Below are 144,179 nucleotides of genomic sequence, written 5' to 3' on the forward strand. Positions count from 1 at the left end.
CCGCCCCGTCCCCGTCATCCACCTCAAGGCATACGTGCACTTGCCACTGGCAACAAGCTAGGATGGGGCTTCACAGATCTAAGTGCAGCTCCTTGCATCCTCCTCACTGCCTGCTGCAAGTGGCCTGGGCTCCATGGGGGACAGCAGGGGCCTGCCCAGGGGCTGGGTCAGCTGTAGCAGGCAGCCAGGAGACTGCAAGCAGCTTGGGTGCAGTCACTGTCGGTCCCTTGAAGTTGAGGATGACATCCATCAGGCTTGATGTGTCCTCAGGTGACTGATGAGCCTAATTCTGGATGCACGCGTTCTTCAGCAATAGGGGCACGTTGTTGTGCGGGGGAGTGGGATTCACAGCCCTGGGTTGGTCTACTTCTCCTTTCTCTGCCGCCACCATTCTGCTTTGGTATCCAGTTGTTGGGCCTCTAAGTGGTGTGTGCCTTGGTGGACCAGGTGGTGCCATGCTGAACGGTCAGCATTTTGTTCCTCCCAGCTGTTGGTGTTGATGCCTCTGTGCTTGAGGGTGACCTTGAGCGTGTCTTTGTACTGTCTTCTTGGGCCGCCATTTAAGCATTGGCTAACGGACAGCTGGGACAAAAAATCTGGCAAGGGAGGCAATTCTTGGCATTCCGGATGCAGTGGCCCATCCATCGAAGTCAATTTCTCAAGAGCAAAGCTTCAATACTAGTGGACGCAGCTTCACGGAGGATGCTTGTGCTGGTCCAGCAGTCCTCCCATTTGATCCCCAGGATTCAATGCAAGCACCACTGGTGAAAGCTCTCAAGGGTCTTAATGTGGTGTTGGTAGATGGTCCAGGCTTCACTGCAGTAGAGTGGTCAGCACGACAGCCTTATATATCAGGACCCTCATCAGCTTCCAAAGATCTCTATTTTCAAAGACACGTTGTCACAGTTTGAAGGCAGCGGCACTGGAGTAGCTGGTGCTGGACTTCATCAATGGTAGCCTGTTGAGAGAGGTGGCTGCTGAGATACGGAAAGTGCTCCACGTACTCCGGAGCATCCTCATCTATGTAGATAGAGTGAGGGATGTTCAGCTGGCTGGGGGAGGGTTGGTGGAGAACCTTTGCCTTTGTTCAAGGACAGGCCAAGTCTTTTATACTAAGCATTGAAGAGATCTAGGGTCGCTTGCATATCTTGTGCAGAATGAGCCATCACACAGCCATCGTCTGCAAACTGAAGGTCGTGGATGTCCTTGGTGGTGAGCTGTTTTTGCCCGGAAGCACCCAAGATTGAAAAGCTTCCCATCCAGTCTATACTGGATACTAATGCTGGATGGTAGATCATCTCATATGAGGTCAGGTGAACAGGTGGGGGTGATCACACGATCTTGTTTGACCCCGGTCCAGATGCGAAAGGCATTGGTTTCAGATCTTCCACTCAGGATGGTGGCAGTCATATTGTCATACAGGAGTCTCAGCATGGTGACAAACTTCAGCGGGCAGCCAAGGCATTGGAGGATGGTCCACAGAGCTTCACAATTTAAGGAATCAAAAGTCTTGCTGAGGTCAATAAAGGCGAAGAACAGTTCTTGATTTTGTTCCCAACGTTTTTCTTGGATCTGCCGGGTAACGAAAACCATGTCCACAGTGCCCCGGGATGGTCAGAATGGTTTTTGGAAGGATCTTCTCGGCGACAGGACAAAGGCAGTTCAGGAAGATGCGGGCCAGGATCTTACCTGCAATGGACAGGAGAGAAAATCTCTTGTAGTTCCCACAGTCAGATTTGTCCCCCTTTCTTGTAGATGGTCATGATGGTCACGTACTTGAGATCCCCGGGGACGTCCTCTTCATCCCAAGGGTGGAGGATAAGCCGGTGGAGTCGTGATGTGAGCCGGAAGCCACCAGCATGGTAGATCGCTGCAGGTATATCATCTGGCCCACAGGCTTTGTTGGTTTTCATCTGTTTGATGGCCCGCTTCAACTCTCCCATGGTTGGTGGATCACCGAGGGAATCCACCACAGGGCGCTGTGGGATGGCTTGGAGGATCTCCTCTAATACGGTGGACTCCCAGTTAAGGAGGAGTTCGAAATGCTCCTTCCAATGCAGATGGATGGCGTCATCATCCTGGAGGAGCCGGGAGCCGTCCTGTGATCGGAGGGTGTTTTATCCAATGGAGTGGGGTCCGTAGGTTGTCTTGGTGGCCTGGAAGAAGTTATACATGTCATGCTGGTTGGCGTAGCCCTGGATCACATGTGCCTTCTTCACCCACCAGCTGTTCTTCATGTCACAGATGCATTACTGGACTACAGCCTTCAGCTAGTGGTATACTGCCGTCTTTTGCTGAGTTTGTGGATGGCTTTGCCAGGTGATGAAGGTTGCATGCTTCCACTCAAGGAGAGTGTAAATATGAGCATCATTGGCATCAAACCAGACCTGGTTCCATTGTGATACAAACCCAATGGTCTGGGCACAGGTGTCTTGGACAGCAGACTTAAGTTGCTTCCAGTGTGCCTGGATGGAGATGTCATCAACAGTAGAGACTTGCTTCAGTTTACCATACAACTGGGCCTGGAGCTCCTCCCACTGTCCAGGGTCCTTCAGCACTGCAATGTTCAGCTATCTTTGGGCGGCCTTCTGGGTCTTCCAGTGTCTTGGTGCCAGGCAAATGTTCATCACAGAGTGCACAAGTCCGTCCAGCAGTCTTCAGATCCCTTCGTGGCCCTCGTGGCAAGCACGTCCCTCAGGTCTCTACCTCGGGTGATGTAGTCCAAGAGGTGCCAGTGCTACAACCTCAGTTGCCTCCACATGGTCTTAAGCCAATCTTTCTGGCTGGTATATAGTAAATCTATGCTCCCCAAAACATCTTTACCTGAAAGCTTGCAAAGAAGAATTTTTCCAACTACTTGAGTTGGTCTAATAAAAAAATTAGGTTCTTTGGGTAAATCCCATGTCTGCCTATGCCCTTAAACCAATGCAGCTCAACAGTGTTAATATGGAAGCAGGTAAACAGAGCAGCACATTGTTGAGGGTGCTGCCACTGGCAATGGTAAACAGTCATAATCCTATGGCCTAAATTTCAAAATCAATAAAGTTAAGAATCAGGACTTCAATGCTATTGACAATTTTACATGGCAGATTTCTCTCACTTGGGTGGCACGAGAAATTCTTGCACTTTTTTTGTTGGTAGTACCCGTCTTTCAAAACTGGATAGAAAAAAAGGAAAAGAGGGTCTTATCATAGAATCATGGAAAATTAGGTTGGAAAGGGACCTCAGAAGGTCATCTAGTCCAATCCTGGAGTCCTTTCTTGAAAGGAACATCATAGGGCAAAACTACAAAAGCTGTGCAGACTTATACTCTGCACTGAGGGCAAAATTAGCTCAGAATGCTCTGCTTCATGTTATGACAGCCAAAATGTTAAGGATAAAAAGAGGTAACATCACACATTTTAATAGACTAACGAACAAAATCTTTAGACTACATACCAATTTGAAAATTGCTTTAAACTTGCATATTGTGGTAATGTTAGAGTGATGTAGTAGGCATGACGGTTCAGAATTCTGCGAGAAAAGGATTTTTTCAGGCGATATCTTCTATTAGACCAACTGCATAGTTCAGATCACTTCTTCTGCCATGGAACTCCTACCCCTATTCTCAGGAATGACATGAAACCAGGTAACCTGGTTTGGCAATGGCAGTGCACTACACCCCAGCCCACTTTGCCATTACCCCCAATCTCTTTGCAGAACCCCTGATGACCTATCGCAGAACACCAGGGATCCACAGAACACAGTTTAAAAGACACTAGGATAGAGTAAGACAAGATGTTGAATGCAAGACATTCTCTTTCAGGTCTGGGGAGAAAAGCCAGCACAGCCATATTAAAAACTTGTTGGAAGATGGGGGAGAGAAATTCCCAGGGATATCAGGCAAACTTCTTCTTGGGCAATCCCTCACAGTTGAAGATGAGTGTCTTTCATGATTTTTTATCTGTGGGTCAAAAGCTGGCTGATGAGGCCCATCTTCAGACTCTGCAGCAACTCAGGCATGTGTTTCCAGGCAGGGTGGGTGGATCCAGATTCGATTCAGTCCATGACATGCTCTTTCTGCCGCTCCCACTTTTCCATCTTCTGTTGTCATCATAAGATTTCAAAATACTGAGATCTTTGCAGCAGACCCTTCTTCCAATTGGGGCACTCTCTCGCAACTTGTCAAGGTGGCATTTTTTCAAGTTGGCTTTAAGGACATTCTTGATGCGCTTTCTCTGCGCTCCTCTTGAGCGTATACCTTGACTGAGTTGGGAGAATAAAACTTGCAGAAGAAAAGCAGCTGATAACTGGGATATCAAGGCCTATCAAAAAGGAATAAGGTTACCATCTGTGTCATTATCATTGCCTGTGTGGGAAGAATTCAGGAATCAGGTACATTACAAGGTGCCACAAACCCAATATTAGTGTTAAGTCCTTGGTTCCTAGTGTCCAGCCACCTGATGAATTTTTATTTCCCAAGTTTGTCTTTTAAATGTATTGGGTACCTCTACCTTGAGCATGAGTGAGGTCAGAGATGGAGTAGTGGTCCTGTGAGAAATGTGCACCAAATAGTGTACATGTGTCTGTCCTTTATATTTTATTTCTGTAAGAGCTCATTCTGATACATAGCTGCTGTTGACTTTCACCCACATAGCTGCCATGAGGGCACTTGATGCATTATATTAGATATATCACATTAATGGGAAATGGGAAATGTAGGATCCATGCATTCTAATGGTTTTAACTGTAGTAGCAGTGTTGACACATTAAGCATTTCTTGCTAAGAAAAGGCTATGTTCCACTTTACATCAGTTGGACAGTGGGAGTTTGCTTCTGATGATGGCAAGGTTAGGGGGTTATTATTTGAAAGCCAAGAGTAGAGGGGTTGGGAATATTTCTCTCAAGGTATGATTTTTAAATCAAGTCTGAAGTTGTTTGAGGATTCTTTTGATAGGTTCATGTAGGGTGGTACCAAAGTACCAAGGTTGTTTGATTACAGGGGGGCTTCTTTTTGGATTGTACCAGGTTACCAGTAGGGTACTTGGGTAGCTCTTTCAAGTATTCAGCCTATTTTTTTTTTTTACTAGAGGGTCCTTGTTGTATAAAGGAAGATTTTACATCACAAGTGTTCTCCTCAGAGCAGATGTGCTGGTATCCAAGGGCCTGACTTTAAACTTATAGAAATTTTCCCTTAAATAGCAGCTTTCTCTTTTGTGCTTCTGAGATGTCATAAGAGCACTGCATTTCTCACAAAGAAACATCCACAGAATGTACTGTCTGACATTGCAATTTGAATAGGAAAGCTTGACAGGTGAGGGACATGTGACCCACTTATATTATAGCTCTGAAAATGAAATGCATATTTTTTTGTTTTGTTTTTTAAACACACCACCAAATAGACTATAAATCCCTAGGACAGCAGTCTGCTCTTTGCCTTGGCTTTGCTTTTGGCACAATAATGATGCCTTCAGCTTAAGAGCACAGTGAAATATCTAAAAAAGAAGGATAAAATGTGATTGATACAGTTATAGAAAATGATTAAATACCATCTACTTTATAGCAGAAGAAACTTAAATTCGCTGACAAGGCTACACAAGATGTACAAAATACTAGGACTTTATTGTAGCTGTGTGTGTGTGTGTGCGCGCGCGCGCATGCACATGAGACAGCTAAAGGACAGACAAGACATGAAAACTAAACTTAATGTCTTGATATATTTTCAACTTACATTTAGCTACTTTTTGTAGCCACTGGTGATAAAATGTCTCTTTCTTCCTCACTAGTATTGCTGGTACTGGATGCATTGTTGAAAGCCTACCTACAGAGCTAATGACATTGCATTTCAATAGAAGACCAGGAAAACAGCACCATAATTGCTGGCACAGAAGAGAACTGAAACAGACTATTTAGAGAAGAATATTGCTATGTCCAATGCTGACAGTAAAAGAGCACAGAAGGTGAAAATGACAGTACTAGAAAGTTTACAATGAACAATGATCTGCTGTGTGAACCGACTGTTTTAACTAAGGATAATACTGCTGATGTTATACACACACTTTTTTGAATCACCCCTCAGGATGACTACAGAAACACTTACAAGTCAGCCAATTGTGAACAAAACAGTGTATTGATAAAGTCAAAGTGAATATAGCAACACTATTTTGCAGCAACTGAGGGTCTAAGCCAGTGGTTCTCAATCTTTTTAGGTGTGAAGCATCCCTCATTTAACTCAAAGCACCCCTCCATAACTTGTAACTTAAGTGGCACTCATTTCAAAAACTGATTTATTACAGTGCTTACCTCCTTGCAGAAGAACTGGACGGTGGGGGTGGGGAAGCAGCCAGGCTGGGACATATCTGAGCCTGCACTTACTTCCTCATACCTGCTTATCTCCTCACACCTCAAGGTACCCTTCAAAAGATCTTGTGGCAGCCTCACTGAGAATCACTGGTCTAAAGCTATGGTTGGTAGGTAGAACAGGCATTAGGAATAACAGATTTATATTTAGAACCATCACGTGGTTTGGAGCAATCAAGCTGTCTTCATGAAACCCAAACCTGTACTACTGGGATGAATAGGAATGATCTCACTCATTTTTGTGGAATGTATCAAGCCCCTGTGCAAGCTTACGCAACCACATTAAGCTGTAAGCTTATTATCCCAGTTTGAATAAATAGCAAGAGGGGAAAGAGAAAGTGAGCTTGTGCAGGATGCCCACTGTGCACAGCCACTCTATTTCTGTATCACCCCCCCACCCTCCAGCTGTTGTCATGTGGGCAGTACCAGCCCTCACCCCCTCCTTTCCAGAGCAGTACAACATCCCTGACCCCATACAATGCGAGTCATTCTCCCCCCACCACTGTGTGATCAACACAAGCCCACTCCCCTCACCACTGCCACAATTTCAAGTTCAGAATAGCAGCTTTGTTAGCTACCTGCTCTCAGATCAGATAAGTCTACAGCTTGATGTTTCTACTATCAACATTTTTTGTTCTGTATCAGCACTGAATCAGTGTAATACTAGCAAACCGTGCAATAAAAGATACGCTGGTTTTCAGGTAAGTAGAATAAATGAGGACCTGTGGCCTTTAAAAATCTCTTCTCAAGCATAGGGAGTCTTTGAAGTAGTCTTCAGGTTATTATAAAATGAGATCCCTACCTGATACAAAGAGGACTTTCAATAACCCCAAGTCCTTTTTGTAAATGGAACGAGTTTCCTCCAGCGTCTTTGAGGAAAGTTTTCCCTTCCACCACTGTTATACAGTACATTGTGTGCAATTAATGCTTCTTGGCTACTGCCCTCCCATTGCAGAGGTCAGTGGACTACTTTGCATACAGCTACTTGTACAAAGCTTTGAGGACCTCAGCAAGCTTCATACAAATATAAAATGCGACTGTAAGACGAAATATCTCAAAAATCATCCTTATTTACAGAGTAATATTATGACCTTGTAAATTATTTCATTACAAGTAGCTCTAAAATAATCATCATATAACAGGAGGGAAACCATTTATTCTTGATTCCATTTCAGTTGTTATACAATGACTTTGAAACTATATAAGCTGCTTCCCTGGGTCAGTAACTAATTTTAAGGAAGAAGTACCCAAATTACATTTGTGTTCTGATACAGTGGTCATCAAGCATGGCCTTCAGAACTCTCAAATGATAAAATATGCCTATATGATATACTTACCTATTCAGAAGAAAAGCCTGAAGTAAAACACAGAATATCAGTCCTGCTCTATAATATATATATGGGACCCTTAGTTTCTTCTAACAGCTGTTATCAAACAAAAGGTTAATCCATCTCAAGGATAGGATAATTTTGTTGCACAGATACAGAAAAGGAAACTGATGGGTCTGGATCCTATTCTCTAGACTAGGCCTTATTTTGTACCCAAGTTCTTCCCTCTGACTGACATTCAGTCATCCATAAAGAAATGAGCCCCACTTTCTAACAGGGGAAACAAAAGTAACAGATCTAGTCACACCATCCAAGAACTTGAGGTGGAATCAAAAAATGGTTTCAGGGAGAACATCTAATTTGATATTCCACAGCTACCAATGGAGATCACAGATCGAGTATCACCTGTACATTCAGAGGAGAAATTAGCCTTCAAAATCTTGTATTCCAACTGTTGCCAGAAGTAGATTGGGAGAAATTCTTTGAACAATCAGAACAATTTTAAAATTACACCTTGTTTAGAAAGCAAGGATTTTTATCGTGTTTTGATAATTTCGGCATAAAGAGCAACTAGAAAAGCTTTGCTACTTGAATGAAAATAATCTTGTCTAAAAGTTCACACACTCAACCCCATCATTATACTCTACTAAAGATCTTAAAACCTTCCCTCGCCCAAATGTTGATCTAGAAATGCCATCTTCTCCAGGCATGGACTCTAAATGAGAAGTCTGCATTTTCTTTTTAGAGCCGTTCTCTTAAGTTTTTGGCCTCCTGGGAGGTTTTGCATACATCTTAAAACATAGCAATGTGTCAGGAAACTAGAGGTTCAAATTCAGAGTTCTGTTTTTCTCCCTAAAAATCTTAATGTTGTAAGCTTTTCACATTTTTACCAATATTTCCCAGAAAAAAGACCTGGAAAACAGATTGTGATATTTCAAGGGTGTATTTGTGCGTACAGTGGTGGGGACAAGCTTGTATCCTAAAATCCAATGTAAGATAATTGAAGAACAATCTCATTTGCACACAAGTCATTTAATGTAATATGTAGATTCTACATCTCATAGAAAAGGGATAAAATTAGAAAAATGTAAAAACCAAAGCAACAGAACTATACAATCTTACTGAAATGATATCAACTTCAAATTTCAGCATAAAATAATTATGCATTTTGGCCAACTTTAGCTTGTTTAAAAAATATTAATCAACAATCATTGTCGGCTGCCTTTTCCATTTTCTGTTGTTTCCATGCTGAAATACAAGAAGGTTGAAAAGACTGGTTAGTTTGGATGTATAATCTGCTTGCAAGTCACTCAGATAATTAAAATTAAAAGGCAGATCACTAATTTCATATAAGTAGTCCTTTTAAATTTTTCAGTATCTCACCACTTATTTAAGTAAAAATTTCTAAGTAATTGCTATGTCAAAAGAAAGCAAACTTTCTGCTTACAATTGTACTACATGTGCAGTAAGGTTCACATATAAAAATCCCAGTTAAGCCTGAGTCTATTATCAATACCAGCAGTTGTTAAAAGATAAGAGCAGACTTGTGACTGAGGATAAGCTTCTCCGAATCTTTTGCACTTTGTTGGTTTGTGTCAAATTCCTCATGAAACTAAATCTTTTTCCCTTTATTTTTATCCTCGTTTTCAAATCACTGACTGCCTACACTCCAATGATTGCTTCACAGCAATCCAGCTTGTGGACAGATACAGGATATGGATTAAGTTATCATTGTTTCATTAAGGTATGGCACAAGATGCAAAAGTTTATTGTCTACAAGGTTCAAATTGGTGGCTTTTGATGTTGGATACTGTTTTGGAGGATGGATTGAGTGACAGCCTGGCACACAAGGGATCTGAGCTTGTCCATAATTCTGCTTCTGCCAAATTTAAGGAGTGGTACTACATGGCAGTCTCTGGAAAAGGAGGAAAGGAATCTTAAAACAGATTACAGTCAGGTCATATTCAGTCTTGCTCAGCAACTAAAAGCAAAAACTATAAAAATAAAAAACCAGACCAAATTTTACTTAGTGCACGAGGTAAAGACTGATCTTAGTAGACAACTAACTTAGTGCTCCATATAGCATTCAGCTGTTAGTAAAATATATTTAGTATTGTGTATTTAGCAATACAAACCCATTTTCCTCTTTGAGATGTTGATACAGCTCAGCTTTGTTGTTGACAGAATTCAAACGACCAATAAATTCTTGATGTTTCCTAGAATTAGCTGTATTAATCCTATTGCTCCACAGAGACAGCAAGGACATAGGCCCTAGAATTCCATATGGAAAAAAAAAAAATCAAAAAGAAATCTGATTAATGGAGTCCCAAATACAACCCCTGTATATGAACAAATTATACTATCTATACCGTGCCACAGGACAGCACATATAACATGAAGGGGAAGCCTGGTCTTTACCCCCATGAGTTTAGAACATAGGTAGGATGAACATGATGGCTGCAAAGAGGAGAAATTTAGGTAGTGTAAGATCAGGGGGTCACTAATCTTGGCCATACCCTACCCAGGCTATGTGCCTAGATAGAGTGGTAAATGGAATAGACAGACCTCATGTGCCATAAGCAGACAGGAGCTGTTCTACACCAGTCCGACTTTACCCTAAATGCATAAAACTAGACTTCAATTTTTTCATTGCTCTATGTGGAAGTGGTCTGTCAGGAAACAGGAATGAAAGAAGGCATTATCTCTTCCAGATGTCCCAACACAGGAACTGGGCACCCTCACTGTCATTCAGCTGCAAAGAAAAGGGGTCACTTATTCGTCTTTCAGCTCCAGAACCTGCTGCAATCTATGAAATACAGTTGCTTAGCTGATATGAATAGGGTTCACTGGTCCAAAAGAGTCCTCAGTCAGAACAACCAAAAACAATGGACAGCAGCAAAGACTGCCAGGAACATTCTCTCTATTTTTTTTAATATTGGGAATCTCTCCATCCCTCTCTAAGACGGTTCTGTACCTTCACGTTTCCAAACTGCAGCTATCCAAAACACCTGTCACTAGAACCTTGACATAAAACTGAGTCACCATGTTCCATTTGTTAATAGTTAGGTACCGTATAGTAGAAAAGTAGATTACAGATATGCATGAAGAGAATCAGAAGACATCTTTCAAAACTCTAACTAAACTCTTCAAACATCCCCAAGCCTCAATTCTTCTGCAGCTGATGACAACAGAAGAGTTAGGTGCTTTCTCCTAAGCCTCATTCATAACTGGATTCTTGTGTCCTTCTCATTATAAATGTATGATACACTCTGTTCTACTTCACTCAGCACTTTAATTGAAAAGTTCTTTTTTTATATACAAAAATCTCTCTCAACCTAAATTCTTCCAGAGTAATTGCCATTTATGGTCTCCAATAGGTTGTTTCCTCTTCTCTATTTTACCCTGGTGTTTTTTTCTGCTTTAGTGACACCTCTATGCAAAAAATGATCTTTGAATACAATTCACTTTTTAGATCATGAACAACAACAGCCTTCAGCCCAGAGAAGAAGTGCCTTACTGCATAAATAAATCCACTGAAATCAATGGGATTATACATGGTAAAAGGTACTTTTCCATTTGAGAACCTGTCAACCTGGCCTCAATGAACAGCAATCAAGGAAACAGGTTCTTTATCATAATATAAGAATCCATTCCTAGAATTCTCACTCCCACACTGTCCAAAACTGCTCAGCTCACAGTAAGATCTTGCTTGTTTCTCTGTACAGGATTTGTCATACTCTTCAATTAATCAACTGTTTTTTTTTATTTTACTGTTCATCTTTGGAAAATCCTACTGGGTATATTTTCGCTTTTGCATACAACTTAGTAACAACTCACCTTAGCACTGAGCAAATAAATCTATGTGCAGTATAACCTCATTAACCTAGCATGCTTGGGACCAAGCACCTGCTGGATATTTGAAAATGCCAGATTTCTGAAACATAAATAAGGTGTATGGAGCAGGGGGGTAGTGGCAGCTGGTCACTGCCCAGCTGTCCAGATGCAGAGAGGGAAGCTTGCACGCGGTGGCTGCCACCACATCCACCACTCTGTGCCGCCGCTCCGCACGCAGCTGTTACTCTGGGACGAGCTGCCAAAGTGCCAGATTTCTGAGAATTCTGGATTTTTAAAACCCAGGTTTAAGAGGTTATATTGTATTGAAGAGACACACCTCTAGGTCACTTAAGAAAAGATTAGTTACTGTGATAACGATGTAGGAGATTTTGTGATTCAGATCAATTTTTACCAGAGCTGCCATCTCTTAAAATTGGTTTTGATTACTGACTTACCTTTTGCCTTTTCTACTGGTGGCATTTCATCCATTGTAACAAGAGGCTTTTTGTTAGGTGGCTCAGGAGAATCAGGAGAGTCTTTTATGATTTCCGCTTCAGCCAGTTCCTCTTTTTCCCGATCTAATACACTTTTTAACCTTTAGTTTGGGTGGGGGAAGAAATGAAAATGAGGGGAAAGGCAGGAGAACAGAGCATACCATAATATATTTTTGATTTACAGTGCAGTTCAAGGTCACACATCACACCTCTCCTTGTACACACATTTTGTTTCAAGTGATGAGATAGGATAGAGATAACAGGGAAGCTACAGGTTAAGCATTACTTTTGAATGTAGGCCAAAAGGAAGTAGGAATCACCTAAAGCAATTTAATATGAATAGCTATTTATACAATGCTCATTATTCAGATACTGGACTGTTCTACAGATTTGTTATTGTCAACAATCAAGACAACCCAAACCCACTCCTAGCACAGACCCATCCGCCTCTACAATAACAAGGATGAGCCTAAAATAGATTACCAACATGCAGGTCCCTACTTTTATGTCATTCTACAAAAGATGGGAAACTGCAATGCTGGACTTGATCACATGAAGACTTGAACATTATCTGCATAGACAGCACCTGAGACCAAAACATCTCTCAGACATCTTGCAGGTACTTAGACCAACATATATGCAAACTGAACTTAGGGCTGAGTAACAGGTTTTTGGAACATCCACTTTGTGACCTCTTTAGAACAGTACATAAAGGGGGGAAAAATAGATATTGTATTTTCTCTCGTACCACACACCCCCAAATAGGAAATGCACCTTGTTTGGGGAAAGCAGAGTAAAGAGAAGGAGACTTTTCTAGTCATGGCCAAAAGTTGACCTCCTGGAGCAGGAGCAGAGGCTATTCTTTAGCTCACTCCCCCCCTCCTTCCCTCCAATTTCAGGCAAGAGCTAGTTTTAACCCTCTCACAGTCACTGCAAAATTGGCAGTAGCTTTTAGCTGAGGATCCACTTTGGTAGCAGCTATGAGAAGGTTAAAATTCTAGCTCTGATGTTGGGGAGTGGACTACAACCTTGTAACATGCTATCTGTGAGAGAAGAACAGCCTCTGGCAGCCATTCCAGCATATCCATGCTTCATTCAGGTGCAGAAAGCAATTTCCCTGATTAAGACCCCCCAACAATTTTGGAAGGCTAATTTATGGGGGGAAAGGTGCATGGGGTAATGTGTTTAAGTAAATATAGTAATAAAGAAATCAATAAGAGATTTGCGAAAGACAGATTAATTGACAGTTACTGATCATACAAGTCATATTATTAGTGAACATCAATGTCTTCAGTTCCTTAACACATGGACAATAAGTGTGAGTGAACATCAAGATTTCTTGACCATGAACAGTATTTCATACAGATAAGCCTGGATTACCTAAAACGTGCAGGGCATCTAAACTGCCAAAGAATTATTATGTAAAAAACCCCCAAAAAGCTGACCTCTCCGATTCCTGCCAGGGCTTATCTGGTTCATAATCTTTTCCCGATTTCTCTGACTTGTCCTCTTTTTCCTCTCTCTTTCTCCCCCGTTTCTTGCGCTCCTCTTCTTCAGGTGGCTTGCTCCTACAAGCCAACAGGCATTCCAACACACGTTGGTGTTTATCAGAGTTGTTTATGTGCGCTCTAACAAGGGTCTCCAATTCATTCCACATAATCCGGTACTGTTCATCTCTACAAGAGGACATAAAAGTATATCTTTACTTATTTATACACACAAGTGTGCATGTATGAACACACATGGCTTTAAAGTCATTTGTACATTAAAAAGAAACAAAGATTAAAAGAACGTAACTACTTGATTGCCTTGCCGTCCCTCCCCCCCCCCACCTTTTTTTTTAAACAGTCTCTATCAAGTAGGCAGTTTCTCCATTTTTCTTGGATTGAAGTCCTATTTGCTCCAAATTACTTCATTCTTGGCATGAAATTACTGGCAGCAACGTTAACTCCCTGGGTTCTGGAGCCATGCCAAAATGGCAGCTTCAACAACTGCAGAGGTTAATGCTGCTACCACTTGCCCCACTGCTGGAGGCAGAACATCCAGCCTGAGAGGGCCAGTAAGTAAGGTAGACACCCCTGCTACAGACAATTGTCATAACATTTATCTACAGACTGTGGATAAATAAGACTGGAGTCTTTCAGTGGTGACTTTTTGCTTTGGTTTCTGTCCTGCAAATAATGAAATTGAAGAACAGGAAATGCAGGTCACTATGAGAATAGATAACATATATCAAAAGTCTTCCAACTTTGATTTACAGGCAAATTCCATGTTTTACAGGCAAATATAATATTTGCAATTTTTCTTTATTAGCTATGATCTAATCTCTTTCCAATTACACTGAAGTTTTTCTTTAACATAAAGGGAATATGATTATTACAGTTCTAAAAGATGCAACCAAACTATATACAACATTGATTGTCTGTGCATGTGTGTATATTAGTTCACTGGATTCTAAACCACCTTTGATAACCTGATTTAAAATACAAGTTTCATATGCAGTTGTGATACTATTTTAGTAAAAGTAGACCGTAAATAATTCTTAAACCTTTTTGGACCCTTTCCCCGGGTACCAACTGTTGATATTGGCAATGGATCATTTTTCCTCTCCATATCTACCAAGTTGTATATGGTTTTCTGACAATTCAGTATATCCTCATCCGTCAGGGCTTCTTTTACAATCACGCTGGCTAATGGCACCACCTGCAATGCAAAACAAAAATGACCAAAAAAAAATTTCATAAGTGTTAAGAAAACAAAACTAGAGCCTACAGTAGAACCTGCTATAGAAATCAGATTATTTGCCCCCAAACTGGAAACAACTCCTGACATACATTCATCGTAAACTTTTCTTTCTTAATCCAAAGGCTTTGCATCCAAGTCAATTCTATGTCTCCCTCTGCCTTTACTTATAGCAGTGGTTCTCAACCTTTTGATCCCATGGGACAGATGAGTGGGTAGGGATGGTCCACGAGCTGGATTAAGTCCAGCGTGCCAGGATTGAGGCCTGAGTCCCAACACAGCCCCCTTCCTGCCCTGTGCGCCGGGAGTGGACCCCAGAACCTGGCACTGCCCCTGTGCACTGGGATTGAGCCCCAAGGGCTAGGATTGGGCCTTACCTCCTCCAGTGCCAAGATTGGGTCCCAGAGGCCCAGTGCCACCCCCTTTCACCAGAATTGGTCCCTGGGGGGCAGGCACTGCCCCTCCAGCCCCAGTGTGCTGCGTTTGGGTCCTAGGGGATTGGTGGTACCTCCTCCCAGCCCCCATATGCTGGAATTGTGCCCTGGGCCTGGCCCAGGCCTGTGCCACCCTTACCTGCACACTGGGATTAGCCATCTGATCCAGCATGAAGGTCCTGGGACTCCCCATGGGTCTGTAAATTTGGCAGTGGGGTTGCAGTGCCACCATTCACCTGCTGTCATATTTCCTGACCCATGGGGAGCCCCACAGGCCAACTGACTTGGGGACACAGGCCAGATTTGGCTTATAAGCCAAGGGTTGAGCACACCTGAGTTAGAGTTCTAATCATAAATTATCCACAGCATATTTAATAAAAAGTGAAAGCTAAACCTTAAGCTACTTTTATAGTATTTGTTTTTTTCTGTAGCATACTCCCCATGCATTAGTTTCCCATCTGCCCCCCTTTTCCCATCTGCACTTCCCAAATACACTTTGGAAATTTGCTCCAGAACAGAATAGAAAAAATAATAAATTCAAGGTCACTTACAGCTTGCATGTTGAAAATGGTAGTCTGAGAAATAATCATAGGCCAGTAACGTGTATGTTTCTCTAACTGATCTTTTGCTCGTTCCAAAGGAATCTCAAGACTTCTTCTGGGTTCTAGAAAAGGAGTTAATCTGTTTTCCCTCATAAATTCACCAAAATCCTGATAACCAAATAAAATAAAATTAGGATTTTTTCTAATAAAATAACTTTCATTGAATGGGTCAAATATCATAGAGGGTTTCGCAGGTTCCTCCTTCCAGGTCTTGCTCCTTGCATAGTCCTTACCCTCACACCCCAGTCTCCCCTGTTGGCTGGAAGTAGGAGTTGGAAGAAGGAACCTACATAACACTGAAGCAGACATAGAGGGAACCTCAAAGCTCCTCCCCACCATACCACAGTGGACTCCCTGCACAACCACTCCCCACAGTTCTCAGCTGCAGCCAGCCAATTCCCAGCTGACACAGGCATGGGGGGGAGCCCCAGAGCTGTTTCTGACCTGCTCCTGCCCCATGCTGCAAGGAACAGCTGTGGCAGTACACAGATTTTTCTTTCCAGCCTGCTCCTGTCCAGCAGGGAAGACAGGGGGAGGGAGCCAGCCAGGGAAGGAGGAAACTGCCACCACCACTGCCCCAGGCCAAGGCAGGTTCCCTGCACAGCTGCTCCCTGCAGCTCACAGCTGGAGTGGTGTGATACTTGAGTCTAAGACGAGCCTTGGTTTTCCCCATGTTCAATGAGGAAAAGAACTCATCTTGGACTTGAGTAAATAGGGTCTCTCTCCAATTCAGTTAACCTATACAGTACAAATCTACCCTGCCTTCTCATAGCTTTCCTTATGAATAAAGTGCAACAGAAAAAACCCCCAATGCACTTAGGTCTAAAGACTAGAAGTTCAGCATTCATATGTCATTCTACTTTGGATGTATACAGAAAACATTTAAGGAAAAGTCTGACAATCCATAATCTATAAATGAATACCCATAGTGTTCAAAATCCATACTGTTCAAGGTTCAGTAAATTTTAGAATGTGCAATACGCTCTCAATGAGACAATAAAGGAAATACTTAAGTTCCAAATACAAGGGTACTAATGAATTTCAGAGCTCCAGTTTTCTTTTAAAAATGTTCTGTCTGCCAATTCTCAAGTTCCTCATTGTGACAACCATCCTGACAGAGACCTGTATAGGCCTAGTTCATTTCACAACACTGTTAAGATAAACAGTGTTTTATAAGAAAAAGTCACTAATGAGAAGATCTTGAAATTTTTTTTTTTTACCTAAAACAAACAAGTACAGATGCAAGGGGGGCAATAAAGTGTATGCATACTTGATCAAGTCTGACTACCAATGGTAATGTACTGAAAATGGTTGACCCAGATAAGTTAGGCAACCTGGGCAAGTGACCCATTTCCTTATTGTACTGGATGTCGGATTCAACCCAATTCCTTCACCCTTAAAATCTGATGAATTGCAAGTAAAACCATAAACAATCAGTAGAATCTTACTGTAATCCTGTAGTCTGTAACTCTACCACCGCATCCTTCACTAATTGATGGGGGATCTTCTAAAATTGATCGAGAGCTGCTTAATACATGCAAAAATATTTCTCCTCCATGGCTACTAAGCATATGGCTAATTACTTTAGAGCCTGATTTCCGTGGCTGTTCCAACAAAACAGAACGACCTATTAAAATTGAGATCATTTTAGTTAATTATGAATTGCAACTTATATAATTATTCTACTGATTTTTATCTTACCCAGTGAACCCTAACTGTTAAACTAACCTACAACTATCTTACTAAACTGGAATTAGGAGTTCTACAACTCTTTCCTATTTGATTTTAATTCCGGCCTTTAAATGAGCTATTATGAAACTTAATGCTGTTTTTGTATTTTGATATAGACAGGATTCCAACCAAATACTTTTATTTCTTTTTGTGTATTTAAACATTTAGGTTTTAGGAAGATACATTTGTAAAAAGGAATGAGAATGCTGTCTTGTATATAATCAACTTACAATTTTTAACAGCTTACGTTTTATCTTTGTAAACCAAATTGCGACCCAAACACGACACACTGTCTCACTGAAGACTAAGCCCATGGCAATTTTAAGTAGCTACCCTGTGTTAATTATTTAAACATAAAAGTATCCTTTTTTCTTTTAAAGGGGCACAATTTTCAAATGTAGAGGTGTTAAAAATAGCTTCATTTAAGTTCCCTAAAATTGAGTTAGGAATGAGAAATTCTGTCCTCTAAAGAGTATTGTTTGTTACAAGAAAACAAAAAACAGGGAGTCAGAGCTTATTTTCTTAAACTATATTTTGGTTGTTTTCAATTCCAAATACTGAAAACAAATCAGTAGGCTCAGTTGTTAGAAAAACCAGACAACATTACATTAAAAATAGGTATTAATTATATTTTTAAACATCTATTTGCTTTTCCTCTCCACAACCCCCACTGTTTGAAAAACTGTAGGGGAAAAAAAAACCCTTTGATTTTTTAAAAATTTACTTCTAAGTACATTTTCAAGAGTACATAGCCTTACACTTGTCATTAAAATAACTGTGCAGGCTATTTGCAAGAGAAGTGGCAAAACAATTAACTTTTTGCACATGTATTCATATTTTGCAGAGGTCTACAGTTTGGATCTACTTTCAACATTTAAAATGCCCACCACTTCAGACAACATGATTTATGGCAGGAGTCTGAAGCTGTTTAACTGATAAACTGCCTGTTTAAACTAATCTTGGTCATACCAAATTACACTGGGGTCATCCAATTTCATTCAGGCAAAAAGCCATCCCAGCATACAAAAACAGAAGTCAGAAACCCATGACCATGACCCGCTACTTGGATCAACTATAAAGTCCAGGATTAACCGATTCTTACTGAAGGTGGTCAATCTTGTATATTATTTACTCCTACTCTTAGCTGGATGCAATTTAGAATTGAAAAATAAGTTACAGCATTAATAAGGAGAAAGAATTTTTAGTCTCTTGAAGGAGAGTTGGCAGAGGAAGTATAAATAGATAGCAAACTCTCCATCCTATACAAACTCATTAGAAATGTATTCATATTTTGCACTAACACAATTACTACATGTAAGCTGTTTATGAGGACAAGAAAACCTATTATCTTATTTTCTGATGAGAAAACAGTTTTTCTAAATCTAGATAGTAATGCATACTCACTTTTTCTGGTTTATTGATGTTAAAATGTGATAACTTATCAAGGTACAACTCTTTCCCTTTCTTCTACTTCCTATTTCTTCCATTTTTCAAGGGAATACACATTTGGGTTACGTGAAGTTTCAGGTGCTGATTTGATTCGGAGAAGATTCAGCCCGATTCAACAGTCAAAACTCCAAAACCAAATCAAATCAGGAGACCAATAAAAAGGCCTGAATTGAGTCGGAAAAGATTTGGTGAGTTTCAGAGACTTGGGCAGTCCCTGCTCGCTGCCACAGGGAGCTCTGTGCTGTTAAGTAGGGGGCGGGGGAGCTGCAGAATGGGAAAGGGGACCATGGGGGACCCCTGCCACACCTCATCCCCCGCCTGCTCTCCTAGCCGCCCCCCTCCCCCCCCCACCCCCATGGCTGTCGCACCTGGCCCCAGCCTCCTGGTTCTTTAAAAAAAGCCCCGCACTCACCAGCTGTTGCAGTGGCTGTCGGGGCTTCTGGGGGCTCATGGTATAGCCCCCCACACAGCATGGGCAGTGGGATGCAGCAGGGATCACCCCCACCTCCCCCAACCTGGCAGCAGCCAGTGAGCGCCAGGCTTTTTATTTATTTATTTTTGCTTTTTGTAAAGAGCCAGGACTCTGGGGCTGGGAGAGCAGGCAGGGAATGAGGGCTCATGACAGAGCCCCCCATTCAGTGCGGGGCAGTGGGGATCGTGTGCTGGGGCTTTTTTTTTTTTAATTAAAGAGCCAGGAGGCTAGGGCTGGGTGGGGCAGCCATTGACAGGACTGGAAGAGTGGGTGGGGGGTGGAGCCGGTCTGATTTGGAGATTCGGCCAATTTGGTGGCAGCCAAATCTGAATCCAAAGCGAATACTCGCCGCTTCACATAGACCTAATATGCATGTCATATTCTATTTGTATTTAGGCACACTTATCAGTAAAATTACCACGGTGCTCGTCTTTTACTGCAATTATTATTGCTTTTACACAGATCAGGTGGTATGTGATCCTACAATAACCACTGCATATCTAAATGTTTAACACTGCAAGTATACAGTGCAGTTGCTGTACAAATTTTTAATAACTGTTCTATCAGTAACATCAATAGCTAAACTTTAAAATGTTTAGCCAAGAAAACAATTTACCATTAAGAAGAAAGTTAGTAAGGCAGGACGATGGTCGGCTATTTACATCTACAGGGGAAATTCTGTATGCTCCAGTGCAATAATGTAATTCTGAAAAATAAACAGGCAAGAATATTTTTAGTGTGGATCCAAAAGATTGAAAAGAATAGACTAAACATGGAGGAGAGGGGAGGATGCAGACATAAGCTACTGTCTTGCTCGCCATACTCTAAGGTCTTAAATGACTGTAGACCTGCAGAATCATCTGCATTGGCTGCAGAAATTTGTTTGAAGGGGGTTTTTTGTTGTTGCTTGGGCGGGGAGGGGGGGGGGGGGGGGAGAAAAAAAAAAAAAAAGATACACAGGCGTCTCAAAGTTACGGAGCCAGGTAGAATATTATAATATTCTAGAATTGATGAAGTAAACCATAGAAGAATAATGGAGAAGGCAATCTATTACCTGGCTAGAAAATTACTGAACATCTAGCCTTTCTGCTGTACTAAAAATACAACCCATTGGAGAAGGGAGGGAAAAAAAATCCTGGTTTTCCCCCTTCTGTGTAAATAAATTACAAACTAGCCAGGTCAGGGACATTCAATGCGACAAAATATTGACTGTTGGCCAAATCACAATGAAATGCAGGCTGCAGTTTCCTTGGAGGTCTCTTGGCTAGCAGTAAATTGTAGTCAGTGGGTGCAGGAAGCAGAAAGGAAAGGGAAGAGCAGTACAATAATCTGGCATTTCTTATGTCCGGGTAACCCTGGAAAACCCCTAGTACATGAAAGTTTCTCTCAAATGCTTACAGAAAGTACATTACCTACCAACACTGTTTGTTCGCGGTGTACACCACTTTAATGTTACTGTTTCTTTAAATGTGCCCTCTCTGCTATTACCACCTATGTGATTATCACCTGTAACATCAAGTTAGAGAAAATAAATCAATCACCAGTGTTCATTTTTTTTTATTACTTTAGAAGGCAATAAATAAATAAATACAATCTAACTGAAACCTTTAAAGTAAGCATATGTTGGTACTGTAAAGTCCCCCTTCTAAACTGAATGAGAATTAAAAAAAATAGGCTCTTTTCAGAAATTTGAACATAATAAAAACTCTTATTCAACACAGAGTTTTAACAAAACTCAAAAACCCTCCATGCAAGGAGAAAGCAGACATATTCAAGTTGTACAGCTTAACAGCTATATGGAAGCTCATGAAAACTTGTGCCTTATGAAGGCATTATATTATTTAATATGGTAGCCAAAAATCCCATTTGCAATGATTATTTATTTATGAAGAGAAGCAGCTTGCTTTAAAAATCTCACTCAGACACTCAGAGGAAAGGAAAGATCTTCCATGCAAAGATCCTGAACTACCATTATTATTTTAAATTTATTTTAAACAACACATCTGAAAATTATAATTAAAAACATTTCTAATAGAGCACATTTGACATTTTGATTTCCTCTTTTTCCTTTTGGACAAAAATGGTCTCACAATTCAATCTTTTATCTTATTAAGTCCAATATGAATCTCTTCACGTGTTTTACTGGCCACGTGTGTTAAGATATGTTGCTAAAATACTTCCTTATAAAAATTTCATTTGCAACTGGTCTGACAGGAAGCAGCAAACCACAGGAAAGCTATAAAATAGAGAGGCATATCAATCCTTCATAAGCACCGAATCACAGCAACTTCTCACTAATTAGTGCTTTTGGTTAGTCTGCACTTCCTAAAAGCCATACTTCCTCTGTGAATTTTGCATGAAGATTTAATAATGGTCAGCAGAGTCAGTGAAATTTAAATGGGACGTATTGCCTAGCTAAGTCTCCCCTGTATTATATACAGTAAAATCTCTGTTATTCAGCATCCCTGGGGTAAGGGGATTGCCAGTTATGTGAAAACTAGCCAACTGCCCGTCAAGAATGACGGGGGGAGGAGAGCGGGCGTGGACAGAGCCCTGTGCCCCACCGTATCCAGGCACACTCCCCCCTTCCCTCCTGCTGCTTAGGGTCCAGGCCCGCTCCCCTCCTCCCCACTGCAGCAGGGGGGAGGGCATTATCAGGCTCAAGGGTGGGGAGAAGCTGGGCCACCACAGCAGGGAGGGGGGAAGGAGGGAACCGGGCCGACCCAGTGACAGGAGGGAAATGGGAGAAGCGGGGCCAGGCTGGAGGGTGGGGAGGAGGCTCATTCCTCCCCTTGCCCCCACTGCTGCCATCTCAGGCCGGGCCTGCTGCTCTTTCCCCCCCACCAACCACCGGCAGCGTGGTGGGCCAGCTTCTCCCCTGACTTGGGCTTGCTCTTCCTCCCTCCTCACCTGTCAGGCCTGGGCCCACTCCTTCCCTCCCCCAACCACCACCACAGCGCACCCGCTCCTCCCCGACCTTGCATCAGGCTCACTCCTCCCGCCACCGCATGGGCCCAGGTTGGCCCTGCAGGCGGCGACAACAGAAAGGGGCAGGAATGGGCCGAGGCCAGCGTCAGTGGCTTAACCCCCCCCCCCCAAATGCTGTCCTGGTCCCACTCCCCACCCATGCCACCACTGTCACCTCCAGGAAGCAAGGCAGGAGCTCCATCCCGTGTCCCCACCATCATGGCAGCGCTCCGCCACGCAACCACCTCCTGTCCAAACACTTCTTTGCATTCCAACTGGCTGTTTGTCAGCCAATCAGAGCATGAATAAAGCATTATGGACAGACGGGTAGATTAAGGCTTTTATAATATTACAACTCTGGTTCTCTGACCCCCACCCCAGGAGGGGTGTGGCAGCAGACGCATGCGGAGCAACGGCAGTGCAGGGTGATGGGTGGCGGCAGCTGCCACTGGGTGCTAGCCTTCCCCTGGCCCTTCCCCCACCCCCAATGTCTGGCCAGCTGGCTGGAAACTCCAGTTAGTTAAATGCCAAATAGCAAAGATTTTACTGTATTACCATAGACAGAGTTTGAATAAGTCACTTGCTCATGTAAACTTGTCTAATAATATTTTTCCAGTAAAGGGAAATTAACTTCTGCAGTATCCAAGCTTTTATGGTTGCAGAGAAAATATTCCAAATGCAACCTAAAGGAAATACTATTGTCTTTCTCTGCAAAGTCTATACTGCTACTGAGAGTTATATCTTCATTTTGATCAATAAACTATTTACAACTTTTACTAAAGATATTCAGAACCCCAGTGAGTTTCATTTTGCAGATGGCTGGGAAGGGGACAATAAAGTCCAGGTAGACAGACAGACAGACATGAAAGGAGGTTAAATGAGAAGCTAGAGTACTAATCTATCCTTGCCTACCCTTGTAGGAGAAAAAATTCTTTGGGGTGGTATGGGAAGAGAATGATCCCTCCAGGAATCAGAGGGTTTTTAGGGGCTTCACATTTATCATATACTTGACATCTTCTAGCCAAAGGGTAGAAATCTACTGGGTTGAGGGACACCAGTTTGTTGGCACCTCAACTCTCTCAGCAGCTAGGAAAGAAGGAAGCAGAAGACAAACTTGGCTTACTTGGACTGGTTAATACTGACTATGGAACTGTTCTTCCTTCATAATCAGTTTTGGGTTCATAAATTATATTCTCTGGCTATTAAATGAGTAGCATGCCTTGGAAATTTTAGATGCAAATGAAGGCATGTGAAAAACATGCAAAAAAGAAGAGGGAAAAGATAAGAAATACACTGAAATACAAGAAAAAAAAAAGAACAGTGATTTTCAGGGAGTTACACTTTTAAGCACAAGCAGTTAAAGGATGTAAAAATACACATCTGATTTGTGTCTTCAAACTGCAGAAAGAACCTGCAGGGGAGGGCACTCAGACAGGAAAGTATTTACCAAGTGTCATCAGAAAATATTTCTTCCAAAAATCCTGCCAATAAGTATGCACACACCCCACTTAAATTTTACACAGAAAAATCCATAGCTTCATGTGGAAAGACAAAGAGCAAACAAGCAAGCAAAGAAACAAAACACCCCTGCATGTTACTGAGCAAGTAACAGTTGGAAAGAAAAGGGGGTGGAGGGGAAAAGAAGAGGAAAAGGAATTCTGTTACTTTATTATTATTTAAGTTGGGAAGGCAAAGATACTACCTGGGTTATACAAGTGCAGGCCAGTCCAAAAGCATTATGGTACATCCTAGCATCTCTCTCCTCCCTCAGCTTTTAATTGCTCATTCCCTAAAATCTGGAGCGCAGTAATTTTAGAAGGCAATTGGGGGGAGTAACCCTTAAATTAGCCAATGGCAATGTACAATTTCCAACTTAAAAAATAAACAAACAAAAAATCACCCATCCTTCACCCACAAAATTCCAAATTTAGGGATGGGAGTATTTGATTTGTATTTTTCACTATTTTTTAAAATGGTTGATTATTCTTCTTCACTACTTTAGATAGATATTTTAGGTAAAACTCATATTTGGCCATGCAACATCTGTACATTCAATATTTTACAGATCATTTAAAGTTAGAGCTTGGACAGCCTCATGCCCTGTTTCTAAACCATTCTATCTGGCAAAACTATCCAAACTAAACAGCCTTCAGAACTGTGCAGAACTGTATGAAGCAAAAACAAACTAGGAAATCAAACAAAAAAAATCTATAGCAGAACATTCTTTATGACATTTTATCTACCATATCCACTGATACATCAAAGAGGTGATTCTTTTGTATGTTTATTAGACTCATCTGGTTCTAAAAATTTTAGATGTATCTGCAAGTAAAGCAATAGGCTCCCAGTGTCATATTAATCCAAACACTAAAATCCTGGTATATATGATCGATAACACCTCCTATTAAATTAAATCGGATTATGACTTGTCAAATTATCTATATGGTAAACTATACCAAGGGTGACCAACCTGTGGCACTGGCCTAGGCAGCCTGTGTGTGGGGGGCACAGCAAATCAGGAAGGGGGCAAGCTGCACAGTAGCAGATAAGGCAGGGAGCAGAAAACAGAGCAACAGGTTGGGCAGAGAGTGCAGGTCATGGAACAGAAAGCAGAGCAGCAGATTAAGCGGGGAAGGGGATCAGAATGGCACTTAGGGAGGGTGTGGGCTTAATTTGTGGCATCCCTGCCAAAAAGGTTGGCCCCCACTGAACTACACAATTGAATTATGTCCAAGTAGCAAAAGGCTTCTTGAAGGATGCCAAGATAAAGGAATAAATCCTGAATTCCTGAAATCCTGATTCTTAGAAAGGAGCCTGGAAAATGTGAGCAACTTTACTAACCAAGAAACAGCCAGTTTCTTGTTGCACTGACAAATGTTCTGAAGAACAGGACAGGATGCAGAGCTGTCTGTCCTAAGACTTCCAACAACAAACTTTACAACAGCTCTTGGATAATTTTTCAAAAACACTAAATGCCAAATCCAAATAGGAACAGTGGCATGCATAGTGATGCTCAGAACTGCCACACAACATTTAGGCACCCAAGTCCTGAACTGAAATTCATGACACCAAATTCAGCATCTAAGCTCCTTATATACAACACAGAATACTAAGCATCTAAGAAGGAGATTCACAATAGGCAGCATACTGAGCTGAAGTAGCCAAAAGATTCACTCAAAAAAGGAGTGTGGGGGAAATATCATCTTTCTTTTAGATCTGGGCACCTCCCTATTATCTAGAATTTGGTGAATATGTGAGATTGGAATTCACAGTCCAACACCCCCTCCTGGACTTTAACTCTCTCTCTAGACCAGGGTGGGAAAAATGGTGGATGTGGCAAGTGACTAGACTTCATTTCCCAGTAGCGCCTGCCTGTGCTGCTCTGGCTAGTCTCCATGGAGACTCCAGGAGCAGCAGGGCTGTGACAGCATGGGGCTGTGAAGGCTCTGCTCTCCCAGGGTCTCCATGGAGACAGCCCAAGCGATGCTGGCAGGGCAAGCTGATGGGCGAGGAGCTGTTCTGGGGCCAGGATCTTACAGTAGTGACAGCACAAGGCTGGAGCCAAGGCAGAGCCACGATCCACTGCCTGCATGCCCCTGCCTGCGAAACCTGCACTCATTGCAGCGGTGTGGGTAGTGGATCACAGCTCTTACCCCAGTGCTGTCACTGCCACAAAATCCCAGCCCTGGCCCCAAAGCAACTCCCTGCTCAGCCATTCACCCTGCCAGTGTCGCCATGAAGACCCTGGGAGCACAGGCCATTGCAACCCCGCCTCTCCTGGAGTCTCTATGAAGCCTGGCTGGAGCAATGCAGGGAGGGGCTGCTGGGAAAATGGAGTCCACTGCAGGCCAGATCCAGCCTGTGGTCTGGACTTTGCCCACCCCTACTCTACACAAAGATATTTGGCGCTCACTTTTCTCCTAACCACAGTCACAGGTGTGGGCAAAAGTGGAAATTAGCAGCACCCACCTTTTATATAACCCTCAAGGTTTCAACACTCACTCAGAAAGAAGGAACCATAGGTCCTTGGCCCCCTCATAATCCACACCTTATTTTCCCAGGATAGTGCCTGGACTACCAGGCAAAAATGTAACAGTGGGGTGTCAGTGTGCAGAAAGTAATGAATGGAGCATAAATTAAGAGCCTAGGAATTAAGACGCTCTCTGGGGATGAGCGAATCAGGATGCTAGTCAGGATTTCTCCCAACACTGGGACACTGGATAAATGCATTAAGCGGTCCTGGAAATAGGGACTCCACCAGCACCACCACTACTATGCTACAGATTCAAGATCAGTCCTTCTCCCTTGATTTATCTGGCCTCATAGATTTTGCTTCAGCAGGAGACATGAAGACAGCTCCCAGCTAGCCTTGCCACTTCTCAAGGATGTGAGAAATGAAGACTTAAAACCCTTAAGGCTGAGAAGTATCTACAGATAGCAGATGTTCTGTGTAAGTGATCTAACTTGTAGGCTACTGCATACAGGTGGACATTACTACTACCATATACTCCTCCTCCAGGCATGATTTTTAACAAAAATGACTAATTGCCATGTTCTGTATTGAACTCAGAGGTTTAAGCATGTTAGGAGACTCAGGCAGAGAGGTGTCTAGTTTGTAAATCCCACTAAGACATAAGGACAAAAGAGTTATCAAGATTCAGGCATCCAGGGAAACTTTTTGGTAAAAACTAAGGCCTCTATTAAAGTACAGTAAGCCACTTCCTACAAAGGCAGGTAAATGGCAGAACCTACTCAATACATTACTTGCATATAATGCACACTGCGACCTCCAGCAACAGGTTTTGAGTTGTTTGGGGGGGGGGGGGGGAAAGAGGGGGTGTTGTATGCAAGACAATATGGTACTTCAAGCAAGCACACTAATTTTTATTAATAATTTTTTTAAAATACTGTTGAACAAAGCAGTCTTGTATAAAACTAATTTCTATATCTTTTAAACCTAAAATAACTGGTTCTCTGTAAACAGTACATTACAATTCAACCCATACAATCCTATCAAGAAACAGACTGATAGATTTCCTATTGTACTTGAAGAATGTAAGATGGCAAAATACTTATTAAACAAATTTCTCTTAACAAAAAACTATGTATAGAAAGGGTCTGTTGATTTTAAGATTTACATATACTTACTGCCATCTAAAAAAGATGAAACATTTGATTACGCCTATAAGCCCATGAGTGTACCAGGATAGAAGCAAACAGTATAGAAATTGACAGTCATTGTTTCCTCTGTTACAAGTTCTTTATTTTAAACAGTTTCCCTTTCACATGCAGTATACTTACTGGTATATATAGAAAAATCACCATTGAGGTTTTAACATACATAATTGGTTGTCTATTTCTTAAAAAGCCACTTTTGTCAATTCTTAAAAAGTTTTAGACTATGAAACTGTTCAGACACTTTACAGTAAACCACCCACCCAACTAGACAAAAGGAAGAACTCTTTGTTCTCACCTGTCTTATTAGATCCTCTTTCTTTTTGACACCGCTTACTTTCTGCCAGACATGCTTTGGACAAACGACAAGCACTTATCTATGAATGACCTCAGAAATTCTCCCACCTTCACAAACACCTTGCTTTTCGTTTAAACATCTGTTCCCATTCAACCCAGCAGCTGCATTCTTACACCCAAGTAACAAATTCAAAAAGCCTCTGGTATGGCCACAGGCACATGGTATCATCATAGGTACTATGTCTACTTTAGTTTGATGTTTCTATTATTTTTTGTTCATTATTTCATGATTCCTTCCCTAAAACATTCTTATTTATGCTGATGTTCAAATGTCAATATTTTTCCATTGCATCTCAAATGGCTTTAAAAAACAACTAATACTTTAATAAAGCACCTTGCTTTTTTCTATTTTTTAGCCCAAGTCAATGTAAAGTTTAATGTCTATATCAATTTAAAGCCATGATCTGAAGCTTTCAAATGAGCCTAACTTAGTTTTAACATCTTTCATTAGAGACCCCCTCCAATATGATTTTTCCTACTTACCACTTTTTATAAAGTCTACATGTGCTTCTTTGTGATGGAGAAGCTCTACATCATAATTGGCAGATGTGTTAGCATGTTGTTCTTCCTTTAAATGGAAAAGAAATGCAAAAACAATCCTGTTTATTGCTTTAAGTAGAGATTTTTTGAATAACGATACTCTTCATTTTTTTCTTTCACTCCCATAGAAAATAAAGCTGCAAAGTGCACTGGATAAAGGATTACAATGCTGACAAAATTATTTGTTCTCTGATCTATCTATTTAAAGATGTAGTGGCCTGTTTTTATATATATTTTTAAACTACAATAACCCTATTTATAAATAAGCCATAAATATCCACATTGCAAAACAAACAGATAGATAAAGGACAGGGACATGCATTCTAGTTTTTTCCTTCCTCTTTCTTGCAAAATGTAACAGCAAAGTGTGTGAGTATGAGCGTGATTCTAGTATCTTGTATCCAGAGGTAAAAGAAACTGAAACACCTGTTTCAGCTTCCTAAGCAGCTGCCAGTAATTCAATCCATCTATTACAAAACCAGTTGGCAGTGTCATTTGTCATATCTGAGAATTTCTTCTTAACCTGAACTAATAAAAGCATTCACTTACAATAGTAAGTATCATCTTCTTGCAATTAAGGAATAAAAGCTATCTTAGTTTGAACTGCAGGTATAAAGTTAAAAAATGAATGTTCTGTCAAAGGACAGTGCAACTTTAAACAGCTGCAGCAGATTACCAAAAAATTGAAGAGTAATCATTGCAATTTGACTTAACTCCCCCCCCAACATATTCTAGTACTAAAAAAAGCACAAAGGTAGGATGAAGAGGCTTAACCAGCAGTACACAGGTCAGTAAATTACAAACAATGTATTTGCAAACCTAAATAAATAAAATCACATTTATGCTATGATCCATGTTAAAGTTTCCCTAGGGTCATCCAAGCAAATCACTTTTTTAAAAGTATACCACCTCTTTAACCTATGAAATCCATGGACTGGTACTTTTTTTTCTTTCTTTCTTACTTTTGAGTATAAGCACTAGCTAGTAATATTAGGACTTCATTTTTGGTGCATTCTTTCAATCTGTTTATAAACAGGCTTACTGTGCTTCAGGTCTGGCAGCAAAATACAATTTAAACTGGGACTCCTATTTATTAAAAGCCATTTAGGATTTTTAGTTGCATTTATCTTCATGGCCACTGGGATGGCTATCAGTTAATTTCAAAGAAAATTGAACAACTAGCAACATCTGTAGCTTCTAAAGAAAAAGCTGCATTTAAAACCTTTCATTATTAGCTGCACTTGTAAACCCACCCCTCAAGCCTTCCATCAATTTATAAACCTTAATTAAAAACTATTATCTTCTGGTCAAAATTTAGTTACATACACCTTCATGTTGGGTAGGCATGAAAATTAAACAAAGGAAAAAGACTCATTAGGCCACTAAAGTGCACAAGGTTCAAGAATATCTAATGAACACAACAATAAAAAGACAAAAGAATCACAGACAAAAATAACTAGAGGAAAACAAAATCAGTTATATAAAATAACAAACGGAACAGAAATAACACTTGTATTGCTGAATCTGAATTGTCAATATAGCAATACAACATTTTGTTCTGTGATCTTCCTTTTAAAAATTTACTAACCTGGTCACAGACATTGAATGTGGGCTAATAAAAAAAAAACACAAAGAACAGAGAATATGATATGGAGAGAAAAACAATATAAAAATTCTATTAAAATAAATACTAAATTTTCCGAAAAAAGTAAAAGTTGATGATGTAGCTACTTAATGTGAAGCTATACCTACAATCTTACCTTCATAGGAATATTGGTTATTGTAGTTGAAGCCAGATCAAAGTGCTGCTGTACTAAAACATTTAGTTTGGTAGCAAGATGCCGTCCAGCACGGACACTATGCACTTCACTGGTTAAGACAGATGAAAGCTTTTAAAAAAAAATTAAAAAAAAGATGCAGAAAGCATGGTGTAAGTGGATCAGTTTTTCAGAACTTTAATCTACAAAAGAGTTGCACCAAACATAATATAAGACTGGGTATGTATGATATTTCTTCAGAAAGAAAAAGATTAAAAATGTGTGTAAAGTCATTGGAGGTACTGCAATGCTATACAGTTCAGTCCGTCTTAATTTAGTCAGTCAGAAGTGCACTCAATACACCGAGTTGTTGGCTAGATGGTTCACAGTTAACAGGAGTCAGTATCACACATAAAACTGGACTCCAGGATGTCCCTAGTCCTAGTCTCAGTTTGGAGACTGCTTTGTCATAGGGCCTGAAGTCCTCTCTAGCTTTGTTTTCCAAGTAGCATTTAATGCACCTACCTGACTAGTGTTATTTCATATATGCTTTTTATCATGATCAGGGATAATATTTTTTTTTATATATTCTGAGGTAGATAGATATATTTCTGAACTGATATAATGAACTATGAGGTTGTCATGTCTAATTTTCCTTGGTTGGTGACACTGATGTGGGCCTCTGAAGTAACGATATCCTAAGAACTATTTTAGAGACAAAATTTAGGATACAATAAGAGTCTGATCTATTTATCTCAGAATCTTTTACTATATCCTAAAGTGTCACTAGCTTCCTAACTAGAGGTGCACCGATACATCAGTCCAATATCAGATTGACACTGATACAAAGAAAATGTACTATATCGGAAATCAGCCATATCAGGCCGATAATTTGGCTGATGAATGGCCTGTGCATGCGCCAGTTGGCAGCTTGGAGAACTGTGTCCAGCTGGTAATTCTAGTGTTGTGAAAGCAAGGGGGGGGGGGGGGGGGAGGAAGAGGAAGGGAAGCAAAGGGATGTGGAGGAGGCAGATCAAGGCCCCCTGTGGCGAGGGGGCTAGAGCCATAGCTGCACTGAGGTCTTCAGGGTGGCCTGGGGTACGGCTGCACCCACAAATTCAATGTAACCCCTTCCCAGTGCAGCCCTGCCCTGACAGGAAGAGCTTGGCACAGCCCCAGCCTGCCCTGCCCCGCACAGACCAGAAGGCACACACCCCACACTGACCTCCTTGCACAAGTGGCGGGAGCCACCAGTCGAGTGCTGGATGAGCCACTGGACCAGTTGCTCTAGGACAAGCGGTGCACAGCAGCGGGAGCCGCTCCCCGCCCTCTCCGCACAAGCCGTGGCACCAGGGCTGTCCCTAGGGAGGGGACAAATCGGGGGCAACCACCCCGGCCCTCACCGAGCTAGGAAGAGCAGTTGCAGAGACTTTGCACCGCTGCCTTCACATCCAGTCGCTCCCCTCCTCCACTTCCACAAGGTGGCAGCAGCTTCTTCAGGTCCAAGGCTTGTGGGATCAGAGTGAGGGAGGGGCCCCGCATGGGCTGATTTGCCCTGGGCCCCGCTCAGGTCGGCTCTGCATGGCACCATCCCGCACCTGCCCTGGCAGTGCTTACCCCAGCCCCTGCCCCAACCCTACACCACCCTCACAGTGGGGGCCTTGATCTGCCCCTCCAGACCCCCTTCCCCCCCACACCAGACTTACCAGCTGGAAGCAGCTCTCCACGCTGCCAGGCTGGGTATTGGAAATCGGATCAGTATTGGCTGATATGCCTCCTTAAAAATCGGCTACCAGTATTGGCTGCAAAAAGCTCTATTGGTGCACCCCTATCCATATATATATAAAAATAAAAATGCATGTCTATGCAAGATGTTTAATGCACAGTAGCATAATAACACTGCACAGTAGTGTGCTAGGCAAAAAAACATGTTAATACGCTACTGTGCAATAAGCATTAGTCTACTGCACAGTGTCACTAAAAAGCCATGCGCTCGCACTATTGCATAGTAACTGTACTGAACTGAGCAAGTACTAAACTAAATGTGCAATAACTATTGCACATTAATGAACACGTAGACATGCCCAGTGTATTATTCTATAGGAGGAAAAGTACTATATTTATTTCTGCTCTCAGAATGACAGTGTTGGCTGTATTTTATGGAATGATACAGACGTATCCCATATTGATCTTTTGACATTTTCAATTACTAAATATTTTTTTTAGGACACTGCCAAATTATATTTTTAAATATACCTTTACTTCTATTATAGGTAAACATGTTAAGATTATTAAAACAGAGAAACCTGGGGAAAAGTGGCACAAACCATTTTGTATATATTTTATTTTTGACTTACAGTAACTATTCAGATTATTTATAAATGCATGTTACTGAGCAATGAAAATATTAGCCTAAAATAATTAACTGAATATACTACCAATATTTATAATATAGTCTTACTCCTATGATGTTTACTTACTGGTATGTGAATAAAATTCTAAAAAAGGATTTGCCTACCAAAGAGTAAGTATTGTATTAATACAAATTTAAGACAAGGTTTTTCTCCCAATTCAACTTAGAGGGGCAAAGAAAAACCTGGTCTCAGATTCAAGTACCAACTGCAAGGGATGCTGGCAGCTGCAGTTACAGCCCTGACCCCACCCCAGGCCTAGGGCTGCTACCTGCCCTGTACCAGGGGGGCAGAGCTGTTGCTGTTGCCTGGCTGGGGTGACTTAAGGTGGACTGTATAGGAGAGAAGGGAGTGCATGGCAGCAGGAGCACAGGGGAAATTGTACAGTGCGGGGAAAGCAAAAGAGCTCCTTTAGCCCTAGCCCAGGGATGGGCAATTATTTTGGGCAGAGGACCACTTACCGAGTTTTAGCAAGCTGTCAAGGGCTGCATGGGTAGCCCCGCCCCTTGACAGGTGCCCCACCCCCTGGTCACCATCTTGAGACCAGAAGTCCCTCCCCATGCCCCTGGAAGTATTCCTTTGCAGAAAAGGGTTTGCCATCTTAAAATGGGGCGGGGGGGACCCAATTATATACTAAAAATCAAACACCCAAAATAATATAATTTTAATTTAATTTTTAAAAATAGGTTTTTTCCTGATTTGTGTGCGTTTGCACTGCATATGTAGAAGTGATTGCATAATAGCTCAAATGCAATCTTACTCTTGTATAGTGTGTGGGGTGTGCAGGGATGTCAGGGGATATGGGTGGGTGGGTGTGGGGTTTGTGGGGAGCCGTGTGTGTGTACAGTATCTGTGGGGTGTGTGTGTGGCTGTGGTATTTGCGAGAAGGGTTTGAGGGTATGTGGACTGTGCATGGAAGACCCCCACGTGCCCTCCTGAGCTAGTCAACACCTGCCCCCACACCACAACAGCCCAGAGCTCAAGCACCCTGCCGTGCCTCCCCACCACCACCAACAGTGCGCAACCCACTCTGCACCATCTGGCCACAGCAAAAACTGCCCGGCGGTGGAAAGGAAGAGGGGCCGCTTTCCCATGCGCCAAGCAGCAAGGAAACACTATCGACACTTCCTGGTACAACTGCTTGGAGCCCATGCAGGACTGCCCTGTGTCTGCTCTGCACTGCCACCGCAGGTGCACAGGGCAGCCCAGAGGTGGCAGTGATGCAGTGGAGATGCAGGAATACTCTGTGTGGACTCCAAGCAGCTGCACCAGGAAGATGGGGGAGATGGAGGGAGAAGGGCTGCTTTCCCACATGCTAAGTAGCAGTTTGTCCCACACTGCCACTGATCAGCCCAAGATGGATGAGCGCAAGGCACGTGGGATTGGTGCTACGTGCGCTAGGCCCCGCCTGTACTGTGGGGCTGGGGTTGGGGGAGTAGGAGCAAGGAGGCACATGGGAACACAGAGCCAGCAGGGCCCAAAGCGGGATGGCAAGAGCGCAGGGTCCTGGCCAGCAAGGGCTCTATGGAAGCAGGCCAGCTCCCTTCTCTCCCTGTTGGCACAGCCCAGCCCAGCTCCATAGACCCCTGCCAGCCCACGCCCTGCTGCTCCGCTGTGGGCCCCGCCAGTGCTGGCCCTGTGCTCCCGCGTACCCGCTCGCTTCCACTGCTTTTCTGCCTGCCCACTGGCGGTTCCTAATCACGTGGCTCCTGGCTGCATGGCCACAACAGCAGGACTCAGCAGGAGCACTGGGGCGATAGTCCGCAGTTCTCCCCTGCCCGCACCCCACCCTTCTTACCTGAATTTCCCGTTCCGGCACAGGGAGACAGGAACAACCCCAGTCCCAGGCTAGAAGCCTCTGCTAGGTAAGGGCTTCTGACAGGCGGGTGGGCGGGGGGGGGGAGACCTCACTGTTGCAGGATCCTGCTGTGGCTTCCTCTGGGTCCTATTGCCACTGGCTCTTATAATCTTTGACAGGCAGCCATGGGAAGACAAATATAAATTTTCTAAATTTTTTAGGGGCCCCGCAGGCCAGATAGAATGGCCTAGCAGGCCGGATGCGGCCTGTTGGCCACATTTTGCCCACCCCTGCCTTAGCCCCAGGCTGGGGTCAGAACCAGCCTTGCCTGCTCTGCAGCTGAGGGCAGGTGGTAGAAGGGTAAATGGCTGCCTAAGCAGCAGCAGGGGGGCAGGTGGTAGAGGGGCAAACAGCCAAGGGCACAGGCACCAGGGGCAAGCATGGAGGGGGGGCAGGCACAAAAGGGTTCTGAAGACCAAGTGACAAGAGGGGGCAAGGTGCAGGGGAAGCAAGGGGAAGTCAGGCTGCTTGCTCACATCTCTGCTTTCACTGCCATAGTGGTGATGGGGGACAAATTTAAGATGACTGTCCTTTCTACAAATGGAAAATTATAACAAATGTATAACGTTTCATGTCTGGAACCTAATTATGGGATGGCCACCTTAAATTAGAAGTTGTCTTGAATTTGGGTATAAATAACTTTCAGGAAAAGGATGCAAAGGAGTTTATTTGCCACGTTCAAAATAACGCTTCTTTAACAGAAATAGGAGCTATGCTCAAGTTTGGTGGTAAAAGATTCATATAGTTAAAATATTTTAAAAAGTGGTGACAATAATTCATCAAATTTAACAGCAAGACAGGCCAGCAAACTCAGCAGCAACTAATCTGGCATGGCTTCTAGTAGCCACCAATATATGCTTATGTTGCAAAAAAGGGGCCTAGAGAAATATAATATATTTCACATAGGCCTTGTTCTTCATTACAAGGTTAGATCCTCTCAAGAAAAAAAAAAAAAAAAAAATCACAACAACAGGATTACAATTTTTCTCAAGGTGCTCTTAAAGTACTTATTTTTCAGTTTGCAAAAGACCAGGTAACTACCATGCACTCAAGAATTAGCACAAAATCAAGTAGGAAGCAAACACAAAAGGGGGGTCCTAGTGTCATGCAGATTGCAAAAGCTGGGGAGGAGGATTATCATAAAACTATATGCTAACAACAACATGTTTAGGATACTGGGGGGGTGTTAGTATCACTGATTCCTTTATCTTAGCTTCAAAGATGGTCAAAACATTGTTAAATTATCCAGGTGTACCATCTGTCTAGATTCTTGTATGATAAGTAATATGTTGGAGACCTCCCTTTAAGCACTGAAAACATCTTACCTCTTTTTTAGGACGATCTGAAACAAGGCTATCTTCTCCAACTGGGTAAGTGTGGATTAAGACCAATTCACACTTCTGGATTTGCATGAGACTTCCCCAAAAAAGAAGTCACGTGTTAGTAAGCTGATAACATAGCTGAAGATTATACTACAGAATTTAGATCAACACTTGCGCAAGACTAATTCAAGCTCTTGATCAAGGTAGAACTAAAATCATGAGATGCACATAAAATGTTCTGCATATGTTGTTGCCTGGACTTGATGCATGTTAATGTCTTTAGAAAATACATCATTTATAGTGGGAAAAAAATCAGTATTTTTAACTGAGGCTTTTGGGGGTGCAAAACATCACTGTTCCATGATTAACAGCATAAATCAGTGGTTCTCAGCCTTTTTAGACACAAGTCTTGTTAGACTAAAGGCACCCCTCTGAAAATGCCAGGTTTTAGCTTTCACTCATTTTTTTACTATGGAAAAGCAATAGAGGAATTTTTCTATTACAAAGAACTTGGAAAGGTCAGAACAGATCAAAATCTGAAATGTCTGGGTTTATCTTATGAATTGTATAGATGTTTGCACACCTAACTGTGCTAATATTGTGTAGCAATAAAAGGTTCTCATAGTACCATAGTTGAGAACCACTGGCATAAACGGTCATAGCTCAATCCAAGTCGATAAAGCTATGGTAACTGACACCAACTAAGGATGTGCTCCTAAATGTTTTGCAAATATATAACAAATAGCCATGAAATAAAGAAGTACCCATCCTATGTCAGAGAACAGGAAATAAAAATTAATAGACTCAATGCTGACCACCCTTGCCTCACAATGGCTAGAGTACCACAGAGAACACAGGGTTGTATGCAACTTGTCTGAGGTCATCGAACATATATAGCAGCTGAAAAAGAACCCATGTCTTATGATTCAAACCTTTTACTGTATACATTGTGTTTTGCTTTAGTCACCTTAGGCATTTATAAGTGCTTGCGCCACAGCACTGGGCACTTTTAAAAGTACCCAGAGCTGGGGTACGTGCATTTGGATAAATGGCAAAATGTACGTCAGTGCTGAGAAAATGGCGGTGGTGTGCTTTAGAACTAACATATCAGAGGAGCATTAGTTCAAAAGCGCACTGCTGCCATTTATACAAATGCATGCAACGCAGCATCAGGTGTGTCAGCTCACATGTCAAGCAGACTTGATTAATCGCACTGGATCTCCGGCATGTTGGAGCAGACAAATGTATGTGTATAACTGCTTCTTACTTCCCTAACACAGAACTTAAACCAAAAGCCAATTTTCTGGAGTCTATTGTATTCTTTCTATACATGTGAAATTAAAAATAGATGAGAGCTAGAATCTCTTATTATTATGATTTATATGGATTATGTAAGTGCCTAGAGGAAAGAAAAAAAGTGGGAACCTAAACTACTTCTATTCTGCACTGTACAGTGTAATACACAGTCCCCAAGCCAAATAATACAAGCTGAATAGCCAAGGGAGAGATGTGTAAAAGTGATTTAACATTGTGACCCCTTACTTTTTCATCAGTAATTTCTCTCTAAAATGTCAACAGGAAAATTAGGTAAAACTAAAAACTATTTCTAAGCACCTAAGCTTTTACAGTCTAAATGTAACAGCCATGTAAAATGAATTTAGTGCTGCCATCAACATGCATCCCTGAAAACAATAACCACCATCAACATCAAGAACTCACCAAATACATTACTGATTTAGGGATGTTCCTTACAACAAGACTAAATTATCTTCTCTCTTACAGCTTGCCTATTTAAGAGATACCAATCTAAAGAAACATGTTTTATGTTGAATAATTATGCAAGTAAATATGTCAATACTCAAGTTCTTGGATTAGAGTCACATTTTACTATCTTTCTCATCTGGCTTTCTTTTCCAGTCAGCATTCAAAGTGTCCATCAAAATAAATTTTCAATAAGATCTATATGAAACAGGTACATCACTTCTTACAAAGGCAAATAAAAACAAGAGCCTGAAGGATAAAAACAGTGCTTGTGAACTGCATACTCACTGATCTGAATTAGCTGCAAGCTTGTTATGTTCATGAATCGTTTCCTGGACACATTCTTCAAGCATCCGAACATGGCTGTCACTGGAAAACAAAGTAGATGATCGGTCACTAGATTAATCATTGGTCAAGAGGATTTTGAAAAGCTTTTCTTGATGTGTTTGTTTCACTAATGCAGTAATTTTGCTTTTCATATAGCAGCAAATAAACTTTTCAATAGAATTTTGTTTTGCATTATTCAATAAAAATTCTACTTAATACACAAACATAGACACCTCTTCTTTTTCCTTGTACAATGTATACATTAAAAATCTTTCAGACTTCAAAGTTACGGGAGTGGGGCTTGAAGACAGCTAAAGAATTTAAAGCTCAGATTTTATTCTTCTGAAGATAACCAACTCTTCATCTGTTCATCCCTTCCTAACTCACCTGCATCTGCTTTAAATAACTCACTTCTCAAGAACACCCTTCCACTAATGCTTTCCTACTCCAGTTGAGAAGCAGTTGACTCGACTACTTCAGCTAAAGTTTAGCTGACCTCTGCAAGTGAAGTACTATGTGAGGAAAGAGAGGATTGGTGAATTAACCCAAAAATGATCTACTGAAGGCATTATGTATATCAAAGCAAGAACACCGAGCGGCATTCAGAAAAGGGAGAAAACTAGGATCAGGTGGGTTTAGTTTAACTCTAAAACAAGTACAAACCTAAACACATATGACTGTATTTTGCCCACCCCTAATATTGTCATATCTGGCCTGCCAATGATTCTATCCAGCCCACAGGCAAGTGGTGGCTTTGGCTCCAGCCTCTGTTGATATCACAGATGTTGGTGGGTGGAAGCAGCCCCGCCTGCCCACCTGGTTGGCACCACGCAGCAGGTCCCAGGTAAGCTGCATTCAGGCCCCGGTGGCTCCGGCCTAATCTGGCACTGAGTGGAAGCAGCCCTTCCCAGAGCCTGAGCTGAAAATGAGCTCATTAAAGAAGGTAGACACTGAATGCCAAATATTCAACAACGAAAAGATTTCTAATTTTTTTTTTTTTTTAACTATGTGGGTGGAAAAGCTACGTGCTTAATTTGTAAAGAAAGTACATCTGTGTTCAGAGAATACAATTTGAATTCACATTGTGAGAGAAAGTATGAATCCAAATATAAGAACTTGTCAGCTGAAGAAAAAGCAAAGAAAACTAAGGAGATGGTTGCTCGAATGCAGAAAAAGCAAAGCAACAGAGATGATGCCTGACTTCGATTTTCTGGTTAATGCACATCAGAGGCTTGTTTCTCTCCACCAAGTGAATTTCTTTGTTTTTCTTTAACCTAATTTTCAATATACATAGTAAGACTTTATTTTGAGTAGGGGTGCGCTGATAAAGATTTTTGTGGCCTATACCAACAGCTGATTATTCACCAGGCATATTGGCCAATACCAATCCAATTACAGATTTACAGGAATGAAGCTGGTCAGTGTGGAGAGCATTTCCCTGCAGGCAAGCTTATGGAGGGGAAGGGGCATGGGGCAGATCAAGGCCCTCACAGTGAGGGAGGGAGTGGGGCAGGAGTTGGGGGGGAGCAGGGGGGGAAGGGGGCGCTGCACAGCCAGGGCAGTGAATGGGTCTGGGGTAAAGGCAGCATGGCAGAGAGGCCATAGCAGGCAGCCCACATCTGCCCTAACCCTTAACACAAGTCTAGGGGGGCACATGCACCCCCCCCGGTGCCTTCCCTGGGGGTGCGCGCAGCACCAGGAAGCCACCCCCAGCTCCATCCTGTTCCCTACCCCCAGTCCCATTTACTGCCCTTTCTGGGCAGTGCCCCAACCCCTGCCCCACTCCCTCCCTCACCGTGGGGGCCTCGATCTGCAACCCTGCACCTCCTTTCCTCCACAGACTTACCTCCAATTTTGAGCTACTGTACAATTGCCTCAAAAAAACATAAATCAGGCCAACAAATATTCTTTTTTAAATAAAACTGAAATATTTTATAGATTTTTTATTTTTAGCAAATGATTTTTTAATCTATATATTTTTTAAATATCTTCACCATTAATTTAGTCTGTGCAGCCCTCAACAGCTCACCAAAACTTGTTAGAGTGGCTCTCCAGCTGAAATAATGGCCCACCCCTAGCCTATACCAACCTTTTGGCATTAGTAATGCAGATTATTCTTCCTCTGTTTCCAACACGCTCTGCATTCTCCATTAGCATAGTTCGGGCTTCATGTTGGTATTCTGTAATTTTGCAGAGTGCTTCTACTGCTGTAACCAGTCCATGAAGTATGCTGCAGCATTCTGGGTCTGCATGAGGATTAGGTGGTCCAACAGCTGCTAGAGCTGCCATTAACTGGTTTAAAAAACAAGACAGAGAGAGACAGGTTTTACAGACCCATAACCAACTTCCTAGAAATATTTAGCTCTGAGCTTTCTTTTGGAGTAGATATATTAGTTGGCAACACTCTCTGGACAGCATGATGACAAAAAATACATTATTAATTAAAACAGAAGCTACTACCTACTGCAAAACAGGTTCTATTACCATCTTCTACTACAGGTTCCTAGTTTTTTTTTTTAAATCTTTGCCTTTTGAACAGACAGTTCTGTTTCTGTCCAAAGGTAAGTTTTTGTAAAAGGAGTCTGTTTTGTTTCTGAACAAAATCAGAAGCAAACAGCATGCTAGCTCAGCAGACAAACCAGGTCAAGTCTAAAGTTATTATTTACCAGCTTTATCCAATTAAAAAAAAAATTACAAATAAACAATATTAGAGCAACAAATATAAAAGCAAAACTTAAAGATTCCAAAAGCATTGTTAAATATAGATCTACAGCATATATTTATAGAGTATTTCTTTTTACTGTTTTTTTCTTTTTCTTCTTTATAACTTAGCACTGCAAATTACAGTTTGTACTATTAAAACATATAGGTTATGTCATGTTGCAATATTTAAGGGCCTAATCCTGCAACGGGTTTAAGACCATCATTTCCAACTGAAACCATTAGTTCAGCACCTTGAATGATCAGACCCTCACGTTTCATTTTCAATTTTCACTGAAGCACTCTATTAACAGTTCCCCTCCCCATTATGTAACTGGGAATAACGTAATTAGCCTGCAATGTCCAAAAAGTCTTAAGACCACAGGAAAAGGGCAAGAGGATTTTGGTATTAACGTAAGAAAAAGGAAAGTACTCTCTCTTTATAGTCCTGGACAAAGTTTAAATCTTATAAGGTCCTGGACCTTTCAAAGTTTCAAGCAAAATGTAAAACCTCAGGGTCTAACACCAATAATTTTAAGTAGTTTTGCTGGTAGCAACTAAAAGAGTTTATCTGAACATTATAATACCTTCTTTCTCCATATTATCATTTTTATCAATACAGCCAGGCTGAAAGAGAGAGTTTTATCTGAATGCAGATTATGATCTAAGTGGATCTAAGCGTCGATATAGGTGCCTTTCTTACCCAGAATATGTACAAGTTGCTATTTTTTATGGTAACACTAGTCCTTGGGTCTTTTCCTTATCAAAATTCAAATTGAATACCTTTTAACAATTTTGTCAGATTTTGTTCTTTTAACCTCCATGTTTTTTTAGTGAACTTCCTTATGAGATTTTTGAGCTTGGTACAACATGAATCTTACAACTCATCTATTTCCATCTGTTGCAGTTATACGTGTGTGACTTTTAAAAGATAAACAGTATTAAGAAAAATAAAAGATCAGGTGAATAGATTTGCAACTTTCATGTGAAATGTATGCAAACTGGTGTCTTTATTGCCATTCTAGTAAGATGAAAAAATAACAGTCCTCAAAAAAAATCTTATTCTGTGAAAGATACAACACCTCTAAAATTCTTCCTAAAATGACTAACACTTTCTCGGACAAAACTAAAATGTATAATGCTGTAAAAAAAATTTGTATTTGATCATTAATTTAAGCTACAAAACAGAGTATCAAGTACTATTTGTACCTCCTGCAGGTTTTGGTCTTCTTGTGTCCAGGAATTTAAGACATGAGCTCCAGAATCACTTACAATGAAATTCACCTAAAAAAGTTACAAACACAAGCTAAGACAACAGTAACATAATGAATTCTCTTGCTTCATGCAATAATCAGGACTATCTGAAAAGGCAACTTTTCCACCACCTAGTCTTTCCAGTCGATCTTTATTAGCAAACATCATCATTTCATTTACTATGTCAAATGTATGGCACCCTAGAGATCTTGCATTCAGAAGCAGTGGAACGACAAGACAAAGTATAAAGAAAAAATCATGTAAATTTATTTTTTAAGAAAGTCAGTAGCAATGCTAACTTCATATGTTAAAGCACAAACAAGAAGTCAATTTCAATCCTGAGTTACCATTACAAAAATATTATGGAGGTAACTTCCTTACTAACTTTGTAACATTTTCATTAGTAAGAATCATCACTGAGAAATATATACCATCTGTTATTTAATTAAACACAACATTGAATCAGTCTGTGGAATCTGTCACAAGGAAGTCATTGAGGTAAGTATACTGGCGGGATCTGAAGGCAGATCAGACAACTTTACATACATTTGCTGGGAAGGCAAAAAGTTTCAAGAGAAGTCATTTATGATACTAGCTGATCATGTACGTCTCAATTAAGCAAACCATGCAGCTCCACCGTAGGAATTAAGCACGTTTAAATGCCTGGCTGAGGTCAGTGAAAATGGTAAAATGCCATTTCTCTGTTACATAACAACAGCACAACAACTTCGTTGACTAAGCAAGAGAGAGCCACAAAGAATTAAACACAGTCAGCACAGACGTGTCAGATGAGTTTATGACAATAGCTAAAAGTTTCAAAAGGGCTCGATGAAATAGTTTTGGGGTGTAGGTTGTAGCCGTGTTGGTCAAGGACATAGGCAGATGAAGTTCTTGGGATAAATCTGATACCTTTTATTAGCTCAACTGAAATAGTTGGGAAAAATTCTTCTTTGCAAGCTTTTGGGCACAAACACCCTTTGTCAGGCTGAGGAAGCATCTGCAGTTTGTCTGTGCTCTTTAGTTGGCATTCTAACTCTATCACCAATTTGGACAAATAATACTGACCTCCCTACCAGAATATGCTTTGATTTCATGTCTTTCCCATGGCAACTGACATTTTCAGGACATTACCTAAAGTTTTACTCAGATGGAGACAAAAGAGCTACTCATCGGGCACATCTACACATGCATTATGGAGCATTAATGCGCAATAATGCTCAGTGATTGGTGCTACTGCACAGCAGCGCTGGCACACTATGTGACGCTAATGGGCAGGAGACTTATTCTACTGCGCCTTAGCACTGCTTTTGGTGTGACACGCTAATGCACAGTAGAATGAGTCCACTGCACTTTTAGCATCTTGTGTAGACATACCCATTGAGTAGAAAAGAAATTAATTCCCCCATTTTATAATCAACAATTAGCTAGGTACAATATCAGGCATTTTCCCTCCAAAAAAATCAAATGGTATTGCTCACTGTTGCAGACTGTATACCAGACTGGATATATCAGTGCCTTGATTTTATGTAATAACTCTTATTTCTAGTATCTTTCAAGCTTTAACATAAAAGAACTGTATGTTTATTTTTAATTAACTATTTTCTTTGTGCTAATATTTATTTTAAGTCTGTTTAAATCTGACATCCTTTTTGACACAACTGGAAGATTATCAGAAATGAAGAGGTGTCATAAGAGATAAAAGTTGCTTACTATATAAAAACAAAAGTATAGGAATTGTGCATTTTGTCATTTATCTTTCACCTATGTTCTATTAGCTGTGCTTTGCTTTAGTACTGTAGCTACTGTAAGATAAACAAGCTAAGTCCACACTGTTTAAAAATTATATTTTTAACTGTAATGTATTGAAGTAATAATGCTACATTGCATTTTACAGCTCTTTCATATATGAAGGTGTTAAGCCCCTTTCATTAGCAGGAATGCCAAAGTGCATTAATCTAAAAATAAAAAAACACTCTAAAAGATAAGTATATGGATCTGTTATAGGATTTAATGTTATATGCACTGGAATATTAAATGAGAGGTCATGTTGGGTACAATGAATGTGCCAAGTATGAGTCCTGGGTAGAGAAGCAGCTGTGGAAATTCTGATTATTAAGTTAGATGAAAGAACCATAAAAATCACAGAAGTGAACTGTCTGATTTCAGCAGAATGAATGGGTGCCTGCCAGAAGTAAAGCAGACTAAGTGATGCACTATAAACTCTCTGCTTTTGTCCAAAATGTAATGGCTTAACCCCCAAAACAGTAAAATGAGTTAACAAGAATGAAAAGGCCTGTTTTAGTCCTGTGTTTTAGGCTATTTTTATTACTTAAAGAACTGAATGTAAATTAATTTTTTGGTTTGTACGCTAGTTATTATGCTACTGGAAGCCCTTTGGAAATGCTTTCTTGTTTAACGAACTTTAAATACTTTAAGACAATTTAACTTCTTACAGCAGCACACATTTATTGATTACAGATTGATTACAGGTTTCCCTCACCAACCACAGTTTTGCCAACCACCTTTTGAGTACCCACGCTTCAGAGAACTGCGCCGGGGGGGTACAGCCAGAAAGTAAATCTCATGGCTCCTCTAGCCCTGCTGGTGCCTCTCACTCACCCTCATAGCCCTGCTGGTGCCCCTCACCCACAGCCCTGCCGGTTTTGCCAACCACAGGAACTTTTAGGAACCTAACCCCTGTGGTTGGCGAGGGAAACCTGTATACTTCAGCTACCTACAGCAAAATTACATTTTTCTTTTCTTCAGCAATGAAAAAAAACAAACAGTCTTATAAACCTACAAGCTAGAAGGCATTGTCTTCCGTTCTATAACAACTACCAGCCTGGCACACAAAGTTGTACAGAAAAGTATATTTTACTGTCATTTTAATATCTGAGTCAGGTATCTTCCAACAGATATCAGCAGGCCTAACTAGTCCACCAGCTCTTGTGTAAATACCCTGTTGTCTACTACTAGCTCCTACGTTAATGCAGAGAAATCATATGTGCCTGCCCATCCTAAACTGCCACTTTCCAGGTAATATTTACTACTTTTTTTAATTAAATTTTTTAACCTTACAAAAAGTAAATCAAAATTTGCTAGCATGAAAAATCTGGATTTTGAAAAAAAAATAATGGTTTGGTGGGATCAAGATTTGCAGTTTGCATGGAAACTTCAACATATTGCTTATAACCAAAGTTCTGAGCTGTCAAGCAGAAAATCCAGAAAATAAAAATGCCCATAACTGTCAGTGAAACCCAATACTGTTATTCTCCTAGATAAAGTAAGAGGGTAAAATCTACATCTTAAATAGTGAAAAAGTTAGATTTTTTTAATTTCCAATTTTTATGACTGAACAATATTGTTTTTTATTGTGACAAAATCTTTAAAAATATTAAATGGCTTACATTAAAATAAGAAAACATCCCATCATAATATGGCTCTATAACTGGTATTTCTAAAAGCACTTACCAGTTTTTTGAAAGGAAATATATCATACATTATTCTACAGTATTCCATAGACGATTCTACTGAACAGGTCCATAGCGACTTTGAGATGGGAGCCAGAGGTATAATTCCTTGGGTCCGATTCTTCACTAACATGTCAAACTCAACATGTTGTCTGCAAGATTCTGCCATATAGGGGCAATGATCCACAACAAACACAGTTTTATGGGACTCAGCGAAAATTTTCATTTTCTTCCTGAAACAACAACAACAAAAAACATCCAGCAGTTAGACAAAAAAAAACTGCAGTAGTCTTCTCTCATCAGTTGCTATATCTATAACATTATTGTCAAGTTTATAAAGTATCCTAGGTATGCAAACATTGACCTTACTATGAAACTCCTCTTTGCAAGGCTATGCTTAATAACTTGCAATTATTTTCATCTTATGCAACTACATTCATTGAATTATGGTTGATATTTAAAAAAATCTGTCTAAACTAAAAACCTGATATACAAGATGTGTGTCTAGGAATATAGCATTTTTATGCAACAAAAGAAAAAAATGAGGTAGGTGGTGAAGAAAGCAAATACTGATATTACATTTTTTTCACTCCTACCTGAAAGAATTAAAGACAAAATTAACAGGAATTGATAATTACTTCTGTATTTAAAATCTATCTTTAAAATATAATTTCTTAAAATGAGTTAGAGCAGGGGTCCCAACATTTGTGTGCCCAAGGGCACATTCGAATTTAAAAGAAAAAGAAGCAAGCCAATATCAAGGTAATTCCTGGATATGCGCATGTGCTTGGTTTCAATTGGGAAGGGAATAGCAAGTGCCACTCCATCACTGCGTCAGTCAGCCTCACTTAGTCTCATTTTGGCAGCCGTTGCATACAGCCAGCAAAGAGAATTTTGAAGTGTTGCTGTTCTGAGTTCAAAATCAGCAGTGACAGCATTTTTTGTTGGAATAATGATTTTTACTGATTGTGAAAATGTGTGTAGGCACCTAAATAAACCTCAAAAGGGTACCACTGTGCCCACAGGCACCATACTGGGAATCCACTGTACTGAGTCTTTCTAGCATAGAAGCTTTCCCCCAGTCTGGCAAATTTTGCAGTTGATACTTGTGAATTATCAGTTCCTCTGTTTCAGCTCTATAGAGGCACTACTTTTTGCTGACTCAGTCTTTGCACAACATAGGCAAGAAAAACTTTTAAGATAGTATGAAAATGCAACTGTAATGTAAAAAATACTCCACGGGAACTTGGAAGCATTAAGTTATTGCGGGAACCCTATTTTTAAGTCATTGTTGGAAGTTGGCCATATTTCAAGTTGACCCTGTCCTTTAAGAGTCATACACAAGGCTGCTTCTCCTTCAACAAAATTGAGTGCAACTTGAAGAGTGCTACCAGAATGCTACACGATTCTCTCCCATTACAGATCTCGATTAGGCAGAGAGATCACAATTCCATTATAGATCACAATTCTCTCCAATTATAGATTAGCTTATGCTGCTTATTTCTTGAATCTAACATGGACACTGTTTATGATATTCTTCAGTGCAGTCAAACTAAAATTTGATTTTTGCCACAGCTGTAATTTCAACATTAAAGGCACACAAGTTGCCTAAAGCTGCAATGAGATACTTAAATATGCCACACTTGTGCATCTGACCTTGGATACTTATATTTTCCCCAAAGTTTGTATCCAGTCATTCCCAGGGAGCTAAAATTATTATCCTGGCCACACAGTCATACACAGGTTTTGCAAACCAATACAATTCTGAACTCAAACCTGGAGTCTCTTGTAATCTGACTTTTCAATTTATTCTGACAACAAGCTCTTCCATACACCCAGCCTGACAACGATTAGAAGGAAGAGCATTTTAAGAAAATCACCCACATCCCTTTCCATTCTGGGCGTAAGATCTTTCTATTTGGGATCACTCGTGCTAGGCGGGTAACAAAGGCGTTTCAAGTCTTCTGTAACCTTTTTCTTAATCAGTTAACCAATGGAAAATGAAGGGCTAGTCCACAATCACCAAGTCTATCAACCACTAAGAGCACCTACGCTGTAATTATAGCGCGTGGTAATTACCGCACTCCAGCAGACTCCAGCGTCACGGGTATCAGCATCCCTACATTGAAAAATGGCAGTGGAGCACTTTAAACTAAAGCTTGTTCAATGAGCTTTACACTGGACTATCGCGTAACACACACCACAGAGGGTCTGCAAAGCCACAGTCCCTGGTCCGTCCAGCAACCTTCCTTGCTGGCTACTTAACTCAATGCTGTCTAATATTAGATATTTTAAAAAAATCAAAAGAGAGAGACAGAGAGATACATTCCCCTGGCAGCCTGACCCAGGGGCAGAGATGTGTCAAGACTTTCCCATCACTTGATCCTTTTACAATCCTTTCTCCAATGCCAGAAGAAGGGTATTTGTGCCCAAAAGCTATCTTTTAATTAAAGAAATTTAGTTGGTCTAAAAAGAGATATCACCTCTACCACGAGCCACAATTCCCATCAGGTGAGGCATTAAACTCAATGCTTCCACAGACTCTCCTTCTGCCTGAAGAAGGGCATTTGTGCCTAAACGCTTGCAAAGAACAATTTCCCCAACTAATTAGGTGGTCTGATAAAAGCTATCACATCTACCCAAACAGCCTTGTCACCCCATGCTTCAGTCGAGGCATTACATTTAATCAGTTGAATTTGAAACCTAACCCCCACCTCCAACGCTCCCTTTAAATTTCCTTTAAAACGGTGAGGGCCGCCGTTAACGGGGAGGTGGGAGGTGTCTGGGAGGCGCTAGTGCGCATGCGCCGTCCCCCCGGGCTGTGTTGCAACAAAAAAAGAGTGGTGGGGGACTTTCACTCCCTCTTACTTTTTGACCGGATCCGCCTCTGGTGCATAAGTCCCGGGGCCGCTCGCAGGGGGGAATGTCGCTCACAAGCGGGGCGGGACGGGCAGGCGCCTGCCCTCCATAACCCGCCCCACAGGCGCTGCGCAGGGAGGGGGAAGAGGCCGGTGTGAAATACCAGTTAACGCTCCGACACCTTCAAGGCGGCACTGAGATCCCCGCGGCCAGAGCCCCTCTCTCCCTACCAGCGCCCCCTACCCCTCAGCTCCTCGCCGGTCTCGCGAGACTTAGACCCTTCGGCATGGGACTCTCGCGCTATTTCATAGCTAGTAGATTTGACCGCGCCTGGGGCTGGTATGGGATTTCGAAATCTCGCGGAATGCGGTTGAAGGGGATATTAAAAAAAACAAACCAAAAAAAATAAACCGAGGAGTGGGAAGTATCGCGATAAGTGGTGTTCCGGCAGCGATCGCGGTTTGAGTGGGAGCGGCGGGGTGCGCGGAGGCTCCTCCCCTCCCGCCTGTGGGGCAGCCTGGCGCCACGGTTCGCGCGGCTCCCGCGGCTGCTGACCCCGATCACGGCCCGGCCTGGCTCAGGTTTTGCTGGCGCCGCCAGGCATGAGTGAGTCGGCCGGGGCGGGGGTCGCAACCCGGATTTGGATTTAATGTCGCTGCAGGCCCGGTTGTCGCGGGGCCAGAACGGCCCAGCTGTGGGATGGAGCCGCGTGTGTCCGGGCTGGGAGACTGGGCTGAACCGGACCGTGGGGAGGAAGCGTGTGTGTGTGTGCGCATATATAAATTTTATAGACATTAGGGCTGGAAGGGACCTCTCAAGATCATCGAGTCCAGGCCCCTGCCCCAGGGGCCGGAATTCAGCTGGGGTCAAAGGATCCCAGCAAAATAAACGTTCAAATGTCTCTTAAAGGAGTCCAGAGTAGGTGCTTGCAACCACCTCTGGCGGCAGGTCTGTTGCAGGCCTTGGGGGCTCGGACAGTAAAGAAGTTCTTCCTTATGTCCAGCCTGAAATGGTCTTGGAGCAGTTTGTGATTGTTTGACCTTGTCATCCCTTGGGATGCGCTGGTGAACAGGTGTTCCCCCAGATCCTGATGTACACCCCTTATATACTTATAGGCTGCCACCAGGTCTGTCCGTCGTGTTCCCCCCTCCCCCCCCCAGCTTGTGCTTTTCCAGGCTGAAGAATTCCAGCGCTCCCAGCCTCTCATCGTAAGGCCTGTTTTCCTGCCCTTTGATGATGCAAGTGGCTCTCTGGACTCTCTCAAAGAGAGAGTATATATGTGTATGTGTATATATACAATTGTGTGTGTACACTAAGCTCTGTGTGTACATAAAATAGGCAGACAAAACTCTTGGGGTAGAGGTGATTATACACACACAACTATGTGTATAGAAGCTGTGTGCATGTGTATCTGGGTGTACACATACAAACTGTAAAAGGTAGCTTTGTGTGTGTGTGTATATATACACACACACACAAAGCGTGTGTATAGAAGCTGTGTATATGCAGTTTTGTAATACAGCTTTTATACATGTGTGTGTGCATACACACATATATAGAACTGTATGTATAAAACTATAAAGCTGTGTGTATGTATATATATTTGTGTGTGTATTTTATATACCTATATACGTGTATATATAAGTATAAAGAAATAAACTATATATATAAATAAAGCTGGGTGTGGGTGTCACTGTATAAATAAAACTAGGAGGGGATGTATTGATAGGTGAAACTGGGGAGGATATATATTTCGTTAATAAGTTCCTGTCTGTGGACTGAGTTATATGCCTATTTCATGGTAAGACCTTTGTTTACAGTGTGCAGCCCAGACTGGTAGCTAGACTTCTGTGCTCCTGCAGTAGAATGGTGCAGGCTTCCTGGTGGATGTGTTGGGCTCTGTCAAGGCAGGATGTGTGGCTTCATTGCACAGGCTTTGCTAACTTGGAACATCAGGAAACTTCTCTTTCTATTGATATGTAGGTAGGGCAGAATTGATTACCTTACTAAAAAATGGCAGATGAATTAGAAAATTTGACATAATTGACAGTGATTAACTATGGACAAAGACAGCTATATAAGCTCTGGAAAAAATTGAATTTGCTAGTGTAAGCATTTTTCCCAGTGTCTCAGGGAGATCTGTGAAATGAATTAAAGAGCTGTGTTTAAACTTAGCATGACTTTGGCTAACTTGGTTTTTCACAGCTCAGCCAACCATTGGGGGAAGTTGGCAAAGCTATGTGTGTATGTGCTTTTTTTTTAGAAAGAAAATGAATACAGAAGCTAAAAAATTTATATGATTAAGCTCTCTATATAGCTAATTAAAACTGAAGACACTGATTTCCTCCTCTTCCCCCTCCCCCGCTAAGGAAATTTAAGACGGATACTCAACTTAAAGTGATTTTTTTTCAGTGGCAGTTTGTTGGCTAACTGGCCTTTTGTGCATTTGAGAATTCCCCCTCTGGTGAATGTGTACTAAGCAGTTACAGAAGTAGTTTTCTGAATTGTTAGACTGTTCTACAAGGAAGGTTGATGCACTTTTCTCTAATGAGGTCTGTAACAATGCCAAAATACAAACATTGCTATTTTATTGTTGCACTGTTCAGAAAAAATTACGTATTTTATTTGAATGGAAAAAGTGTCAGTCATTCTGCCAGCCTCAGAACTCAAGTGTGTCTGAAAAGACTCTTTAAAAAAAAAAAAAAAAAAAAAAATAAAAAAAGAAACAAAACTTTAATCTGTGCCTAGACTAGCCATGTAACATAACCAGTCAGGAAATTAATATTGTGGCATTTGAGTAGATGGAAATGTTTTGCAGGCTTAGCTGTAACCCATGCTTGGTCACACCTGCTGCAATTAGATAATGTTTTAATTGAATGAACTACATTCATTTCCTGTCCTAAATTGCTGTGTTGCTCTCAACTGCTGAAAAAGTTTCTGTTTTTTTAGGTGTTTTCCATGCAATGATAGCTGAGGTCACTGTATTTAGACATAAATTAAAATCTCCTCTTGATCTTTTAAACATTTTGAGTTACTTTACTTATGTCATTTTAGCTGCCTCTTCCATACATGCAATTCTTAAAAAACAAACAAACCAAAACCTAAGACTTTCAGCATCTGCACAGCATTAGATTTCCCCTTCCAGATATGTAGCTGCCATCTCAAAACGGTTGTGTGGTATGACACAAACTCAGATTTTTCAATATTGTCATCTTTTCCATTAACCTTTGCAATGTTGCTGCTGCTTTTTCTTTTCCTCCACTTTTTCTGCTTCTCTCACACAGGCCATGCATAAATCACGTTTTCTCAACAACTTGGATCCTTGAAGTTTCCTTTTGGCTCTTGTCCATGGCTCATGGTCTTGAATTTTCTGAATTAAAGGTGCATGAAGGTTACTCATAGAGATGCACCAGTATGTTGGTTTGATATTGGATTGGTACCGATATAAAGAAAATTGGTTGTACTGGAAATCGGCCCAATGGGGCCGATAATTTGGCTGATAAACGCCCATGCGTGCACGCAGCACTCAGTTGGCAAGGAGCACAGCCTAGCAGCGTGGAGAGCTGCCTCCAGCTGGTAAGTCTGTTGTGGTGGAAGGGGCATGAGGCTCCAACGCACAGCTGCAGCCCACTTGCCCCATGCAGATCCAGGGGGCACAAACCCACCTGTACCCTCCCATGGTGTGCTCAGCCGCGGGAGCTGCTCCCTCCCCCCCCAAACAAGCTGGGGGTCTGTCCCATGCTGTGCCCTACCCTGGCTGGGCAGTGCATGCCCCTGTCCCCTCCCTCGGGGGGGGGGGGGGGGTGAACTGCCCCCCACGCCCCTTCCCTCACTACAATGGACTTACCAGCTGGAGGCAGCTCTCTGCGATGTATCAGAAATTGGATTGGTATCAGCCATACTGGCTGCTTAAAAAGGAGGCCATACTGGCCTTCTTAAAAATCGTATATCGGTATTGGCCCCAAAAATCTCTATCGGTGCAACACTAGTTACTCAGTTGTTGGGGTTTCATGAGAGTTGCAGATTGTTCTTGTTTCCAAGGAAGAAAACAAGATTTTGAATATTTCTCCCTTTTTTGCTCATGAGGGAAAGAATGTATCCAAGAGCTACAGAGTAAGTTTTAAAAAATTGATGTTGCAGGTATGACTAGGATTGTACTATTGTATGATAAGTAGTGATTGCTTTTAAAGTGATACATGTACAATTTTTTAGAAATGAGTTGCACGATTGAGAAAGCCCTAGCTGATGCCAAAGCACTAGTGGAGCGGCTAAGGGAGCATGATGATGCAGCAGAAACTCTTATTGAACAAACTACTGCTCTCAACAAGCGGGTAGAAACAATGAAACAGGTTTGTTTTTCATTTGCTTACTCATTTTAAAAAGTGAAGAAACTGAGATATCACCATTAAGACTGATGTAGGTAATCTTGAATGCTATTAACTTAGATCACTCTAATTTAGATACCTCTTCTATTGACATTCTAGATGGCTGCCACATGAGTATGAACTCTCTAATGAAACAGGTCTTTTCTCGCTTTGGTTACTGTGATCCTATGAACAAGTTGTTTGTTCTTAAGATTGGGACTAAAGTAACCAATGTATATGCTTAAAGTTAAATATGTGCTTAAGGGTTTGTAGAATTGTTTTTTATATAAAACATATAAAAATTATGATGTCTGTAAGCTTCTCTTCCCCAAGTATGTATTCTTTTGTTTTATTAGCTCAGACATCCAAAATTAACCACACTGAGACTTTTATAAGCATGCAGTCTTATTTTCTCTTGCTGCGTGTTATCTTTCTACTCTCTCATCATCTGAATCAAATAGCTAGTTCAACTGATTTTTTTAGTGGGTAACAATTTTCATTTTCTGTTTCGTAATCAAGGGGTATCACTAGCCTCAGCTTCTACTAAATGATGGGGCAAAACAAGGTTCTCTGGTATTAATTAGAAAGATCATCCTGTCACATTGATATGACCTAGTAAGGTAGTAAAACTATAGATTTTTCATGACTCTAGATGAAGGTAACATTGTTGGATTTGAAGTGAATTTAGCATGGTCAGGATACAGTAGGGTTTGGAATGCAAATCTTACTGTACTCTTAATTTGGAGACCAATTAGGAGGCATTATTTTTGCAGTCAATTTTGGTATATGCAGTATGTTCTGTACAAAAAGCTATCCTTAAAATTAGTTTCAATTAATTGTTACTTAATTAAATAACAAGTATCTCAAATGTTGTTAATAATGGCCCCAGATGCTAAATTTTAAATGATATTAGTCACTGTTGAAAATTGCTTACATTCACATACATATTATTCTTTTAACATGACTGTTGAACTCTAATTAGTATCAAGAAGAAATTCAAGAGCTTAATGAGGTAGCAAGACATCGGCCTCGTTCTTCATTAGTGATGGGTATCCAGCAGGAAAACAGACAAATAAGGGAATTGCAGCAGGAAAATAAAGGTGAGGTTTAATATTTTGTTTTTGGAGGGGGGGAAGTCTTGACCTGCACCCATGAAATTTGGACTGGCATGTCTCTAGTTTTATCAGCATAAGTTTTCCCCAAGAGATTCTTCCTTCTGATCTTAGATTTTTCTTAACATAAAATCAGTCATAATGTAGTCGCAAACTGTGACATATAGAAAGTTCGGCTCTGTCAAAATGGTGAATAAAAATTCAAATGTGTTTTGCCTTATGAAATGGCTTTGCTTGTACTTTTTCCAGAGATCTAATGCTCTTAGTTTTTAAACCAGGTAAAAAGATATATAACATCCATTCCTACTAAATTTAGTATATTTAGCTTGCTGCCAAGAAAAAATCTTTATTTTTTCCATTTATCACTGATATCATAAAACTGACTTCTCAGAAGCCTTAACAGCTGGTGCTGTGTATTAAAATGCTTTGCCATTCTTGATCTTAAATTTTTGGTAGTTTAACATTTTTATGTAGACACATTTTCCACAAAGTTACACGCCCAACAGTAGCCTAATTTGCTTCCAGATATAGCTGTACATAAAATATCTCATGCAGAGGTAAGGTCCCCACCCTGCTCCAGCCACTTTATTTCTCTTAAAAAGAGACTTTGAAAGCCTTAATTGTAGCTGATCAAGAATGTTATCAATGTAAATACCCTTGGAGAAGCTTGCCATATGTAAAGTCCAAATACATTTTATAGAGCAGCGGTCCTCAACCCCTGGTGTTGAGTCACCTGGCCCATGGGGTTTCGTACCGGTTGGAAAATTTAGTGGTGGCACTGCTGCCAAATTTCCAGGCCCATGGGAAGCCCCGAAGACTGGCTAGCATGGCCTCATACACTGGATTGGGTGCACAGGATGGTATGGAGTAGGGCTGTGCAAAGCTTCGGTAGTCGGTTCAATTCGGAGGAAATTCGGCCTAATTCGGGGACTGAATCTCTGAATTCATTCGGGAGACCAATTATAAGCTCTGAATCGATTTGAAGCATCCAAATCGAATTGGAAAAGGTTTGGCAATTTGCTCATAGATTAAACAGGCAACTGACACAGCTGCTTCCAGCGGGTAAATCTGTTGTGGTTGGGGGAGGGAGGGATTGGGATTGGGGCTGGGACAAGCTGCCCAGCTGGGGCAGGGGTGTGGGACTTGAGGGGGGCACAGGATGTGGGCACAGAAGTGCTCAGAGCAGGGGCTATGCCCTGCTGCCACTTGCCCAGCCGGGGAGTGGGGGTGGATGTTGGTGCAGCTTGCTCCAGGCAGAATGGGGCAAGTGGCAATAGGGCATAGCCCCCGCTCCCAGTGCTGTTATGCCTGCTTCCTTGTGCTGGCTGTCAAGCGCTGGCAGTGCTTGCTCGTTCGCGCTGGCTGGCAAGCAGAGGCAGCACTTGTGGGGCCCCTCCCCCCCGCCCCCATGCCAGCTGGCAAAGGGCAACGGCACAGAGCACCCGTTCCCAGCACTGATGCAGGCGCAGCAGTGCTGAGAGCAGGGGCTCTGCCCTGCTGCCTCTTGCCCAGTTGGTGCCAGGCAGGGGGGTGCGATGCAGGCGCAGCTCACTCCGGGCAGAAGGGGACTCTGTTCCCAACACTGCCATGCCCGCATCAGCACTGGGAGTGGGGACTCTGTGCTGCTGCTGCTGCTTGCCAGCTGGCACAGAGAGACACAGGATGCAGGGACAGCAGTGCTGGGAGCGGGGGCTATGCCCTGCTGCCACTTGCCCCATTCTGCTTGGACCGAGCCACACCCACATCAGGGTCCCGTCGTCCTGTCTGTTGTGTGTTGTCATGCCGTCCCGTCCCGTCCCGTGTTCCTCCCACCCTCCGGCTAGCCACATGGCAGCAGGGCAGGGCCCCTGCTCTGAATGCTGTCACACCTGCATCCCATGCCTGCCCTGGCTGGGCAGCTTGTCCCAGCCCCAATCCCTCCCTCCCCTGTGCCCCTTTCCTCCCCGCAACCCCAACAAATTTACCAGCTGGAGGCAGCTGTGTCAGCTGCCTGTTTAGTCTATGGGTGAATCTCCAAAGCGGTGCCAAATCTTTCGGATCTGATTCGTCCGAATTGAATCGGGACAGTGATTCAAATCTCCAAATTGAACTGCTGTCCTCCGAATCAGCTGAATCCAAAGTGAATACTTGCCGCTTTGCACAGGCCTAGTGTGGGCCCTATCCTGGGCACAGAGCTGGTGCCACACCACTTAGCTGGCCTGCAAGGCCAGAAGATTGAGCACTGCTGTTATAGAAGGAGGAGAGGTGGCACATTAACTAAGTGTTTGTTTCAGGTTACTTAAATTGAAGGATTCTTTGTATGTATATCTTTAGTCCACCCCTATTCAAATCTGAATCAAATTTTTAAATTATGTTGGCAGAACTACGTACATCTCTTGAAGAGCATCAGTCTGCTTTAGAACTTATAATGAGCAAGTATAGAGAGCAGATGTTTAGGTTGCTCATGGCCAGCAAAAAGGATGACCCAAGTGTAATCATGAAGTTAAAAGAACAACATTCCAAGGTAATGTGTCCTAATAAAAAATATAAAATTGTAACATTAATAAAATTGCCTGCATTTTCTATTTCCTTTTATTTTAGAATGTTTATTAACAGTTCTCAAGTTTTACATTGCACTCAACTAAAATGTAGTTCAAACAGATTTTTTGTCCACTAGATGCTGGGGGTATGTATTTAAGTAGTCATCAAAGAGCATGTTATTACCACAGTCTTTTAATTTGCTTTTTTGGCTGGACCAAAAATGAAAACTGCTGTACTATGTTGGAGGTTGAAAGCTGAAAGTCAAGTATTAATTTACAGCCAGCTCTATGTGGACTAGTGACATTCATAGCTTTTGTAGTCAGTGCTGCGCTGGCAAACCTGCCTTTTTTTAAAGAGGAAAAGTAAGCCTCATTTAGTTCAGTATTCAGTTGTTTTATTCCAAAGATATAAAATCTTAGTTCTTAAAAAATATTAAAAGAAAAACAAACTTCTGAATATTGAATAACCAGGCTTACCGTTCTCCCCAAAACACCTCCTTGGCACTGATCAGAAGTGCTGTGGAGTAATCCTTGCTTTTTTGGATTTTGGGTGGAACTAAAGTTGCCGATATCTTTGTGAGCTGCTTGATTCCCCTAGAAAATGTAAAGGGGAGAGAGTTATTAAAATCAACAACAACAACTGCTCTCGGTGAGGTTTATGTGAGGATTTGTTGGCCTTGGTTATGTTGGTCTACTTTGGCACTTTTTTAAAGAAAAGTATGGTTCAGCCTTTTAATATGTACTAGCAGAAGGTGATATACTATTTTAAAAGATTAATTGGAAGCTATAGAAAATATCAGGTTGTAGTCTTTGAAAATGACTGTGGTTGAACAAATAAATCACTTCATAATAAGTGGAAGATACTGTAGAACGGGAAGTTTTCAATGCCTGGCCAGATAAAGCCCCTGGTGCCAAAGTCCAGCCTGCAGGGCTCCCCATGCATCTGGGGCCCTAGAGCTAGATCAGGTGCGCAAGTCAGTGTACAGCCCAGCCCAGCGCACAGCGGCAGCATGGAGTCTGTAGGGCCCAGTCCTGGTGCACCTGAGACAGCTGAAGTCATGCAGGCCCAGTCTTGGCACACAGGATCTTATTCAGCCCATGGACTGACCCTGCACCACTCGTTTGGCCTGTGAAGCCAAAACATTGAGCATCACTGCTGTAGAATGGCAGTATAGAGCCAACTGCACTGGAGATTGTTAATTTTTAGCTTATGACTTACATTTAACATAATAAAGCACTTGCAGAAACTTAGACTGGTTTCCTAAATATTTTGTAACCATTATAAAATAGACAAAACACTTAATTGTGTGGTCTTTGACTGTCTTTTTTTTAAATAATAACATACCTGTTAAGCGAGTTGAAATTGGCATATTGGGAAAATGATTTCCAACCACAAGACCCTGCTTCTCCGACTGTTTACCTATTCATTTAACTTCATATGCATAATATTTTCTTGAAATCAATTAAACTAACTTCTTGCATATACATTATTTTGTGTATAAGAGCTTACAGGATTGGGACTTAAATGTGCAGTCTTTATTCCCTAAATAATTTGTAAATACTTGTTCTCTTAAGAAATATTGCATCAGAAAAAATAGTGGATTGGATCATACAAGTAAATAGAATAACCAGCCTTTTAAAACTGGTTTCACTGACAGATAAAATGGCATGAGTCCTCTTGGTTGACATCTGCAGTTTTTTGTTGTTTGTTGTGCAGGGTTTTTTTAACCCAAGGATTAACTGGAAACTTTAAGTAGCAGCCTCTGTGGAATAAACTTCAGATGGAACATATCCGAATAGCTCAATCAGAAATTTAAAATGTGAATATTAGTATCGTATCACTTCAAAAAAAGTGGGTTTAAAGGTTTTTAAAAGGTAGATATTAGGCACTGATCTGAAATTCACTAGAACGTACAATTTCTTTTGAAGGAAAGTGTTGGTATACAAGTCTAATTCAGAGGAATGATTCTAGATGTATCTAACCAACTGTCTCTACTTCTGAATTGTCCCAAGAGTATACCGCTAGGCCAAATACTTCTTTAGGCTTCATGCAATACTTTGGGTTCAACTCCATTTCCCATGAAAGATTTGTGCTGGGAGGTTATAATATTTCTAATTTAAGTTGCTGGAATTTCATTCTGCACTTTCCACTAATCTTTACAGCCAGAAAAACAAAGTAATTTTTCAGTGCAGTAAAAATTCCTTCACACTTGGTGCCCAAGGAATTAATCTTGCTGTTACCAGTGAACAATATTTTCCCAAGAGGCACCCATCAATCAGCCTGAGCACTTGTTTACTGAGATTTAGTTAATGGATTGCAGAAAAATGTTTGGGAAAAATAATTTTGCATTCAAAATTCAGCATTTTATATTGATTTCACCAAAATGTTTAGTGTTTAGTAATGGTCTATTAAATAAATGTGCTAACAAACTTGCTGCAAACTGAAATTTAACTCATTTTCCTGCTAGCAGGGACTTTAAAGGGTTAAAATTGTTAGAAAACTTAATTCAATAAAACTAGCAAAAAAAAAAAACAAATAAAAAAGTTTGCAGATATTTGGGGCTAGATCCATGGACTTAGATGCCATGACATTGAGTTACGGTATTCAACTCTGAAGTGATTTCTTTCTCCAGACTGGAATCCACAGCCTTGAGTTTAGCTCTGTATCTCTCTCTATCCAGTGCATGGGAGAATGCACAACAACAGTGCAGGGTTTCAGAGTAGAGAGCTGCCTAAGCTTGCTAATAGGTAATGCAGAAAGCAGGAGCATCTTCCTGAATTCTTGCCCTTTCTCAAGGCTTGGATGTCTCTCGATGTAGTTCTTATTTGCTTGTTACAGTCCTCACCAAGGAAGTGAGACTAGATTCAGTAAAGCTTCTTTTAGTTGAAGTGGTTAAACCTGTATCTCCCATATTCCTGGAGCAGCCTCCTAACCACAAGCTGTCTTCACCCTTAAAACATTCTTCCTACCCCTGTCCATTGAATTTCTTTCTGCAAAGTGGTCCTGTGGGAAGACTCACTGAGCCAGAGCTGGAAAGTACGTTCCCAAGGGGGGAGTATGGCTCTGCAGCCTCATAGTTGAGGTACTTGCCAGACAAAGGAAGTCTAGTTTCCAGTCCATGGTGAGGCTGTTCAGATTGCATCTCTTTCCCAGTGACTGTTTAAATAGCCTGTCTCGAACTCAAACTTTTGCTGAGCTGAATAACAGTTACCAACACCCTGTTCTGTTAATATTCAGTTTATAGTTTTGCTAATGCAGGAAGCAGTATTAAAGCTTTTTTTTTTTAACTTTTTATGGTCTTAGGAGCTACAAGTGCATGTGGACCAAATTACAGAAATGGCAGCAGTAATGAGAAAAGCCATTGAAATTGATGAACAGCAGGGTTGTAAAGAGCAGGAACGTATTGTTCAGCTTGAAGTAAGTATGTAATGAGGGAAGCTTTGACAGCAAGTTGTGACCTTTTCCAAACTGCCATATGTTATGAGGGTAAATCTGTTATAGCTTATACTTCCAAAGGAATTTAGTTTTTGTGTAGCATTTTTAGGGAAGAGTTGTGACATGTCTAGACACTAATGCTACTTACAAATGTTCTGAAATTGCAGTCATGCTGCCTTGTTCAATGGTTTGTTCTAGTATAGGGCTGTCTTTGACTAGCTGTTGTAACTTGCATCCCTCTGGAATGAAATACAGGCAGTCCTTGGACTTGCGACACAATTGGTTCCTGAAAACTGAGTCTAAAGTCGAAACGTTGTAACTTGGAACCAGTTTTCTCATAAGAAACAATGTTATAAATGGGGGATTAGTTTCTGAACCAAGGCCCAATACCCTATTTTTACCAAAAATACCCCAGAATTTTGTACTCAATCAAATTATAGATGAGTAGTATAGCTACATTAATGTTTGTAAATAGCAATCATTGATTTGGAAGGACTTTTTTGGGATGACTTTGCTGGACTTTCTGAAAGGCTCTTGGTCGGACTTGTTGAAGGGTTTTTGGCTGGAGTCTTCTCAGGAGTCTTGGCTGCAGGTTTTTCTGGAGTCTTCTCTGCTTTCTTAAAGAAGGTAAGGTATCCAAGGAAGTTTGGACAGATGTTCTCCAGGGAGATGAGCGACGCAGCGAAATTGTTCGCTGGCGTGGTGTAGCATTGGATCCAGCGTTGTAAAGTTGAAACTGAGGTCATAAATTTGAAACAGGGTGCCAATTTAGAAACATTGTAAGTCGAGGACTGCCTGTACACCTATATTTTATTGGCTCTGTCTTGCACTTTAGCTCCTATTATTGCAGATAAACAACAAAAATAATTTTGGGCAAAGTTTCTGGAATGTTTGAAAGTGTGTGTGCATGTAAAATGATATACATATTTATATATACATTTATCTATATCTAATTTCACACATACTTTCAAACATTCCAGAAACTTTTCCTGAAATTATTTTGGTTGTTTATTTGTAATACTAGGGGCTGAGATGTAAAATTATTTGTCTCTGTGTGTAAATATATAAATATGAGACTATACACAACAAAGACGATGCTTAGCTGGGCAGTGAGGATCACACTCAGCTATGTCTATGTCTAGCTTTTTATCAAAATACTCCATCTTTAAAAAAGGCAGCTTGTGTCCTTGCCTGTGTGTGCCTCTAAAATAGCATTCGTAGATCGCTGGGACAGCCCCAGGATATTTTATTCATAGATGCTAGGGTCAGAAGGGACCTCAACAGATCATCGAGTTTGGCAGGAAATAGTGCTGGGGTCAGATGACCCCAATCAGATGCCTATCCAGCCTTGTCTTAAAGATCCCCAAGGTAGGAAAGAGCACCACCTCTCTTGGAAGCCCAGTCCAAATTTTGGCCACCCTTACCATGAAGAAGTTTTTCCTGATATGTAGCCTAAACCTCCTCTCTGTCAGTTTGTGACCATTGTTCCTTGTTACCCCAAGAGGCGTCCTGGTGAACAGAGCATCTCAGATCCCTTGCTGCATCCCCCTAATGAATTTGTAGGCGGCCACAAGATCACCTCTCAGCCTTCTCTTGCAGAGGCTGAAGAGGTCCAGGTCCCTCAGTCTCTCCTTATAGGGCTTGTCCTATAAGTCTCTAACCATATGAATGGCCCCCCTCTGGACTCCCTCGAGTCTTTAGTTCAGGCCTTCTTCCCCCAAATCTTTCAACTGCTCCAGTTGTCTGCTTTGAGTCCTAATCTCTCCTTTCATGTCCAGACTATAAAAAGCTTTAACAAAGCCATTTGATTTTTTTCCATCAGTTTTACAATGTCCTATACTATCTAGCTGAAAGCTAAGGAACTATCTATCACTGAATTCATATTTTCAACATCCACTAGTATATGTCATAAAAAGCTTTTGCAAAGTCAATAACTTGGCTCCTTTAACTTCCTATTGCCACATTTAATTTTGCATGGGAAAGGATTCTTTTGGTTTTCAGTATAAACTTCTATTCTATAAAAGTACTTCTATTGGCACAGTTGCCTTCTAAATACCAATCTATTTCTCCCTTCACGTTGCTCTTTTGGTATACTTACTTGGACAAGAAAGACTAGTCAGTTATGCCTTCCCAGTAGTGCCTTCTGATTTTTATCTTGCAATGAGTTTTTCAGTGTCTCATGTTTTACCTGAAGCTGCAGATCCTGGAAAATAGTAGAGATGAGAATCTTGGCTTTCATTTTTCAGAAGAAAAAAATAGTTTCTAGTCTTCAAGACTGGAGAAAAGCTTAGAAGCAGTACCTGCTTTCTTGGCCCCATAGGATGCACACAAACAAAAAATGCAGGTCTTCAGATTTAAAAATCATGAGTTGTGAATGTGTGGGACTGGTAATACTTCTTTTTGATTAAGTACTAGCAAAATCCTTTCTTGCAGGAAGTGGTTTTAAAACTGTTCATATTGAGCGGGGGGGAGAAAAATCTTGTCACTTTTATTTAGCTTTTTTATTTTTTAAGTTAGATATCCTTTTCTTATCCACCTTGGTGTATTGTACTCTTTCCCGATACTTAAGGTAGACCAATTCTATACAGCAAAAAAGTTAGTTCTAACTATTTCATGTGACATTTGAATAGGAGTTTTTAAAATCCACTTCTTGCATCTCAAAAGTGTTATTAACAACAAATAAATTGTTTTTCTGGTGGGGGGGGGTTGGAGGGGGTCCCAGTATTTTACAAGAATTAAGTCTGTCTGTCTCTCTCTCTCTCATTGTAGCATGAAAATAAAGGCTTGAGAGAGATCCTTCAGATAACCAGAGAGTCCTTTCTGAATATGAACAAAGATGATGCATCTGAAAGTACATCTTTGTCAGCATTAGTAACAAGTAGTGATCTGAGCCTAAGGAAGAGCTGAAGATGCTGTGAAGTCAAAAAAAAGCTTTAATTGCACACTTTACAACTCAGAGTATCAGGGGTCACTTGTCAAGCACTTGTTACTGAATAGGGCACCAATTTCTGTTTGTTTGGTTTTTTATACTGTGTGAAGTACATTAAAACTGGTATCTTAAATCAGTAGCACCAGAGTACTTTTTCATGAACCTAATTCTGATGAGAAATTGGCTAATTCAGTTACTGAGATTTGAAATTACTTTGCATTAAATACTTGGAGGACAAGCTCTAAATTCATATTTAATTTAAATTTACTGCTTATATAAAAATGTATCTGTCTAAATAAGGCAAGATTTCATGAGTCTTGCCTAAGAGTTACTAAAATAACTAGTAGCCCTTTTGAGTTGTTCTCAGTATTTTTAGTAAAGTAAATATTTTCAGATCTGCCTTTCACAACACATTGAGACACAATCCAAACCCCAGGTGAAACCAGTGGAAGTGCTTCTTTTGGCAGCTGAGAAATCCCTATTAAAAATCTAATCCTTTGCACCTTTTATGAGTTAGAAAATATTTAACCTAAAATGATATAGGTTAGTACCACTGGGAACAAAAAAAATATCAGTAGCATGCCTACTTGTACTTTGAGATTTAAATTTATAATTTTGCTTGTAGCTGCAGTAGGTTCTGCTTTCATAATAGCAGTTCTTTTTGGATACCCATGCAGTATCTAAGGAATTCTATTCAAATAAACTTTTTGCAGCCACTAGATGCAATTTTAAACTTTTTTAGTAACATTGAGAGCACAGCACCTTATTCTGTATTAGTCATTCACCTTTTGAGTAGGGGAGAGAGGACTCAGTCTTTCCAAACTGTAAAGAACTAGCTCACTTTTCCATTCTGTGATTGGATATTTATCCATTATTATTCAGGAAGCTGCAGTTTAGATATACAAACTGAAGATGGCAGGCATGTAGCTTGTGGGGAAAAGACAACTGTTGAGAAAATTGGCCTCCTACACTACTATAATCTGTATTTTTAAATTTCTGGTATTCACAAAAGAGGGAGATTATCTAAGTTACTTTAAAAACTAAAGTTTCCAGGTACAAATCCATTTGTAGGGAAAAGTGTCCTCCTTACTGAGAACTTCACTAAACGGCATCATCAACAGGGCATGCTTGCTTTGTGTATGTTAGGATTAAAGAAAGTGGTACCTCCTGATTCTAATTGTTAGAATCAGTGTGCAAGAATAGCTATGCATGTTGGGACACCTGTATTTGAAGTTAACTACCTACCTTGCTTTTGCCCTTTTCAAACATTTGTCTTACTCTTATAGGGAAGTGTTTAAAAAAAAAAAAAAAAAAGAGAGAGAGAAATGTCTTTCTAGACTTCTTGTGCATGGCTTCCCTGGCTGTAAACACATTCACAAGAGATTTCACCAAAATGATTATATGTGTGCAAACCATATCTAAGTTTGAATATTTTGACTACTCAGACCTCACTTAGTAAAAGTATTTTTAATTCAGCTAGACTGGTACTCAAGTTCAGTTTAGTAAATTGGATTTCAGTTGAAAGAATGCAAAACCCTTTAAATGTCGAGCAATCTATTTTTTAACATTTTTCCAATAATGCAATAACCTTCTAGCCCATGTAGGTAAATATTTAGCATAGTACAAATGTTTCAGACCTGAATTATCAATGCCTACTAACTTGATTTATAAAAAAATTAACATGCATTACACTGGTGCTGTTAACTCTTCCTATAACTTTGAAAGTTAAAAATGAGCACGAGGGGGGGAAAGAGATGGTTATCACAGCTGTTGATTAATTGATTTATTTTTATTATTATTTTTTCCTGTCAGAATTTGATAATTTGATTAGTGAATATAGTAAACTTGTAAATTAGTTGTTCCACTGACTGTTCAACTAATAGGAGAGAGTGCCTTTTAATAGATAATTTGCAATAGCCATGTATGAAACTCCAAACTTCCCCAAGAGTCTCTCTCGTATTTAAAAAAAAAAAAAAAAAGACAAACCAAAACCCTATAACAATAGGAAAGACCACTGGCTCTCATTTTAGAGTGTTTAGTAAGGTGACATCCTTACTCGTTTCTGGGTTTAGTAATGTCGGTAGGAAAAACTAGACGTAAGATGTCTGTCTGATAATTTCAAAGCTGGTTGTTACAACAGTTCGAGGGAAAATTTATGCAAGTGTACTAGCTCAAGCACAAAGTCTGCTTGGCCACTACTACAATCTCAAATGCCGCATGCGTGCTATATGTGAATTGAATTTTGCACCTCAGATGCAAAGTGATAAAATATTCTAAAAACCAAAAGCAAAATCACATAAACTGAACAAGTTTGTTGCTGTCATCCCTAAAAGGACTTTTTACTTTGAAAGATGGAGGATGAGAATTGTTAGTCGTGTAGTTGACTGGTATCTGCTGTCACTTATTTTATGCAGAAGTGGGGGTTTGGGGTTTTTTTTGTTGTTGTTTTTTTTTTAATCCAATTTCCAGGGTTGCATAGCAAAAGTCTTAAGTGTGTGGCACTTTTTGCAGGTTGCTCTATTATGAAACAATGCTTGATTTAGTGTTTTTGTAAATAGAAAATGTGATTTAACTAATCTGTTTGTTGTCTTCACATGTTTGATATTTTTCCCCTTCCCTTCCCTTCCCTTCCCTTCCCTTCCCTTCCCTTCCCTAACAAACCTAATTATTCTTGGGTTTTAAAGAACTCTCACATTTGTGGAGTGACTATTTTTCATCACATGCCCATTATTTTTGTAATGCAGATGCTTGAAATGAATTTATGGCTAGGATTGTGTACTGTACAATAAACTTATTTTATCAATAAAGTTGACTGAAAACTTGACTATCTTCATGAGTGGAAAGCAAGTAGTATTTCTCAACTATGGGACAGGTACCAAATGTATAGCCTTTTAAAAGTTGGGTTGGGAGGCTGCTGTGTGGGGAGTGAGGGGCATGAGCAGGGCTGAAGGGGTCTGTGAGGAGCCTTAAAAGCCCCAAAACCCATGCTTAAAATTAATCGGAGAACTTGTGATTTTTCTTTTATCAGGGAAAATCAGGATCCCTGCTGATTAGTGTCAAACCACATTCTGTTGAATCCCATGTAAGCATGTTATGTTTCAGGATAATAAAGCTGGCCAGCTGCAAATCTGAAGTCCAGCTTGAAATTAAACTGACTAGTTTACAGCTAGTTTCCTGTAGATATCAAAGAATCATTTCTGTATCTTAAATATAATGCAGTAGCTTTTTGCGTAGCCAGCAGCAATGGCAGGAGAAAATATTTGATGGGGGGAGTGTGGGGACGCTTGGGCACAGTGCTGCAGCAGTGTGTGGTGCTAGAGGAGTGGAGCCATGTTTGAGGGGTGGGTGCTAGGCCCTGTTAGCCCTAGCCTTCTGCTGTCTATGGTAGCCAGTAAAAGTTAAATTTCAAGGTTCTTTATTTCTATATTAGCATGTAGAAATAACTTCAGTCACTAATAATCAAAATGTGTGGCCTCTTTACAAGTATTGCCATATAGAAAAGTTGGATGAGTATAGGATTTAGTTTTGTAATTCAAGCTAGAAGTAAGTTGGAATGTACCAATAAATCCTAAGCTGGAATTTGGCTATGGTGATAGTGCCTAAAGCCCATTTCAAAGCCCATTTCAAAATGCACAGAATTAATTAATGTTTAACAGCAGCCCAATGCATTACTGAAGCAGAAAAGATGTAATGAAGGACCAAGTAAATAAAGACAATGTTATTGTAGAAAACCGCTAACATGTTAAATTGATGGTACTGTATTCAGGGCATGATAGAAAAACTAGAAAAGACGGAATGTTTATGCCCTATAAATAACTGGCTAAACACAAATGTCTTCAGGACTGCTACTAGGACAAGGCCATATCTTGTATTAAATGAACTTAAAATTGCAATAGGAAAAAGGTTGAAAACTAAGAGAAAGTCTGCAGTTAAGGCTGTCAAAAGGATGCAGTTAGCCTAAACTAGAAAAAACCCATAAGGGGAAAGACAGCCATGTAGGAATATCAGAAAGAACTACTGGAAGTCTGTTATTCTAGTACTGGTCAGTGCTTTTGGGTTTCTTTTAATTATCCTAAACTGATGGTAACTTTACTCTAGTTTGGGAGTAGGGCAAACTAAATTGCTGCTGCTAGCAGCAATTCAAAGTGGTATATAGGAATCTCCACTCATCTGACTGTCCTGTAACTGTGTGACTGAAGTCTTAAGCCAATCAGTGAGTTGTATATGTATCGCACATTGAGTTGGGAACTGAGTAATTCCCTACAAGTTGCCCAATGATTGGGTGGACCCACTGCTGGTAGAAAGCCCTTGAAGGCCATGCCATGCTTCCTCTACCTTGCAAACCTGGTTCTCCAAAGCCTAAGAACAGCAAGTTTTTCATGCAGCATCAGTTGCTAGAAAAAGGCCTAGGTTTTAGGCACAACTCAACTGGAGAACAGCAATGTGGTTGATATTGACACTTAACAGGATCTTGGTACCAGGACTGAAGTTTTAATTATTTAGTTACATTTCACAGGGACAGTCTGCATTCACAGTCAGTTTGTGTTCAGAAGCTGCTCCTGAGTCAGAGATTTTTAGTGAACTATTAGATCAGCCTTGCAAACTGTTTTCAGTTTTTTAATATGCAATAGATTTTATCCAACATGGTGAAAATGGGTTTGGGAAAGGTGCATTTACTGGACGTTTATGATGTTCCAAACTCAGCCACCCGTCATTTTTTTCCATAACTAAACTTTTGTTTCAAGTTGGCTCTAGCTACTGTTCAAGTTTAGTCTTTGTTTTCACCATTAGCCTTACAGCCATGAGTGCCACAATGTTTTCTTAAACGAAAGCTGACACTGAAATATGCTCCTAATCTATCCGAACAGCAAATTACAGGGGCATTTGAATCCTGTCAAAGACATTATCAACAGGACCCTTTTTTACCTCTAATCAGAGCTACTACTGGATAAATGACAGCTAGAATACTGGCTATATTCCAGCTCTCCCGCAAAAGGAGGAAGGGACCAGAGATGCAAATGATCTTGAATTGATCCATTTTTTCTTGTTCTAAACAAAAAAACCCCCCCAAAACCCCATGACTCAGTGCTTTAGTTCTATCATGATAGGGGGCACTAGAAACTAGCATGCTTATGCCTATAGTACTTCATACAGTTGTTGGGTCCTTTGTTTTGTTTCAAAAGGGGAGACAGATGCCCTTCAGAAAAGTGAATGTAAAAAGATTATAACATAATACAGAATCCCTGAATTGATTCTTGTGGAAAAGGGGGTCTTATGGGCAGCAGACAGCACAGTACTAGCTAGTATGTCTTAAGCTGTGGACACAAGTTACTATCTCTTACATTTTTCATATAGAAGAGTTCAAAAGTAATTGGTTTTGACCATACTGAGGTATAACCTTCCCAAGGTATGGTCCTCAAGCTTTATCGGAATGGATAAAAAGGTGGCATTACTCTGCTTGACTAGCAATTGTTGTCAGACCACTCCACTGCAGCAGCCTCTGCAGATGAGGTGATGCCCATGTTTTATCCAAGAGCTCAAAAAGATTAGACCACTCACCTACAATATGAGAAGCTTCAGCCTTAGTTCCTCCTGAGATTTTAACCCACTTCTGAGTGTCCTAGCCATCAAGCAATAAGCGGTCTGTGGTAGGAGCACTTCAGTGCCTTTTTTGCAGGAATTAGGTATAGACTGTTCAGTCATTCCATACGTTATGCTAGGCAGGCAAGCAATGGCTCCAGGCTACAGCCTGGATTGGAAGAGGTTAGACCCGTGTTCTGGTCCAATGACTTAAGATTCCCTGCTCTGCCTTAACTTGCTGAAGTAGCATGTAGAGTTTATTTAATCAAAAGTTAAATTTCCAATTTTTAAAAAGATTGTTTATACATTTCCAATCTCCTTTCTCCAAGGAATTGTCCAATCAAGTTATAAGCAGTTCCAATCACATACTCCTATTTTATACAGCACTGAATAGCTGTCATCTCAATTGGGACCTCAAGTTGTAACTTTAAGAATGCAATCCCACCTCATCCTTTGAAGCTCTACAGGAAATACAAAGAATGCAGGATGCATGCAGCAGTGAGAATGGGTTCAAGACATCTGCATACCCGAAGCATCAAGATCAGACCCTTTTGATTCCACGCACTGTTGAAACATCTTTATTATAAAAAGATAGAAAATATTTGAGTTAAATCTGTTTCTCTCTCACAATGCTGAGCTTGGTAATTATAAAAACAAGATAAACATGTTTCAGAGTAGTAACACACAAAAATAAGTGTTTGCTACTTTGGCCATTGTATGTGGCAAAGTTACGCTCTGTAGTATCAGTGCTATAAGGCAGTCAACAAGCATCAGTCTGGTATACAACATGGAGGTAGGCCTCCCCTTCCCCTAGGTGAGCTGTGGGGAACAGTGCATTTGGAGTCAGCTCCCTAGCAGGTAGAGATCAACATGGCTGTTGAGTTCCACCTAGCTTTACCACAAGATAAACTTTACCTCAGGTCAGCCTTAAAGATGAACATTCCATGGAGTGAAAATTAAAAGACATTGGCCTTCAAAATTTATCTCGTTAGTATTAAAATGGTCTCAATATCAAGACCTAAAAAAAAAAAAAAAAAAGAGGCTTTGTTAACAAGTTGGGAGGTTGTGTGGCTCACAACTGAAGTTCGCTTGGGTGACTTTGTATTGTACTGTTAGTGGTGGTTTCATTATAGATTATTCTGTAAAGATTTTCCTCAGAGCAACAATGATCAATGCTATTTGCTGCACAGATGGTAGAGGTATAAGGGCAATGGGGGAAAAAGGAAAACAAAGCCACTTGAATAAACCTAGATCAGGGCCCAGAAGGTAAGATGATAGCTTTAAAAAAAAAAAAAAAAGTGTGACATCACTATGTACACACACACAAAAAGTGAAGGACAGTTGGACAGGTTTTAGAGTGGAGGGGGAGCTGGAGGAGAAAGTCCTGTGTTTAAGTGATCCACAACTATCACACTCCTATCCACTGTTCAGAAAATATACAAGTTTTTAGTGATGAAGTAGAGAAATACAATCATGGTCTGTGAAGTAGTAAGGTGGTCCTAGAACTCCTTTAGACAATACTTTAATCTGAGTGCATGCTGTTGAAAAGGCAGAGTGCAAGAGGAGGCTACATATTTGTAGCCAGCAAGGTTTCAGGTCAACACTGCACCTACAGCAAGCTGTTCATACCTCTTTCCCAAACCCCTCCAAGGGAAAATAAAAGCATTGATTTTAAAAGTAGCGCGTCTCAAAGTCCAAGATACATTGGGTTTTTTTTTTTTTTTCTTTTCTGGAGGTACTAAATCAGGTTGTCTAGCAATTAGTGCAGGTTAACACTTTCAGTTTCTGATAATTAAAACAAGGCCATTCTTTCTTGGACATGGCAAGGAAGAAAAAAAAAAAGAAACCCAAGTAAAAGAAGAGGAAAAACACTTCAGGAAGCAGGTAAGGGGAGGGAAACCTTTTGTGTTCTATTAGCAGCCATCATCTCTGTACTACTAGGCAGAGACCAGATGAATAGCTTGCCACAGAAGTGACATCAAAACCAGCTTAAAGCAAGGGCAGCGAGAGCTTCTCTTATTCCTTCCCAGAGCAAGAGCCTAGTTCTTGAATCTACGCACACAGGAATACAGAAGCATGAATCCAGTGCAATTTAAACTCACAAGTTTCTTGGTAGTTTATCACGGTTCAACAACAGTTAAAAATAGTTCTTGTGTTTAGAGATATGGGTTTTGTACCTATTTTGAAGGTTTAATAGGCAATGACACTGCAGTAAAAAAGGTACTTCCTTCAAGATAGTCTTCAGCATCGTTCTTCCCTTGTATGTTAAGCACAGAATGTGCACATTCATTAGGAACAGAGATAGGTATTTTGGATGGGATTTTTGCAAGACAAGGGTAGAATTCTGACATGGCACATTTTGATCACAAGGAACCTTCTTAAATTTTTTTTTAAGTCTTAGTCTTGCTGTACCTGCACATTAAATATTTCAAACACAAGACAAAACACCTTGGTCATTGCACTCAGTGTACTCCAACCTTAGTACAAGCTCTCTGCAGCCAGCAAGAGTTGCATATTAGAGTAGGGCAAGTGAGCCATTTAAAAAAAAAAAAAAAGTGGCATAAGCTAGTGTCCAATACACCATTTATCTTCCATGTCCAGCGCGCACACTCTCTGAAGCAGGATTAGGCAATAAGAACAGTCTAGCACTGCTGGATGGATGTTGGTCCACAAACATCCTTAGTTCAGTAAATTCTTAGAGCCCTTTTTAGCTGATGTCACCACAGTGTTGGGTCAGTCAGTCAGTCAAAGTAGTAGTGGAGTTCTTTCCCCAGCTGGTTGCTCTTTCCGGAAGAGTTCCCTGATCTGCAATAGTTTGTTATGGATCCTCTCTCTCAGCGGAGGGATGTGGTGGCTGGGATCCAGGATATTGGTGCTTCTACGCTCCCTTTCTCGCTTCCAGATCCGATAAGGGTGTGGTGGGAAGGGTACCTCGCCTCTTTCTCGGCGAAGCTGCGCTGTTACTCCGCCAAGTGCCAGCATTGCCCAGACTGCCAGGATGATAAAATCTAGAGGGGAGAAGGAAGACATTAATTCCACTGCAATGGCACCAGCAAGACAGGATTCCTCTCCTCCTCTGTCCCACCACCCCACCTCCCTGCAAAAGGCACCCCAATTCATGTCTTGGATAGATGTCAATATTTCCATGTTTCATTTTGGAAAAAAAAGAGGGCTAAAGCTCTTGATATGCAGTCCTGTAGTTCAGTTTGTGAAGGGTATCATATGGATTTGGTGCCTACAATAGCAGCCCACCAAGCTCAGTGGTAAAGAAGGTCCCTTCCAGTCCTTTTTTCTTAAAAGCAATTTAGGATTCTGGCTTTTGCTGCCTTACTCCCCATGATTTGTTAACCTAGATTAGGAACAGCTTTTGTTACCTTTTTAACTGCCTATAAAATCTTCTTTAAAAAAGAAAAGAAAAAAAGAAAACAAAGAAACAAGGTCCCAAACCCATAGCAACATCTGGAACTCCAGCTTTTATAGAGCAGCGTGCAGATGCCAAGTCACCTGATTTTTGTACATTCACAAGATAGCTAGGGGCAAAGAAACATGGCTACATATTCACTAGGTGCTCTAATATCATAGGGGTTAGGGTAGGAAATGGTCAGTTCTCTGAAGCAAAGTCACAAGCAGACCTACAGGTTTATGGCAATACTGCTCACCATTTGTTTGGAAGGGCACATTAGTATAAGCTCTGCTGAAGTCATTCTTCAGAATTCTCCGGAGCAGGTCCAGGGTGATGTAAGCAAGGCTTGTGTACAGGTAACAAGCAATAGCTAAAACCACTGAATAAGAGCCTACTATACCACAAGCCAGTATGTTCAGCTAGAAAAGACAAAAGATCAGATCATTCTGCACCTTCCAATTAGGAGCATTATTTCTCCCCAAAGGATAACAGGAGGGAACTTCATAATAAAATTTTAAACAAAGATGCAACTTAAGAAATCTGCAAGCACCACTAGTCCTGTAGCCTCCTATTACCATTGCTTTCTCCCTCTTCTCCAGCCCACCTCCTCCTGCCTCCCTCAAATGATCCCCATGTAGTAAGTCTTATCCAAGGTATTGAAGTTCTTCAGCATAATTTTTCTAAATGCTTATACAGCACAGAAAATAATGGGATCCCAATACAATAAATGAAGAGCATTTCTCCATAGCTAGCATGCCACAGCAGCCTTGCTCTTTGGAGAGCTGGACAAAGTTGCATGATGGTTTACTGAAATTTGCTGAAGGTCTCAGCCATGCATCCATCCTAATTGTAGGAAGTGCTGTGCAAATACTTACAAATCTTGGACAGCCAACAAAGACTACTGGAATCATCAAGGCTATGCAAGAAAAGGTCACCCAAAACACGGCATCGTCACGAAAAACCCTGTAATCTCCTGTGAAGACACCATTCTACTTGTCAGCCACAAACGTGCCTAATGAACTCGCATCTATTTTCAAATTAAATGCCCCAACAACATGAAGAGGAAAATCTCATTCCAACACACATGGTGTTATAAAACCTCAGTATGGCAAGCCAAGACCCTAGAGTTACATTTGAAGTTACAGGCAATAGCACTCACATGCCAAATTCCTTCCTGTCTGTGCTATGCAGCACTAATACCTTTAAGACGAATCTCTAAGACAGCCCATAACCAGTCTGTGTTCAGTGCAATAAGCTATAAGTAAATGTAAGTCTGCACAACAGAATCAGCAAGAGGAAACTTATATGTAAAGCTTCTTATTTAGGATAAGGAAAAGTCTTTTACCGGATTTGAAGGAGACTCTTGATGCCTAACTGGATTTATAGACCCAGAGTTTCTGCTTCAAAATGAATTCAAAATGGGCAGATCTCTCCACCAACGCAAAGCACTCAGTTTTGTTACAGGACTGCACAGAGATCAGTGTTCATACTTCATTAAGTGACATGCACAGCCTATAGTATGCAGACATGCCTCCTCTTCAGTTTGCATTAACCCCCTGGCCAAAGCTGGGGAGAGAGAGCAGAAACTGCTGCTTGAGTTTCACTGCCAGAGTAAGGCTGAAGATTAAAAGAAGTCTCCGGAGGTTTAAGCAAAGAAAACAGCATTGCTTATGCTGCTGACCCAGAGGGACTTCAGTTCAGTCATCCAACTGTATAAACATGCTTTTAGTGACATCTTCTTTCAGATTCACTAGAGAGATGCAACAACAGTAAAAACCTGTTAGTGTAGTCATACTAGATGCTTTGGAGCACAGCAGTACAGCTGGAAGCAGGAATCCAAATCCCTCAAGGTTCTGCGTTTGTGTTTCAAATCAAGGTATTCTATCCTGGATTAAAGAGAGGTCTCTGAATCTTCAGCCAAAACTCCCCTCGTTGTTACTGCATTGCAGATTCTCCATTGTTACAACTGGCCTCAAGACAGTTTGGGTGAAAGGATAGGGCATGTAGAACAGGTAGCATGTTCATCCACACGTGGGGTAGAGCTGACATCCCATTCAGTTGCTGAAACAGCAAGCTGCCTAGGGACAGCTCCAACTATAATACAGGCTTGTTTGCAGTTTTGCCACATTTATATAGAGAAGTAAGACTAGAAAGGCTAGGGGATTCCACCCCTCTCCCCTCTTATGAACACTTATAAGCAGCACTACAATGACTCCTCACTTTAAGAGAGCTGCAGAGATGTAGCACAGCCCTCCCAACATTAAAAAGACGAGAGAAGGCTTATATGCCTACTTCCCAGTTCTACAGGCACTCTCCATAGACTAGCCAGAAGGTGGCACCCTCCTCTGGAATTGAGCTGCATCAGCAGATAAATATGAAAAGCCAACCCTCCACTTTGCTAGGCTCACTGCAACTGCAGTCTCTGGCAGACTCAGACATTAACAGAGGGCATACCTAGCGGAGTGAAGAAGATCATCGATGCGAAGAGGAGTCCCAGCATAAGTCCAACAAGCACCATGCAGAGTGGGACAAAACCAAACCTCCACCAATAAGCGACCAGGAGAAGCCCTCCAACAATTCCAGCTACAGCAGTCAGAATCAGGCAGACTGTGAAAGAGAAAAAGAAAGTGTCTCTAGGATTTCAAATATCTCTGTAACCCGTTATTTTGGATGACATTACAACTCGGAAGGCTGCCATTACAAAGTTTCCATGCATTGCAATATCATTGTAGATTTCAGTGTATAAAATTTAAGGTCTTAATATTTGCAGTGATCAAATGCAAGTACTTGGCTGTAGACGTGCGCTGCTTTTGCATTTGATTTTTGTTCCTCCAAGTGTAAACAGCCCTGGATTCTGTTGTCATGGTTTCTTCTTCCTGCCTTTAGCATGCATCAGGCTAACAAAGCTTGTGCATTAGGGTGTATGAAACGGGCCCTATTCGATTCAGATTAAAGTACTTCTGGTCCACTTCTGGGTCTGCCGCCAAGCGCACTGGGGAGCCCCCTCGCATCCCCCCCAGCTCAGTAATTGGCCACAGGGGGACCCCAAGTGCCCCCCAGACCCAGAGGAGGCACCAGTTGCCAAGCTGAGAGGAGGCGCAAGGCGGCTCTCCGGCAGACCCAGAAGTGCTTCTGGTCCACTTCTGGGTCTGCTGCCAAGCACACTGGGGACCCCCCCCCGTGGGACGCTCCATCTGCCCTAGTATTAGCATTCATGAGCTGCCTGGTACCTAGACATATGTAGAAAAAAACACATTTAAAACCGTGTCTATGAATTGTTGAATCTTTCCGAATAGATTCAGAGGGTTCCAATTCGATTTGGAGACATTAAAGAGTCTCCTGATTCGATTCGGATTTGGAGATTTGGCCACCGAATCAAATCAGTTGCTGAAGCTTCGCACAGCCCTACTGTGTATGCTAACAGTACCTAGAACAGAGATTCTCAACCAGGGTCCAGCAACATGCCGGGGTGATGCATCACTCGGCCCCTGCGTGAGACCGATATTCTCCTCTCTAAAGCAGCCCTGTGTGCCTAATGCAGCTACCCCAGCAGCACCCATGGCTGCTTCTCTGAAGACTGCAGCTTCCTCAGGCAGTCACTGTGCCAGCTTTCCCCATGTTTCCAGCAGCCTGCTCTGATGCAAGTGGGTGACAGCCAAGCTGTGCATCCCAGTTAGTTGCCTCCAAACTTCCTATACTCCTAGGGTCAGTGGCAGGGGCCACATGAATGGTCACCAGCTTATGAGATTCCACAGGATCATTTGAGTAGGAGGGGGCCACACTCACCACTACAGGTACAAACTGGTGACAGAAAGTGGGAAGAGCTGGGCACAGCAGGTTCCATCTTGCCACTGTTACCTGGAACAGCTAGGTCAGTGGTTCTTTTTAGCCTCAATGCACCCCTCCATATATCTTCTCTGAATTTAGATTCTAGTTCAATGATTCTTAACTGAAATGCCATGAAATTCTGAAGTTATGGACAGCAGTATCTTGAGGCTAAAGAGGTTGAGAACCATTGACTTAGGTTTCCCCACCTCCTGCATCAAGGCTGCCCTATTCTAGATTCTATAAATAAAGAGTAAGCTCTTCGGAGGCATAAGCAAAGAAAATATAGACCTCATTTTACAGGCGATATGAAAAGCTTGATTAAAAGGGAGGTAGGCTCTTCTACCATTCAGATACTATGGCCTGGCCACATGCAACCAGATTGAAAAAGGAAGTCTGAACCAGAGCCAGCAATTAGCCCCAGATCCCGAGGCCCAATCCACTACAATAAAGAAGGGTGGCCTGGTGACTAAAAGGAAGGGGGGGCAGGGGGAAGAGGGGAAATGTTGCAATTTTTCCATTATCTTCCAAAGTTCTAAAATTTGAATCGAAATTTAAGCTTCTGGTGTCCTGCAGTTAAACAGTAACAGATATGGTTTCAGGTTGTGAAATGACAGTTATTTCTGTGTTATTTGGAACCGCTTAGGCAATAACCATTAAGACTCAGTTCAGTGGCCTTGCATGTTTCCTAGGAGATGGCAAACAAGTCTGGATGCATGCATGCACGCACAACTAGTCCCCACCCCCTTTTCCCTTTGTAAGTGGAGACCCTGCTAATCCCCATGGATTTCAATAGGATTTTCAGAACATGATCATATTCTTCCCCTCACCCCTTCCAAAAAACTGCAAGTTTGTCTTTACTCACCATCATAACCAAGGTTAGTCACTCTTGTAATTAATACAAAGAAAAATAATCCCATGAAGATGAAGCCCATGTAGAACAAGTCTGAAGTAGAAACATAAAAAAAAGAGAGAGTAGTTTAGCTTGCTTTCACACAGCCTTCTACACTATACCTACTTCAAGAACAGTTGAAGAAACCAAAACCTATTAACTGGGATCCCCATTAAGCAATGTGCAGACACTTGGATGGGAGGGGTGGATAGGAAGGGGAAGAAAAATCAGGTTTTCAAGTATATGGCAGTGGCAAATGAACTCACTCCTACAAAAGACTAAAAAAAAAAATTCAGCTAGTCTACAACAGGTATCCTAGCCCCTCTCCCACTAGTTTCAACTTCCTGCTCTGTTAATACTCAAGGCCAGAGTTTTAGTGCACACAAATGATCATCTCAGTAGAATGGTTATTTAGAATAGAGACCTCGCTGTGATGTATGCAGCAATTCATAGTTAAGATGGACCAGGCTTGTGAGTTATGTAGTTGACACCCATGAAATCTTGACTCTGTTCAACACACACAAGCCAAAAACAGTACCTGTTTTCCAGAACTCGTGTCCAAAGAAACAAATGAAGAGGCCAAGGACAGCAAGAATGGTGAAGAATATTTTGGTAGGGAGTTTGGCTATAAGGAAACAAATGAACAGGTAAGATGATTTTTTTACTTTTAAAAACTTGTTTGATTACACAAACAAGGCCAAGAACTCACTGTTGATACCAAGTATTGACTGTTCAGATGGACAAGACCCTATTGATACTTTTGACCAGCACAGCACTTGTAGCAGTTGAGCAGTGCCAAAACTCAGACTGTGGGTTTTTCTACCCATTGCATTAGTAACAGAATTGAAACTCTGAAATAGAGCTCTAGAGCTCCTAGCTTTAAGCTGTACAAGTTTACATATAATTTAAAATGAATACAAATTCTTATGCTAGCAAGGTATTGATAGCTTTTACCATCTAGATAGCCTTCCAGTTTTGGAAACTAGACTGCATGGCAAGCCACAGCCATACTGAACTATACTGTTTATACTTGCTTATGCCTAACAAGGTTATGGCATAAGCAGCCATTCAGGAGACTTACCCCTGTCATGTGTTAAATAAGTATATCACCATAACTCCCCTCTACTGAGACAAAAAGCTCTTTATACAGAAGGAAATTCTGCTTTCTGTAAGCTTCCTTATTAGCTTGGAATAGTTTGAGGGAACTTTCTAGATGTTTGTGTGTTATATTCTTGTGTTTAATGATTTAAAGGAAGGAAGCTAGTTTAGCAGATTCTCTTAATGGTCATGAAAAGCCCTAGACAGACTTTCTTACCTCCACAAACTGCAGAATGCTTTGGCTGAATGACCTCGGCTGTTTAAGTTACAGTGTGTAGGAAAAAAGTATATTCGTGTGCCAAGATTAACGTAAAAAACAATAGGCTCTACTCTGCACTGCATTTCCGTTTGGGCAAAACTGGTGCCCTTGTAAGGTAGATGCAAGACACTATTGGAATTTAAATGGTACCTATGCTTTCCCCTTAGAATCAATGTACTTCACACAGCAACTAAGCTCAAAATTTGCTGAGGCACTGGAGAATTAGGCCTCATTTTTCTGCTGTCACCCTCCCGTGTCAACAGTTATGATCAGAGGAATAGTTGTGTAAAGACGCTACCTTCTTACTCAAGAGATTCACTCCTTACATGGAGTCATTTAATCAGATTGGCAATATTGAATACCTTTATTCCTGGTCACCCTGCCAGGTAGTGCAGTTATAGGAGCAAGCTGGATTCTCTCCCCTTTTTGGCCCATGTGTCACAGTTGTTGACCATGTTACTGTTGATGTACAAGACTAAGAACATAGGCTAACCACAAGAACAAGTTGTCAAGCTGAGAGCCAGACAATGAGTGCTATGTGTGCATTTCTGTGCCACACATGTGCGATCTTTGAGGTCACCACCTCCACTTGATCAGCAAAGAATTCCTGAGGGGCAGGGACTAAAATATCTGATGGTATCCTGCAAGGCTGCCATCATACACAGAAGTCCTAGCTCAGATCTTGGGACTTTCCCAAAGTGGGAGTATATATGAACTGGTACAAAAACTTATTTGACTTACTGGGAGAAAGACAGTTATCCACTAGGGTAGCAAGGCTGCAAGCATATGTATGAGCAGGTACATATGCAGCAGAGGTATTCCAGAGTGGATCCCAAACAATGATGTTGTAGATGACACCTTGTCCAGGAAGTGAGGAAAAGTAAGCATCAGTTTTGTCATTAGTTGTTAAGGTAATCATCTGAAACAAACAAACAAACAAACAAACAAACAAACAAACACTTCCATCAGTTGAGGGTTACTTTTATTATTCTGCAAAGAGGTCTTCCTATTTCCTCCCTTGACTGCATGCCACTGAGCAAGAATGTTTGCCACATCTGTCAAATAAAACCCTACCATAGTTCTGTTGAGCATAGACTCCAATAGTGCTTAAAAATGCAGAGGGAAGACTATAGCCATGTACAGATGTTCCATTTGTCTGGATAAAAACCCTTCTCCAGGCAAAGAGAGCTGCACAGATATTCAAGAGATCAATCACTATAGAAAATCTGGCTCTTCCATAAGATACTAGATGGGGTACCCGTGAGGAAGATTTCCCTGCTCCTGATCCAAATTGTCCTTGCCAGAGAAATGTCCATCCAACCTGATGGAAAGCAGGGCTCCCCCAACACTCTGGCCAGAGACAAGTTGTCAGGTAAAACTGTGGGGACCCTGGCCACTATCCCACCAATCAAATGATTGATTAGGGGATGGCAGCAAAGTAGGAGGGAAGCAGGAGGAGCATTCTCTTGTGGCAGGAACCCTCCTGCAGCCCCAGGGCCATTCCTGCCATAGGAACCTGGAAAGGTGCAGCAGGTTTGGGGCTGGAGCCCTGGCATGATTCCAGCCCAGGAGAGTTCCACCCCTGCCTCCCCAGCCAGTCAACGGACAGGTGGCACAGAGGAGGGCAGGAAGCAGCCTTGCAGCCATGGGAGATCAAGAAGTGAGCCTCAGGCAAACAGCCCTGAAGCCCAGTCCCCAGGCTTTAAGGAGGGCCACCTCCACTGCCCAGATGGGTGGTGAAAGCAGGGATTGCAAGGTCTCTGGCCAGGCACAGGGCTGGGGAAGCTATCCCCATACCAGGTCACAGCCCTGCAGGTTTTAAAATGCCAGATGAGTTGCACATGGGGCAATTTAAAAGCCAGGGAGCCAAGACTTGGGACCTACCACAGAATATAGACAAGTAGCAAAAGAATCCAAATGCAGAGGAGCCTGTAGCTTCAGCACATCACTCTGCTCATCCATTTACCCCTCTGCAGGAATCTGGAGCCAGAGCAACCATAGTTTGACTTGCCAGCAACATTTGGCAAAACTTACTTTCATGCCATTAGCTTTGATGCTCTTCACCTCTGACATCTTCCGTAGGTGGCTCATGAGTGTTATTTCTGAAAGATCATTCTCTGGCAAGAAATACTGATAAATATCATAGTGTAGTCGCCATCTAGAGTTCTGTCCAGTACCAGAATCACAAGAAGGAGGACTCTCGCCTCTGGAATTAAAAAAAAAAAAAAAAGATTCTACTGGCTACAGACAAACTAAAAGGTGCCTGTACACGAGCGTAGAGGCTGCTCCGATGCACTGCAATTCCAGCACGTCAGAGCAGCCTCTCACGTCTCATATATCAGCATCCCTGCACTTGAAAATGGCAGCAGGGGCACTTGAACTAAAGCTTGCTCAACGAGCTTTACTTCAAGCACCCCACCACCATTTTGAAGCATGGAGACGCTGATACACGAGACACTGCGGCACTAATTAGAGTAGCTCTTGGAGCAGCTTTAAGGCACCAGTCCACCCCCAGAGCACAGAAAAAAAAAAAAGAGTGCCTCAAGACTCCAGATATGGAGGTGGTATTCAGTGGAAAGAAACAGAATACTAGGTCTGAAAAACTGGTACTTCAAATTTAGATCCCAGCCTGGACTTCATTAAAAGTTTGGGGTACTTGGGGTTCTTTAGAGAGAAATTCTAGATGAAAAATTTGCACTTCAATCTATCACCAAATTACAGTGACAACTTGTAACATCGGGAAAGGATTGTATTTCACTGTGCATTTCTACAGGCAAGTAAGACTGTGTTACTACTCTGGAGCTTGTTTATGACTAACAAGTCCTGCAAGTCATTGGAAGTAATGTTCATACTATGTTTCCAAGTTATTGCAACAGCTGAAACAATTCTGCCATTATATTATTTTTATTTTAATCTACAGATTAACTCAAGTAGGGTCCATTCAGTTCTCTGAACCCAGTGCATGCAGCTTTAGAAAAGATTTGGGGAAGGCTCCTGCTTCAACAAAGGCACAAAATTCAACAGGCCCTATCTTTACCACCCACTATCCAGAGTAATCCATTACTTGAAAGATTAGGACTTCAGGTGATAAGCATATTAAGGAAGACAAGTACCCTGCTTTCATGGTAATAAAGTAAGGAGTTGCTCTACGTATATTATAATACCGCCATTTCTGGCACATGATAGCCATTTACCACAGGAAAAAGACTGATCATCCCAATAATCATTTATCCTGGTGAGCTACAAGTATTTTACCCCCTCACTTCCTTCCTTCATATAGGAGGAAGAGAGATTTGGGACTCCACTAAGTATTGTTTTCTGCTCTCATTTACTTTAGTTCTTTTACTGAGGTAAGAAATTGTTGCTAGAAGTCAAGCCCACAGCCCTTCCATTAGAATTTATGAAGCATTTATAGCCTTGCCCAGATGGAGTATGAGGAAGACCATTTGTTATGTACTGACGCCACACGCACCTGGTAGATCCCAGGTTAGCTGGAGCAAACTTGATGCGAGTGTCAACTAAATTATACTCCAAATAAATATTAGGATCAACTTCCAAGTTGAATTCAAGATTGCAGCCTCCAGGGATAGGGTCTAAAAAACAAACACGAGAACTATGAGCTGTAGCATCTCTTTTCTTCCCATTCCCCCAGGCAGCATTTTCACTACTGCTTTGAAATTCATCTCTTATTACAGCCCTAATGTTCAGGTCTCCAAAAAACCTGAAGTCCAAGACTCAGATCCTACAACATGCAGTGGGAACACTGAAGTTAAGAGGACTAGACTTGCATAGTGGTCTGCATGACTGGAGCTTTAAATTGATAGGATCTGTACAGCAGGCTCCACAATCAGGTGGATTGCATGCTCAGAAGTTTAGTAAGTCAGTTAAGCATCAGCATCAACCTTGGTAGAATGAGTTGCCAAAGCTAAGATTTCTGGCATTTGGCAAATCTGTGTATATTCATTATACCCCGAATAGAATGCACTATATATGGCCTTCTAAAGAATGATCTGTACCTCAACTCCTGTTGCTACCCCATGAAGAGAATGCATTAAGAACAGTACCTCTTGCTGTATAAGGGATAGAAACAGCTGTGCTGAACACTTGGTTAGCTTCAAGAGACTGTAGGTACCACGTACATACGCTCTGTTGAGGATGAAGGATGGAAATTAACCCTCTGTCTGCTCCAGTTGCAGAGTTATTTGTAGAGGGAAACTAACAAAAATCAGAAACAGCAAGTTGAATGCATGTCAGCACTTAAAGCACAAAGACAGAGCAAAGGGAGCCCATTCTTGAAGTCGCACATATGTGGGCTATACATATTACTGATCTGCATATTGCAAACAATGAAGTCAGCTCTTAAGCCAGCAACTGCTTTATTTTCACCTTGAAAAGCAACACCATTTTGTTTAGGTTAAAAAAAAACAAACCAACAACAACCACCACCACCACCACGCAATGGAATACATGGAAACTAAACTGTAGGTACATTTTGTTTCAGGAACCACTTACATCCTCATTGCAACACAGCACCTCAATTTCAGATGATCCAACCCAGTAGCACTGCGTCACACCCTATAAATGCACATTCTTGTTGCATTAGAAGTTAAAATAATAAATTAAGTGTTCATGGAAGAATTGGGGACCGTTTAAGCTTCAGAAGTTAATTCCGTCAAACCCTAGAGTTGATAATACATCCAGTAACAGCAGCAAAGATTCAACTGTCATTTGGCTTTTGTACAAGAACCTTATAAAAAGAGGCAAATTGCAAAAACCAAGAGTCTGTTTCTACTATAAATACAAACATCTAGGAAACAGAGGACACCACAGCCAAATGAGATACTGCATTTTTCATGAGAACACAAGACAAAACTCATCAACACTAACAGCAAGTGCCTTGATATTTCTTCCTTGTGAAATAAAGCAGCCAAGAGAGACTACACAAGGGAAGATTCCCATTGTTTTTCAGGACTAAACCAGTGTGCGCACACAGATGCACACAAATGCTCAAGGTCAGCTCTCTCCAGCAATGATAAAACACCCTTTGTCCCAGAGTTAATTGCTACTCTTCCTCCCCTAATGAGAGGTGACAGTTAACATGCACACAGGACGCTGCACTTCAAACCCACCTTGTCAAAGGATACTGTGACATCTTTTTGCTGGGCATGAGCTTGAAAAATAATGAGAGTCACGTTGCTTGCAATGTTCCTTATTACAGCTTCCACTGGGTTAGTCTCATTAAGCAGGACATTTCTAAACTTTCCCAGAGACATCTCAAGAAGACCTGTATTCAAACAGACAGAAGTCTTTTTTACTGTATAGTTAGGTAGATTGAAGATTTGAAGTTCAGAAGGGCCAGAAATATTCTTTTTCATCTGATGACAGCAATGTCAGTCAGCTACACAAAGCTCTGCACCTTAAGAAGACACAATTTAATAAAGCCTGGCATGCAAAGTGGAGGAGAGTTGTCCTCACTAAGAAGTCTAGTTTAACAGACACAAAAACCACCACCACCACCATTCCAGTTCCAAGTCCTGAGCAACCAGCCAGTGCAATTAAGGGCCAGCAGCACTCAACACAGAGTAAATACAAGAGAGATAGCATTGATAGCCAAGATAACAGCAAGTAGCAAACCTGCTGTCCTAGCCAAGACAGTGCATTGACTAGTTAGCGCACTGCCTCAAGACAGTTTAAGACCAAGCTCCATCCAAGTTTTGCTATAGAGACATCCACAGACCCAGGGTGTCACCCAAGGTTTCCTAGGAAAGGCAAACAGTTTTCATCTCTCCACTCAGCCATTTTGGTGCAACCAATTTTCTCTCCTTGGTGCCTGTGATCTGAGACTTATTGTAGACACAGTTAAGAATTCAGCAGAGGGAAGGGCACATACGATATTATTTGATCAGAGAAGCTTTTCTTGGGGGCAGGGAGAAAAGGAGGTAGTGGTCAGGAAAGAGGAGAGCAGAGCTAGAAACCTGGGTAGCATCTCTTAAGGCAAGTATCCCAGAACCTTCATTACTTTATAAAAAGCCTGCTAGGCTCCTATTGAGAAATCAGCATGCAACAGCTATTCTGAAATCCTGCAAGTAACCCTGGGTCTCTTCCCTCTTCTCATACTTCTGCTGCAGCTGAAACTAAAAAAGTATACAAAAGACTATGTGGTTTGGCCGCTATCAGTTTGAAACCAAGATGTGCAGCCCATATCAAAAGATCCCCCTAAACATGAAGCAATCCAACAAACATCCACCTTATCATGCACAAGCACATACACAACCTACTTCCTCACAGAGAAAGTGCTGACATTGTCCATTATGCCCTATAACTGTTGGAGGGTGGTACTGCTGAAGGAACAGCACTAGTGAAAAGCGTTCATGAGCTACAGGAGTTTCCCAGCAGAGACAAAATGATACCCTGCTTCCACAGCACACACTCCATCCCGTTTGCCTATCTCTACAAATCTCTTCTTAGAGCTACTTGCTTCCATCTTTTCTCTGCAACCAATTCTACCTCGGCCACTCTGCCTCCCCCACCCCTTTGTCGTCCCCCGCCCCCATGATCAAAAAAAAAAAAAAAAAAAAAAAAAAGCAAAACAGCAGCAAATTGCATCAAACTGAAGGACAGTGCTCTCCTAGCTTCACCCTGCCCTCACAGAATATACATCCATAGTTAGACCCCTTCACAAGGTCTGGCAGCCTCTTAAAACCCTGGAGAAGTTAGTGGATACGTGACCATAGAGAAGGTCTCACACTCTGGACAGCTGCAGTGGCACCTCTATACCAAGGCTGGATTCTGGGCACAGACATTCAGGAGAAACAAGCATGTCTTTATCCAGTACAATTTACATATGCAAGTCACTGGTGGGACTTAGTCCCACCAGCATTTGATAAATAGCTGCATCTAAAATATGCTTTCAGATGACCTGGTTCATTGCAACAGTAGCCCCGTTTTGCCCAAATAAGGTCAAGTCTTACAAAGTCTTCAAAGAATGCCTTTTTCTTCTTACAGACCTCAGTCTCCATCTTTAAACAGTCACAGCTTTCTTGAGTCACTCTAGCTAACAAACCACTTTTCAGCAACAGCTAAAAAGCTGAGTGGTACATTCCTGCTCTCCCCATAAACTACTTTCACACAGCTTCATTCTTACCAGATGCTTATTCATACCAAATAAACATACTGAGGTGGCATGCTCGAACAAGTTTAAAGGCATGTGTATACATGAAAGCTGTTTTGGGATGAATAGTTTGAAGGTATATGTGACTATTCATTCACAAGTAAAGCCAGATATGGACACCAGTTTTCCAGAATAAGTGCTTCTCCCTGCAGGGAGCTGTTGTAGAAAAGCCATTTCACAGAGTACCTTACTTCAGAAAGATTTAAGGTGTTGCCAGGCCTCTATTTGTGATTGGACTTGCAAAATTTAACCAAAACACAGAGCAGAGTTCCAGAGTGATTCATCTAATTGGCCCTTTTTTAATTCCACATACCCACACGTAGTTAGCCTGTCTTTTCATCTTGGGAAGGTGGGAAGTGGAGTTTGTACAAATTTACAAACTCAGTCTGTGGAGAAGGCCAAGTTCCAGTTCTCTTTATGGTTTGTGGGCCAGGTCCTGGTATTCCATACTGCTCTCAGCTCAATAGTTTCACATCAACAAGTGGTACAACAGAAATTCTTGAATAAAAGGGTCTACGAGTAAATCTGATATCTTATTAGACCAACTCAAATAGTTGGAAAAATTCTTCTTAGCAGGCTTTTGGGTAAAAATACCCTTCATCAGGCTGAGGAAGTACCTGCAGTTGGTGTGTGCTCTTCCTGGATGAGAGGGATATCTTACTGGTATATTCAGCACCACTCACTGGAAAACAGGCTCACTTTTCTCAGTTATAGCCTCTTTTCCTGTTCTTTTCTTTACATGCTCCATGTAAAGCTCCATGTGAGCTCCATCCGAGGGTGCTGAAGGCACTGGCCGACATCACTGCAGAGCCACTGGCGGGAATACTTGAACGCTCGTGGCGCATGGGCAAAGTCCCGGAGGACTGGAAAAGGGCCAATGTGGTCCCCATCTTCAAGAAGGGGAGGAAGGAGGACCCAGGCAACTATAGGCCAGTCAGTCTCACCTCCATCCTTGGCAAAGTCTTTGAAAAAATTATCAAGGCTCACATTTGCGAGAGCCCGGCAGGGCAAATTATGCTGAGGGGAAACCAGCACGGGTTCGTAGCAGGCAGATCGTGCCTGACTAATCCCATCTCTTTTTATTACCAGGGTTACAAAATGCCTGGACACAGAAGGAGGGGTGGATGTCGTATACTTAGACTTCAGGAAGGCCTTCAATACGGTATCCCACCCCATACTGGTGAACAAGTCAAGAGGCTGCGACTTGGATGACTACACAGTCCGGTGGGTGGCGAATTGGCTGGAGGGTCGCACCCAGAGAGTCGTGGTGGATGGGTCGGTTTGACCTGGAAGGGTGTGGGCAGTGGGGTCCCGCAGGGCTCGGTCCTGGGACTGATACTCTTTAATATCTTCATCAGCAACTTGGACGAGGGAGTGAAATGTACTCTGTCCAAGTTTGCAGATGACACAAAGCTATGGGGAGATGTGGACACGCCGGAGGGCAGGGAACAGCTGCAAGCAGACCTGGACAGGTTGGACAAGTGGGCAGAAAACAAGAGAATGCAGTTCAACAAAGAGAAATGCAAAGTGCTGCACCTAGGGAGGAAAAATGTCCAGCACACCTACAGCCTAGGGAATGACCTGCTGGGTGGCACGGAAGTGGAAAGGGATCTTGGAATCCTAGTGGACTCCAAGATGAACATGAGTCGGCAGTGTGACGAAGCCATCAGAAAAGCCAATGGCACTTTATCGTGCATCAGCAGATGCATGACGAATAGATCCAAGGAGGTGATACTTCCCCTCTATTGGGCGCTGGTCAGACCGCAGCTGGAGTACTGCGTGCAATTCTGGGCGCTGCACTTCAAGAGGGATGCGGATAACCTGGAGAGGGTCCAGAGAAGGGCCACTCGTATGGTTAAGGGCCTGCAGACCAAGCCCTACGAGGAGAGACTAGAGCAACTGGACCTTTTCAGCCTCCGCAAGAGAAGGTTGAGAGGCGACCTTGTGGCTGCCTATAAGTTCATCAAGGGGGCACAGAAGGGAATTGGTGAGTATTTATTCACCAAGGCGCCCCCAGGGGTTACAAGAAATAATGGACACAAGCTAGCAGACAGCAGATTTAGATTGGACATTAGGGAGAACTTCTTCACAGTTCGAGTGGCTAAGGTCTGGAACGGGCTCCCAAGGGAGGTGGTGCTCTCCCCTGCCCTGGAGGTCTTCAAGAGGAGGTTAGATAAGCATCTAGCTGGGGTCATCTAGACCCAGCACTCTTTCCTGCTTATGCAGGGGGTCGGACTCGATGATCTATTGAGGTCCCTTCCGACCCTAACATCTATGAATCTATGCTCTCCCCTCTGTATTTCCTTTCAGGCAACAACTCCTACTCCTTTTCCAATTGCAAGGTTCACTACTACTCTACCTGCATGGATGGAACAAAGAGCACACCAACCACAGACGCTTCCTCAGCCTGACAAAGGGTATTTAAATCCGAAAGCTTGCTAAGAAGAATTTTCCAACTATCTTTTATTAAACCAACTCAGATATCAGATTTACCTGAAGAAACTTGTCTGCCTATGTCCTTAGACCAACATGGCTACAACCTACACCCCATTAAGCAAAATATTAACACTTATTAATTTAATCTCCCTGTTGGTTCTATCAAAAGTGAAAGTTTCTTTCTGCATGATGCAGTGTAACCCTGCTATTTGCCAAGATTAGCAAACTACTATATCCAAGAAGGATACTTCTTTCAAGGGAGTTGCCGTTAAGGACTGAAGTTTAAATGAATACCCTACAGAAGTCTTCAGCAGAAAGAGCCTACATTAATAATATTTCTTTAGAAGAAGTTTCTGCTCCCTGGGCCAGAGGTGTTAGAAAAGGAGATCTTTTCGAGAGAGAAGAAAGCAATTAGGCAGGGAGAGACCAGATTACCACAGCATAGTAATTTATGGAAGGGAAATACGTTTTATGTTAGGGGGAAAAGAACTCCAAGTAACTCAGATACACAATTTCCTAAAGAAGTATCGTCTGTTAGTCTGAATTTCTTAGAGCAAGAGGATGCATGGTTCAATCCTAGCTTTGATGGAATACAATGCAGTTCTTCCCTTTGTACACTACCCTGAGGCTTTGACATTAAGAGATTTTTTAATATTCACGGTTGAAGCATATTCTGTCAACACATGGTCATGATACTTTACAGTCTGTCAGTCACACTCATTTTGGCCTGCAGCAATTTGCATAAAAAGGCACAGTGTAGGAAATAATTGGAGTTTTCCCTACTGTTTGGGGATTTTCCAGAACAGAGGTCTGAGGTTCAATAAAGAAAGCAGCGAACTGGCAAGGTTGGCAATACAAGGATTCTGAAGCTCCCTACAGATCATCAGGAAGTTCACATCCCAATAAGTAGGCCTCAAGTAGGTTTTAAGTGGTCATTTGTGAAGCATTACTGGCTTTTATTCAGTACTTACAAGAACAAAGGAGTTGGGAGAGGTTGGGGGGGGAGGGGGAAAGTGGGCGTAAATACCTATTCTGTCAGTTCCTCACCTTTCACAAGTTCTCAGTTAGGTATCATATGTGGAAGGTGGAGGAAGAAGCATAAACAATTGTTTTCATGAACTGAATTTAAAAATACACTTCGAAGTTTATGGGTGTTGGTTATAGCTGTGTTGATCTAAGGACATAGGCAGGTGATGTTTCCTCTGCCTGAAAAAGGTGCTTGTACCCAACAGCTTGCAAACAATATTTTTTCCAACAATTTTAGTTGGTCTAATAAAAAATTTACCTCAAGAACCTTGTCTGCCTTAGAAGTTTTTGAGAATTTGATATTGGTGAAACTGGTCATCATGATAACCATATTCAGTATTGAAGTCCTCCATCCACAGATCACTACCCTGCATGGGCTACTAGGATGCAAGCTTTCCTAAACGTAATGAATATCATGGTAGCGACTAGGGTCCAATGGCCAGGTCTCCTAACTGCAGTAGATACTATGGCTACACATAGTAAAGAGGAATTCTTCATCTTTGGGAATGTCAAATGTATGCAAGCAAGAATGGGAGCATGGAGGAAGGCTGAAACAGTGGAACATAGTAAGTGGTTTGCCCAAATTCATTCTGCAGGTCAGTGGGAGAGGTGGGACTAGTAGTACCCAGCACTCTTGACTTGTACCACATCCACTCAACAAGTCAAGCAGGAAAACTTCTCAGGAAATAATCATCTTGGTTATTTAGACTCAGTCTCCAGAACTATTTATTCCATTCTCCACCTTGCTTCGAGGGCATTTTTTGGCTCTTTTGTCTCAGTTGGTTCTGGTCATTACCAAATAAAATTCAACTTGTAGCCCAAAGACAAAAAATGAACAAATGGGGCAAAACAATTACACAGAACATTTAGAGAGGGAGCTAAAGATTAACAAAGCAGAGTAAAAGGTAGGCACAGGAGCAAGTATAATTTGTATTTGCTTGCCTGATAGCCATTAATATTAAAATAGGAGTATAACAGATTCTAGTGTAGAACAAAGTTGCCAGAGTAGGTGCATGCCAAAAAGTGATCACAAGATGTTGCATCCCTCTTCTTGTCTCTCTGGGAGCCCTTGCTTTGCTCTGGACTGATGGGGCAGGAGTTTACCTGCAGAGCTCACTGCAGGATCATGGGCAGAGACGGTTTCCTTGCATTTTGGTAGAGTGCTTATAGCCCATTTCCTTGCTATGCCACCTAACTCCCTTGTTTCATTCACTTCGAGTGAGCAGAGACTACCTTTCACAGTAGAAAATAAGGAAGCCTAAGCTGTTTCTACGCTTGTTTTAAGTGACTCCACGTCAAGTTCTGAGTATTTGACATTTTGTAAATACTATTTGTGCAAAATGCCCATAAAGTCTGTATGTCAAGCTTGATTTTTTCCACCACTAGTCATAACCTGACCAAAAGTACCTCAGCAATGTCTGTGCAGTCCAGTTTCCATTAAGAAATTAACTGTATGCAGCAATACCACACTGCAGCGTAGATGAAGATATATTAGCTCTAACTCCAGTTCTTACTGTTGTCTAGGCAGTCTGCATACATATTGAGCAAGGGGGCACTTTATATCTGTTACAATCATGACACAAATATTTCTACTTAATTTAAGGCTAATCAAGTTAAGCGGTCATTTAAAATAAGCCCAAAGAATTTTAAAGAGGATAATGAACTCAATATGCTGGAACAGCCCAAACAATTTTAAGAGGATAAGCTCAATATTCTGGAGCAGCCCACACAGGACAGTCTAGGCATTTAAAGCCAGATTTGCAACATAGAAATAATGCAAACACTTGTAACCTGGGAGGTACTCCCAAAGGTACACCCTCTCCAATTGAAGGGATCAAAGCAGGTGCACAAGCGCTGTGGGAGGTGTAGGGACTCTCCTCCCCCTATAGAGCAGAGCCAGACCACTACTGGGGACTTAACCATATACCTTTTAATGAGGAAACAATACTGGGAACATAACAGGCATAAATCAGGGGGGTATAGTGGACACTACAATGACCCAACGGGCAGGATTCAACAAAGGTTAGACACTTACACTCATTGGCAAAAGACAGGGTTAACAAAATATAAAACACAAACAGCAGAGCTAACAATACTGGTTGGGGAAATATAAAAAGGCACAAAATATAAAATGTCAAAGGACAAAGAAATATAGGGCCTAGGTACCTGGAAAGGGAGAAAACACAATGGCCCCTTTCCACTGCAAGAAGAATTTCTCCTTGTTAGCTCTCACACCCCAGATCACCAAAGCTAGGACTTGAACTTGGATCTCCCATGTGGTAGGTAGGAACACTGCCACACCGCCACTAGTGCTGGTACTACTTCAAGCTGCTAGGGGTCTTGACCTTCCTGGAGCCCTGGCCTCATGTCGAGCTGCCTGATCTCCAACTGGAGGAGCTGGAAGCCGAGCTGGGAACCCCTCAGGTCGCTGCTCGGATCCTTGCTAAAGCGGGAAGCCTCTCCTGCTAGCCACAGCCTCTCATAGGGGATCCTGGAGCCCAGCAGGAAGCCTCTCCTGCCAGCCACATGCCGTGCTGCTGAGGGTCCAACTGGTGCCTACAGGTCCTGCTCCTTCAGGCTCTTCTGGGGCAACTGCTTCTGCCCTGCTGGCTCAGCTCTTGCCAGCTCTTTGAAGCTCCTTCCTCGTGGTCCCTCGCTGGTCTCTTCCCCAAGTCAGCTGTGCTGCCCCTTTTACTCCCCCTCCAGGTGACCCAAGGGGCCAATGAGGGGACATGAGGGGCGAGTCTCTGGGGCCTGATTGGTGAGGAAAGGGAATCCCAAGTCCTCCAATCATCTTTTGCCCTTTCAAAACCCCTGGGCTAGGTCACTGCCAGCTAGCCTGTCACGCACTGAATGGGAGTTGGTTTGGAGTTGACTGTCAAGGAAACAGTCAGATGTCAGCATCTGTTTTTGTTGTTATATTAAAATAATGACATGGATCAAAATGGACAGACTATCCAACAAAACTGCTTATGCATCAGGCTGCGTTCACAAGTCTTTTCAACTGCAGATCGACTAGCTTTGGGTACAAGCCTATTAAAACAGCAGGCAACAACATGCTGTTTTCATGAACGCACAAAAAACACAAAACACATTTCCAGACCACTGTTCTCTTCCTACAGGGAAGCTCATGGGAGGAAGCTCAGGTTCCTTACACGTTTCCTGCTTACAGTCCTCAGGTAGTATGGTCTGGGACACTGAGGAGGCCTGGCTACTGACCTCACACAGCCCACAACTCCTCTTCCTTGAGCTGGGTTTCAACATCTTCTGGTATCACAGCTCCTATGGGGAACTACATTGCTTACTGATCAGGCAGCTGCTATGTAGTAGCCTCTAAGCTTTAATTCCCTTTTGGCTACTAGTACTGAAAACTGGTGCATTTTCCACAGGGTGGTATCTTAAGGTAGGCTGGGTGCCTGCACCAGACTCAGCAGTGCTCCTTTTAAAACACAAGCAGCAGGATACTGAGGGAATTAAGATGAAATGCAATGGCACACTTGTCACAGAAGAGAAATGCCACGACAGATTACCTAGAGTAATATTTGTAGGCCACTGGTAAAGCTGCTTGGACTAAGAAAAGAGTTAGCCTTACAATTACAGACAAAGGATCTTTGGGTAAATCTGATATCTTTTATTAGGCCAACTCAAACAGCTGAAAAAATTCCTCTTTGCAAGCTTTCACATACAATAAAAGATATCAGATTTACCCAAAGAACCTTGTGTGTCTATGTCCTTGGACCAACACAGCTACAACCAATACCCCTTACAATTACGGCACTAAACCAGAACATGGAAAACCCCACATTCTATTAGATCAGGGATACCCAATCCCCAGCCTGTACAGCCACGTCATCTGGCCTCCTGGGCTCCCCATGGGTCCAAGAATTAGATAGTAAGGGAGCAGTGGCAGCATTAATTGCTGCTTACCTGCTGCTAGATCTCTGGACCCAGGAGGAACCCTGTGGGTCAGACAGCATGACCCATACAGCATGAGATCCACACAGTGCACTGACCCCATGTGGGGTCTGGCTCAAAAGGCTGAAAAGTTGAGCACCACTGTATTATTCTCAGCACGCTGCTATGTACAGCTTGAGACCTTGCACAGAGTAGTTTAATGGACCAAAGTGCACATTATAAGGATTGTGCTTCTCCTCCCTCATAATGAGTGATTTCAATTGTGGAGCACAATTGATACACTCAGACATGAAGTAACTATATACACTAGAGGTGCACAGATGCATCGGTCCAATATCGGATTGGTACCAATATAAAGAAAACTGTCTGCATCAGATATTGGCACAATAAGTGTTGCGCACAGCCGCAGCGCAGCACTCAGGCAGCGAGGAGCAGAGCCAGCAGTGTGGAGAGCTGCCTCCAGCTGGTAAGTCCAGGGTGGTGGAAGGGGGAAGAGGGAAGGGGCATGGGTGGGCAGATCAATGCTCCCCATGGTGAGGGAGGGGGCAGGAGAAGGCACTGCCCAGGCAGGGTGAGGTGGGGGCCAGAGCCTCAGCTCATGGGGGAGGCAGCTCCTGCCACTACTTGCACCACAGGAGTGCACCAGGGGGATGGGGGGAGAAAGACGACAATACACGACGTGTTCCCAGATCTCCGTGGAGCAGGGCAGGCAACAGCTGGGGCTGTGTGGGACTCCTCTCAGCGGGGGCTGGGCTTTGAGCAGGTGCCAGTGGCACTGGGAAGATGCTGCATCCACCCACCCCAAGTTTTGCCTCTACTCCCAGTGCCACCGCTGCCAGCTGCCCGGTGCAGCCGTGGCTCTTCCCAGCATGTGGGTGGAGGTGGGGCATCAAGCCAGGGCTGTGCTAGGAGTGGACTGGCAGCAAAATTTGGGGTGGGTGCAGCATCTGCCTAGCGCTACTGGCACCTGCTCCAAGCCCAGCCCCCACTGAGAAGAGCACTGTGCAGCCCTGGCTGCAGCCCACCCCACCCTGCATAGATCCAGGGGACACATGCATCCCTCTCCCCGCCTCCCCCATGGTGCAAGCAGTGGTGGGAGCCACCTTCCCACCCCCACCCCAACAAGCTGTAGCTCTAGCCCCACCGCCGCCTGGGCAGCATCTGCCCCTGCCCCCTCCCTTACTGCGGAGGCATTTATCTGCCCCCCCCCATGCCCCTTCCACCACACTAGACTTACCAGCTGGAGGCAGCTGTATCAGAAACCGGACTGGTATCCACCGATATGCCTCCTTAAATAATTGGCATCAGTCCCAAAAAAAATCTCTGGGTGTACCCCTAATACACACACTAAATGCAATATTTATTAGCTATTAAGCCTCAATAGCTCATACACAAGTAATTAGGAGAAGCCTTTGACTAATTTTTCTTTAGACTAGGAGGTTTGTGAACTGCTTAGTTTACAATACTTTAAAGAAAAAGGAAGAAATAATTAAACAGGGGGAGGGGGGAGCTGGCCCAGTGCCATACAGCCCCTGCTGGCCGGGACCCTGTACTCCTGCAGCTCTGCTCTGGGCCCAGCCAACGCTAGTCCTAGGACACCAGTATGGGCCTTGTGTTCCCACTGACTCCCACACCCACAGTGCCCTCCCAGCTCCACAGTACAGGCAGGGGCCAGCACACAGCCCTGACTCCCTGCTCGCTGGCAGGGAAGGAGCTGCTGCTGAGTTCAGGGAAAAGCCCCCACGTGGGCTGCGAGCGGCTGTAGCACGGGGCACCGGCCACAGGGCAGGCAAGGGGCCGCTTTTCCACGCTGCACTCAGCACCAGCTTGTAACCCGCCCCTGCTGCCAGTCTGGGCCCTGCGCTCGCTCCAGGGTCACCTGTTAAGGGCGTGCTATGGTAGGAACAGCTGCTTGGAACAGAAGAAAGCAGCCCCCCTGCTTGCCACGCTGGGGAGTGTTTGCCACTGCTGACTCTGTTGCCCAGCATGCAAACTCTGGGCAGGCAGCAGCAGCAAACACTGCCCACCGCAGCAAGCAAGGGGCGGGCCTTTCTTCCGCACCAGGCAGCCCCAATGGGCGAGCCCAGAGCCAGAGCAGGGCCCAGGCTGGCAGCAGGAGCAGATTACAAGCTGGTGCTGAGGGTGGGGAAAAGCAGCCCCTCCCCTGACCCATGGTTGGCACCCCACACTGCAGCTGCTCACAGCCCATGTGGGGCTGCCTGTGCCTGCTCAGAACAGCCCCGTGTGGGCTGTGAGCGGCTGCAGCAGGGAGCACTGGAAATGGGATGGGGGAGGGACTGCTTTTCCCCCATGCTCAGCACCAACTCCTTCCCTGCCCACAGTCCTCCCTTGCCCTTCCCCCACCACTTACCTGAGTTTCCGGTGCCGGTGCAGCCACATGGTCCCAGGCCAGAAGCCCCTGGGGCTTCTGGCTAGGGGGGCTGGGCAGGCCCTGCTGTTGCAGGAGCCGGCCGGGGCTTCCCCTGGTTCCCACTGCCCCTGGCTCCTGTCATTTTTTGACAGGAACCAAGGACAGATAAATATTAATTTTCTAATTTTTTTTAGTGATGCTGTGGGCTGGTTGCCCGCTCCTGGCTTAGACCTTTTGTAGGTACAGCTTCATATCCTCAAAACACAAGTTAACTACTTGCAGACAATATCCCTCCAACCAGGATTAGCCAACAATTAAGTGCTACATGTAAACATGCACACATATCCATTAACCTCTCTAAATTAGAGAAGGTCCAAGTGCAGCTAGGCACTCAGACACCCTTCTTTTAGGAGGGAAGAATACCAATCAGAGCTTCAAAGCAGCTTCTGGCATGGCTTACAAAGCAGGCTGCATAAGCCCCTTCATTACATAGATGCAGATTTGTTTCCTCAGTACATGGTCACAAGAAGCCTAGACAAGTTAACCAGTAACATTCTGCAGCAGTGGCAGCAAGGGGATCTCCCCTACAGTCACATAACTTGTTTTCACAAAAGAAACCAAACGAAAGCAAGAAAAGGTCCATTTCATTTCAGTAACTGGAGGGCCTATGTAGAAAGGCCTTAGCCTCTGAAGTGCCAGAACACCTCTGCAAGTCTTGAAAGTTATCTAGACTGAGAACCCTTTTAAGTGGCAGCGTTTCCTTATGTCAATCATTTCCTGCATTTAAATAAACCGCTGAAAGGCCTCTTTTCTTCACTCGAACTATAACAGAACTTCAACTCTTTCCCCAGGCTCTATCTGCATCACATAAATAGGACAACTCTAAGCCGTGCCAAGCTTTATCTTTAATAAAAGGGCACTGCTGGACCCTGTCTATACTACAAACTCAGTTCAACTGCAGGATAGATTGATTATGTGTCAAATGAGGCAACTGTGCTTTTCCACTCGAGAGCAACATCTCGCTGGAATACAAGAGCCTGAAGTCTCATGCATCAGATGATTAGACTTACCTAGGAGTGGCATAGTGAAGAGTTAAAGATGCAGCAGGGATTACAAGTGGTAATAAAAAGAAACTAGATAGACTCAAGCCTCTTGGCATGAACTGCCAAGGACACAAGTTTTACTCACCTAACCTCTTTTACACAGAAGGTCAGGTAGCTTTAAAGAGCTGAAGAAAGCCCTGTAAACCTTGATGTGTTGTTAATACAAGGCATAATGCCCACTGGCCAGTAGACTGTTAGAAAAGATAATTAGACTTCAGTTTTATTTTGGGGTGGAGGGTGGCAATGGGTTGTTAGACATGGGTTGGATGTTCTACAAGATGCAGAGCTGGTTGAAAGTTTGAGAAGGCTTTTTGCATTAAGCCAACTCCATATATATGTTAGGAAGGACACTTGATGCCCAAAAGGTTGTACAACAGTTCTCCCAACTATACAGTTGTCCATTAAGATGGATATATTGCCAAAAAAACAAAACAAAATAAAAAACCCTTCCTTTTCAGATATTTCCTGGACCATTGTGGCTACAATACTCCAATCCTACTTTTGTAAAAAGAGACACTGATGCAGGATTTCCCTCTGGCTTTTTGATGGTGGGAAACTTCTTGTATCTCTCTTGTCCCTACAGTACACAAGCAGAGAATGGTGTAAGAGATGCTGGGCCAAACAACATCCCCTTAAACCACTGACCTGACGTCCTCCAAGACGGACTGATCCTTTTATATATATATATATCTATATATCTTTCTGAAGCATTTCAGGGGTGTAGGTTGTAGCCCTGTTGGTCCAAGGACATAGGCAGACAAGGTTATTTAGGTAACATTTGGTACTCAGCTTCAGTTACATATACTGTATCAAGGGCTAGAAAAAACATAACACTTTTCATGTTGAACCTATAAGCAAGGTTTGAGGCAAAGAAATAAGAAAGGTGAATTCAGAAACCACCACGCCGATACAAACCGGAACATCCATTAAATATGACTTTTCTATCAAAACTAGATTAAAAACAACAAAAATGAAGTAGCTTTTTGGTATTTACAGAAGACCAGAACATGCAACTACAGATGCAGAACCATATTTCATCCTGAAAATACCAGCACAGAATTGGAGTAACTTTGTTACAAGAAGAGGAGTTAAAACTATATATACCAAGAGCCAACTAATGATTTAGGTGGCATTGCCTCAAGTCTACACGGCCATGACTGAAATCAGACTCTAACCTTCGTAGGCAGTTGCATGGTTCCAGTGAGAACACTGCTAAACAGTTCTGGAAGTACTTTTGAGAGCCAGGAGTTTAGAACTAGGATTGGCAAGCCAGACTGGTCAACCGTCGTCAATTGACTGCACATTTTTTTTGACCAGTCAAAGATTAGAGCAATTTTAAAAAACAAAACAAACATAAAACCAAAACACAACCTACATTTGTTGTAGTTTTCTTAATAGAAATGATTTTAACATTTTGACACATTTCTTAATGCAAAAGTTGTGCTTTTTCTGTGTATTATTTGGACCTATTGGCAATTTTTAAATACAGTTTTTGATCGATATGACTGGTCAATTGACCAAACTTTATTTGATCAAATACCCAATCCTATTTAGAACACATGCCTGCCAATGCAACAGTTTAAAAAGTACTCATGACTATGAAGCCAGGATCAATGCTGTAGCAGTTTAAGAAAAGAAAAAGCCCACCCTACACCCCCCAGCCACCAACACTATACCTACCAGGCAAATGAGTCTTAAACCTTTATTAATAAAGCAATTCTTCTATTGCAAAGAACTCAGCAAGACCCTACGATGACAGGCTGAGAGCCACAGGGCTCTTTAGCCTGGAAAAGCGCAGGCTCAGGGGTGATCTGATGGCCACCTATGAATTTATCAGGGGTGACCACCAGTATCTGGGGGAACGTTTGTTCACCAGAGCGCCCCAAGGGATGACGACTAGGTCAAACGGTCATAAACTACTACAAGACCGTTTCAGGCTGGACATAAGGAAGAATTTCTTTACTGTCCAAGCCCCCAAGGTCTGGAACAGCCTGCCACCGGAGGTGGTTCAAGCGCCTACATTGAACACCTTCAAGAGCAAACTGGATGCTTATCTTGCTGGGATCCTATGACCCCAGCTGACTTCCTGCCCTTTGGGCAGGGGGTTGGACTCAATGATCTTCCGAGGTCCCTTCCAGCCCTAATTTCTATGAAATCTATGAAATCAGAAAGAGCACAACAGGTCAGAAATGCACTATGGATTCCAATTTGAAATCGCTGGGCTTATGTTGTGAATTCCTGGATAGGGGTTTTCACACCTAACCTAATATTGTCCATCACCCGTTTAAAGCATCTCAAAGCACACCAGGATGCTGGGACAGCCTCGCTAAGAATCACCGCCCTAAAACAAATGTTAATTTTAAGAACAATAATTTTCAGCCAGGGTGCTATGGCGTGCCTTGAGATCCTTTAAGGGGTGCCACAGGATTTCATGCAACATTAGCACTGGTAAGTGTGCAAACGTGATTCACAAAAGCATAGAGAATGAGAGAGAAGTAGGGCTAGAAGGGACCTGCGGAAATCATTTAGCCCAACTCCCCACCTGAGGCAGGATCACCGCTATCCAAACTAAAATACATGGAATGATTTCAAACAAGACTCCAGTGTTAAAAAAAAAAAAAAGAAAAGTTCTGACCTGCTGTGGTCTGTGTTTTTTGGGAAGGGTGTTGTTTTGTTCTGTTGGTTTGGTTTTTTCTGTTTGTTTGTTTGTTTGTGGGTTTTTTTGCAACAGAAAAAATCCCTGTATCATTTTTCCATAGCCAAGAAAGGATTGAAAACTAGGAGCTGGCATTTTCCAAGGGGTGCCTTGTGCCAAAAACAGCTAGAAACAATTGCTTTAGAGACAATCCAACTCAACCAGGCCTGTCCTCTGGTTCAGAGGAGTCTGTGTGTTAGCACTGGCCATCAACACTATGCAATTAATTCTAGACCTTGCTTAAAAAGCTACTTCCCACCACCTCCATTCTTTCAAAAGGGCAAGCTGAGCTGGAAGCAGGGACCAGCCCCAGTGCATGGTATCACTGAGGAACCAAGAGTTTTGTATTTCTGATTTGTCAGCTAGCATTTTTGCCTCTCTCAGGCCAGCCACAGCTACAGAGGAACTGATCGAAAGCTCCCAGGGAATCAAGATCTCACACACCAGGTATCCTAGATTTGCTGGCTAGCATTTTCCCCATGCTTGCCCCCACCCCCCAGACTATGGAGAGGCTGATCCAAAGCTTCCTTTCGCACGCCAAGCTGCTCACAACAGCATCTTGGCTCCTCCACCTTTGTTCTAAGATCACTGTCTTCTTGCAAGGTGGCACCAGGGGGGCGAGGTGCCAGCCCCTGGAGGGACATGCATAACACCAGAGGCCGGGGGAACCCAGGCAAGATCTCCCAGTGCGGGCTGGGGCTGGTTCGCGGCACACATGACTGAGCCGTGACACGCGTGATTCTCCCCGTGACAGCCCCAGCAGCAGGCGGGGTGCCCGGGTCCCCCCAGCCGCCTTACCTGCCCCGGAAACGAACAGGGTGCCCCCGCGGCACGCGAGTGCCCACAACAGCAGCACCCGCACCAGCCCCATGACGCCGCACGGCCATCCCCACACTGCCACCCCGGCGCCGCCCGGCCCCATTTCTACCCGTGCTACGGGCAGGCGCAGGCTGCCACTTCCGCCCGCCACCCGCTCCCTCCGCCTTCCTCCCCGCCTCCTCGCCCGGCCCAGCGCCTGTGGTGCAGGGGGTAGGATGGGCCCTTAGGGCGCAGTGGGGCCGTTGCCCGCCTTGCAGCGCGCTCGCGCTTGCGGGGCCTGCAGGCAGCCCCCACCCCTCCCTCCTTGGCGCCCGCTCCTAGCTGTCAAGCCTAGGGTGTCCCCCGCCTTTCTTCTCGGGACCCCTGGGGAGAGCAGATGGGAAGTTTGGGGTAGATATGAAGGAAAACTTTCTCAGGAGGGTAGTGAAGCACTGGGACGGGTTAGCCAGGGAGGTGGTAGGAGCTCCATCCTTGGAAGACCCTGCAGCATTGCCAGCTCTCATGATTTTTGGTGTTGTTCAGGAACTACGCTTTGGGAACGTGAAAAACTTAGCTCTTTCTTTTACATATATTTAAAAGTTGGCCAAGGGATGTGATCTAGTCGCATTCCTGCCTAACACAGCTATGCCAGCAAAACTTTATAGTTAGTATAATGCTACTGACTAAAGTGAAAAGAACATGCCCCTCTAACTGAGATAGAAGTGGTATTGTGCTATGCTTTCATATATATATGCTTTCATATATATATATGAAAGAGCTAAGTTTTTCATGTTCCCAAAGTGTAGTGATCTAGTTGTGGATAGTCCTGCTTTGAGCAGGGGGTTGAACTAGATCAATGTTTCTCAACCCCTGGGTTGAAACCCAAAAGAATAGATGAAAAGGCCATAAACAAACTTTGAAAATGGATTTTCCTTTAAAGGAGAAACACGTGGGAAACTGTGGCTTTCCCCTTCCAGCATGCAAGGGGCTGTTTGGGGCCCCACAATGCCACCCCCAACCCCTCACACTGAGGGGCGGGGGGGCAGTGGGTCAGGAGTGAGGGGCACAGGGTGGAAAGTTGCCACTGATTTTATAAATATGTCCTGGTACAAAAAAGGTTGAGAATCATTGGACTAGATGACCTCCTGGGGTCCCTGCCAACCCCCGTTTTCTATGATTCAGGCAAATGTCTCACTCTCTGGCACCTGCTCATAGGTACCAAGCCAGAGTTCTCCGCCTTTCTTTTTGGACTCCTGGTACTCTCGAATAGACTTGACATGCCTCCCCTGTGAGTTTTCACTGGTTGTTTGCCTACAATAATAGCCATTCTTCTGTGGCAAAACACTCAGCCCACTGCAGGCCAGCCTGTTTTCAGCACTGTGGATTCCTCTGGGTTTCTCTGGTGGCTTGTGTTGGCACAGCTAATAGAGCTCAGGGTGTGCCAGCATACCTAAGCATACTAACATGTTTAACACTGAGAAGGATAAAGTGCTCCAGCAGCCTGCCCCAGGCCATGAACGTAACTTCCCCAGTCACCATCAAGGGAAAGACCCTAGAGGCGGTTTACCACTTCCCCTACCTCCGTAGCCACCTTTCTCAGAGAGTGAACACTGAGGAGGAGATCCAATGCAGGATCCAGCGCGCAAGTGCCTCCTTTGGGAAATTGCTTTGGTGCGTCCTTATTCTCTGGAAAAACACCAAGGTCCTGGTCTATAATGCAGTCATCATCCTCACTCTCCTCTACAGATATAAAACCAGGGAGACCTACCATCATCATCTCAAGAGACTGGAAAAGTATCACCAATGATGCCTCTGGAAAATCTTCCATATCTAATGGAGAGATTGCTCCACAAACACCAGCATCCTTGCTGAAGCAAGCGTCACCAGCATTGAGTCGGTGATCCTCAAGCACTGACTTCACTGGATCAAACGTACACATGCCTAAGTCTCGACTTCCAAAACAAGTGTTCTACTCCCAACAGCCTGAGATCTTGCAGTGGCCAGAGGAAATGCTACAAAGACACATTAAAAGCATACCTCAAGAAAATGGATGCCAACATCAAGAGCTGAGCTGGAAGTAGGACAGGATGAGTCCTGACCAATTGGCTGCTGACCAATTTCAATGGTGCTGTAACCTCAACCAAGCAGCAGCCTGTTTCAAGGTAAAGTGTTTTGCCCTTGAAGAAGAGAAAGAATGGAGGAAAAAAAGGAGAGAAATCCCAGCCTACAGCCTACTATCCCCTGCAGAAAGACTTGCAACTTCTGTGGGCAGGTCCGTGGCTCAAGGATGGGACTCTTAAGTCACTTCAAGGCTTATCAGTTATCAATGAGTTGCGGTAGAGATCATCCTTGAATTGAGGGATTGCTGATGACAACATTGTATGGCATCCTTGAAAGGATTTCAAGGCACTCAGGGTGCCACAGCACCGTGGTCAAGAACCATGGTACTAAGCTATACTGGGTAAAGGCAGTATCATTAACCTACATTATTCTAGATTCTAAGGATCCTGGTTACTCCTTCAGTGCCCTGTTAGCATGGCACTGGGAGAGTTACTGTGAGGTGCTTCCAGTCTAACAGCTTTGTTTGTGTGAAAAAAACAGCACTATTTTTTAATCTTCTGGTGTTTAAATCAGTTGCCAACTCTCATGGCTTGACCACAAGTCTCACAATGGAGGTTTGTTCCTTAAAAGTTCAGACCCCAAAGGTAGGGGGTTGACTTGGGCCTTTCTCATTAAAAAATAAAAATAAAAAAATTCTAGTCTGTGGTAAGTGCATGCTAACAGGCAAGCAATGTGGAAGGTAGATGGAAACATTATTATTATTTTTCAGGGACCTGAGCCATGATTTTTTATTGCTTTACGGTTGTTCAAACGTACAAATCCTTGTGTGAGTGCTCTTACTGTGATTAAATAGTGATATAGGTAAAATTAGTTTAACTAGAACAGTTGATATTTTCATTGCATGTAATGTGAGCACAACTTGATATTGTAAACCTTGCATAAGCATGCAAGATTGGACTGCTTCTCTGTATGGGTGTCTGGCTTATTGTGGTTCTTTTCTGTGCCCACAACAGTGTTCCTATTACCCAAGTTCTTCTGGGTTAACCAGCCCCCACCCCCACCACCAGAATAGTTACCTCCTGGTTCAATCCCCATCTATCATGATGGAATCCAACCACTGCATCCTGGTGGATGGTCTCACCCATTTTAAAAGCATTAGAATCAGATCTTTAAGACATTGCACAGTATTAAAATATTCAGCACTGACTTGGTCCACACCCCTGGCATATTTTGCTTGCATAGATGGGGCTGGTCTACATTACAGAGCTTCTGCTGCTATAGCCATGCTGCCGTAGCTTTGTCAACAGTGCCTCTTAGTGGAGTCACACCTTATGCTGCAGAGGGGTATTTCTACATAACATTCCCAAATGACATAAGCTAAACAGGCAAGAGCTTGCTTTTGTTCCTACTCTACATCTGGACTGGAGGTTTTGCTAGTATAGCTCTGTTGGCCAAGGGTGTGATCTAGTTGCATCCCTAGCTAACACAGCTATGCTAGGCCAGCAAAACTTTATACTAAAACTGTAGACCAAACCTGTGCTACTGACTAAGGTAAAAAAGCATGCCCCTTCTAACTGAGATAGTGATGATATTGTGCTATGCTATGCTACCGTGTAGCTATTGCCAAGGGAAATACTCCTGCCAATATGGAGCTCTGTCAGAACTACACCAGCATAGGCTCCATAGCATAGACCAGGGGCAGGCAATGTTTTTTGGCCGGAGTGCTGAAAAAATCACAATGTCTACCTTGCAAGGTGCCAGAGTGCCGACATGCCAGAACCCAGAGCAGCTGTTCGCAGCCTCCCAGCTGCAGCTGGCCCATGGAGCCCGGTCTGCTTGCAGCAGGGCTTGCAGCCTCTGTTACCAGATATGCCCATTACTTTGGGTTGTGCTCATTTATTAGGGATAGTTTCTAGGGTCTTGGCGATTCTGTCAATGTGCTGCTTGTGTTACTATACGGAGCTGTATCTCTCCCTTCTGCAAGCCCTTACCTCCAATGGAGCCATCTTGCAGGACTCAATCTCAATGGGGCTGGGTTCCTCCAGTCACCAAATCAGTCACACACACAAACACACACAAATTAACGTGACACACCTGACCCGGCCAGGTTGATCAGCATGGACAGGCTGACACCCTCAGATGCCAAGAATCAGTTCATCAGAGCAACAATAAACTGCAGTCAGACACAAGCACACAGGTAAATAGAATTCCTCTCAATCCGGCTGGGTGTCCAGCTGACACCCTCATGGGCCAGCATTCAGTTCATAAGGGCAAGTCTGAGTCAAACTGGGTCAATCAGCCTGTACAAGCTGATCCCCTTATGTGTTTCAAACTCAGCACGTCCCAATCTTTGGCCTCTTGATGAGCAGACCCCGCAATATTTTTGGGCTTCACAGGGATCTTTAGCTTAGGTAAAAGAAGCGTTGCTGCAGAGCACGGGAGGAAAGAGAAGAAGAGAAGGAAAAATATACCCAGTTACTACCAGTTTGACTATAGAAGTTATTTATTGCTAAGCATATGAAATATATAATAGTACTAGTAGTAATAGATATGCAAAAGAAAAACAAACACAAACAATTACAGTACTACCCTAGTTTCACTAAGTATTTGGGGAAACTTAGCTCAAGCTTAACTGATACAGTTCAGGTTCAGAAGTTTAGGCCTAGAGAGAAAAGAGAGAGAGAGCGCTGGGATCTCACCAGTCCAAGGAGCTCAGGCTGCAAAGCTGACAGGAACAGTCCGCAGCACAATTCTTGAAGAGAGAGATGATCTGTTCTTCCAGCGTCCCAAGAACGACAGGGGATGGTGTCAGCACAGGAGTTTTCTTCTTCTTTCTTCTTCTTTCTGAAACACCTCTCTCTTCTTCTTCTTGAAGCACACACAATTTTTACAGATTTTTATACCCTCAGTTCAGCTGCTTCAAAGCATTCTTAATTGTGTAAATCACTGTCTTTTCTATTGACAAGGGGTTATCTGGTTTGGAACATCTCAAGAAACTGATTGATAATCAGGAAACACTTAAGATTAGGGAGTAACCAAATACTTGGGAGCCAGCTTGAAATTCCTATGGATGGCAGATATACTGATGGGATATCTCATGGTTTCTTCAGAAACAATAGATAACTTGCAGCATCAGGATTTTGGATTTTTACTTGTTGTGCACAAGCCTCAGCTTAGCATGACTTTTCCAGATCTTACTATAGTCTTTTAACAGACTTCAGACAATTATTGGGGTGTTCATAACCTTTTGTGGAGAGGACTCCCACCAGTCGTCTTGGGAAAAGTATGACAACATCTGTGATTAGGGCTCCAACGGGCTGGACGCTGTGATGAACCCTTAACCATTGTTCAAATGTTGCCCATACCCCCTCTGACTCGGTCTCTTGCCTCAGTATTCCCTTACCCGGCAACCGAGTTTTAGTCAATCAAGTTTAAATAGGCCTCCTATAGTGGGACTGGGGAATGTACGGCCCGAGATGCCTATTAAACTTAGAGGTGTGTGTGTGTCTGGGGGGGAAAAGTCCTTAGTAAATCCAGATTAGAACTGGTCTGATAAATGCTGAGCTGGGTGTGTGTGAACATGGGTTGATTAACATTTGGAGCACAGATTCCCCATCATGCAGTGCTCCCTTGCTTCTCTGGTCCCAGAATTCACTGCAGTCTCTGCTTCAGGCTTTCTGTTCTCCATCTCTCATGAAAATGAATGGTCATCTGGTTCCATCTCAGATGCAAATGAGACCTATGGCAGTTGTTTCACTCTTGTCACCCTTATCTGGAGGGTCTTAGGTGTGTCTCTCACTGCATCTTAATCAGTTTCGTTTATGTAGCAGAGGGGAGGGAGGGGGGGTGAGTCCTTGTGAGTCAGACAGACTGCATCCTGTGCCAGGGTTGCCCAAGAACACACGGCTGAGATGTAACACCTCCCAGCTGCCTGCTGGAGCAGCCTGAGCTCTGTGGCTGGCAGCAGCTGCTTAGAGCCCGCCTGGTGGTGGTGTGCCAAGCAAAATGGCCTTGTGTGCCATGCTCGGCACATGTGCCGGGGGTTGCTGACCCCTGGCATTGACAAATCGGTTATCACATGGGGCTATCCAAAACTACTACAGCCAAATCAAAGTTAAAAATCATGTGAGTATTGATTTGTTCAAATGTGGTTGCTCAGTGAGAAATGCAGTGTTCAATGACTCACAGATGGCCTATTCTGCTTGGCAGCAACAGTTAAGGTGGAGAGAGCCAAAGAGATCATCAAAGTAAATTTGCTTTTCCCTTACTGCCCTTTCCCTGAATTGATGGATATTAACTGGAAGAACTACTCTATAACAGCCACACTTCATTTTGATTATTTCCTATTTTTCCCACTCAAAGCATAAAGTGTGGGAGTTACTGACATCTATACTTAACAAAGGTGTAAAAGGTAGATCAGACACACCTTTTTGTAGGGGTGTCACACATAATAATAAAATAACAATTTGCTTTATTTAATTGTCAAGAAGGTAATACATCTTTGAAAAATATGTAGAATCCAGATAATAGTAATAAGAATGATGATAATGTTAAAAAGATTAAAATTAAAGCAAAACAGGTTAAAAGTGCCTTTGAAAGCATATGCTGTAGAAACTAGCCTAATTTTTCCAATATATCCTATATATTTTTCTTCTGTTAAAAATGTACTAAATGCAAATATTAAAAATCTGGACAGGAATTCTATGATCAATCCTTCTTTCTTAAACCTAATTAATTTAAAACCAGATAGTGTATTAGTGATACACAACACCTAGTTAATTTTTGCAATACCATCTAAGAATTAGGAATTATCTCCACATCAGGGAATAGATTTCTGTATGCCTCACTGATGGGGAGATATTTTTAGTCAGTAGGGAATTCAGAGAAGAGAAAAATTGTCCTGGACCTGGAGGTATTGATTTAGGAGGGACAATTTAAAAACTGTTTTGCATGGTTACGTGATGAGTCAGGAGGGTTTGTGATAGCAGTCTACAAATATTTGAAGGCAGTAAACTTCAAGGCTAGAAAAAATGTTTATAATTGTACAAGGGAGTATTAACATGAGTGATTAGAAAAAATTAAGATGGAGAATATGTACACTGAATGTCAGGAAGAATTTCTTAAGCCTGCAATGTATTGAGGTATGAATACAAGGGAAGAAACGCAAGAGAAATAGTGCAAAGCACATTTTTCAAGGTAAGAAACTAGAAACTGTCCTGGAAAACAAATTAGTTTGTATATAGCAGGAAACAATTTGATATTGATGGGTATATGGACAGAAAGACGTACAGTGTCTCCTTTATCCTCTGCTTCTAAGATTCGAGGACTTGACATTTAAGCTTGCCTTGAGTCTACACTACAGAGTTTGACCAGCGCAGCTACATAGCAACCTCTTATCAACATAGCTACACCAACACAACTCTCAGTGTGGGTGCAGCTATCCTGAAAGAAGAGCACTTTGTCAGCTTTGCTTTTGTGGTTTAGGGAGGTGGTGTAGCTGTACTCCTGGAAAAACTTGCTCTCGCAACACATGCTGAATCTTTACTAGATCTCTGTACCCATAAGGGCTGTAAAGGCTCCATATTGTAGACAAAGCAGTCTTGCCAATCCTAAAATAATGAGTTTGGTAAAAAAATGGTAAAAAAAAAAAAAAGATCTTTTCTTTAAAAAAAAAAAAAGTATTGTTTGTTTGCTTGTTTTTAAATTGCTTTGCCCTTTCTGAAATTTTCAGAGTATAGTATGATCATGTTTTCAAACTTCTCTCTCCAACTATGTTACTATGTAGACTAGATACTAGGGCTAGAAAGTGCTATCATTATGCTTTAACTCTAGGCTACCTTAACTGTTGCCACCAAGCAGAATGGAACATCTATCAGACATTGAACCCTGCATTTCTCATTGAGGGAAGAATCACTTTTTGTCCCTCTGCACTCATGGATGTGGGCTTGTGTTTGTTTCAACGAAAAGTTAGCTTGAAATGTCCATTTTTGTTAGATCGCATAGCATGTTTTATATATATATTTTTCCTTCTTCCAGTTTTACCCTTTTGAATTTAAGTGATTTTGTATACAAAACCCAGTGAAGTAAATGTTCTCATTAGCTTTAATGAGACCAGAGTTCGGCTTTACTTTTCTCATTAAATAAAAAAAAAGAGTGCCCATTAACTTCAGCGTACACTGGTTCAGCCCCTAAATTGTTCTGTAATTGATGAGGTCAGATGAGAGCAGGGCAATCTATACTGAAACATTCCCCAGAAGTATTTTTACTTCTCCACAGAAGTATTTTTACTTCTGCTTGTCAGCATGCACTGTCCCAACATTTCTCATTTTGTGGAGATGCATCCCATTTAGATTAATTTTAAATCTGTTTTTAAGATATTTAGACTAGAATCTGACCTCAACTCCCAGTTATATAATATGACAGTATGGCAGTAATATGACCGCCTTTTTTCCTTAGTTGACTTACGCTGGATTGACAGCAGGAAGTGAAGACAGAATCTTGCCCTCCCATTAATACATGCATAAACACACACACACACACACACACACGAACATATAGTTTGGTTCCTACGTTCACGGAGAATCCATTCATACTAAGAATAAATCACTGAACCGTTATTACAGTCTATAAGCCACAGAATGCATAGTTACTATCTAGAATCACTTCCACTGCTGGTTCCTCAGATGTGAAATGGGCACAAATGTGCAAGGCATCTACCAGAGCATTTCTGCACCACGTGTGTGTGCACGGAGAGACTTACCTCCCATACAATTAGCAGGCTGTTTTTTATTTATTGTAGTTTGAATGTTGCTTACTTTATTGCAGTCTGAATGTTGCTGTTTATACATATACAGATATGTACATATGTACACACATATATGTATGTGTATATATATGTATATATCTATGTATGCACACACACACACCTATACTAGTATAATCTGTAATAATATGTGTAATACATTATGTTACATATATATATATTTATATATATAACATATATATATATTTATATATATAACATATATATACATATATATATATGTATATATATATAAATTAGTTGGATTTTATATATATATCTATATATATAGATATATATATAAAATCCAACTAATTTAGGTGAACCAAGTCTACAGTCTCAATCCTGCAACCAGGCACATAGAGAAGGAAGATGCTGGTACCCATAAGAAAGCTCACTGCTGGGTGGAAGCCATTTGCACAGGCTCAATTGCAGGAGTAGGAACTGTGGAACACCTGTCTGCCCCTTCTGATTTTTACTATTGCAATAGATGATGCAGAAAAGGCTGAAGTACTCAATGCCTTTTTTACCTCAGTAGTCACAGGCAAAGTCAGCTCCCAGACTACTGCACTGGGTAGCACAGTTTGGGGAGGACATAAGCAGCCAGTAATGGTGAAAGAACAGGACTGTTTAGAAAAGCTGGACATGTACAAGTCCATGGCTCTGCACAGGGCCCAAGCATTATTTCTTTGGGCTCCCTCCCACACACACACCATTCCACATACAGAAAATCTCATGAATCTGTGGATTAGAGCACAGATTCAAAGCAACCAATAACATTTGTTTTACATTCCATTCAGTCCTAAGATATGTGATGCTAGAGCCTGAGGAACTGGACGAAGCTTCTAAACGTCTGCTTCACAGGTATCCTACAGATCTGAGAATTTTCCTTGTGAAATGTTGCATCTGAAAAAATATCTTCAAAACTACTTTTGGAAACAAGTATGAACTTATTTATTAAATGAGATTTACAAAAAACAACTGCAACTAATTTTCAGTGAAGTAGGCATAGCTATATGGATCTTTTGCATACTGCTCGTGACAGTAGCATAAGCTGAAAGAAGTTTCAGCAAGCTAGCACTCATCAAAAACTGCAGGTGTTCTACTGTGGGACAAGAACAGTTAAGCCACCTTGCAATTTTGTTTACTGAGTATGAACTTGCAAGAGAAACTGACTTTGGGGAGATAATTCATGGTTTTGCAATGAAAAAGGCCAGAAAAATAAAGCTTTAAAGTGAATCGGTCTATTTATAAAATGTTTGCAGCCATGTCGGTCCATCAGAACAAAGAATCAAAACATCAACTGGATAATACCATTATTAGGATGAACAATCAAAAAGTTACAAAGTAGTCAGCAATGTAGAATGTAGTTTCAGAATTAAAATAGAAAATTTTCTTTCATGATTCATGAGATTTTATGTATGTGGGATAGCGTGTGTGTGTGGGAGGGGGCCTGCCTTACAAGTTTGTACTGGGCCCAAGGAAATGATGCTTGGGCCCTTGCACATGTGTGTGAGAGAGAGAAAGAAATGTCCTTTCCTTCTAGGCACTAACCCGATCCCTGTTTCAGTTCTCTGTGCAATGTTTAGACCACCAGGCTTAACTCATTACTCACTTTTGGGCCTGTAAACCCTACCAGCAACACTGTGGCTTCCACTGTCCCTGGGATGGCTGTCCCTTGTTATATGGTTCTTTGTCCCTCCCTTCGCTATCAATATGCACAAGGGACTCTGGGACTCGTATTTCTTGAGACAGCACATAGGGAAGCATAAATTCCTCTGTGTCTGAAACTACAAGTCTTAGAATTAACTACACAAGCACACTCTCTCTTGTCACCTTAATTATAAGTTTATGTAGTTTATGGGGTATGTAATAAAAGCCCATTAGTCAGTTTAGGCCAGAATTAACAATTGACTAGAATTCCGTGAAATTGAACCCTAAAGGATTTTAGACAACTAATCAGAAACTGAGGACCCTAAAGGTTCACCAGTGGTATGGAAAGTCCTAGAAACTGAGAGCGCTAAGAGTTCACTGCAGAGGAAAATTCCACTTAGTGGCTAAAATCTTCCCGCCAAGAAATTTTCCATGACATAATATCCGAGCCCAAATATGGGAGTAGTGACGAGCTTGGGAAGGAGGGGCCCATGATGCCAATTTACCCGCTATGTAAACCGTAACCTACTGTCCCAGTTTGGAGATAACCTCGCTTGCAGAACACCGAAGGAAGAATTGCAAGTGTAGGCCGGATCAGACTAATCACCTGAACCACCCTCTCCATGAACATGAATCTCTTAGTTCACACTGAAGCCGCGGAGCGCCCGAGTGGGACTGAAGGAAGGGACAAGAACAGATCAGTATTCCTATCAGTATTGAGAACAGATCAGTAGTCCTATCAGTATTGAGGCCAGCTCATTGAACCGTACTACTGAGGCCAGCCCATTAAATTGTACTACTGAGGAATGAAACCATATCTAGGTGTTTGGCTTCTCGGAATCCTAGGATTGTAAATATAATATAGTAATAACTTTTCTAGTTCAAATTATATAGTTAGTTGTAATTGTAATTGTTTAAAGAAGTGCATTTAGAGTATTGTTCCATATATATAGTTATTGTGGTTTTGATGTTTATGGTATTTCTTAAAATAAAATTGTGTTGCATAAATTAAGTGTGAAATCATTGTGAAATCTTGCAATTAGCTGAAAATTCCCCCAGCCAGTGCATCAAATGAAACAGTAAGTTGTGTGGGATCTTCTCTATTCCATAACCCACTAGAGAACATCTCTTCTACAGAAGGGCCTTGGGCTGGCCAGCAACTCACTGTTCAGAATATTGCTTGCTCTGCTTCTGATTGGCTTCAGCAAATCTCACAGTGTAGACCACATATAGGTAGTAAATAACTTTCCATACATGTCTTCAAGCATGACCTACAAGGTAGCGTTCAGGTTTTTTTCCTCGTGGTAATAGGGTTGCAGCCTGGGCCGGGCCCTCCTGGATCTCTGGGCTCTGGTAAAGTGTACCCTTTCCTTCCCCACGCTTGGACCCTGGGTCCACATGCTATGCCCCTGAGGATGCTGAGGGAGTTCGCCAATGTGACTGCAGAGCCGCTAGCAATTATCTTGGAAAACTTGTGGCAATCAGGAGAGGTCCCAGATGGCTGGAAAAGGGCAAATATAATGCCCATCTTTAAGAAAGTGAAGAAGGAGAATCCAGAGAACTACAGACCAGTCAGCCTCACCTCAGTCCCTGGAAAAATCATGGAACAAGTCCTCAAGGAATCCATTTCTAAGTACTTGGGGAAGGAGGTGATTAGGAACAGACAGCACAGATTCACCAAGGGCAAGTCATGCCTGACCAACATGAGTGCCTTCTGTGATAAGATGGCTCTATGGATGCAGGGAGAGCAGTGGACATGATATACCTTGACTTTAGCAAAGCTTTTGATGCAGTCTCCCACAACATTCTCACCAGCAAGCTAAGGAAGTATGGACTGGATGAATGGACTGTAAGGTAGACAGAAAAATGGCTGGATTGTTGGGTTCAAAAGGTAGTAATTAATGGCTTGATGTCTAGTCGAGAGCTGGTATCAAGTGAAGTGCCCCAGGGCAGGGTCCTGGGGCCAGTTTTGTTCAATATCTTCATCAATAACCTGGAAGATGGGATGGAGTGCACCTTCAGCAGGTTTGCAGATGGCACCAAGCCAGGGAGAGTAGTAGATATGTTGGAGGGTAGGGTTAGGATTCAGAATGACCTAGACAAATTGGAGGATTGGGCCAAAAGAAATCTCATGAGGTTCAACAAGGACAAGTGCAAAGTCCTGCAGTTAGGATAGAACAATCCCATGCACCAGTACAGGCTGGGGACCAACTGGCTAAACAGCAGGTCTGCAGAAAAGGACCTGGGGTTATAGTGGACAATAAGCTGAATATAAGACAACAGTGTGCCTTTATTGCCCAGAAGGCTAGTGGCATCCTGGGCTGCATTAGTAGGAGCATGTCCTAGCTGCCTGCGGAGGGTTCGGGATTGAGAGTATGGTCGGGGGTAGAGAGGTAAGAAAGATTTATTGACTTAACAAAAACACAACTATGTGTAATAAGAAAACAAACAATGACAGACAAAAGCAATTCACGTCAGCAACTTCATAGTTTCATAGTTTCATAGTAGCTAGGGTCAGGAGGGACCTGAACATATCGTCTAGCCTGACCCCCTGCCACAGGCAGGAATGAATGCTGGGTTCACAAGACCCCAGACTGGAGATCATCCAACCTCCTCTTGAATTTGCCCGAGGTAGGGGCGAGGACCACCTCCCCGGGAAGTTGGTTCCAGATTTTGGCCACCCTAACTGTAAAATATTGCCTTCTGATCTCCAAATTAAACCTATTCTCCATCAGCTTATGACCATTGTTCCTCGTCACCCCAGGTGGTGCTGGGGAGAAAAGAGCTCTGCCTGTTTGCTGTTGATCCCCCCTGATGAGCTTGTAGGCAGCTACCAGGTCCCCCCTCAGCCTCCTCTTGCTGAGGCTGAACAGGTTCAGGTCTCTCCTCGTAGGGCCTGTCCTGCTGCCCTCTCACCAAGCGGGTGGCCCTCCTCTGAGCCCTCTCCAGGCTGGCCACATCCCTTTTGAAGTGTGGTGCCCAGTACTGGACGCAGTACTCCAACTGCGGCCTGACCAAAGTCGCATAGAGGGAGAGTATCACCTCTCTGGACCGGCTTGAGATGCACCTTTGGATACATGACAAGTTATGGCTGGCCTTGCTGGCTGCGGTCTGGCATTCATAGAATCATAGAATCATAGAAGTAGGGTCGGAAGAGACCTTGTAGATCTTCAAGTCCGACCCCCTGCCTGGGCAGGAGGAAAAACTGGGCTCAGTTGACCCCAGTCAGGTAGGCATCGAGCCACTTTTTAAAGACCCCCAGGGTAGGAGCCAGCACCACTTCCCTTGGAAGTTGGTTCCAGATCCTAGCCACCCTAACTGTGAAGTAGTTCTTACAGATGTCTAATCTAAACCTACTCTCCAACAACTTGTGGCCGTTATTCCTTGTTATCCCAGGGGGCGCTAGGAGAAACAAGGTCTCCCCCAAACCCTTCTGGTCCCCCCTAGTGAGTTTATAGACGGTCACCAGGTCACCCCTCAGCCTTCTCTTGTGGAGGCTGAACAGGTTCAGGTCCCATAGCCTCTCACTGTAGGGTCTGCCCTGCTGTCCCCGGGGTCGTGCAGGTGGCCCTCCTCTGGACCCTCTCAATGTTGTCCACATCCCTCCTGAAGTGGGGTGCCCAGAACTGGACACAGTACTCCAGCTGTGGCCTGACAAGTGTTGCGTAGAGCGGGAGGATCACCTCCTTGGCCCTACTTGTGATGCACCTTTGGATGCACGATAAGGTCCGGTTAGCCCTGCTGACCATGACCTCGCATTGTCGGCCCATGTTCATCTTGGAGTCAATGATGACTCCAAGATCCCTTTCTGCCTCCGTGCTCTCAAGAAGGGAGTTTCCCATCTTATAAGTGTGCTGCTGGTTACTACTGCCCAAGTGCAGCATCCTGCACTTGTCAGTACTGAAACGCATCCTGTTTTTGTTAGCCCACCCCTGCAACCTATGCAGGTCTTTCTGCAGTCTTTCCCTCCCTACTAACGTGCCCACTTCACCCCAAATGTTGGTATTATCAGCAAATTTGAACAGGTTGCTTTTCACCCCATCGTCCAAATCGTTGATAAAGAAATTGAACAGTGCAGGCCCAAGGACAGAGCCCTGGGGGACTCCGCTGCCCACTTCCCCCCAGGTCGAATATGACCCATCCACCACCACGCTCTGAGTACGACCCTTCAGCCAATTTGCAATCCATCTGACTGTGTAGGCATCAATGCCACAGTCACCTAGTTTTTTAATGAGGATGGGGTGGTCAACAGTGTCAAAGGCCTTGCTGAAGTCCAGAAAGACTACATCCACGGTGACACCTGCATCCAATACTTTTGTGACCTGATCGTAAAAGGCAATCAGGTTGGTCTGACATGACCTGCCCCTAATGAAACCGTGCTGGTTGCCCTTGAGCATCATCCCCGATGCCGGCCTATCACAGATGTGCTCCTTGATGATCTTTTCAAAGAGTTTCCCCAGGATTGAGGAAAGACTGACGGGCCTATAGTTGTCCGGGTCCTCCCTCCTCCCTTTTTTAAAGATGGGGACCACATTGGCTATCTTCCAATCATCTGGCACCTGGCCCGAGCACCACGAGCACTTGTAAAGCCATGCCAAGGGCCCTGCAATAACCCCTGCTAGCTCCCTCAACACCCTGGGGTGTAGAGCATTTGGACCTGCTGATATGAACACGTCCAGCCCCTCCAGAAGCACTCTAACCTGGTCCTCCTCAACCTTAGGTCTTGAGGCGTTCCCCTCAAGTCCGTCTTGAATCACGGTGGGGGAGTCCCCGTCCCTGCACAAGAAAATGGAGGTGAAGAATTTGTTAAAGCAGTCTGCCTTCTCCTCTGGCGCAACCACCAGCTTGCCCAGCGTATCTTGCAGAGGCCCCACATTTCCCGGTGCCTTCTTCATCCTCACTATATATTTGAAAAAGGACTTTTTATTATCTTTGATCTTGGACACTAGTCCTAGCTCTATGTCCACCTTAGCCTTCCTAACAGCCCCCCTACAGGCCCAAGCAGTGAAGGTATACTCCTCCTTGGAGATATACCCCCCCCCCCTCAACAGGGTGTACGCCGCCTTTTTGGCAACCAGGCATTCCCGGACGTCCTTGGTGAGCCAGGGAGGCTTTTGGGCACTCTTGTGCTTCTTGTTGGGATCGTCACCCCTTGGACCCTGAGTATCGTCTCCTTAAGGAACGACCACTCATCTTGGGCACTGAGTTCCCCTGCCCTCAAGAACCCAGCACCTCTCCCACCAATCTCCTCAACTCATTGAAGTTGGCCCTCTTGAAGTCTAGGGCTACCACCTTGCTGCAGGTCCTTGACACCCTGCACTGGATGATGAATTCCAGCAAGCGATGATCGCCATCACCCAGGTGGTCAAGGACCTGGAGCCCCCTTACCAGATCATCGCCTGTGGCCAGGACCAGGTCCAACAGGGTGTTTCCTCTGGTGGGACTGTGCACCTCCTGGGTTAAGTGGAGGTCCTGTATCTCGGACAGGAACCTCCTGGAACAGTCCGACCTGGCTGACTGCTCCTCCCAGCAGATGTCCGGGTAGCTTAGATCACCCATGACAACTACATCCCTTGCCTTAAGTGCCTCTGCAAGCTGGCCTGAAAATTCCCGGTCCAGCTCCTCCCCTTGGTTGGGGGGTCTGTAGTAGACCCCCACCGTTAAATCCCTCTCCCCGTGTGGAAGCAAAGAATGGCTGAGGCCTCAGGGGGGAGAGAGAAATTCCTTAGATAAGAGGAAGATGACCATTAAAGCTGTCTTGAAGGACACAAGACAGATAGCCCCAAGGCGGGAAAAACTAGTTTAGGCAACCCTTTGTCTTGAATCTATAAAAAGGTTAATTGCCCTTGCTATAAAGAGAGAGCCAGAGGGAATCTTTCCTTTAACGGTCTCTCTCCGATAGCTATCAAAATAAAGTTTCTACCTGACTCGATCCTAAATTCTACAGCGTGTTTCTTCCACGACAATTAAATGGTGTTGTGACTCGGATCCACAGCCAACAACGTGTTTGGAGGACTGTGATCCGTTCCCCACCGAACCCCGGTGCCACCAATAAAGGTAAGAGGCCTTTTAAACCTCTATTGGGGTGTCGGAGGAGGACTGCAAGTAGGCTCCCTGCTCGCATTGGGTAGCTGGATTCGAACCTTTGTTACAGGTCAGTATAGAACCAAGACCGGTCATACTAATCTGGTAAAATTCTGTCTGTCTCTGGAAAGTGCGTATAACTGATAGGGAGAATCTGTCTGTTGCACAAGCACTTGCATCCAGCACAACACTGGGCTCTAGGAAATCTGAGTGGGTAATGGGAATAAGATTGTGACCCTGATTGAATGGTGATTTGGAATTGGCCCAGGGCAAATTCTGAAACCACGTGCAGCCACCCCGAGATGTACGCAAGCCCAGTTTGAGCGATGACCGGCGCAACTCAAATGCAAGGGTGCGTGGTGAAAGAATAGTCACTGGGAGCCAAGGTTGAGAGACAAAATCAACCCTTCCTTCCTCCCCAGTGAACTTTTCACTGGTCCCTCACCCTCTTGTTTTGCTCTGTGTCTTGTGTCCCCTCCTCCATTCATGAGCCACTATAGATCCGCTGCCTGAAGGTATGTAGCCTCGGTCATCAGACGGGGATACGAGCAGGTTTCTGTGACTTTAGCGGACTCCTTTTGTTGTTCCCCCACCCTTATTCTACCGTGTAGATAAACGGTCTGTTTATGAGCTGTTGCCAAATCCAGAACTCATTTCGGCAGCATTGTGGGCTGAAGTTAAGAGGCTGTGACTTGGATGACTACAGAGTCCGGTGGGTGGTGAATTGGCTAGAGGGTTGCACCCAGAGAGTCATAGTGGATGGGTTGGTATCGACCTGGAAGGGTGTGGGCAGTGGGGTCCCGCAGGGCTCGGTCCTTGGACCAATACTCTTCAATGTCTTCATCAGCGACTTCGACAAGGGAGTGAAGTGTACTCTGTCCAAGTTTGCGGATGACACAAAAATGTGGGGAGAAGTAGACACGCCGGAGGGCAGGGAACAGCTACAAGCAGACTTGGACAGGTTGGACAAATGGGCAGAAAACAACAGAATGCAATTCAACAAGGAGAAATGCAAAGTGCTGCACCTAGGGAGGAAAAATGTCCAGCATACCTACTGCCTAGGAAATGACCTGCTTGGTGGAACGGAAGCGGAAAGGGATCTTGGAGTCCTAGCGGACTCCAAGATGAACATGAGTCGGCAGTGTGACGAAGCCATCAGACAAGCTAATGGCACTTTATCGTGCATCAGCAGATGCATGACGAACAGATCCAAGGAGGTGATACTCCCCCTCTATCGGACACTGGTCAGACCGCAGTTGGAATACTGCATTCAATTTTGGGCGCCACACTTCAAGAGAGATGTGGATAACCTGGAGAGGGTCCAGAGAAGGGCCACTCATATGGTTATGGGGTTGCAGGCCAAGCCCTATGAGGAGAGACTGGGGCACCTGGACCTCTTCAGCCTCCGCAGGAGAAGGTTGAGAGCCGAACTTGTGGCTGCCTATAAGTTCATCACGGGGGCAAAGAAGGGAATTGATGAGGTTTTATTCACCAAGGCGCCCCCAGGGGTTACAAGAAATAATGGCCACAAGCTAGCAGAGAGCAGATTTAGACTAGACATTAGAAAGAACTTCTTCACAGTTAGAGTGGCTCAGGTCTGGAATGGGCTCCCAAAGGAGGTAGTGCTCTCCCCTACCCTGGGGGTCTTCAAGAGGAGGTTAGATAGGCATCTAGCTGGGGTCATCTGAACCCAGCACTCTTTCCTGCCTATGCAGGGGGTCGGACTCGATAATCTATTGAGGTCCCTTCCGACCCTAGAATCTATGAATCTATGAAGTTCGGATCGGCACGGACTTCCTCAATAAGCTATTCCCTTGTCTTGTCTTTCCCTGTGTGATTGTGAAATGGGTACAGGACAGTCAAAGCAAGTGCCAGTCCCCTCTAATGGAACTCCGGCGTACTATATGTACACACATTATTTTCCCGACACTTGCAAGTACCTGGATAAATGGTACTGGTATATCAGGGATGATCCTTCCAAGCAGTTCCCTGAGGAAGGCACATTCAATCTAGATAAAATAGTGCACTTAAGAGGGACGTTAGAGTCCCGTGGATCCAAAACTCCTCAATGCCAGTGGAATGCATTTTTTGATTGGTATGGAGAGATGTCAAAAAAATGCACTGAGTCTCAGACCAAGAGCCTGAAAGACTCACAGGAAAAATTTAAACAACAATTGAAGGAAACATGGGAGAAATTGGCCACTCCCCTAAATTCAAACTGCAGTCCATTATACCCAGTATTGAAAGGGGTACCCCCACTAACTGAACCTCCGGAAGACGTATTGGACTTTTGTGTCAATCCAGCCTTAGCTGAAAGTCCGGCCCCATCTGAATCAGAAAACAAACCAAGCCCGTCAGCTCCCCCTCCAGGTTATTCTCCACCTTCCTCCATCTCAGAACCACTGCCACATCCCAGCACCTCAACACCCTGGCAAGTTATTGAGCACACTCCAACTTCAGTTCACCTGAAAAAGGTATTGGACAAGGAGAACTACGAAACTCTGACGCCCGCCACGCCTAAGACACCCTACAATCTCAGGAGTAGCATCCGTAGTGGCCAGGGAGCCTTCCAGGCCCCGCTCTGACAAATGCCAGGTGTAGGTCAAGAGGGAGGAACGATAGTAACTGTACATGCTCCCTGGAGCGCTACTGATATGTTTAATTTAGTACAGAGATTCCCTAAGATTCGAGATGACCCTGTAAGATTCCAGGAAGAATTTCAAGTAGTAATTAACTGTTATAACCCCACATGGGCTGATATGAACCAACTCTTACGTGCTGTATTACCCCGTGAAACCTTACAACGTGTGTTAGAAAAGGCTAAATGGCCAGCACAGGATCCCGGCACTGGACCAGAGTTGAGGCTCAGTAGGGAAGACCTTTTAAAAGCTGTCCTTGAAGTTTGCCCCAAAAAGACTGATTGGGCCAAAATTAATCCTTGTAAACAGACAAAGGATGAAAACCCAGCTGACTTTCTGGAAAGACTTAAAAACTGTTTTGACCACCATTCAGGCATGACTAATGCTGCTGAAAATGCCCGACAGGCTGTAGTAGCAGCTTTTGTTCAAGGACTCCAACCAAAAATTTCAGAAGGAATCCAAACTGTGCTTATAGGCTGGGAAGCCAAAACTTTAGAGGAGGTTTTGGCAGCCGCGCAACATTTTTTCCATAAGGCAGAAAGACTTAAGGATAGCAATGAAACTGGATTGATGGCCCTCCAGATTCAGCAACTTCAAGCCGGTAGGGGTGGACAACGAGGAAGGGGAAGGGGAAGAGGACTGGGAATGCCAACAGAGGACAGGGTAAGGGCATAGGCCAGGCTATGAACCTCTCCAAGTATGGCACTCAATGTAATTATTGCAAACAGGAGGGTCATTGGAAGTCAGTGTGGCCAAATCGACCCAGAGGTATACTTAAATACTGGGCACCACAAGGGTCCCAAGAATATTTTTCTGACGGAGCTTTCACTGCACCAGCTGAACTTCAGAATATTCCTCCTTTCCCTACCCAAGCATAGGACAGCCTGAGGGATGACATCATCACTCCACTTATTTCACTTGACCAATCTGGTCCTTTTCTTAATTGTTCTGTAAACGGCAGGATTATATCTTGCCTGGTAGACACAGGAGCTTTCCTCTCCACTTTAAAAGCTTCTGATTTCTCCAACGTACCTCTTTCTGACAAAATTGTTAATGCTGTCGGCATTAACGGACACCCTATACCCCACCCTGTTTCCAAACCCCCTACTGTCTCTATCGGTCCCATTTCTGAGACACATGCCTTTTTGCTTAGGCCCTCTACCCCTGTAAATCCTTTGGGATAGGATTTGTTGTGTAAATTGGGCTGTGTCATCTACTGTTCCCTAGGTGGCATATACTTAGAAGTGCTGGAACCAAGGGAGGCTGAGTTTTTGGCTCTGTTACAAGAACAACTGGAGGATAATTTTGAAGCTGACACTTCCTCGTTGCAACAGGAACTGTTGGCTCAAGTCCCTCCACAACTTTGGTCTACTCATGCCAATGAGGTGGGCCACATGCTCAGCGCAGAGCCTGTGCACATCACTCTCAATCCTGCCAAACCTCTCCCTTGTGTTCCGCAATACCCTATTTCTAAAGAAGCCGAGGAGGGCATTCGACCTGTTATTACTTCCCTCCTTAAACAAGGAATCATCATCCCGACCCGTAGCACATGCAACACTCCTATCCTTCCTATTAAAAAACCCGGTCGAGATACTTATCGCTTTGTACAAGACCTTCGTGCTGTCAATGCTGCAGTCCTACCTACTTTACCTGTTGTTCCCAACCCAGCCACTATATTATCCTGTATTCCTGCTACTGATACTCACTTTACTGTAATAGACCTCTGTTCTGCCTTCTTTTCTTTTCCCATTCACCCTGATAGTCAGTTTTTGTTTGCTTTCACTTACCAAGGTCTTCAGTACACCTGGATTCGACTTCCACAAGGGTATACTGAAAGTCCCACCTTGTTTTCCCAGATCCTCAAAAAGGATTTAGATACTATAGAATTCAAGGGGGGCTCCACTCTAATCCAGTATGTGGACGATATTATGTTGGCTTTACTTTCTCTGGAAGCATGTAAACAGGATTCCCTCACCCTACTCACTGCCCTGGCCTCTCAGGGACATAAGGCCTCCAAGCCAAGCTGCAGTTATGCCAACCCAGAGTTCATTATTTAGGGCATGATATTTCAGCAGGACAAAGACATCTGTCCAAATCCCGAATTAACGCCATCCTCCAAGTCCCTAAACCAACTACCCTGAAACAAATGAGAGGATTTTTAGGGATGGCTGGGTATTGCAGGCAATGGATTATGAGTTATGCCTCCATCGTCAAACCTCTACAGGCCCTTACCCTTAATTCTACTCCCGAACCACTACCTTGGCTTCCAGAAGCTGAACAAGCCTTTATTCAGACCAAGCAAGCCCTCGCCAGAGCACCCGCTTTAGGACTTCCTGATTACAAGAAACCCTTTACCCTGTATTGCGATGAATGAGATGGCATTGCCCTAGGGGTGCTCACTCAGCCTCACAGTGACAAGCAACGCCCCATTGCCTATTATAGCTCTGTCTTAAACCCTGTTGCAGCAGGACTTCTGCCCTGCCTCCGATCTATAGCTGCTGCTGCTCTACTTGTTGAAAAGGCTGATTCCTTGGTTCTTGAACACCCATTAACTGTTGCTGTTCCCCATGCTGTTATGGCCCTACTCCTGAAAGGCAAAACACAACGTATTTCTAACTCCCGACTTACCAAATATGAAAAGCTGCTTCTTTCAGGGGCCAGTGTAACTTTAACACGCTGCTCTATCCTGAATCCTGCTTCCCTACTTCCTACCCCATCAGACGGAGAACCTCACGATTGCCTAACTGTAACTACCCAGCTTTTGACCCCTCGTGTCGATCTTAAAGATACACCACTACAGAACCCAGATCTCCTGCTATACGTAGATGGCTCCTGCCTTAGAAACTCCAAGGGACAGCTCACTGCTGGCTATGCAGTCTGTGATCAACACCAAGTTTAAGAAGCTTACCAGTTGCCTCATGCCCGCTCTGCTCAAGTAGCTGAACCGGTAGCCCTCACTTGAGCATGCACCTTGGCTAAGGGTCAATCTGCCACCATATACACTGATTCCAGATATGCCTTCGGTGTTGTATATGACTTTGGTCAACTTTGGAAACAAAGAGGATTCCTTACTTCGGCTGGGACTCAGATTAGTAATGGTTCTTATGTCAATGCTCTTTTACATGCTCTCTTATTGCCTTCTGCTATTGCTATTGTTAAATGTAAAGCCCATGAAATCCTAATGATGATGTCACACGCGGAAATGCCCTAGCTGACCATGCGGCTAGGAATGTGGCCCTTTCTGGCCCTCAGGCTCCTAATTATATTTTTCTTTGCCTTTTAGCAGACCAGTCTCCGTTGGCCAATCTCTCCGACTTGGCCCTACTCCAAGACCAGGCTCCAAAATTTGAGAAAGAAGACTGGCTGCACAAAGAATGTCAGTTGCATCCTGACACCTTGTAGCGCTCCCCGGACGGCCGCCTGGTGGCGCCCAAGGCTTTGCTACCTTACCTTGCTCGTCTGGCCCACTCGCTGGCCCAGACGAGCAAAGGGGGGATGATTGCGACAGTACAGCGTGATTGGTTTGCCCAAAATTTTCCCTCCATGGCGCAGCAGTACTGTAGCACTTGTCCCATTTGTCTTGCCCATAACATCGGTCAGAAGGTTAAAACTAGACAAGCAGCACACCCTCCACCATGGGGACCTTTCGTAAATTTGCAAATGGACTTTGTTCAAATGCCAAAATGTTGTTCTTTTGAATATATTCTTGTCATTATTGATATGTACTCTGGTTGGGTAGAAGCTTATCCTTGTAAACATGCAGACTCCACCACTGTAGCAAAGAAACTTTTGAAAGAATTCATCCCCAGATTTGGCCTGCCACTCACGCTAGACAGTGACCGAGGAACACACTTTACAGGGCAGATTGTTAGAAATATCTGTAAGGCCCTGAACATACACCAGCACCTGCACTGTGCCTACCATCCCCAATCCAGTGGCGCAGTAGAGCGAAAAAACTCTGACTTAAAAACACGCCTGTCTAAAATTTGTGCTGAAACTAACCTGAAATGGCCACTGCATTGCCACTGGCACTCATGCACATTAGAAACACTGCCAACAGAAAACACGGACTGTCCTCGCATGAAATTCTTATGGCACGTCCCATGAGAATGGCCAGTACACCACCCCCATTTCCTCATCAGACTAATCTTCAGTTGGATGATGAAACTTTTAAATTACTGTAAGGCACTAATGAAATGTGTCAGATCTATTCATTCACAGGTTCAGGAAGCGCTGCTACCCGCTGCAGTTGTCCCGTGCCATTTGCTTGAGCCTGGAAACTAGGTATATATCAAGGTTCATCAACGAAAAAACTCACTCCAACCCAGATGGAAGGGCCCCTTCCAGGTGCTCCTAACCACTAACACTGCCGTTTGTTGCCAAGGACACCAGATGTGGACTCACGCCTTGCACTGTAAAAAGGTTTCACCTCCATTGGATCCCGAGGCAGCTGAATTCCAACTGGACAGAAAGACTCCACAAGCTGGTAGTGAGCTCAGCGCCTGCCAGCAGAAGAATTCAGGACCAGTGGTGAGCATAGTGCCCACTGACGAAGAGGATTTACCACTACAGAGTGAAGATGTGCCCCTGCGACACCACTATGCCCTCCAGGAAAGGAAAAAGGCCTCCACCTAGTTCCTGGTTCCTGAGATGGGATTGGTTGGTCGTGACTTGGGTAATTCTTAGTTTGCTTGTTTGAATCATCCTACACAAATCTAAAGACTCAGTAACTGAAGAAAACATGATAAACAACTTAATATTGCAGAATAGATCAAGATGGTATTATGTCTCAGCTGTGTGTTCTTGGGCAACCCTGGCACAGGATGCAGTCTGTCTGACTCACAAGGACTCACCCCCCCTCCCTCCCCTCCACTACATAAATGAAACTGATTAAGATGCAGTGAGAGACACACCTAAGACCCTCCAGATAAGGGTGACAAGAGTGAAACAACTGCCCTAGGTCTCATTTGCATCCGAGATGGAACCAGATGACCATTCATTTACATGAGAGATGGAGAACAGAAAGCCTGAAGCAGAGACTGCAGTGAATTCTGGGACCAGAGAAGCAGGGGAGCACTGCATGATGGGGAATCTGTGTTTCAAATGTTAATCAACCCATGTTCACACACACCCAGCTCAGCATTTATCAGACCAGTTCTAATCTGGATTTACTAAGGACTTTTCCCCCCCAGACACACACACACCTCTAAGTTTAATAGGCATCTCGGGCCGTACATTCCCCAGTCCCACTATGGGAGGCCTATTTAAACTTGATTGACTAAAACTCGGTTGCCGGGTAAGGGAATTCTGAGGCAAGAGACCGAGTCAGAGGGGGTATGGGCAACATTTGAACAATGGTTAAGGGTTCATCACAGCGTCCAGCCCATTGGAGCCCTAATCACAGATGTTGTCATACTTTTCCCAAGACGACTGGTGGGAGTCCTCTCCACAAAAGGTTATGAACACCCCAATAATTGTCTGAAGTCTGTTAAAAGACTATAGTAAGATCTGGAAAAGTCATGCTAAGCTGAGGCTTGTGCACAACAAGTAAAAATCCAAAATCCTGATGCTGCAAGTTATCTATTGTTTCTGAAGAAACCATGAGATATCCCATCAGTATATCTGCCATCCATAGGAATTTCAAGCTGGCTCCCAAGTATTTGGTTACTCCCTAATCTTAAGTGTTTCCTGATTATCAATCAGTTTCTTGAGATGTTCCAAACCAGATAACCCCTTGTCAATAGAAAAGACAATGATTTACACAATTGAGGATGCTTTGAAGCAGCTGAACTGAGGGTATAAAAATCTGTAAAAAGTGTGTGTGCTTCAAGAGAGAAGAAGAAGAAGAAGAGAGAGGTGCTTCAGAAGAAGAAAGAAGAAGAAAACTCCTGTGCTGACACCATCCCCTGTCATTCTTGGGACGCTGGAAGAACAGATTATCTCCCTTCAAGGACTGTGCCTGTCAGCTTTGCAGCCCGAGTACCTTGGACTGGTGAGATCCCAGCACTCTCTCTCTCTTTTCTCTCTAGGCATAAACTTCTGAACCTGAACTGTATCAGTTAAGCTTGAGCTAAGTTTCCCCAAATACTTAGTGAAACCAGGGTAGTACTGTAATTGTTTGTGTTTGTTTTTCTTTTGCATGTCTATTATTATTAGTACCATTATATATTTCATATGCTTAGCAATAAATAACTTTTATAGTCAAACTGGTAGTAATTGGGTATATTTTTCCTTCTCTGCTTCTCTTTCCTCCTGTGCTCTGCAGCAACACTTCTTTTACCTAAGCTAAAGATCCCTGTGAAGCCCAAAAATATTGTGGGGTCTGCTCATCAAGAGGCCAAAGATTGGGATGTGCTGAGTTTGAAACACATAAGGGGATCAGCTTGTACAGGCTGATTGACCCAGTTTGACTCAGACTTGCCCTTATGAACTGAATGCTGGCCCATGAGGGTGTCAGCTGGACACCCAGCCAGATTGAGAGGGATTCTGTTTACCTGTGTGCTTGTGTCTGACGGCAGTTTATTGTTGCTCTGATGAACTGATTCTTGGCATCTGAGGGTGTCAGCCTGTCCATGCTGATCAACCCGGCCGGGTCAGGTGTGTCACATTAATTTGTGTGTGTTTGTGTGTATGAGTGATTTGGTGACTGGAGGAACCCAGCCCCATTGAGACTGAGTCCTGCAAGATAGCTCCATTGGGGGTGAGGGCTTGCAGAAGGGAGAGATACAGCTCCGTATAGTAACACAAGCAGCACATTGACAGAATCACCAAGACCCTAGAAACTATCCCTAATAAATGAGCACACCCCAAAGTAATGGGCAAATCTGGTAACAAAGGTCACCATTTCATCACCAAAACATTTTCCTCCAATTATCTTACCAATTTGCAAAGGACTTAAATGTTTCTCAGTGTTGAGTATGCAGTCATGCCCCTATCCATTCTACCAGGGGAATACCCATGATATCAACACCTTTAAACACCACCCAAATGTCGGCCCCTTACTGTTCAGATTTTAAAGGAAATGAAACCTGGCAGGATATAAAATGTAACCGATTTGATTATATACGGTTAGCCTACGCCACTCTGGGAAAACTTTGTTGGACCTGTAACGGATCTGAATTTTCAGTAGGAATCAGTAAATGTGAGATAGAATTTAAAATAAATGGTGCATGGTTCTCTAATGGTTCCTGGATATCTAATTATACTCCCAGACAAAGTGGATTTTCAGGTTATTATACACAATGGATGATGAGACCATGTTGTGATGATAGCCGCGGGTTTACTGCATTGGCTGGGCATTATTTCACACGTGGAGACGAGGCCTATAAACACTTTCCTTCCGGTTGGGAAGGAACATGCTATGTCTCTGCAATATATCCCGCTATTGCTGTTAGATCTTACTTGCCAAAAGGAAAGGTTTGCAACATGCGGGAAATTACAGAAACTCAGAGATTTTGGGGAATCATGTTTCCCAACTATGGCGCAGGCTTGGCCATGTCTGAAATAAAGAAGGTTGCAGCATCCCTAGAGAAGATAGCTAATGCTACTGCCATTAGTCTTCATGAAATAAATAATGAAATGAAGGAAATAAGACAGATGACTTTACAAAACAGACTTGCTTTAGATTACATGTTAGCCAGCAAAGGAGGAGTCTGTGCTTAATTGGTAAAGAATGCTGTACTTACATCCCTGATCATTCAGAAAAAATACAAGATTTGGCTGAACATATTGAAAAGGAAGCAGCCAAATTACGAGCCAGACAACTGGAATTTAAGTTCATGGTTCAGGTCCCTTTTTGGCTCCTTAGGATCCACCATTATTCATGGATTATTAATATTCTTTATTATTTTCGTCCTGATATGTGTAATTTTCATGCTTGTACGTTGTTGTCTAAGCTACATATCTAAGCAAACCCAACCAGGGAATGGATTAAGGTTCCTGCAAAAATCTGAACAAAATCAGCAGGAGGAAAATGGAAGAAAACACACCACAGAAACTAAAATAATGGTACTAAAAAGATGTGAGCAGATTGAAAGAAGATATAGAAGGATGCAAGATGAAATAAAGAGACTCATGGGAATAGAAATAAAATAAGATGAGACTTGTAAGTCTCAAAGGGGGGAAATGTGGAAGCAAAGAATGGCTGAGGCCTCAGGGGGGAGAAAGAAATTCCTTAGATAAGAGGAAGATGACCATTAAAGCTGTCTTGAAGGACACAAGACAGATAGCCCCAAGGCAGGAAAAACTAGTTTAGGCAACCCTTTGTCTTGAATCTATAAAAAGGTTAATTGCCCTTGTTGTAAAGAGGGAGCCAGAGGGAATCTTTCCTTTAATGGTCTTTCTCCGATAGCTATCGAAATAAAGTTTCTACCTGACCCAATCCTAAATTCTACAGCGTGTTTCTTCCACGACCCCCGCGACCCCCTTGTATCTTGACCCAGAGCACTTCAGCTTGCCCCTCTTCCAACCCCATTTTGCTGGCAGAGGATGTGTATTGCTCTTTGACATAGAGCGCCACACCCCCTCCCTTCCTTCCTTCTCTATCCCATCTGTAGAGCCTATAGCCCCCAATGCTAACTGTCCAGTCATGGGATGAATCCCACTATGTTTCTGTAATCCATACTATGTCTGGGTTTGAACTGGCTATTCTGAGGGCGAGTTCCTCCTGTTTGTTCCCCATACTATGAGCATTGGTATACAGGCATTTAAGGCCTTGCATAGCTGCGCGTGCCACCCCCGATTAAGAAGACTATCTGGACCCCTGTTTCTTACCTGGGCATTGGTGGCTCATGTTCATCTTGGAGTCAATAACAACTCCAAGATCCCTTTCTGCCTCTGTGCTTTCAAGAAGGGAACTCCCCAGCCTGTATGTATGCTGTGGATTCCTTCTCCCAAGGTGCAGCACCTTGCATTTGTCTACGTTGAACCCCATCCTATTTGGCAGTCCCCTCTGATGCTTGTTACACAGCAAGCTTCTCTTTCCACAAAGTTCAGCGAAGTCAGGCATCCCTGAACAGCACTGTCCAAAGGGTACCGGGAAGGACCCTGGAATGCAGTCCTTGGGCTCCTCGAGGTCCACGGGCCCACTGATCCAGGCAACAGCTAACTAATCCTTTTATAGAGCTGTATCTTCCTTCTGAATGGTTTCCAGATATTCCAGCCAATTTAAAGCTTCTGAATGGTTCTGATAATGTACAACCACTCAGATTCCTTTTACTTTAACTGTCCTTAGACTGACCAATAGCAATACAAGCCTTGCATTCTTTTGATAAGGTAATTTTAACTACGCCACAGGGCCTTACTACTTCAAAGCTTTGCTAAATTTACTAGGCTTTACTTTATACAAGGCCTCACTACATCTTAAACTTTTAAGACTTTTAAGGCTTTTAGCAACAACATATAGCTTAATATCTAAACAAATACAGAAAAAACATTTGGTCTAATCTTCATAGAGCCTTCAGCAAGCACCTTTATCACACAGGCATACTTTTCAGCTATCACAGGAGCGTTGCCAGCATATTGAATGAAGTGATCATTCCTCTCTATTCAGCACTGGTGTCCAATTTTGGGCCCCCTGCTACAGAAAGGATGTAGACAAATTGGAGAGAGTCCAGCAGAGGGCAACAAAAATGGTGAGGGGCTGGGGCACATGACTTCTGAAGAGAGACTGAGGGAACTGGACTGTAGATCGGAGAAGAGAAGACTGAAGGGGGACATAATTGCAGCCTTCAACTATCTGAAGGGTGGTTCCAAAGAGGATGGAGCTAGACTGTTCTCAGTGATGGCAGATGACAAAACAAGGAGCAATGGGCTCAAGTTGCAGCAAGGGAAGTTTAGGTTATATATGAGGAAAACATTTTCACTAGGAAGGTAGCAAAGCACTAGAACAGGTTACCCAGAGAGGTTGTGGAATCTCCATCCTTGGAGGTTTTTAAGACCTGGTTAGACAAAGCCTTACCTGGGATGATATAATTGGTGATATAATTGCTTTGAACAGGAAGTTGGACTAGATGACCTCCTGAGGGTGCTTCCAGCCCTAATTTTTCAAGACTAGGGCCCTGCTCCTGCAAGCACTCATATGTGTGTTCATACACACACACAGGATCCAGGGAGGCTGCCCTGCTGCACCTGCACCACTATTTTGATTCATGTCATACCCACAGTTTAAAACCAAGTGTCTGGCAATGGCAGCAACCTTTCATAGTTTCATACTTTCATAGTTGGTAGGGTTGGAAGGGACCTGAGGAGATCATCTAGTTTGACCCCCTGCCGCGGCAGGAAAGAGTACTGGTGTCAAACGACCCCAGCCAGATGTTTGTCCAGCCTCCTTTTGAAGACCCCCAGGGTAGGAGCCAGCACAACTTCTTTTGGAAGTTGGTTCCAGGTCCTAGCCGCCCTGACAGTGAAATAGCGCTTCCTAATGTCTAGCCTGAAACTAACCTCTGCTAGCTTGTGTCCGTTGTTTCTTGTAACTCCCGGGATTGCTCGGGGGAACAGGGACTCTCCCAATGCCTGCTGGTCCCCCTCGACTAGTTTGTAAACTGCCACTATATCCCCTCGCAACCTTCTCTTTTGGAGGCTGAACAGGTTCAGGTCCCTCAGCCTCTCCTCGTAGGGCCTGCCCTGTTGACCCCTGATCATGCAGGTGGCCCTCCTTTGGACCCTCTCCATATTGGGCACATCCCTCCTGAAGTGTGGCGCCCAAAATTGGATGCAGTACTGCAGCTGCGGCCTGACCAGTGTCGCATAGAGGGGGAGGATCACCTCCTTGGACCTGCTTGAGATGCATCTGTGGATGCACGACAAGGTATGGTTCGCCTTCCTGACTGTGTCCCCACACTGTCGGCCCATGTTCATTGTGGCATCAATGATGACTCCAAGATCCTTTTCTGTCTCAACACTAGCGAGAAGGGAGTTCCCCAGCCTGAAGTTGTGCCACTGGTTCTTCCTCCCCAGGTGCATTACCCTGCACTTGTCAGTGTTGAACCCCATCCTGTTCTCTTCGGCCCACCCCTATAACCTGTCTAGATCAGCTTGCAGCATGTTCCTTCCTACTAGCGTACCTACTTCACCCCACATCTTAGTGTCATCTGCGAACTTGAACAGGGTGCATTCTACCCTCTCGCACAACTCACTGATGATGTTGAACAGTGCGGGCCCAAGGACCGAGCCGTGGGGAACCCCACTGCCCACATCCCTCCAGGTCGAATAAGACCCGTCCACCACCACCCTCTGGGTGCAGCCCTCCAGCCAGTTAGTGACCCATCTGACCATGTAGACATCAACACCATTGTCTCCTAGTTTCTTACTGAGAATGGGGTGAGAGACCGTGTCAAAGGCCTTGCTGAAGTCCAGAAAGACTATATCCACTGCGACACCTGCATCCAAGGACTTGGTGACCTGGTCATAGAAGGCCACCAGGTTGGTTTGACAAGACCTCCCCCTAATGAACCCACGCTGGTTGCCCCTGAGCATAACCTCCCCTGCTGGCCCTTCCTGGATATGTGCCAGGATAATTCTTTTGAAAAGCTTCCCCAGGACCGAAATAAGACTCACAGGCCTATAGTTTCCTGGGTTCTCCTTCCTCCCTTTTTTGAAGATGGGGACCACATTGGCCCTTTTCCAGTCCTCCGGCACAACGCCTGAGTGCCATGAGTGCTCGGAGAGCTGTGCCAGAGGTCCCGCAACGATCCCTGCTAGTTCCTTCAGCACTCTAGGGTGGAGATCATCAGGACCTGCGGATTTAAATACATCTAGTCCCTCCAAAAGTTCCCTGACAAGGTCCTCATGAACCCTAGGCCTGGGTATGCCACCCACAGGGCCCTTGGGGGGGCCAGTGGGGGAGATATCCGGGTCCCTCCTCAGAAATACGGAGGCAAAGAAATTGTTGAATATGTCAGCTTTACCATCAGGCGAGATGATGAGATTTCCTAGTGTGTCCTGCAGAGGCTCCACGTTACTTGGCACCTTCTTTTGCCCCCTATGTATTTGAAAAAGGACTTTTTGTTGTCCTTGATCTGGGTCGCTAGTCAGGCAGTGCTGAAAGAGTCCATTGATTTCATGGCTCATTGTAACCTACTGATCGCTGCTAAACTCTTCATCCCACAGGTGTTAATGACCCTCTCCTTTTGAATGGCCTTGATGTTCTGCCAGTCCATCCAGCTATGACCTGGTAGCTGCTTCTGGTCATGAAGCTCCTGTTTCACAGCTCTGCATGTTTGTTTTTCATAGATTCATAGATTCATAGATGTTAGGGTCGGAAGGGACCTCAATAGATCATCGAGTCCGACCCCCTGCATAAGCAGGAAAGAGTGCTGGGTCTAGATGACCCCAGCTAGATACTCATCTAACCTCCTCTTGAAGACCCCCAGGGTAGGGGAGAGCACCACCTCCCTTGGGAGCCCGTTCCAGACCTTGGCCACTCGAACTGTGAAGAAGTTCTTCCTAATGTCCAATCTATATCTGCTTTCTGCTAGCTTGTGGCCGTTGTTTCTTGTAACCCCCGGGGGCGCCTTGGTGAATAAATACTCACCAATTCCCTTCTGTGCCCCCGTGATGAACTTAAAGGCAGCCACAAGGTCGCCTCTCAACCTTCTCTTGCGGAGGCTGAAAAGGTCCAGTTTCTCTAGTCTCTCCTCGTAGGGCTTGGTCTGCAGGCCCTTGACCATACGAGTTGCCCTTCTCTGGACCCTCTCCAGGTTATCCGCATCCCTCTTGAATTGCGGCGCCCAGAATTGCACGCAGTACTCCAACTGCGGTCTGACCAGCGCCCGATAGAGGGGAAGTATCACCTCCCTGGACCTATTCGTTATGCATCTGCTGATGCATGATAAAGTGCCAGTGGCTTTTCTGAGGTGGTATGCCAACAGCGAGGCAGTGCCTTGAAACTTCAGCGACTGCGTTTGTGAACAAAGTTTTTTCTGAGCAGCATTTCTGTTTGTTACATCTTCCTTAACGCGGGAGGGGAAGGAATCGTTGCTTCTTTTTTTATATGTACATATTTTTTTAAATGCTTGTTTATGTTTAAATGCAGAGGTACCATTTATTTTAGGGTCCTGGCTGGTTCCATGGTGAATACCTTCAGGTAAAAAAATCTTTTTGGGGTTGTGGGGCAATTTTGTTTAATCATTTACACAAATGTAATAGAGCAGAACTTGACTTCCTCACTCGAGCATTTTGCACAGGTGCCAGGCACACGTCCAGAAGGGCAGTTGTGATGTTAGCTCTGAGAACTGGTGGTATGTTAATGTTGCTATCTTTTCCATGCAGGCCTTTTGGTAAGAGATAACTTATGGTCTTCCTTTTTTTTTTTTGAGGTCTGTTTTATCTTTATAACGCAAGTCCCCCCCACATCACCCCACCCAAAGTCTCAACGTCTGCTTGGAGGTCCTGGGTCTCCTCCAATTGCCTGTTTTTAACTCATTGCAGTGAAGTTCTGTTTGTTTTTGCTTCAATTTTAAATGGCGTAATACAGCCCTGGGCCGCCGGCCTGTTGCTAAAGCTCCTAGTTTATTACCTGGAGAGAAATGCATGTTGTGTTGTATGTGATGATGCACTTCACCCTCTTTTTCAAACTCCTAGAGATGCCCACACCCAGGTGTGTTGGCAGACTCAAGTGCGTGTGGCGCAAGGCATTAAGAAACAAAATGTGGAAAATGGTGTAAGAAATAGTGATATCAGGCAAATATTGCTGTAAGAAACAGTGATTTGGGGATGAAGCTGCGGTTGGCTGCTTATTTCCAGTTCCCTATTCTTTATTCCCAGGTCCCTATTCCTTATTCCTAGTTCCTTTTTCAAAGCTAATCTAGACCCAATAAAAGCTTGTTATAAATTAATTACACATCCTGAAGAGAATTTCATTAGCTGTGTGTATGTACTAATTCGTATGTACAATAATATCCCACATTAAGTACATAGCCCTAAATGAAGGTCAGATTAGGATGGAATTATGGGGCAAAATACTTCTTGGGCCACCACAAACTCCCTGTTGATGCCACTGGGGGACTGTCCTAAAGAACCCTGACCACATATTTTACTTGTCCGATAGAGTCCCCCAGTCGTGCAGAGGTATTCTGATGGGTGGCCCAAGCAGATTTTCTAGCTATAATCCCAGCCCAAAAACCAGTTCCTTATTCAAGATTTATACTTAGTATAGCGGGCATGGGGGCTGTCAGTTGGCAGCCTGGCACGGCCAAACCGTGCTGTGGTCAGGGTTCTTGGGACAGTCCCCCAATGGCATCAACAGGAAGTTTGTGGTGGCCCAAGAAGTATTTTGCCCCATGATCCTATCCTAATCTGACCTTCATTTAGGGCTCTGTACTTGAGGTGCGATATTATTTTACATATGAAATAGTACATGTGCATAGCTAATGAAATTATCCCTCTTTAGGATGTGCAATTCATTAATAACAAGCTTTTATTGGGTCTAGATTAGCTTTGAAAAAGGAACCTCACACCGGGAATAAGGAATTTGGAATAAGCAAACAACTTCATTCTTATGATTTGGGGCGGGTTTTGGAAAAAACGCAAGCCCCGGGGAGAGTACATCTCTCAGCCCCGCTTGTTTACTTATCTGCATAGCAGAGGGCTCCTTAAGGTAGGGAACTCAGGCCCGTCCGTCCAGCCCCAAAGGATCCCGCTCCTCCGAGGTGTTTTCCTCTCGAGTTCAATAGGAGCCGGCCCAGGCACAGGCCCTGCAGCGCCCGAGCCCCTCGGTGGCTAAGAGACCTCGCAAGTACCCTCCCGCCAGCAAGGAGCAAGCGCCCCCAGCAGCCAAGACACCCTCCTAGCGGAACCCGAACCACAGACCCGAAAAGGAAGTATGTACAACTCCACCCGTGCCACTTCTACTCCCAGCCCCCTCCCATTCCCTCCCTGACCACCTAAGATTGGGAGCTGCGATTGGCTGCGCCGTCGCGTTTAGGCGCTGACCAATGGGTGGGCAGGATGCTAGGGTGAGAGTATGGCGGACCGGCTCACGCAGTTGCAAGACGCGGTGAATTCGGTGAGGAGTTGCGCCACGCTGTGCCGGGCGGCCGAAGCCCGGGTGGCTCCTGGTCCCGCTCCCCCCTCCCCCACCAGTGGGCGTGGATCGGGGGGGATCTTCTCTTAGGGGGACGAGAGGGGGTCCCGGGGTGAGAGTCTGGTGGAGGGGAGGTTCGGGTGGGGGTTGGGAAGAGGTTGGGGTTGTGAGGAGGGTAGCGGCTTTGACTTTGCCCACTGGGCCCCGTGGCTAAGCATTGCATGCTGTGCGCCTTGCAGCTTGCTGACCAGTTCTGCAATGCTATTGGGGTGCTGCAGCAATGCGGTCCACCTGCCTCGTTCAGCAACATCCAGACCACCCTCAACAAGGACCAGCCAGCCAATCCTACGGAAGGTAAAAAACATCTTGTGCAGCTTTTCTGACTGGCGGGGCAGCTCGCTGGTACACACAGGGGTCAGTGAAGGTAGGGGCTGGATGAGATCTGTTCTGGGTCTCTGCAAGAGCGCAAATGTAAGTAACATTGTCTGGAGTTGGTAGAATTGTAGGAAAGGCAGCTGAAGGGACCCTGAGGTTGTCATGTCCAGCCCCTAGCCTCGGTAGGGTTATTCCTCACTAAGCCATTGCAGAGTTACCATCCTGATGGTCATACTATCTGGAATACCAGTGTGATGGTATCTGGGAACCATCCTGTTCTCTGCTCTAAAATATGTAATGGCAGGACAAAGCAAGAGTTATGTTTCAGGGAAGAGGCAGTTTAAAATATTTAGTGTTTAAACAATCAGGTCAGCCCTAATTTTGTTCCATGTGTTTCTTAAGTGGGATCTCTTCTGATCTAGGTGCACAACCAAAAATACTTCTCAAATTAATCTCCTTTTGCTTTATGTTTGAAATCAGGTTAGGCTTGACCTTGGGGATCCCAAGTGGGGCTAGCACAGTGCACAATGGTGCTGTGCTGCAGTTCAGGGCAACTGAACCATGCACAGCCCTGCATGCAGCATATGCTGGTCCCTATGCTCATGTGCAAATGGCCCCTTTGATCTTACAGTGCATGGGTTGGACCCAGAGCTGCTGGCAGCACAAGGAATCTGGGGCATGGGCTGCAGGCAGCACCCTGAACTGACTTCCTGTCCTGCTTGCAGTGCTGGGGCCACCCCGTGCCAGTTCCAGGGGCTAGCATATGCTGCATGTGGTGCATGAGCTGGACCCAGCACTGCCGCTACTCCACGGGAAGGGTGGGCAGGGGGAGGGGGTTGGTCCTAGTTCAGTCCAGTCCACAGAGTAACTCATAGACACTCAGCTGGCTGCAGGGGTGGATGCATTTGACACCTCTGCCTTAAACTCTGGCCAAAGCACATTCTACTATAGCATGTACTAATCTGGCCACTAGTTAGAAAAGGTTGTGCAAAACACACTAGAAAATGCCAGACTAGCCTCTTCTTAATATTAATGTCCTTGAAAGCAAGAAGGTTTTTAAGTACTGTTTGCAGAGTACTCATTTTTGTATTTAAGGTACAAAAGCATGTGAACAGGGCTATTGAAACAAACATTGTCAAAATGACACTTGATTAGACATGGAAAATGTGTTAATATATTAGGTTTTTAAAGTGTATTAAATCTTTAACCAGAGTATTAGTTGTATGTTCTTAGTCACCATTTTTTTTTTTGTGTGGGGCTTGTTTTTATTCTCTTCCATATTGTTTGGTGATTGTTTTTTGTTTGTTTGTTTGTTTGTTTTTTGGAAACAGTGGTTGTGACTTAAAATATGTCAGATGCACAAAGTAAACAGGAAAAACCTACAGATCTCCTTAACAACCTTTTAACTGTAGTCTTGTTTTACTTGTTAACTGGATTTATAATATTATAAAAGTCAATTTTTAAAACTAATAGAGGAGTTGTATACTTTACCAAAATTTAAAAGTCTTATCACTAGCAAAGGTATCTGGGTTCTAAGCTGCAAATTCTTTTAAACATATGGATAGCAAAGTTTTTAAAGGCATTTAAGTTCAGCGTGCTAAAATTCTAACACAGTAGCAGTAAACCTTTTAATCTAGTTGTTTCTTTAAATTTTTCACCATATTTATGCAGCATTTATACTGCACAGAGGTTGTTGCACACCTGAACATTTGTTAACTAACAGTTAACGAAATGGCAAACCCTACTCGTGTTCTTGCTGCAACTTCATATAGTTATGGGAGCACTATTTGTATACAACTATATTTAATCTGATGTTTTAGCCCTTTATTTGTGAATAGTCTGAATTTTTAGCCTTTTATCTGTGCTCAATGTGATTCAGTTGTCCTAATGTACCATGCTATTGCTGCCTTGTATGGGGAAGTTCTTAAGGCTTGACATTTCCTTGATTTTTAGAAGTAAATACAGCTTGTCTGAAATGGATTTAAGTTCTTTAAATGTGCCCCCAGCTTATTACAGGTCCTCCGAAGAAAAGAGCTAAAAATAGTATATTAGAGTAATTCTTATTTATTTTTAATAGAATATGCCCAGCTCTTTGCAGCATTGATTGCTCGTACTGCTAAGGATATAGATGTTTTGATAGATTCGTTACCTAGTGAAGAATCAACAGCAGCTTTGCAGGTAAGAAAGTTGAAAGCCAAAATACTGAAACACTGCAAAAATGCTTCTTAATCGCATTAAATCACATCTCAAAAGAGTAACTAATGTAAAAGATGTGATCTTGCATATTGTTTAAAATGAACTTCAGCTCTTCAAAAGAGAACCTGTAAATCTCAGGCAATATACTGAAAAGATGACATTGTGTAGGTGAACTTGAAACAGGGTGGGCAGACTTGCATCCAAGACCACTAAGATATGTAGAACTTGCTTTGACTTTCTTACAGTGCCAAAGAAACTCTTCTTACCACCACCTAATGTTACTTTAGGAAGTTACCTGGCATCTTCAATTGTTGATAGTTTATCTATTTGTATCTTTAAATATTCCAAAAAATTGTGTATCAACTTGCTCTCTTGGAGCAGGTTGTACTTAATCCCAGCAAGAGCAAAGCACTACAGTATTGTTCTGTTTAAGCCTTTATTTTTTACATGGCCCCTTTTGTGTATCTAGACCCCTGCTTTCTAAAGGGTTAGCGTGTCTGTTCCAGCTGTGTCACAAAGCAGTTTTCTGCTTTCTTACTGCATCAGCAAACTTTCCTTAGGTTTAGAACAAACTTGTCCTGCTGGTCCTTTTCTTTAGGACAGAAGTGCTGTAGATAGACTCGTGTGCCTTCTGCTTGCGTCCCTTTTTATATGCCTTTTTTTTTTTTTTAATACAAAAATGGGCATTAGCTTTACATGCTACTTTCTAAAACTTCATTCTGAGATGAGGTAAATACAAGAACTGAAACTGGAAATTTTTAAGCAGGCTGCTTTTCTGCAAAATGCAGTAAATATTTGTGAATTTCAAAAGGCGTCTAAACCTGGCAGTGTATGCAGAGTTGAACAGAAGCTGTCATGAGTATTGTGAAGTGTTACTTGGCTAGCAGTCTAGAAATAGTAATTGCCACATATCTTTTGCTGTCTTTAATGCAGTAGTATAGTTTCAATCAGCAGGGCAAGCATACTAAAGATCTTTCCCTGTTCTACAGTTAAACCACATCTGGTTGTAGTGACAGCTTGAATTAGAAAGCCAAGGTGTTGCAGAGACTGCGGGGGGGGGGGGGGGGGGGGGGGGGGGTGTGATCCAGTGGGTAAACAGACTTACCTCAGCTGGCATTGGACCAGTGTCTGGGCCTCATTTTTAGGGATAACTACATTTGCTAAGAAAGACAGTGCTGTGGTCATTGGGTTCCTGGACAGTTTGTGTAACGTAAGTGGCCGTACTTTTTTATTCTTCACTTTCAGCCTTTTAAACTGATTAAACTGTTGCTTATGCATTGTGTCCCTTTCTACCTTTAATGGATTATGTGTTAGGGGAGGATAAAGTTGGCCACACTAGAACAGTATAGAATCTGGTTATTCATGTTGAAAAGGTGCTAATTTAATCCATTTTCATGTCAAAGTGCTTGAAGTAGCTGGCTTTTAATACTGTCTCTGTTTGCATAGACTCTTCCTTTAAGGATAAATTTAGATTTATTTTGTGTAGAAGGAGCTGCCAGCCTCTCCCTGATTACTAACTCTTCTAACTTTTTTCTCCTCAGATATCTAGCCCATTGCTATGTGTTTTAATACAAATGTCCACCTTTTACTTATGTATATGTCAGTTAATTGAGCAAAAATCTGGATTCTAATCCCTGGTGCATCTGTAGTAGTCTTCATTCATTGGCCTTACATGCATCTGTCTAATGCACCTGGCTAGAGTCATTGGTAGTGCAATTCTAAAAGAGAAAGTTGTACCAATGGGCATCTGCCACAAGAATCTGGATTGTTTTTACCTAGAGCTGGGCAAAAACTTTGGCCTGAATACCTTACTCACCAAAAACTCAGTTTTGATCCGTTCCATTTACTCAGTAGATGTGGCACAAATTTGAGCATTTTTGGCCCAAAATGTCCTTTCCCCAGCAAAACACTGGCCTTTAGCTTTTGAAAATATTAAAATATTTTGTTTCAAAATCATCTGGAACTTCATCAAATTCAGGATAACATAAAAATTCAAATAGTTTTGGTTTGAATGAGACATTTTTGCTGATTATATGCTGTTCTTTTTTTCTATCTTAAGAGGTTTGCTCTGCTTAAACTTTATTCATCTTCTTTTATTATGGAGCAGGGTTCCAAGTCTGTGTGATTTGTTAGTTTATTTCTTTTCAGTTTCTTTTGATTTAAACTGTAATTGAGCAACTACTTTGAGTACCTAAAAATGTTTATCTGAGACAAGCAAGCATGTTTGGGTTTTTTTGATGATGTAACTCCTTGAAGTGGGAGCATTTGTTTGTTAGGTGGAAGACCTAATAATGGAAGATGCAGCTGGCCTTTAGACAGTGACTGATGCAGAGGCTAAAAATTAGGATCTTTCTCTCTCTTAACACTAAAAAGTGAGAACATCTCCAACATCTTGCCTCTTGAAGCAAAATCTGTCTTGTGTGAAGTTCAAGGTCACTCCCTAACTTGTTTCTCTTATTTAAAGGCTGCTAGTCTGTATCGATTAGAGGAGGAGAACCATGAAGCAGCTGCCCGCCTGGAGGAGGTTGTCTATCGTGGGGATATGCTATTGGAAAAAATCCAGAGTGCTCTAGCCGATATTGCTCAATCACAGTTAAAGACAAGAAGTGGTGCTCCTAGCCAACCTGTTTCAGACTCATAGCAGCATGTTGCTGCAAAACCGGACTAAAAAAATCCTATTTCTAAAGAATTCTGCATCAAATGCGTACTGTAATATCAAGCCTTACTGTTGTGAGAATTTAAGTGTTCTGATTATGGTAAATGTAACTTATTTAAACCTTGTACTACAGTCTCAATTCTGGCATGAAATATGTATAAGCTAGGATTGCTGCTTGTTCTAGAACTGCATTTAATATACTTAATTCAATATGTTAATTTCTTTTAAATTTTTTTTATTTTTTATGCATAGATATGTCTGACTTAGTCTGGGCTGTTATCTTTATGAAGCAAATGTAGTCTTTAAAGGAACTGTACAAGGTAAAATACTCTGTGCATAACCCAGACTTCAAATCTCCTGTTGTAGGTTTTCCCCATTGTTATGTAAGTCTTAAGCACAAAACTATGAACTTGCCAGAGGCAGTGAGGAAACCATTAGACATTCTGAGGTCAACGTAAATACATGGCTATACATGCTATGTATTACCATTCAAACTGCATGATACTGACTGTTTGCATCTCTTTACCAGCTTACAGCCTACAAGCTTTCCTGACACCTTTATTCTGTTTAAAACTTAAAGTGGACAGTTAATCTTAGTATTTCCTTTCACTTCTGATTCACAAATGAGTCTGTGGGCTAGTTAAGGTTTTTGACATGCTTAATGGCTGCTTGTAGGCAGCAGAAAGATTGTAGGTAGGTAGGTATGTTAAAAGAGACAATGAGGCATCATTCATTACAACAGAAGTGTTGGGAAAGAAGCAGAAATCTCCACAGGAGACAGAAGTTGGCAATTGAAGAAATGAAAATAACTTATTTTTTTTAATTAATAGTTTTTGTAAGCAATTGCTATAGCTTGTACTTGTGTGTCTGTAAATGAGAGAAGAAGGCTCCAAGATACTCTTACCAGTTTCTCCCCAGTAAATAAACTGGTGTCTTTAGTGCACAATGATGAGGACAGTGGAATCTTTGTCTTGTGTGAAAAATAATTTCAAGGGAGAAGGAGCCTGGGGGAAGGGAAATATAGGTTGCAAGAAAATTGCACCCAGTACAGGTTCATTGTACAATCTTTCCCTGAGCTGATTGGTGTCTGGTTATAGGTGCATAAATTATTTGTTCAGTTGCCTAATTTAAAATTGGCTACATGTATAAAGCAAGCCTTTCCCAGTATATTTAGAACTTACGTTGCTAGTGTAGAGAACAATGACAGCATGTTAGAAGCCACATATAAAATGTAGTTGTTTGTTTTTACAAACATCAAACAGGAGCATAACATGAACATGACTTGCATGTAAGTGTACAACAGTCTGTTTAGAGAATTTACCAAATACAAAGCTCTTTTCTACTTGTAGATACTACTAAAATGGAAGTATAGGATTTAATTGGATGTCACTTGCTATTTTGAGACCTGCAAACACCTGGATAATAACAGAAGAGGAAAAGGAAGCATGGTCTGTTAGCTCACATACAAAAGAGCATGCTGTGGTGGGATAGGTTGTGTAACATGATAAATCCCTACAGTAATCTTTTGTAAATATCTATGAACATGGGAAATGAAGACTAGGGTTTTTCCCCTTCAACTTTAAAATGCCAATCAAGCTTTGTGTAGCAATATTTAGGTATGTACACCAGAAATTTTGTGTGAAATCTGTGTCTACTTTGAAGTAGAGAATAACACTTTTGCTCAAAAGTACTTCAGTACTGCAGTGTGTATACTGGAAGTGGCATAGTAATGAATTCTGAATTAACTTAAATCAGTTTGTTTCCTTTGTGTGCCTTAACATCAGAGTCTTGCATTGGCTCTATTTGTGTTCTGCAAACAGAGCTCACAAGTAGACCCGAAGTCTGCCTCTTAATTTGGATGTTCTCTGTATGGACTCAGTGCCACTAGTTTCATATGCTTTAGTGCTAGGAAGCTGCTAATTCTGGAATTTCCTCACCTTAAAAGGTTGAGTGTAGCAGTCGTGTCCTGCTTGCTGCCTACTTTTATGTTAATATCTCAGCCAGCTTTACATTAAAAGTGTGTACTTGTGTCAGTAACATAAATCCACACAGGAATTTATGTGCAAGGAGCATTGTCAGTGTTGTAAGTGTTGCATGCATATTTCATTTTGTCTGTGTAGTTTGGCAAGTGTTGACAATTTAATAGAAATGCTCACTTGTAATACAATGAAAATAAAGTTAGGAAAAGAGTAAGTAGCTTTCTTTTTTTTAAGAAAGTGTTATTGTTTGGATAACTGACTTACATACTGATCAGGGTAACAGATGGATATGTGATCCACTAGTAGTTCCTTTGGGACTTCCACAGATGAAACTTTCATCTGTGCCTTATGACAGCTGGAAGCTTAGCCTGATCCACCCTGTGCAAGATGTTCTGTTTCAGGTGAGAGTTAGGCCAACACCATATGGTGGGGAGCTGATCCTTACAGAGGGTGGCTTAGTGGCCTAGAGCATTGGCAGCTTTGGGTCCAATTCCAAGCTGTCACAGGCCTGCTGAACAAGTTTCTTCCCTTCTCTGTGTTCCAGCTTCCTAATCTGTGAAATGGAGATGGTGATGCCTCCTTTGTATGGCATTTGAAGATCCAACATTTATATCCCAAATACTAATATGAGAAGGCAGCACTTCTGCAGTGCTACCATAGTACCATAAAGGGGATTAGATCTCCCAAAGCTACAGTTTATTCACATGGCCAGGTGGAACCTGAGGAAGGCTTAGAGCTGTCTGCACGAAAGAGGTGGCTTTATATATGTAGTGCCATCCTTCAACAAAATGTGTTTGAGTAACTTAACTCAAAAGGCAGGGAAGGCAGAATAGCAATGCTAATTTTCTTGGAATTTGCACAGGCATCATTTGTTAATAGCTTGTCTGCCTCTGTTTCTTCTTCCTTGCACAACTTGGGGTCACCCAGAGGTATAGAAAGCAAGCTGATGGCTGAGCCATGACTGCCTACATTCTCTAATAATGTAGCATACCTTCTGTATGTTTTAAGAAATAATAAGGCTTTACTAGGGCTTTGTTTCACAAATTGCCTGTTATCCTCTAGAGCAGGGGTTCTCAATCCCTGGGCCGTGGCCCAGTGGTGGGCCACGGCAGGTTGGCTGCTGGACTGGAAGTGGCAAATAGCCTCACCCAAACCACTGGTTGTTATGAAACGGCAAACAAAACATAAGCCCCTGGGCTATAACATAACACCTAAGTTCCCATCGTTCTCCACCCCTTTAAAAGAATCAAACTTTGTCCCAGGGATTCCCAGAAGCTAGACTCGCCCTCAGGCCTCTTCCCCTAGCTCCCTCTAGGAGGGCTCCTTCCCGCTTGGCTGCTAGCAGCAAACTGCCCTCCCTAGTTCCAGCCTGGGGTTTCCATGGGTCCATGGCCCTGCCCCTTCTGGTCAGCTGACTAAGTGCAGCTGCAGGCTAATTTGCTCTCTAGCCTGTTGCCCTGGTAACCTGCACCTGGGCTTCTGTCTGTCTCTGTGGGCTCTCTCCAAGCAGTTTCTGCTCTTCTAGGAGCAGGCACCTTAGTGCCCTGCGACACAGGCATATGTCCAGTAGAAAATGCACTGAAACACCAGTTCATTCTTTTGATTACCACTGAAGAGGCATGAGATGGAAATGACTTAAAGCCATTATAAAAAAGTGAATAAGCCTAAATGATTCTTTGTCTGTATCTGAAATGACCTGCAGCTACTCCCCTGTTCCATCTGCATGTTTGTGTATGCTGTAATTTTCAAAGCAGATGTTTGATAATTCAAATGTTAGGCATAAATATTTTCTTGAGTGCTGCCATTGACAGATGAGAAGCTCAGGGGAGGACTACAGCATGGCTGTGAAGCATAGAAACAAGTCACAAAGGTATTTTACCAAGTAAAGTACATAAAAGCAACAATCTGAGCCAGTGCAAGATTTTTTTCACTGCCATATAATTACGTTACAATATTCTGTCAGTCTAAAGGTCACAGTCGTATTTATATTCATAAAACCAGGAAAACCTGTTCTTTGAACGGGATATTGGATTTTTCAGTTACGCTTTGCTGCAAATTAACACATGGCAGTCCAAGCAGAATCATCGACCTGAGAAGTTTTGGCAAATGTAAATCCCCTCTCCTGAAATTTAATTGTGAGAATTGAGCCCCCTGAGAAATCTTTTTGTGTCAGGGCAAGAGGTTTTGTCAGGGCAGAGGTTTGCTCACCTGCTTTGCCACAAATCTCCAGAGTTCTGTGCAGTACTGGATCTCTTGCATTTGGTAAACCCAAGTTATAAAGCTGAATGGAACACTTATTTATAAGTGTTTGATGGGATGAATAAATCTGTAAGTTCTTTAGGACAAGGATTGTCTACTGCTCTGTATAATGCCTAAAACAATGGAGTTGGCCTTTGATCACTACCTGATTACTAAAAACACTATACTGGGGCAAGAAGACATTAAAATCTATCCTGGAGACAGACTGAAAGGAAAGATTCAGTGGCTGTGGCACTAGCAGAGGACTTGGGAGACCAGAATTAAATTCTCTGTTCTGTCCAGATGTCCTGTGTGATATTAGAATGGTCACTTATGCCTCCTCTACATATGAAGCCAAAGGCGCTATTAGATCTAATACATGATCCGCACAATTGTGCCTCCTGCCATGTCACATGTGCATGGCAGGAGGCACAATTGTAGCATTGCATGTTAGAACCCAATGCCTTATTGTCAGTGCAAGGGGAACCCGATCCTGGGCTCTCCTTGCATCTGCAAGAAGCAGGCACCCACAGCTAGGAACGGCATTGATTAATATTTACAATGTGCAACTGAACTGAAAGATCCTTTTTGAACTGGTACTGTGGTAATAAGTGGTAATGAGTCGTCAGTGTGACAAAGTCATCAGAAAACCTAATGGCACTTTATCGTGTATCAGCAGATGCATGACAAACAGCTCCAAGGAGGTGATACTTCCCCTCTATTGGGCGCTGGTCAGACTGCAGTTGGAATACTGTGTGCAATTTTGGGCGCCGCACTTCAAGAGGGATGTGGATAACCTGGAGAGGGCCCAGAGAAGGGCCACTTGTATGGTTAAGGGCTTGCAGGCCAAGCCCTATGAGGAGAGACTAGGGCACCTGGACCTCTTCAGCCTCCGCAGGAGAAGGTTGAGAGGTGACCTTGTGGCTGCCTATAAGTTCATCACGGGGGCACAGAAGGGAATTGGTGAGGCTTTACTCACCAAGGCGCCCCTGGGGGTTACAAGAAATAATGGCCATAAGCTATTCACCATAAGACGGCGAGTGGGTAAGGTAACTAGTAGGGTGAAAGTGCTAGACTTTAGGAAAGCTGATTTCAATGAACTCAGGCGATTAGTCAAGGACGCACTGCAGAGTAGGAGATTTGAAGAGATGGAAGCCCAAGAAGGGTGGCTGTGCCTTAAGGAAACGATCCTTCGGGCACAAAGCAAGATGATCCCCGAGCGAGGCAAAAGAGGGAAAGGGGCCAGGAGGCTTCCCTGGCTGACCAGAGAAATCCAGAGCAGCCTAAGGGACAAAAGGGGAGCACATAAAAAGTGGAAACAGGGCGAGATCACCAAAGATGAATATACCTCCTCTGCTC

At 43.0% G+C, this 144,179-nt stretch overlaps 4 protein-coding genes and 1 long non-coding RNA gene across 10 annotated transcripts; 3 read left to right on the top strand and 2 right to left on the bottom strand.

Moving 5' to 3' along the window:
• Window positions 1-8,683: 8,683 nt before the first annotated feature.
• On the bottom strand, window positions 8,684-48,383 carry INTS13 (integrator complex subunit 13). Of its 4 annotated transcripts, none has more exons than XM_019498348.2 (18): window positions 48,193-48,383; window positions 45,326-45,557; window positions 41,810-41,884; window positions 39,990-40,192; window positions 37,862-37,942; window positions 35,816-35,906; window positions 30,225-30,353; window positions 28,408-28,492; window positions 27,866-27,919; window positions 20,842-20,931; window positions 20,042-20,131; window positions 17,222-17,280; window positions 15,723-15,881; window positions 14,544-14,698; window positions 13,441-13,671; window positions 11,957-12,096; window positions 9,803-9,938; window positions 8,684-8,915 (listed from the first exon to the last, which is right to left on the bottom strand). In XM_019498348.2, exons 2-18 carry the CDS (start codon window positions 45,548-45,550, stop codon window positions 8,876-8,878), a joined length of 2,043 nt encoding a protein of 680 aa, XP_019353893.1. In that variant the 5' UTR covers window positions 45,551-45,557; window positions 48,193-48,383; the 3' UTR covers window positions 8,684-8,875. The 4 variants fall into 4 exon arrangements, with proteins under 4 accessions (XP_019353893.1, XP_006272945.1, XP_059582594.1 ...); XM_006272883.4 differs by having other exon boundaries at window positions 17,222-17,400; XM_059726611.1 differs by lacking the exon at window positions 30,225-30,353 and having other exon boundaries at window positions 17,222-17,400.
• A 53-nt stretch (window positions 48,384-48,436) lies between these two features.
• FGFR1OP2 (FGFR1 oncogene partner 2) lies at window positions 48,437-65,367 on the top strand. Of its 2 annotated transcripts, none has more exons than XM_014607336.3 (6): window positions 48,437-48,522; window positions 52,396-52,532; window positions 53,530-53,647; window positions 56,020-56,162; window positions 59,483-59,596; window positions 62,384-65,367. In XM_014607336.3, the coding sequence occupies exons 2-6, from the start codon at window positions 52,398-52,400 to the stop codon at window positions 62,519-62,521; spliced, it is 648 nt and encodes a 215-aa protein (XP_014462822.1). In that variant the 5' UTR covers window positions 48,437-48,522; window positions 52,396-52,397; the 3' UTR covers window positions 62,522-65,367. The 2 variants fall into 2 exon arrangements, with proteins under 2 accessions (XP_014462822.1, XP_006272947.1); XM_006272885.4 differs by lacking the exon at window positions 48,437-48,522 and adding an exon at window positions 48,546-48,789.
• Window positions 65,368-68,685: 3,318 nt separating this feature from the next.
• On the bottom strand, window positions 68,686-99,257 carry TM7SF3 (transmembrane 7 superfamily member 3). Of its 2 annotated transcripts, none has more exons than XM_019498349.2 (12): window positions 99,116-99,257; window positions 82,730-82,884; window positions 81,665-81,746; window positions 81,073-81,193; window positions 79,635-79,806; window positions 78,342-78,519; window positions 76,782-76,868; window positions 76,217-76,297; window positions 73,981-74,133; window positions 72,402-72,499; window positions 71,783-71,945; window positions 68,686-71,131 (listed from the first exon to the last, which is right to left on the bottom strand). In XM_019498349.2, the coding sequence occupies exons 1-12, from the start codon at window positions 99,237-99,239 to the stop codon at window positions 70,869-70,871; spliced, it is 1,677 nt and encodes a 558-aa protein (XP_019353894.1). In that variant the 5' UTR covers window positions 99,240-99,257; the 3' UTR covers window positions 68,686-70,868. The 2 variants fall into 2 exon arrangements, with proteins under 2 accessions (XP_019353894.1, XP_006272949.2); XM_006272887.4 differs by having other exon boundaries at window positions 81,665-81,815; window positions 99,116-99,256.
• Window positions 98,507-102,146, top strand: LOC132250200 (uncharacterized). Its single transcript, XR_009461836.1, has 2 exons — window positions 98,507-98,764; window positions 100,862-102,146. It is a non-coding gene; the product is annotated as an uncharacterized LOC132250200 (long non-coding RNA).
• A 31,115-nt stretch (window positions 102,147-133,261) lies between these two features.
• On the top strand, window positions 133,262-140,796 carry MED21 (mediator complex subunit 21). Its single transcript, XM_006276615.4, has 4 exons — window positions 133,262-133,358; window positions 133,616-133,730; window positions 135,829-135,929; window positions 138,412-140,796. Exons 1-4 carry the CDS (start codon window positions 133,317-133,319, stop codon window positions 138,586-138,588), a joined length of 435 nt encoding a protein of 144 aa, XP_006276677.1. The 5' UTR covers window positions 133,262-133,316; the 3' UTR covers window positions 138,589-140,796.
• Window positions 140,797-144,179: the final 3,383 nt, after the last annotated feature.

This window comes from Alligator mississippiensis, chromosome 4 (genome assembly GCF_030867095.1).
Source record: "Alligator mississippiensis isolate rAllMis1 chromosome 4, rAllMis1, whole genome shotgun sequence".
Taxonomy (NCBI): Eukaryota; Metazoa; Chordata; order Crocodylia; family Alligatoridae; genus Alligator; species Alligator mississippiensis.

Coding starts and splice junctions, on each gene's coding strand:
- INTS13 (XM_006272883.4), bottom strand. CDS start 45,550: ATGAAAATTTTCGCTGAGTCCCATAAAACTGTGTTTGTTGTGGATCAT. Junction 20,932..27,865: donor AAGAGGATCTAATAAGACAG/GTGAGAACAAAG, acceptor TTGATGTTACAG/GTGATAATCACATAGGTGGT. Junction 9,939..11,956: donor ACCAGTAGAAAAGGCAAAAG/GTAAGTCAGTAA, acceptor ATGGAATTCTAG/GGCCTATGTCCTTGCTGTCT.
- FGFR1OP2 (XM_006272885.4), top strand. Junction 52,533..53,529: donor GGGTAGAAACAATGAAACAG/GTTTGTTTTTCA, acceptor AACTCTAATTAG/TATCAAGAAGAAATTCAAGA. Junction 59,597..62,383: donor AACGTATTGTTCAGCTTGAA/GTAAGTATGTAA, acceptor CTCTCATTGTAG/CATGAAAATAAAGGCTTGAG.
- TM7SF3 (XM_006272887.4), bottom strand. CDS start 99,239: ATGGGGCCGGGCGGCGCCGGGGTGGCAGTGTGGGGATGGCCGTGCGGC. Junction 79,807..81,072: donor GCTAACCTGGGATCTACCAG/GTGCGTGTGGCG, acceptor TTTTAATTCCAG/AGGCGAGAGTCCTCCTTCTT. Junction 78,520..79,634: donor TCAAAGCTAATGGCATGAAA/GTAAGTTTTGCC, acceptor TGTTTGTTTCAG/ATGATTACCTTAACAACTAA.
- MED21 (XM_006276615.4), top strand. CDS start 133,317: ATGGCGGACCGGCTCACGCAGTTGCAAGACGCGGTGAATTCG. Junction 133,359..133,615: donor TGCAAGACGCGGTGAATTCG/GTGAGGAGTTGC, acceptor TGCGCCTTGCAG/CTTGCTGACCAGTTCTGCAA. Junction 133,731..135,828: donor GCCAGCCAATCCTACGGAAG/GTAAAAAACATC, acceptor TATTTTTAATAG/AATATGCCCAGCTCTTTGCA.